This window comes from Bufo gargarizans, chromosome 2 (assembly GCF_014858855.1).
Source record: "Bufo gargarizans isolate SCDJY-AF-19 chromosome 2, ASM1485885v1, whole genome shotgun sequence".
NCBI classification, from domain to species: Eukaryota; Metazoa; Chordata; class Amphibia; order Anura; family Bufonidae; genus Bufo; species Bufo gargarizans.
The window spans coordinates 313030283-313174461 of NC_058081.1; the positions used below are offsets into that span (position 1 = coordinate 313030283).

The 144179-nt window shown below is 44.0% G+C and overlaps 1 protein-coding gene across 1 annotated transcript; it reads left to right on the plus strand.

The window, feature by feature from the left end:
* The first annotated feature begins 2952 nt into the window (after positions 1-2952).
* NTS (neurotensin) lies at positions 2953-83543 on the plus strand. Its single transcript, XM_044277223.1, has 4 exons — positions 2953-3022; positions 6029-6090; positions 31292-31516; positions 83394-83543. Exons 1-4 carry the CDS (start codon positions 2953-2955, stop codon positions 83541-83543), a joined length of 507 nt encoding a protein of 168 aa, XP_044133158.1.
* Positions 83544-144179: the final 60636 nt, after the last annotated feature.

Below are 144179 nucleotides of genomic sequence, written 5' to 3' on the forward strand. Positions count from 1 at the left end.
TGCTTTGGGACTAACACAGATGCGTCCCGAGTACACAGGTGTAGGAATGGCCGAGTGGTATAGGGTGGCCTACAATGTCCCTTTATGTAGCATGAGTGTGTCACAGTGTTCCTACCTGGATACAGCTGGATCCCAGGCGTTGGCTCCGAAGCAGACAAAGAGAGGTGAATTATTCAGGAATCAAAGACATAATTGAGTCCAGAACTTGTAATGAAGTTCAATAGCAGCTTTACTTTGATAAACTTTCATCCAAAACAATCTTCAAACTTGATTTTTGGTCCCAGCAGGCTTTAACATCAAAACTCTGGCAGACAAACTCAACTCTGCTACATCTGTTGTTCTCTGGCTCTGCTGTGCTGGCAGTTTGTCTGTATAACTCAGCTTCTTCTTTATGCTGCAATTTCTCTCTTTGTAGTCTGTCTCTTAATAAGGCCAGAGAAATCTCATCCTGGCTCCTGAGGCTTCAAACTCATGAGTGGCTGCACTCCTTTTACTACAAGAGCCTCGTTAAGGAGAAAAAGAGTGTCACAGAGGTAGAACAAGAACCTATCTGACATTTGTGGCACATACTAGAGCTATGCCATGAACTTAACATGCGACAACCCCTTAAAGATTATTAGGACATCCTGACAACTAGACTTATTAATTAAAACCAAACAGGCCAGGTGATTGACACTATCATCCATTGCTGGCCCTGTGCTTCTTCACACTCCACCATCTCATGCATATAACATTAAGGAGCCCCAATACCAGGGTGTGCCCAAGGGGAAGAAGGCTTGCGCCCCTCCATTCACTGCATGGCTCCAGGGAGTGTCGGATTTAAACAGCCATCGTGAACCACTACCAATCCTAATAGTGCCACAACTACCACTGAATGAATTATTCCCATGATTATAAATTTTCCTATCATATATATCATATTTAATCATATATTTTATTCTTTCTTTTTTTAAACTTTTCATCCCTCCTTGATTATATAGCAACAATTATTGCCATTATAGTCAGTCCCTGAAAGCCAATGGTGCTCACAATGTAATCTCTATCACTTATGAGCTAATTTCATAGGAAGCCAATTGGCCTACATATTTGGATACTCAAAGGAAACTGAAGTACCTGGAGAAAGCTTGAGCAAGAACATGGGTGACAACTATTGTATGTGGATGTGTCCCTAGTCACATTCAGGCCAAGGATAGCAGTTCTGCAAGACAAATGTAGTACTAACCAACATTCTATGGCTTTGCTTACATGCTGGTTCATTTGTGTTCAGCTTTATGTAGTGCAGTGTCAGTTATTGACCTGTGTAGTTCCATAATTAGGGTCCATTCACATGTCCGTAGTGTATTGCGGATCTGCAAAAACACCCGGCCGGCACCCCCATAGAACTTCCTATTCTTGTCCGCAATTGTGGACAATAATAGGACATGTTCTATTTTTTTCTGAAGCCGCGGACCGGAAGATCAGGGCTGTGCTCCGTAAATGCGGAGGTGGACAGCACACTGTGTGCTGTCCGCATCCATTCCTGCCCCATAGAGAATGAATAGAATTTGCGGAACGGATGCGGACCCGGTGAGAAACTTCAAATTATTTTGTTGCAGAATTTTGATGCTAAGCCACTTAGTGGACTGTAAACTGTTTATAACTACGGTAGAAAACTTTACTCTGCTTCCTAATCTTTAGTCCTACCACAGATATTAGCAACCAATATGGAGGGTCCATTGGTCCCCGATTATAAGTTGATTGCCCACTGCATACACAATAAGCCAGTTCTCATGGCCTAATCAAAACTTGTGTCCATATGATATATGTAAGAGCCATGTCCTTCAATGAATGCGGTGTTCTTTGCTGTCCTATTGGAGCTAATATAGAGACTTACCTCTACTTCTTCCATATCCCTTAATAAAGGACATAAATGAGAGTAGTTTAAAGCAAAACCTGAAAATGAAGAAACTTCCTGAACCCTGCCATGTAATGCAGTCAGTGTCTGCCACATCCAAGCAGGGGTGAATAGAGAGGTGACCATGCATGTGGACAGCTCTTTCCATTAATGTCTTTGGCAGATATGGAAACTGCCATGCAAGTGTGCTGATACCTGCACCTATCAGACATTAATGGATATAACATATCTTGTCTATGATGGGAATAAACTTTAAAGCAAAACTGTATTGGGTTACTGTAAGTGTACAGCCATATGGTCAAGTTTCTTGATGCAGATTTGAAAGCCAAAACCAGAAGTGAACTCAATTCCTGATTTTGACTTCCAAAACTGCACGCAGAAACCTGATCGTGTGGGCCATACCTTAAGAGAAGAATTGCTTATAGCATATTCAAAAGACTTGCATTTTCATTCTTTTTCATACTAACTCTCTTGTATTAAATCAGTCGGAGCTGAGAGCAGGTGTTATGTAAAGATTGTCTCTCAGCAGATTGTGAGAGGGTGCAGCCTCAATGACACCAACTTCATTTTCTTATGCGTACATCTAAACAGTCAGCATCAGAAGATAACTCTTTATATGGCACTTATGTGATGCCTTCTTGATCGCATTGATAAGGTGGTAAATGATTACTGCAAAATCAATTTGTCATAAATTGTGCCTCATAAACAAAACTTAAAAGAACACGACTTGAGCCCTCAATGAGAAATCCCAAAACGTCACTGACTTACGTTCACAACCAGAAAACTCTACTATTACCAATGTGCGTCATGTTATTCGCAATTAGAGGATGATGTATGGAGCAGCAAGAACTGAAGAGGAGGGTTGGGGATGTCTTCCACATGGTCTCCTGTAGACTTGTGACATCATCTGACTGCTTATAAAGTCAGGGAGGGTCCAGCATTCCCATTATGGTTCAGAGACACAGAGCAGTCTAGTCAGCACAGAAGAGAGAGAAGAATCAAGAGTATCACCTGCATTTCTGATATTGAATGGACTTAAGTTCCTAAACTAATCCATGATGACTGGACTGAGGATTCAGATGGTGTGTCTGATGCTCCTTGCTTTCAGCTGCTGTGGGATGTGCACAGGTAATGTACTGCTTTGCTACTCTTGCTTTTTACTGTGTTGTGCATTTACCATTCTGTTCTTATATATGTCTATAAAGATGATATTTTTTTTCTTTACATTTGTCTTATTGATTTCATGTTTTGAAACATAATTGAAAGATTATATGCAACACAAAACTGCAGGCTGATAACCGTACAGTGGAGATAAGACTTTGTCTTTCTTTGGATTCTTGAGCCTGATATTTTTTATACTTAGTCTACTATTTCTATTGCATATTCTATGTGAGTGTTAATAAACTTCTATTGTTTGTAGTGGTTTATATAGTATTTTTGATCACATATGCTTAGCACTTTTCCCAATCATTGCACCCAGGAGAGATCATTGGCAGGGATAGAAGTTAATGTTAGATATTTGCCTGCAGTCTAAAAAGGAAAATGCCGATAAGTTACAACTACTACACAACCTGAAGTGGCCATAGACAACTATTTCACTGCATTCAGAACTTCTATATTTAAATCATGGACAGCACAGCATGTGGCAATATAATTTGATAGAAAAAACTATCCTGTGTAAGCAATGTCCTCAATGGGAAATTTTCATCCGATTACTGTTTTGGTTTACAAAGTACAATTATATTGATTAGCGACTTATGAAATGTAACCTGATACATTTTCACGTACAGATGTAGAAGTTCTAAACTTGAGTGTGATATCACGTCTGTGTGCCCTCAATGGGAAATTTTCATCCGATTACTGTTTTGGTTTACAAAGTACAATTATATTGATTAGCGACTTATGAAATGTAACCTGATACATTTTCACGTACAGATGTAGAAGTTCTAAACTTGAGTGTGATATCACGTCTCACCATGATAGAATTGCAAAAAAAAAGCCATTGGAAAAACGTAAATTAAAAGTTTCTTGCCATTGTGTACTTACCACATTAAGAATCAAGACAAGGATTGCTACATCTGTATTAAGCAAGAACTGATTATTTTATCATGGGTACATACAATATCTTCTCTCAGTCTCTCAATAGTAGTCCTATCCTTCAAAAGAGTTCATGCCACCAACCTTAGAGGAAAGTGTACATCTATTACTTGACCTTAAAATGTTGTCTGATATCAAGGTCATCATGATGCTGTCTTGTGCCTGGAGATTGCAATGTTATGGGATAATGAAATACTTAAATAACATAACAACAGAGTGATAAGAGAATGCTTATTCCCATCACAGCATAGCTGTTCTGCAGTCACAGAGCTGGTGATTTCATAGTAATATTCCCTGTTGCTTGTGTGACCTTGTCCTCTAGTACAAGCCCAATTTTTTATTCCAATGCACACCATACCCAATGCCCCACTATAATGTAATACTATTAAGGGGACTGCAAATTGTAATTATCATTCTATGAATACTACTCGCATAAACAGAATAGATTCTATATTTTGCTATAAAACACCCTATGGCATGGTTAAACATCAGCATTTGTGTTTCGAATCTGCCTGCTAAATACTTAATGCAGCTTTCACATGACTGATGCCAGCAAGAATTGCTCTTGCTACTCCTCTGGCAGAAAGATGGTTAATATTGCCAGCTCAGTCTGGATCGAGTGTTTCGTGCCTATTTATGAAATCAGTCAGGCACATTGTTTGATAGATCTATATTAAGTTGGGCAATGTGAAGGTTTCTAGGAGTATTTTGTAGAAACAGAACCAATGCGTTCTGAAATGGTACTGTTAACCTTTCCTGTTGGGTGATCTTTACATATACTGCTACCGTATTGAGACTGAAATGAAGAATGACCTGGGTGAATAGAGTGTAATGATGAATAGTCTAATAATACTATAGGACTGCGCTTAATGGAGAATGTTCAAATATAGTTCCCTATGAATAATTGGAATTATTGTGGCTAAATTAAAAGACCCATGGCAGAAATAAGTGATAATGATTTATTTGAGGTGCCTGCAATATAAACCCTCCAGTACCAAACATACATTACTCACATATACACACAAATATATCTATGCACACACAGAACACACATACACCTACACGGAAACACATGCACATATGTCACATGGACGTCTGAAAAATGATTACTGATTACTTACTTACATACAGTTTACACTATAGCATTATCAATACATTTGAAAGACAGTACAAGCGCTAAACAATAAGCTGTATATAGTTAAATGAGCTTTTCCAATATATGGTTGTGGAATTCTAATATGACACATATCATATGAAGATGAATATTTTAGTTCCTTCATTCACATGAATGTTTCCCCAGAAAATTAATGTCTCATTCAGAATAGCAATTTTCACGTCTGTGTAAGGTCTGTGTGTAGAATGAACAGCACACCTACTGCTGGACACTGATACAATTCAGTGGGCGAATTTTCATATCCGATTTTTATCATGGACAAAAGGTCTGTGCAGAGAACATAACAGTAGGCACTATTGTAGTTGGATTTTAATGCTAGATTTGCCTGTTCAAGTCAGTGGCTTTTTGAGAAAAAAAAAAAACAGACAACATATGGATGCCATCCGCCTGCAGTCTGCTTTTCACTGATGGCTGCTAGGACACATTGGTTGGACATTTTTATTTTACATATGTGAAAACGGATGATATACTGATGCCATACAGACAGAAAGAATGGACAAACGGAAGGCACTCAAAACAGATGAAACTTGGCAGAACAAAGATTAAATGAGCTCTAATGGTGCTCCTGCACTAACACATCAATACATGTGACAAAATAGTCAGCAACGTATAACCCATTTTCTGTCAGTCACAGATGAATAATAGTTTATGGACATTCCCCTTCAGTGACAAGAGAAGGTTACATGTCAACTATGTTACACCTCATTTACACCTTCATGTAGAACACTCATATATGTGTAAGCATGTCATATCAAGTATTCATACTGTAGACTGACACGAGGAACCAACGTATTCATCAAGACAAAACACTTATATTATCTATCTATCTTTCAATATTAATGTATTTCTTTCTCCCAACATAGATTCTGAAGAGGAGATGAAAGTATTAGATGCAGACGTACTCAGCAATATGTACTCATCAAAGGTGTGTATTGCCTGATTTAGCAAATCTTTTTGTTTAAATAAATGACACCATGTTCTAAAATGTAGATGTATTGGTAGTAACAAGCCTCGTAGGGGCCACACACTTCTAGGAGAACAAGCCACTGATCTATAAGAAGATATAACTTGTGTTCTCTCTATTAGACATAAGAAGGAACATTCCTTTAATGTAAAAAAATGTACCTCAAGGTATGTGCTCTCTCCCATAAGCAACTACTTCACCACTATCTAGCAATCATCTCTAATATGAGACCATGGTGTGCATTAAGGATATATTGGGAGTTATATTTTTATATAGCCTATATTGAATCTATTGATACAAATGGAGCAGACCTCAACGTATTGTCACGGCTGAGGATGGGGAAAACCCTCAGCCGTGCGGTATCAGAAGACGGATGGTCAATGCCAGGCCAGGACAGGAATCAGGGAGCAGGTCACCTCCTACACATCCCTAATTCTGACCCTGTCTCCTATCCGTATGAGCCAACCCTGATGGTAGAAGGGCTCATACTCCGGAACCTGATATTCCTGTTAGCCCTCAGGGTGGCCCTGGACTAGGGGCAGGGTAAGATGAGCTGTTCCTCCTAGACATGGAGGAACAGGAGTCACACTGGCCAAGCTACATGGAAAGGGGAACATGAACAGACATATGGCAATGACAGGTAAGTGAGACTAGTACCACACTTACCTGCCACAGACACACAACCTGGAACCCATGTACAAGTGCAGCTGTCCACAACAACACAAAAGACACAGCACACACCAGACATCACACGGGAACCCAGGAAACCATATGCTGCAATAACATAGAGACCAAACAAACATCTTCTAAACACCGTACGTGAACTTATGACCACAAGGGTGGCCCCCACTGGCAGATTGAATAACACAGGAGGCTGCTCCAGCTAGCCATTGATGAAGTACCCCTCAGACTAGTGATATTCACTGAGGCTTTATAGGCCCAAGTAGCCACACCCACACAGACACACCCAGTGTTCACACACACACAGAAGGGATTTAAGCCTTCCAACACCAGGCAAGGGAAGACGGCCACATAAAGGGGAAGTACACACATAAACATACACTTCACCTGTTGCCGCGGGCAACGGCATGCGAGGCAACCATGTCCTGGGGATCAGCCAGAAGGTCGAGACACTGCCAAGACATGCATACAACACCAAATGTAGTCACGGCAACCAAGTGAAGGAAAATGTCACTATACACACCACAGGCCGTGACACGTATTTAACTAGTTGAATCACCTTTATATTGTAATAACTCTCTTGAGTAAGAATAACACAGTGGGATCACAAGGATGCTTTTGCAGTCACTTGTAAGGGGAAAGTGAGGAGGAGGCGAGTGGTAGTTATGGCACTGATAGGAGTTGTAGTGGTTCATAGTGGCTCTCCTAATTCCAACACTCCCTGGGGCTGTGCATTAAATGGAGGGTACACCCTTTCTCCCCTCAGGGAACACTCTGTTATTGGGGCTTCTGCCTGATGGTGGCAGGTGTGCCCTTGATGTCAAATGTTTATAGTCATGGGGTGGAAAACAAAAGGCCTGGGATGGGCCAGATAATGGCTGGTGGTGGTGCAAGACAATAACCAGACAGTATTTGGGGGAAACAAATACAAGGCACTTCACTGAAGTATGTAGTTTTGGCAGTTCATAAACAAAGTCACTAGTAGTAATAAGTTCAGTATTTCTCCACAGTACATACCCAATCCTTCCAAGGATGAATATGCAATAGCAGACTGTAATATAGCTAAATCGGAATCTCTCTCTATTAAATTTAGACAACTTCCCAAATGGAGCAAACGCATGCAAGGCTCTCACAAAATCATACTGCAATTCCCAGGCTGTCGGGAGAAGAAATGTAACTCTGGATAGCCTGTCTGTTATAGAAGTGTAGTGGGTGCAGGCTTTTAGCAGAGCATAGAGGACTGAGCGTAGGACATAGACTCACATACTACATCGCTCACCTGCCTGTGGCCGCTCTGCCAAAGCCCTCAAATGCTATCCATTTCACAAGCTCAAGAAAGACTTTCACTGGTACAGGAAGGATCAGTGATGCTCCAGTCTATACAGTGCTTAGTGTGGCCACATGTGAATCTGTAATCCCATACACAGTGGTATATAGTAGTACGGATTGCAAACCTGAACTCAGGTGTGCCTATCTCAGTAAAAAAAAAAAAGTTATTAACTTTTTTGCTACCAGCGCCGTAGTGTCTTTTACCTCTAAAGGACACAGGGCGTACAGGTATGCCCTGATTTCCTGGTACCTCTACGTCCTGTGTATTTCCGATCACCGCCGCGCCTGAGCAGGCACCCTGGGACAATCCGCCGGGGGGTCCTGTGACCCCCCCCCCTCGTGTTGGCGATCACAGCAAACCACAGGTCAATTCAGACCTGCGGTTTGCTGGGTTTCCGGGTTATTCGGGTCTCTGGGGACCTGATAGCCCGGAAAAGGATTGTGATCGGTGGTGTGATAATACACCACCAATCACCATCCTGCGATCCTGGATCCTGAGAGGTGATGGTGACATCACCTCTCAGGATCGTCTCTGATTGGCTGCAGCCGCAGGTGGGCGCTTCAAATTATTGCAGCGCTCCTCTCCTCCTCCTTTTGTGTCCGGGAGCCGAGGAGAGAGGAGCTCTGCACGGATCTCCCGAGCCAGCACCCCACCACCCCCATCTGTGCCCCAGAACCCCCTTCTGACCCTCCACAGTAAAAGGTATTTAGGGAAATGTTAGGGACAGGTTCGGTTAGGCAGGGATATTGAGGGATAGCTAGTGGGAAAAAAAAAAGTTTTTGATTGCATCACCCTAAATCGGGTGTCTGGGGACCCTAGACCCCCCAGGGGTGCTGCAGATTGCCCCCCCCCCACAACTTTTTTAAGGGTGCAAGCAGTTTTTTTTTGCGTACGCTGACTCTGGTCGGCACTTTTAGCGTCCGGCTACTGTTAGCGCATAGCAAACCCCACCGCTGATCAACTTCAGACGGCTGATCAGCGAGTTTGAATTTTTTCTATTTTTTTCAATTTTTTTTGTCTGTTAGGTTTAGGGTAAGTACGCGAACACCCGTGCCCCCACACACACGCACACCAAATAAAGTTTAACACGCACACACACATTCCCTTATGGCCCCCCGGATGTTCTCGGCCGAGGAGGAGTCCGAGAGCCCCAGTGAGGACGAGGATGACCCTACTTTCCTTTTGTCACCCGTGTCCTCCTCATCATCTAGCGATGATGATGAGCGCCCAACGCGGCGGAGACGCTGCCAGGTGGAGCAAGGGGTCGGCCATGCCAGGGACCCTGAGGCCCACACTAGTATGAGCTGCTCTGGGGCTTGTACTAGTTTTCCAGCCCACCAGATAAGTCCACCGGAGCCCCCCCCACTTTACAGTACGGCCATGACACGTACCCGGTTTGAGGCCATCCGGAAATGCCTGCATTATGCAGATAATGCAGCATGACCCTGCCAAGGTGATCCTGCCTATGACCGCCTGTACAAAATCAGGTTGGTTATCAATCACTTCGGGGCCAAATTTGTGCAGGCCTATGTACCTGGAAGGGTGGTCGCGGTTGATGAGTCTCTCATTGCTTTCAAGGGGAGACTCATTTTCCACCACTATGTTCCCTCTAAGCGGGCGAGGTATGGCGTAAAGTTGTACAAACTTTGTGAGAGTACCTCAGGGTACACTTACATGTTTTGTGTGTACGAGGGGCGAGATTCTCATATTGAACCCCCAGAATGTCCCCCCACTCTGGGTGTTAGCGGGAAACTTGTGTGGGAGCTTATTCACCCACTGCTAGATAAGGGTTACCACCTGTACGTGGATAACTTTTATATTAGTATCCCCTTGTTCCAGTCCCTTGCCGCCAGATCCAAGTCCGCTTGTGGGACCGTGCGGAAAAATCAACACGGCCTCCCTACCAACCCCCTCCAGTTGCATATCCCCAGGGGTGCGACCCGTGCCTTTACCAGTGGAAACCTGTCGCTGGTCAGATATAAGGACAAGAGTAACGGCATCACGAATGTCCCTGTGCGAGGTACCGCATCAACGGTCCTCAAGCCCGATTGTATCGTCAACTACAATCGGTATATGGGAGGAGTTGTTCTCGCTGATCAAGTCCTCAAGCCATATAATGCCATGCACAGAACCCGGGCATGGTACAAAAAAGTTGCGGTCTACTTGGTACAGGTTGCCTTGTACAACTCTTTTGTGCTGTCCCAGAGCGCTGGCAACACAGGGAAATTCCTTCAGTTCTATGAGGCAGTCCTCAAGGCCCTGATCTTTTCTGACCGGGAAAAAGCAATCCGAAATACCTCGGGAACTGGCAGGGGCCCGGATCGTCCCTGGCCAACACTTTCCAGGTGTGGTTCCCCCATACTGGAAAGAAGGGACGGACCCCAAAAAAGTGCAGAGTGTATCACAGGAGGGGGATACGGAAGGACACCACCACTCAGTGTGACACGTGCCCCGATCATCCGGGCCTCTGCATTGACGGTTGCATCAGGGAGTACCACACTTTCATTGAGTACTACATTTATAATCCCCTTCCCCAATTTTAGCTACTGACAATCGGAAAAAAAAACTATGGTTCTCAAACTTGAGACACTAAAACTAAAAAAGAAAATTCAAAAATATTATTTTGTAAAACTAAAATAAATAAAAAAGTAGACATATTAGGTTTCTCCACGTCTGTAAGAATCTGCTCTATGAAAATACCCCATGACTTAACCCCTCAGATGAACAGTCAAAAAAAAAAAAAAAAACGGTGCAAAAAAAGGTATTTTTTTTGTCCTTACATCACAAAAATTATAATAGCAAGCGATCAAAATGGCATATTCCCCACAAAATAGTGCCAATAAAACCGTCCTCTCATCCTGCAAAAAATGAGCCCCTACCTAAGATAATCGGCTAAATACAAAAAAAATAATGACTCTTAGGCCTCATGCACACGACAGTTTTTTTTCACGGTCCGCAAAAACGGGGTCCGTGGGTCCGTGATCCGTGACCGTTTTTTCGTCCGTGGGTCTTCCTTGATTTTTGGAGGATCTACGGACATGAAAAAAAAGTCGTTTTGGTGTCCGCCTGGCCGTGCGGAGCCAAACGGATCCGTCCTGAATTACAATGCAAGTCAATGGGGACGGATCCGTTTGATGTTGACACAATATGGTGCCATTTCAAACGGATCCGTCCCCATTGACTTTCAATGTAAAGTCTGGAGTTCTTTTATACCATCGGATTGGAGTTTTCTCCAATCCGATGGTATATTTTAACTTGAAGCGTCCCCATCACCATGGGAACGCCTCTATGTTAGAATATACTGTCGGATATGAGCTACTTCGTGAACCTCAGATCCGACAGTATATTCTAACACAGAGGCGTTCCCATGGTGATGGGGACGCTTCAGGTTAGAATACACTACAAACTTTGTACAAGACTGCCCCCTGCTGCCTGGCAGCACCCGATCTCTTACTGGGGGATATGATAGCACAATTAACCCCTTTAGGTGCGGCACCTAAAGGGGTTAATTGTACTATCATATTCCCCTGTAGGAGATCAGGGCTGCCAGGCAGCAGGGGGCAGCCCCCCCCCCTCCCCAGTTTGAATATCGTTGGTGGCACAGTGTGCCAACCACCATCGGCCCCCCCTCCCTCCCTCTATTGTATTAAATCGTTGGTGGCACAGTGTGCCAACCACCATCGGCCCCCCTCCCTCCCTCTATTGTATTAAATCGTTGGTGGCACAGTGTGCCAACCACCATCGCACCCCCCCCCCCTCCCTCTATAGCAGTAACATTGGTGGCAGTGTGCGGTCTCAACAGTAGAAGATTCATACTTACCGGCTTGCTGCTGCGATGTCTGTGTCCGGCCGGGAGCTCCTCCTACTGGTAAGTGAAAGGTCTGTGCGGCGCATTGCTAAAGAACTGTCACTTACCAGTAGGAGGAGCTCCCGGCCGTTCACAGACATCGCAGCAGCAAGCAGGTAAGTATGAATCTTCTACTGTTGAGACCGCACACTGCCACCAATGTTACTGCTATAGAGGGAGAGGGGGGTGGCGGGGGGGGGGTGCGATGGTGGTTGGCACACTGTGCCACCAACGATTTAATACAATAGAGGGAGGGAGGTGGGCCGATGGTGGTTGGCACACTGTGCCACCAACGATTTAATACAATAGAGGGAGGGAGGGGGGCCGATGGTGGTTGGCACACTGTGCCACCAACGATTTAATACAATAGAGGGAGGGAGGGGGGGGGGCGATGGTGGTTGGCACACTGTGCCACCAACGATATTCAAACTGGGGAGGGGGGGGGGGTCTGCCCCCTGCTGCCTGGCAGCCCTGATCTCTTACAGGGGAATTTGATAGTACAATTAACCCCTTTAGGTGCCACACCTGAAGGGGTTAATTGTGCTATCATATCCCCCTGTAAGAGATCGGGTGCTGCCAGGCAGCAGGGGGCAGTCTTGTACAAAGTTTGCAGTGTATTCTAACTAGAAGCGTCCCCATCACCATGGGAACGCTTCTGTGTTAGAATATACTGTCGGAAATGAGTTTTCACGAAGTGAAAACTTAGATCAGAAAAAGCTTTTATGCAGACGGATCTTCGGATCCGTCTGTATGAAAGCAACCTACGGCCCCCCCTCCCTCCCTCTATTGTATTAAATCGTTGGTGGCACAGTGTGCCAACCACCATCGGCCCCCCTCCCTCCCTCTATTGTATTAAATCGTTGGTGGCACAGTGTGCCAACCACCATCGCCCCCCCCCCCCTCCCTCTATAGCAGTAACATTGGTGGCAGTGTGCGTTCGCAACAGTAGAAGATTCATACTGACCGGCTTGATGCTGCGATGTCTGTGTCCGGCCGGGAGCTCCTCCTACTGGTAAGTGAAAGGTCTGTGCGGCGCATTGCTAAAGAACTGTCACTTACCAGTAGGAGGAGCTCCCGGCCGTTCACAGACATCGCAGCAGCAAGCAGGTAAGTATGAATCTTCTACTGTTGAGACCGCACACTGCCACCAATGTTACTGCTATAGAGGGAGAGGGGGGTGGCGGGGGGGGGGCGATGGTGGTTGGCACACTGTGCCACCAACGATTTAATACAATAGAGGGAGGGAGGGGGGCCGATGGTGGTTGGCACACTGTGCCACCAACGATTTAATACAATAGAGGGAGGGGGGGCCGATGGTGGTTGGCACACTGTGCCACCAACGATTTAATACAATAGAGGGAGGGAGGGGGGGGGGCGATGGTGGTTGGCACACTGTGCCACCAACGATATTCAAACTGGGGAGGGGGGGGGGGTCTGCCCCCTGCTGCCTGGCAGCCCTGATCTCTTACAGGGGAATATGATAGTACAATTAACCCCTTTAGGTGCCACACCTGAAGGGGTTAATTGTGCTATCATATCCCCCTGTAAGAGATCGGGTGCTGCCAGGCAGCAGGGGGCAGTCTTGTACAAAGTTTGCAGTGTATTCTAACTAGAAGCGTCCCCATCACCATGGGAACGCTTCTGTGTTAGAATATACTGTCGGAAATGAGTTTTCACGAAGTGAAAACTTAGATCAGAAAAAGCTTTTATGCAGACGGATCTTCGGATCCGTCTGTATGAAAGCATCCTACGGCCACGGATCACGGACACGGATGCCAATCTTGTGTGCATCCGTGTTCTTTCACGGACCCATTGACTTGAATGGGTCCGTGAACCGTTGTCCGTCAAAAAAATAGGACAGGTCATATTTTTTTGACGGACAGGATACACGGATCACGGCCTCGGCTGCAAAACGGTGCATTTTCCGATTTTTCCACGGACCCATTGAAAGTCAATGGGTCCGCGAAAAAAAACGGAAAACGGCACAACGGCCACGGATGCACACAACGGTCGTGTGCATGAGGCCTTAGACTATGGTGATACTAAAATGTTATTTTTTGTTTATAAAAAGATAATATAGTGTAAAACATAAATAAATTTAAAAAAGTAGACCTATTCGGTATCGCCACGTCCGTAAGAATCTGCTCTATAAAAAAAAAACATGACCTAGCCCCGCAGATGAACACGGTCAAATTTTTTAAATAAAAACTGTGCCAAAACAGCAATTTTTGGGCAAATTTTCAGTTTTAATCCGTTTTTTTCCAGTACAAAGCAAGGTTTAACAGCCAAACAAAACGTATTATTTATTACCCTGATTCTGCAATTTACAGAAACACCCCATATGTGGTTGTAAACTGCTGTATGACCAAACGGCAGGGCGCAGAAGGAAAGGAACGCCGTATGGTTTCTGGAAGGCAGATTTTGATGGCCTTTTTTTTTGCACCATGTCCCATTTGAAGCCCCCCTGATGCACCCCTAGAGTAGAAACTCCATAAAAGCGACCCCATCTAAGAAACTACACCACTCAAGGTATTCAAAACTGATTTTACAAACTTTATTAACCTTTTAGGTGTTCCTCAACAGTTTAAGGCAAATGGAGATAAAATTTCTGAATTTCTATTTTTGGTAACCTTGCCTCACAAAAATGTAATATAGATAAACCAAAAATCATATGTACCCTAAAACTAGTCCCAACAAAACTGCCACCTTATCACATAGTTTCCAAAATAGGATCACTTTTATGGAGTTTCTACTCTAGGGGGGCATCAGAGGGGATTCAAATGGGACATGGGACGACGTTTGCAAAATAAGATTTGAATACCTTGAGGTGTGTAGTTTCTAGAATGGGGTCATTTTTGGGTGGTTTCAATTATGTAAGCCTCGCAAAGTGACTTCAGACCTAACTGGTCCTTAAAAAGTGGGTTTTTGAAAATTTTGGAACAATTTCAAGATTTGCCTTGTAACATCCCCAAAAAATAAAATGTCATTCCCAAAATGATCCAAACATGAAGTAGACATATTGGTTATGTAAAGTAATAACTATTTCTGGAGGTATTACTATGTATTATAGAAATAGGCAAATTGAAACTTGGAAATGTGCATTTTTTTCAAAATGTTTGGCTAATTTTGTATTTTTTTATAAATAAAAATGATATTTTTTTTACTCTATTTTACCAGTGTCATGAAGTACAATATGTGACGAAAAAACTCTCTCAGAATGGCCTGGCTAAGTCAAAGCGTTTTAAAGTTATCACCACATAAAGTGACACTGGTCAGATTTGCAAAAATTGGCCTGGTCCTTAAGGTGAAATATGGCCGTGTTCTTGAGGGAATAAACATGTTGCCCACTCGCGTGCGCAGGGGGTGCCATAGCCGTGGGGCCATGCTGCTTCAAACGGCAGCAGTCCCAGACAAATGTCCGCAACTGCCAATCCAAATACCGAAAAACGTGTTAAGATCAGCATCCCTGTGCAGCGTACTGTGTATTTCACATTATTATGTATGGCCTGCTGCAAAAAAAGCATAATATACAGCTCATCTGTAAACCTTTTAAAAGTATTAGCAAGTTTCAAAGCTTTGGTGGACAGATATATTACAAGTCCCCTTGGAGTTTACCTGGTTAAATACTCCACTTACATTGCACATTATTGATCATCTAGGCAATTGTCGGGAAGGAAGCTTTCCTCCCCAACATCTACCTGCTTGTCAGTGGGAGAGACCATTGCTATTCCATGCTGCGACCTCCTCCTCAGTATGGGGAGGAGTGATTGCTAATGCCGTGATTACGATCTGATGTCGGCAAACAATGATTTTTAAACCTGCTGAAAGATTCCAATTTCCCAATGAACAGGTAATCAGCGGCAGTATTACACTGCCAGATCATCGCTAACGAGTGTTCATACAAACGCTTGTTAGTTATAATCTTATGGATTATCTGCCATCTAATATAATAATATAAGCTTTAGTGGCCTCTTAAAATTTATAGCAGGGGCACCTTTTCTTAAAGGGAACCTGCCACCATGAAAATGCAAATTTATGTGCAGGCAGCTTGTTATAGAGCAGGAGGAGCTGAGAAGATTGATATAAAGTTTTATGTGAAATTATTTGCCAAAACTTGTATTTTATACATTTAAATTCCTGCTGATTCTGGGCTTTGAAGTCCAGGAGGCAGTCCTATCAGTGATTGACAGCCTACCCTCTTCGGCTGTGTATACACAGATAGCTGTCAATCACTAATAGGACTGCCTCTTGGACTTCAAAGCCCAGAATGAGCTGGGATTGAAATTAATAAAACACAAGTTATAGTGAATATTTTCCCATAAAGCTATGTGTCAATCTTCTCAGCTCCTCCTGCTCGATAACATATGCCCTCAGACACCATGTTCAACGTGACAGGTTCCCTTTAAAACACATGGAACTTTGTGATAGTTTTTAATATTCAATCTGAAGAACAGATTTTAATTCAAACAACCCAACTTTTGTTCTGTACCAGAAATGGAATTGCTATGTGTTTTATGAATTTACAACACTTAACCAATAAAATACAATAGCTACAACAATGTCAATGTCTATAGCCTTAGAAAATACAGTAATAGTATTATGTACTCCGTCTGACATTCAGCCAGCTTTGAACTGATGAGTGCTGATGTGGTAATAATGTGCAGTGATCTGCTGTCTCTTCTTACTTTCTTTGGATATAATGGGCACACATGATGATACTTATGATTATAGCTTTCATTGGAAGATAATAGGTAATATACTACTGACAGATGAGATATGAACAATGGTTTTAAATACATTAATATAAAGCACAGAAGTTCTTCAAAATGCAATTTTCTGGACATTGGAAGATCATTTACCTTGATTGTGCTCAAATGAAGCTGATTGTTATACCAGTATTAAAGTGTTTTATTCCTCAGCCACAATTCATTCATTCTAGAGATGGGCTAATCAATTCTACAGATTTGAAATTTGTCAAAAATCCCCCCCCCCCAAAAAAAAAGGGGGGTCATTTACTAGTCTGAAATATGCGTAAATTAGGTGTATTTCAGGCGCAGATGGCGACTCATGCTAGGTCTAAAATTGTGGGCATCTGTTTTAAGCTGTTTTACATTTACAACTGGCGCTGAATGCGCCAAAGTTATTGAGAGGCCACCAGCTATGGGCCTTTATTAAGAACAGTGTCTAAAATGCCAGTCTTAATAAATGTGCCCCAAATTCTTTTAATATTGTTATTCATTATGGGCAAATCAGACCAACTCATGCATAATACTCCACTGGAAAAGAGACATGAAAGCCAGGGCTTCTTCCAAAAGGACAAGAGTACTGAATGTCCCTTGTATTGTTTCTCAGATTGAGATGGGTAAGCTAGTTCTCTTTCCAAAAGAAAAAGAGTACTGAATGTCTGAGATAAAACATTCATCTGGTTTTCTGAGAGGCCTTGTGAGGAGTTCTTTCTCATTAGGGACACTAGAGGATAGGTCATCAGTATTAAAGTCTTGTAAAACCCTTTTAATGCCTCATTGCCAGGAAGTACTGCTGACCTATAGCATAAGCAGTGCTCATGAGGCAAATCTCAGCAAAAGGAAATCATTTGATAGTCTAGTTATCTGGGGTGCAATGCCTAAAACAAGTTATTCTCTTTAGAGGATAGGTCATCAATAGAAACCCTGGAAAAGTCAGGATAAAACATTATATAATAAAGGCAATGTGAAAAGAGAAATATGACAGTAAAATAAAAACTTTCATAGTCGAGTCGAAGCATTAAATATACAATGTTAAGTAAAGGAGTTGAGATATGAGGAGTTAAGATATGAGGAGTATAGAAGAACTAATAGATGATGCTTGTTATGAATCTCATCACATCCTATGGTTAGAGTCACATGACAATTTCAAAGTCAGATGTATAGAAAATCAATTATTACAATTGTTTAGCATTTTCCTAAATTAATTTATGGCATTACAAATATATAGGGTTATCCAGGCTAAACCATGCCACATAAAAAGGAAAATTTCAAATTTTTCCAAAATACACATGTGTATTAGGTATGCAATATGTTCTTCTAAAAACCAGTTCTATTCCACAAAGGGAATTTTGGTTTCCTTGGTCTCCTAGTCTCCTTCTCAGCCTATAAACTAGATTATAACATCCTCTCTTGTCCCGCCTTCCATTCAGACACTGTAAGTGCCCTCTCATCGTCAAGTCTCTTCTATTTCCTAATGAGTATGGCCAAAAAAACAAAGATGTTTTTGAAACTGTAGTCCTGTATCATTGCAGAGCAAGGTCATAGCAGATATGCACCTAGATATTTACTGTAGTATTATAATGTCTTTTGAAATTTCATAGGCTAGACACAGGTTTTTTTCTACAAAAACATAGCATTTTCAGTATTAACCTGTAGACTCACCCAATGTTTTAGTCCTAAATTACTCTGACTATAATGGCTCAAGCAAAATAGTGAAGCCTTTTAACTGGGAAAGTTTTTCCTGAGTTCCCATGATTTGGCCCCAAATGTACATCTTATGCACGTTTTTAATACAACCATATGTATTAGCCATACATTCAATGTCTACCTCTGTGTGTATAGTGGATCATATTGGTAGTTCAGTACAGTGCTTAGCATATCTACTTTGCAACTTTGGGGTACTAGATTCAGATCTGGTCATGGGCTAATTTTTATCTGGGTATTCTGGCTGACTACAACACACCAAACACATACTGATAGGTTAATATGGAATTTAGAGTGTGAGCCCAAATAGGCACAGATACTGATGGGAATGATGGGCTATATACATAAATGGAATGTCAGAGGATAACCATTTACACGTCACATTTCCAGTTCATAGCAATGATTAAGATTATTTTTTTGAATCTTAACTAAGTTGCAGTAAAATGCATTTTTATACACTATGATTAAAAATGAGAAGATACAGAGAACGTCTGTTACAATTAGATGAAAGAGGATATTCAACAAAAGAGTTTCAAATCATGGCATTAGAAGGCACAAAAAACCTTTATCACCTATCTTTTTACCCATGCAGGTATGCAAATGACACTGTACAAGCAGACAAGGTACCTATCAATCTCTCAACTTCAGCGTCTTCCATTGTACACTTACTGTATCTGACATTCACAGCCCATAGAACATACTTTTGCAGCCTAGCTGTAAACTGCTCACTGTCAGTGTTTCTTTTAACAAAAGCACAATACTCCTGTACAATGGATGAATGGTATTGGGATGATAAGAGACAAATATTTAAAAACCTCTAAATTCTTTCATTGCTAAATGCAGTGTTTTACCCTTTAAAAAGGAAAAAGGTGCCTCAGAAACCCATGATGAGAACTGAATTTTTCATTACCAGAAAACAGTAGAAAATTTAATATACAGTAATTGTATGTATCTTGTCTTTAACCCCCCTGATGATGAAGACTATTTTTGTCTTAAGGACAAAGCCCCCTTTTCAAAAATTTGACGTGTCACTTTATGTGGGAATTTATTTGGAATGCTTCTACATTTTCATGTGATTCTGACAATGTTTTTCATGACATATTGCACTTAATGATAGTGGCAACTTTGGGTTGATATGTTTTGTGCTTTTTAAAAAAAAAATCTGGATTCGGTTAGTGTGGCTCCCACCCCAGTGCTTCCGCTCCCCTCTGTGCAGGCATCAATATCCGTCAATGGGAGGATATGTGACCACCACAGCCAATCACAGGCCACAGCAGTGACCTGCTCCCCTTTTGTCATGTGCTGGAGCGGGAGTCACATGGATTGAATTAAGCGGTGTGGATCAGGTGTGGGTCTGCTATGTTTGAAGGTCTTATTATCTTTTGAAGAACTCCTTTAATATTTACCATGTGTCTACGTTATGCTTACATCATTTTTGAAAAATACTTTTATTTTTTGTGGGAACGTTAGAGGACTTATAAGTTTACTGGCAAATATACAAATTTTAAAGAAAATTTCCAAACACTATATTTTTAACTAAATACTGGACTCAAAATTGAAAGAGCACTTTGTGGATTTAATTTTTTAGGATGTTTTAAGTAACCATTTCCGTTTTGCAGAGGTCTTGAGGTGCTAAAACATAAGAAACAACTCAAAAGGCCCTATTTTGGAAACTATACCTCTCACTGAAGTAATATGGTGGTGCAGTAAGCATTTTGACCCCACAGGTGTTACATAAAATTTGAAAATATAAAATTGCCTGTTAACTGTAATATGCAATCAAAGCCTACTTTCACACCAGCGTTTGTTGCGGATTTGTCATGGATCTGCAAAAACACTTCCGTTACAATAATACAACCGCATGCATCTGTCATGAACGGTTGTAATATGTCTTATTTAGCCAAGAAGGACCCGTCATGAACTCCATTGAAAGTCAAAGTAGGACGGATCAGTTTTCTATTGTGTCAGAGAAAACGGATCTGTCCCCATTGACTTACATTGTGTGTCAGGACGGATCTGTCTCGCTCCACATCCCAGGACGGACAAAAAAAAAAGCTGCAGGCAGCGTTTTGGTGTCCTCCTCCAGAGCGGAATGGTGACTGAATTAGAGGCAAACTGATGCATTCTGAGAAGATACTTTTCCATTCAGAATGCATTAAGGCAAAACTGATCCGTTTTGGACTGCTTGTGAGAGCCCATGATGGATCTCAGAAACGGAAAGCCAAAACGCTGCACGGGCAACAGCTCTGGTAGACATTCCTGCAGTCAGCATGCCAATTGCACGATCCCTCAAACGTTGCTACATCTGTGGCATTGTGCTGTGTGATCAAACTGCACATTTCAGAGTGGCATTTTATTGTGGGCAGTCTAAGGCACACCTGTCCAATATTCATGCTGTCTGATCAGCACCTTGATATGCCACACCTGTGAGGTGGGATGGATTATCTCGGCATAGGAGAAGTGCTTACTAACCCAGATTTAGACAGATTTGTGAACAATATTTGAGTAATGGGTCTTTTGTGTATGTAGAAAATGTTTTAGATCTTTGAGTTCAGCTCATGCAAAGTAGGAGCAAAACCGAGTATTGCATTTAATTTTTTGGTTAATTATTATTTTATTTTTCTTTCACTGCATGGGATAAATAACAGTATCCCTTTTAAAGATCATGTTGTTATGGAGATACCAATTACAGTATGTGTAGTTTATTTTACTTTTACATTTTTTAACCAATTAACCAATTGGATATGGGGAAAAGGGCAATTTTTTACTTGATTTTTTGCAATTATTTTTTTCCCCTTTAAAAAATAAATAAATTATGTCTCACTTAGAGGCTTAAACATACAATTTAATCTCTGCTACAATACATTACAATAGCGACCTATTGCTGTGTATTATACTGGCAGGATGGTAAGTTTCCATACGTGGCAGGCTCAATGCCTCTGTAAGGCCTCCGACTGCCATAACAATAATTTGGACCCTGAGATTGCATTGCAGGGCTAGATGGAGGAGAGCTCACTACCTTTGCAAACTCCTTAGATGCTGCAGTCCCTAGTTAAATTGCCAACACTGATCTTGGCCATTACAGAATTTTGTCAGTTCTATGTTACATGTTACACACCATAAATATACGGCATGGTGCATTAACGTTCAGCTTCCTATGCTGTATATTTACAACACGGTGCAAGGAAGGTCTTAAATGTCTGGTGCAAAGTTATTAGCCCTGATTCATCAAGACCAGCACCTGCTGCACCATTCTTGATGGGGCCTGCACTGCTGGATTGCCATATAATCCATGATAAGGTAAAGACCTCATCCTAAATTATGTGCCTCATCTGGTATGCCTCTTCAGAGCTGCTGTAGATTTCAGTCATTATTTATATCAGTTATATGCTTCCTTTTTGTAAAATGGGCATCAAATGTTAATAAAGTCACAAAGTCACAAAGTCATTAAAAAGTTGCAAATCCCAAGGATTTACAACTTTTTAAAACAAAAAAAAAAACGTGAACTTATGAATTTCTCCCATTATTTTTAGATTTTAAAAGGGAACCAGTCACATTATACAGACGTGGACAAAATTGTTGGTACCCTTTGGTCAATGAAAGAAAAAGTCACAATGGTCACAGAAATAACTTTAATCTGACAAAAGTAATAATAAATTAAAATTCTATAAATGTTAACCAATGAAAGTCAGACATTGTTTTTCAACCATGCTTCAACAGAATTATGTAAAAAAATAAACTCATGAAACAGGCATGGACAAAAATGATGGTACCCCTAGAAAACACAGAACATAATGTGACCAAAGGGACATGTTAATTCAAGGTGTGTCCACTAATTAGCATCACAGGTGTCTACAACCTTGTAATCAGCCATTGGGCCTATATATATGGCTCCAGGTAATCACTGTGTTGTTTGGTGATATGGTGTGTACCACACTCGACATGGACCAGAGGAAGCAAAGGAAAGAGCTGTCTCAAGAGATCAGAAAGAAAATTATAGACAAGCATGTTAAAGGTAAAGGCTATAAGACCATCTCCAAGCAACTAGATGTTCCTGTGAGTACAGTTGCACATATTATTCATAAGTTTAAGATCCATGGGACTGTAGCCAACCTCCCTGGACGTGGCCGCAGGAGGAAAATTGATGACAAATCTAAGAGACGGATAATCCGAATGGTAACAAAAGAGCCTAGAAAGACTTCTAAAGAGATTCAAGGTGAACTTCATGCTCAAGGAACATCAGTGTCAGATCGCACCATCCGTCGTTGTTTGAGCCAAAGTGGACTACATGGGAGACGACCAAGGAGGACACCATTGTTGAAAACGAATCATAAAAAAGCAAGACTGGAATATGCCAAACTACATGTTGACAAGCCACAAAGCTTCTGGGAGAATGTCCTGTGGACAGATGAGACAAAAATCGAAGTTTTTGCCAAGGCACATCAGCTGTATGTTCACAGACGAAAAAATGAAGCATATCAAGAAAAGAACACTGTCCCTACTGTGAAACATGGAGGAGGCTCTGTTATGTTCTGGGGCTGCTTTGCTGCGTCTGGCACAGGGTGTCTTGAATCTGTGCAGGGTACAATGAAATCTCAAGACTATCAAGGAATTCTAGAGAGAAATGTACTAGCCAGTGTCAGAAAGCTTGGTCTCAGTCGCAGGTCATGGGTCTTGCAACAGGACAATGACCCAAAACACACCGCTAAAAACACCCAAGAATGGCTAAGAGGAAAAAATTGGACTATTCTAAAGTGGCCTTCTATGAGCCCTGACCTCAATCCTATTGAGCATCTTTGGAAGGAGCTGAAACATGCAGTCTGGAAAAGGCACCCTTCAAACCGGACACAACTGGAGCAGTTTGCTCATGAGGAGTGGGCCAAAATACCTGCTGAGAGGTGCAGATGTCTCATTGACAGTTACAGGAAGCGTTTGATTGCAGTGATTGCCTCAAAAGGTTGCGCAACAAAATATTAAGTTAGGGGTACCATCATTTTTGTCCATGCCTGTTTCATGAGTTTATTTTTTTACATAATTCTGTTGAAGCATGGTTGAAAAACAATGTCTGACTTTCATTGGTTAACATTTATAGAATTTTAATTTATTATTACTTTTGTCAGATTAAAGTTATTTCTGTGACCATTGTGACTTTTTCTTTCATTGACCAAAGGGTACCAACAATTTTGTCCACGTCTGTACATGCAGACCTTTTGTGGACCAAAAAATTTGTAAGCTGCTCACCCTTCCTTGTACACTCAGGATCTGTGCTGCATAGACTCCACTTGTAAACCTGAAAATATAAAGTAGAAAATAGTCCAGTGTGTTAGAATCCAAAAATCCAGGATTTATACAAGAAAATCCATACATGGCAAACGGTTGCAAAAAGATTCAAACAACAAGTACACCTTTCAGAAAGCTTTTATATCCTTAATCAAAGCTTTCTGTGTAATAAATATATACCATTAACATAAAATAATACTGCTATAATTTTTTGTCAATACCTTAATGAAATATCCTGTAAGTAATTCCCTGTTGTTGAAATTGACCCTTGAAAACAAATATTCAGTGCCAAAATGGGCATCGTTCACTTGAAATACGGAAGATGATGTTGTCAACCATAAGCTATCACTAGAGATCTGAGTCAATTCTTTGAAATACAAATTCTATAGAAACAGAACTTCATGTGATTTGACTTAGGATAATTCTTCAAGAGAGAGAGAGAGAGAGCAATAGAGACTAAGACAGTGTAAGAGAGAGGCCGCAAACGGTGGGTCGTCAATCCACGGCCACCACCCGTGTGCACCATGCATCACGGATGCGAACCCATTGACTTGAATGGGTACGCAATTACGGAGTAGCGGAATAAAGTCACGGAATGGAACACCAGAAGCACTACGGAGTGCTTCCATGGTGTTTCTTTCCGTTGTTCCGCACTGCAAATAAATATGTCATGTCATATATTTTTGTGGTGCGGACAGACCAGAGACCTCAAGTAGAATGGCCGGATCCGGCCCGCTGCACGGATGTTGCCCATGCTTTGGGGACCGCAACGGCCATGTGCATGAGGCCAAAGAGACAGACCAGGATGTCATGCACAGGTTTTTAAGGAGATTGAAGCACTTTAAATTCAAGTACAATTTCAGCTCCAAATGGAATCGGACCTAAATTGTATTTGCAGAAATATGTCAGTCTGCACAAATATCAGTAATAATTAACAATTGTTTCTTAGATATACTAAAAACTGAACTAGTGGAAAAACATTGTTTGAATACAGTTATCACATACCACCAAATGTGTAAACATTTTAATGGTTTAAAGAAGCAGACTTTTTAGATTTTTTTTTTCTCATTTCTATAGGGCTGAGAAAAGCAGCCGAACTATGAACTTGGCTGTTTTTGATTAGTCCCATAGACCCTGAAAGATGCAAGGAAAAGATATGACCTTCACTCAATTCAAACTCCTCCTTATTGAAGTTGTGCAGTGGATCCCCAGTCTAATAATTAGTCCACTTGTATTAAACTTCTAGGCCCCAAGCGATCATTCATTTACTATCTATCCTGTTTGATAAATACAATTCCATCCACGGACAACATCTGAATTAAGTTTGTATGTTCTCACCATGTTTGTGTTGGTTTTCTCCCAAAAACATAAAGACAGAATTTACATTGTGAGCTCCACTAGGGACACAAGTGATGCTAATGTCTGTAAAAGTGAAAAAGTACTTTGGAATCTGTTGGTATTGTATAAGCAATTAAAATAAATGTGCTTGTGATGTGCAGGACATGTTACTGTTAAAGGCCCTGCGTCGATCACATGACAATCCACAAACTGCAAAAGTGAGTCTGTATTTAGTGGCCTGGTCTTGGGTCTAAATTAATTTAGGAGCCTATATTAGGATAACTGGTATAGGGTGTTATGGTAGTAGGTGTTAACCAAAAGATTTGGCTTAGGTCATTATCCTGGCATTCCCTGGTATTCACCCTTATACAGGAACCTGGGCTTTGCTGCAGGGGAGTCACCAGGCTCCTACCTCATGGAGTAACTCTGTGTGGTGAACAGCTGATTCACAGGGATCAGAGACACAGGTGTAGGACACAAAGGGGTCAGGCAAAATTGAAGTCAGGGACAGGCCGTTCATGGCTCATGAAGTACGTATGTGTAATATGGGAAGGAGTCCAAGGTCAGGGCAGGCAGCATAGAGACTGGTAATAAGCACATATCAGGTCAGGTAGCAGAGGGTCAGAATATAATAAAAAGACAGAGGTCAATACATGGGCAGACGATAGAATGAAATACCCTTGCAGGAACTTAGAATACTAAGTACCCTGAAAGGTGCTTGAAAGACCCCAGGGCTGCCAGCCATTAGCTGGTGAAAAATTGAGTGAACTCAGGCTGGCTATTTAAGAGCTAGAGGGAATGAGAACATGCATCCTTCAAGTAGAGGTGATGAGGCTTTGTCGGTAAGCAGGCCTCACTTTTCTTGAAGAATCAGAGTGGATCTGGCAGCCAGGCCTAACTTGAGGGGGGTGGCAGGAGGTGGGTCTAATGTGCTAGGCAGGGTGAGTAAAGCAACGCAGCTCGCAGCTGCTGCTGTAATGTAGAGTATTTATTTATTTAGGAGTTCTGGTTAGGGTGTATTCTAGGGTCTACATTTGTTTAGGGGATCTGTTTGGGGGTCTGTTCTAGGGTCTGCATCTGTTTACAGGGGTCTGGTTGGGGATATGCATTTGTTTATTGGTCTAGGGTTGGTATTTTGTTTAGGGAGTTTGGTTGTGGGTCTGTCTTTATTTTGGGCTCTGAACAGGGCTCTTTATTAAAGGTTCCCATTTGTGGTCTGAATATATTCAGGTGTCTGGTCCAAGGTCAGAATTTATTTGTTTCTATAGTGATTTGGGATGGCTGCAAACGTAATAAGCCAAAGATTGCTTGGCAGTAAACTCTGCACAATTTATCATGGTGGTAGTATCTGTTATAGCAAATTCTTGTTTCCACAAAAGTCTTTACACCATCCTGGGCTATTTGACGACTAGAAATGCCATGCCCTTTCTCAATAGTATTAGTCTCTACATATTCTGATACTGTCTTTGATGTTTGGGCACTTTCAGTGTGTAAGAACACAGTCCTTTGGAAAACAATGATGGTAAACATGCTGTTAAAAGATTACTTAATTTAAAGGACATTCATATACAGTCATGTGAAAAAATTAGGACACCCTTTGAAAGCATGTGGTTTTTTGTAACATTTTTAATAAAAGGTTATTTCATCTCCGTTTCAACAATACAGAGAGATTAAAGTAATCTAACTAAACAAAGAAAACTGAAGAAAAGTCTTTTCAAGATCTTCTGTAAATGTCATTCTACAAAAATGCCTATTCTAACTGAGGAAAAAGATAGGACACCCTTGCCCCTAATAGCGAGTGTTACCTCCTTTGGCTGAAATAACTGCAGTGAGACGGTTCTTGTAGCCATCTACCAGTCTTCGACATCGGTCTGAGGAAATTTTACCCCACTCCTCAATGCAGAACTTTTTCAGCTGTGAGATGTTTGAGGGGTTTCTTGCACGTACAGCCCTTTTCAAGTCACCCCACAGCATCTCAATGGGATTCAAATCTGGACTTTGACTTGGCCATTCCAGGACTCTCCATTTCTTCTTTTTCAGCCAATCTTTGGTTGATTTACTAGTATGTTTTGGGTCATTGTCATGTTGCATGGTCCAGTTCCGCTTCAGCTTTAATTTTCTAACTGATGGTCTCACATGTTCTTCAAGCACCTTCTGATACACAGTAGAATTCATCGTGGATTCTATGATGGTGAGCTGACCAGGTCCTGCTGCAGCAAAGCAGCCCCAAACCATGACACTTCCACCTCCATGCTTCACAGTTGGTATGAGGTTCTTTTCTTGGAATGCTGTGTTTGGTTTACGCCAAACATGTCCTCTGCTGTTGTGTCCAAATAATTCAATTTTGGACTCATCTGTCCAAAGAACATTATTCCAGAAGTCCTGGTCTTTGTCAACTTTATCTCTGGCAAATGTCAGTCTGGCCTCGATGTTTCTCTTGGAAAGCAAAGGTTTCCTCCTTGCACACCTCCCATGCAAGTTAAACTTGTACAGTCTCTTTCTGATTGTAGAGGCATGTACTTCTACATCAACAGTAGCCAGAGCCTGCTGTAGTTCTCGAGATGACACTTTAGGGTTTTTGGAGACCTCTTTTAGCATCTTGCGGTCTGCTCTTGGGGTGAACTTGCTGGGGCGACCAGTCCTGGGCATGTTGGCAGTTGTTTTGAAAGCCCTCCACTTGTAGACTATCTTCCGGACAGTGGAATGGCTGATTTCAAAATCTTTTGAGATATTTTTAAATCCCTTCCCAGACTCATAGGCTGCTACAATCTTTTTTCTGAAGTCCTCTGACAGCTCTTTTGCTCTCACCATGGTGCTCACTCTCACTTCAACAGTCAGGAGCACACCAAGCTAAATGTCTGAGGTTTAAATAGGGCAAGCCTCATTCAACATGCAGAGTAACGATCTACTAATTATGTGCACCTGGTGTGATATACCTGTGTGAGATCTGAGCCAATTTAAGAGGGAATACATGTGAGGGTGTCCTATCTTTTTCCTCAGTTAGAATAGGCATTTTTGTAGAATGACATTTACAGAAGATCTTGAAAAGACTTTTCTTCAGTTTTCTTTGTTTAGTTGGATTACTTTAATCTCTCTGTATTGTTGAAACGGAGATGAAATAACCTTTTATTAAAAATGTTACAAAAAACCACATGCTTTCAAAGGGTGTCCTAATTTTTTCACATGACTGTAAGGATGAGTGAACTGGTTCAGGATTCGGTAGGAACTTCTCAAAAAAGTTCTGAAAAATAGAGAGTTAAGGCAGTGCTAGAAAATAATGGTGGCCACACAAAATATTGATACATTGGGCACAATTTGGCTTTTTTCACTTAGTGGTGTAATCACTTTTGTTGCCAGTGGATTAGCCATTACTTGTGGTGTGTTGAGACATTTTGAGCACACACCAAATTTACACGGTTATACAAGCTGTACACTGACTACATTAATTTGTATCAAAGTGTCGTATCTTCAGTGTCGTCCCATGAAAAGATAAAATAAAATATTTATAAAAATGTGAGGGGTGTACTCACTTTTGCGAGATACTGTATATGCGTTGTTTAAGTGGTACTCTTTCTCATTATGTAGCAACATGAGCGCTGCATTATTTTTACACAGCAAAATGGCAGAGATGCCTTCCTGCTTTTTAAACATGTTTATGTAGCAAAGCAAGAAAAATAGCTAAGTTAGCCTCACATAAAGCAAAAAGCAGATAAGAAGAACATTTCTAGCTGCAAGACCTTAGAGGGAACCTCTGGGTGGGTCCTATTTCTATTATGGAGACCATTTAATACTATGACAACTTTTGTAGGCTAAAAACGCTCCTCTTGATTTCTGGGTTAAATATATGCAAATTATCATAGTAACATAGTACATAAGGCCGAAAAAAGACATTTGTCCATCCACTTCGGCTTGTCATCCTGCAAGTTGATCCAGAGGAAGGGAAAAAAAAAAACTGTGAGGTAGAAGCCAATTTTACCCACTTTAGGGGAATAAAAAATTCCTTCCCGATTCCAATCAGGCAATCAGAATAACTCCCTGGATCAACGACCCCTCTCTAGTAGATATATCCTGTAATATTATTACACTCCAGAAATACATACAGGCCCCTCTTGAACTATTTTATTGTACTTACCATCACCACCTCCTCAGGCAGAGAGTTCCATAGTCTCACTGCTCTTACCGTAAAGAATCCTCTTCTATGTTTGTGTACAAAACTTCTTTCCTCCAGACGCAGAGGATGTCCTCTCGTCACAGTCATAGTCCTGGGGATAAATAGATGATGGGATAGATCTCTGTACTGACCCCTGATATATTTATACATAGTAATTAGATCTCCCCTCAGTCGTCTTTTTTCTAAAGTGAATAACCCTAATTTTAATAATCATGTCTAGCATCTTCCTGCATCAGTTGTGTTGCTTTAGGAAAGCTTATTTGAATATCTTTCCCAACAACCTAGAGGGACCTGCAATACTATACACACATACTCTGTGTACCAGGTACATCACCTGTACTACAATACTGCTCACATGTACTTGGCTAATTGGCATAGTAGGGGCATCACCTGGTCTACAATACAGTACACTCTCTCTCACCCATTTTTTTTTAAAAATGGGCAAACTTTAAATGAAAAAAATCTTGTGTCTTTCCTGTAGCTGTCTGACTTCCACAGCAACTTGAATTAGCTATGTGCTGCCTTTTGGTCTGACTAACATGCCATCAGATGTATTGGAAAGGACCTGCTAATTATATCACCTGTGGATTGCATCAGCCCCCCTGCTGTGTATTAGAAGCTGTTCAACCTGTCTAGCTGAAGTTAAAAAGCTGTATCATCAAAATGGTATTATGCAGGTGGATTATTATGACAACTAATGATGGAACAGCCACAATTATCTTCCACCAATCCTATGGGGGCCAATGAACTGGCGGCTGAGGGAAATAAAAGGGTGGCTGTCCCTGTTATCAGCAGCTATGCTACAGGTCGCCAGCCTAGGGATTATGGTTCCAGCTGGTAGACTTCAGAACCACTCTTCTGCACAACCTCAAGCCTACGGGTTTGGTTAGAGATTCCAGGTTTGGACAATTGGGTCACCTGACCACATGCCTTGCTGTGCACGGCCTGGAACCTAAGCTGCTACCTCCCCTCTGTGGGTGCCCGCCCAAAGCGGGGTGCTACTGTGCCCTTGCTGGGACTGTATTATGTGCTGCTGACAGTTGGTTATCCAAAAAAGTCTTCCCAAGGCATTGTAGCTTCACCCTCTGTTGTCTGAGTAGTGTTCCCCCCAAGGGAAAGGAGCACCAGTGTTTCGTTGTATGAGCCCTTACCCTGCGCAGTCTTAATAATAATAGCCAGGCCGGCGAATGAGAGCACCCACTGACCCTCGTGTCTCCACAGTTTGCTCATCTCTATATCCAAATATGGTGTGACATGCTTTGCTTTAGTCTGTGCAAAACTTCTTAACCATAAAATTTTGCATTGGCTATAAACATCCCTTTCAAATAGGGATTTGAGACACCTACAGCAGAAATAAGAAAAATGTTCATATTTGTTATTCTGGTAATTCCTCAAAACTAAAGACAGCACTACTGTTCATTTCATTAAAATGCTATATAACCACTTAATGACCAGACCTGAAAAAAAAAACTTGAATTCATTTTTCCCAAGATTTTTATATTGATGGCATATCCTTAGGATTGGAGTGGAGAGGGTATGACTCCCAGGACCCTCATTGATATTCTGTATTAGCTTCAGTGCTGGAAATAGGCACTGGAACTAAACAGCTCTGTCAACCTTGGACAGAGCTGGTCATTGTTACACTGCTCCTATTGAATTGAATATCTTTTCATTTGTAAAGCACATGTTTACATGCTCCATCACTGCAGCTAGGTGTGTATGGAAACCAAGTAGAAAGCATACTATTTGTGGATATTTCATATGAATCAAATGTGCTAAATCAGCTAATATATTTCTTACATTTAAAAATAAAAAAATTAAATTTATGACTGAATTTAATGGCTGAAATGCACTGAGAATATTCATATATTAATTTGTGTTACTGAAAATCTAAGTAATATACTGAAAGCAGTACAAATTCACTAAAATCTATTATTGCTTGTTTTATGACAGTAAAAATCTGAATGATTTAGAAATGTGTTTGAGTCACATGCTATGTGTAAGAAGAGTATACAAATATATTTGTTTGTTTGTGCTCATAATAATTTCCAAATATTTCACTTTAGGTGAATAAGGCAAGGCTTCCATACTGGAAAATGACTCTTCTCAATGTATGCAAACTTGTAAACAATTTTAACACCCAGACAGAGGAAGTAGGGGAGACTGGAGAAGAAGATCCCATGGTCAGAAAACAATACCCAACATCATTGGATGCCTTCAACTTGGAAGCAATGATGACAGCAATTCAGCTTCAGAAAATTTGCCAAAGCATGACTTTTCAACATTCAGAGGTATGATGTAATAAGTAAATTCAGCATATGCATATCAGGTCATTGGCATATGGAAATTTACACTAAATAGTGTTTATGCTACGGAAACTCTAGCACTGGCGTTTTTGTTGCTAATATTCTTCTTAAATGAAAAGTTAAACTATTTTCTAATAATCTTTATTAATAGTTAATTATTATGTTGCCACCATAGAGATTGTAGAACTCCTTCACATATCTAGCTATCCTATCTTACATATTTTAATAGCACGCTTCTTCTGGCTCTGTTGACCCTCTTCTCTACCCCTTTCTTCTCTCAAGTTAGATATAGAAGCAGGGAGCCGAATGAGGTTGTACATGGCAGATAATAAAATGGAGATAGGGGAAGCAGCCAGGTTTCAGGGAAGATAAAACACACAGGCTTTGGATAGAAATGACAGCACAGGGGGAGGAAAGATAAATCACATAGATTGTGTATCTGTGTATGAATTGAGGGAGAATTCACTGTACACTGTAGGAGGAGAAGACTCCCATTTCACAGCATCAGTGTCTGTCCACACAATGGACAGGAGATCCATCATGACCTGTTGTAGGGGAAATCAGAACAGAAATGAAGTTGTGCTGCTACATTAGAGCAAGTAAAAATTGGATCATCCTTGACACAAAGACCTATGTTTTTTTTTTTTTTTTTTTTGTGTGGGGTGGGGGCACATCCGCACAATATAACTTGGAAACTAGGAGCAGGTTGCCAACTAAATATCAGAGACATGTAAAGTGAGGATACCGGCTCACTATTTCTGCGGTGAAGATGTATCCGCGTGCTCGGTGCCTTGGTTTTTTCAACCTCCTTATTCAAGTATAGCGACAAAATTGGAAATTTCAGGCTCCAGCACTCACTTTTTGAAGTGTCAATTTCTCCATCTTTATTGAGCAATAGTGCATAGACAATACAGGACTCACATTCTCTCTGGTGTAGGCTGTTGACGTGTTTCGAAAGGTTCTTATTCGTTACGAATAAGAAAACTTTCGAAACGCGTCAACAGCCTACACCAGAGAGAATGTGAGTCCTGTATTGTCTATGCACTATTGCTCAATAAAGATGGAGAAATTGACACTTCAAAAAGTGAGTGCTGGAGCCTGAAATTTCCAATTTTGTTGCTAAATATCAGAGAGTCTGGAAAGGAATGAAGCCTGAAATATAGTACAACTCTTTTTTTAACCAAAAATAAACCATAACTTTATAAAAACATATGCTTCATCATGTTTAAGATGCCCATAGCCTTTAAGGGCCCATTCACACGTCCGCAATTTTTTCCGGATCCGTATCAGATTTTGCGGACCCATTCACTTTCAATGGGGCCGGAATGGATGCTATGTGCTGTCCGCATAGCAAATTTTCCGGATCCGCAGTTCCATTCCCGAAAAAAATAGAACATGTCTTATTCTTGTCCACAATTGCGGACAAGAAAAGGCATTTTCCAATAAAGTGCCGGCGATGTGCGGTCCGCTGTCAGGAACGCAAAATACCTACGGATGTGTGAATGGACCCTAATGAAAAGGTTAAAATGAGTGAATTAATTCACAAAACACTGCAACACTGGGGTTTGTGTGCTCTGATTTCTCCATAGGTCATCCTTGTCTTTAGGTGAAAAGCAGGAACACCTTGATTATGCAATGCTTGTGAGTTGTGTGACATGACCTGCAGCTACTAAGTTTGTCAGATTTCAAGCAAACATCCTATTTTTGAAGAAATTAGCATTCAAATGTTAGAAGGGATAACGATATGTAGTGTGATCATTCTTATGGTCAAATAGAAAACAGCCTACTTTGTATCCATGTCATACCGCTTGGTATTTGCTTTCTATTTAGAAATATTGAATTTTTGTTCCTTTTGGTAAATATGCTTCTTGAGCATTATGAGAGTGGATGGCACTCTGTTTAAAATGACAGAAATTGAGTACAGTGGTTTAAGAAATAGAATATATGAAAGATGGTGAAGGAGGATTCTTGAAGAAGGGTAAAAGCATGGTAAGTGGCTTTGTTTGAAGACAAAAGAAATTACAGACCACTATGTAGGAGTGCTATAGCAAATGCTATATATGGAAGAGATATTGCACCAACTCCTATCGTATTTTATATTTTATTACAGATAGTTCTTTATTTCCAGAAGCATATGCACATGCGCATGGCAGTGTTGGGGTGGGACAGCCGTTAAAAATGAACACACTGTCAGTTTTTCATTTCCATTTTTCAATCATTTGTTCATCCATTTTCTGTCTGTCTGTGTTTAATGGCCGTTTTGCATTCGTTTTTAATGACTGTTGAAGATGGCCATTAAAAACCGATGAATTTCATAGGCCTTCATATACTGTGTATATATACACACAGTAGCATTCAAAAGTGCAAACGTTTGAGCACCCCATGTAAAAATTAATGTTACTATAAACGATCTACAAAAGGCATAAAGTGAAAGTTGATACCTTCCCTTTGTATTAAGCAAAAATATTTGTATTTTCATCTTTTATATTTTTAAAATAACAAGGAAAGAAAAGGGCCTGATACAAAACTGTGGGCACTCTGCATGGTTAGTGCCTAGTAGCACTCTTTTTGACAAATATCACAGCTTATTAATGCTTTTTGTAGCCAGCCAAAAGTCATTCAGTACTTGTTTAAGGGATTTTCATCCATTCTTCTTTGCATGCACTGCTCTTTTGAGGTCTATCCACAGATTTTCGATGATGCTCAGATCAGGGGACTGTGAGGGCCATGGTAAAACCTTCCGCTTGCATCTTTGGAGGTAGCCTATTGTGGATTTTGAGGTGTGTTTAGGACCATTATCCATTTGTAGTAGCCATCCTCAAATTCTATTTTACAGTTGGTGTTATGTTTTATTCCAGAATTTGCTGGAATTTCATTGAATTCATTCTTCCTTCTACCCATGAAATGTATCCTCTTCCATTGGCTGAACCTGGACATACCAACATTTTTAACCCAGACATTTCATGCTCAGATACTCTCCTTTGCCCTGCGCTGAATCTCCAGAGACTTCCGCCCAGAAGGGAGCCTGATTTTGTCACTGGCACTAATGGGCTGTCTTTAGCGCTGCCATAGCCTGTAAAGCGGCTAGTAGAGATAAGCGGATTTCTAAAAAATTTGATTCGGCCGGTTCGCTGAATTTTCCGAAAAGATTCAATTCGATCCAAATTTATTTGCGGTGAATCCCGTTAAAAACTGCTATTTTATTAGCAGCGACTGCATGAGTATATAGGCGATAAGAAATTTAGCCAACAGTAATAACAAGTTAGAAACAACAGTGGCAATAAATAGCAGACGGTCAACAGCTGTGACAAAAATAATGGTGGCAATAAAATAGCAGTAGGTTACTATAGGTGATGAATGTGAATAATTTGACAGAGCAGCCCGCACCACTGATAGTTTTAAATTGTCAAAGTAGTGTCTATGTATGTATAGATAGTGAAATAATCTATTTAAAAAAATAACTAATAAAAGTAAAGTTTTAGCTAATAAAAACAGTACATGATCCAAAGACGTATTTAGTCCAGATGGACCATCAATTAGCTTGCTAAAATAGTAAACGTTGACATGTACTGTGAGGTCATTTGATATTTAGCCCACAGTAATAGTGCTCCCAAAAGTCCCACCAATAGGAATAATTCTCTGCTACAGCACACATGGTAGTAATAGTGCTCCTACAGTGCACCCAATATGTCCCCACTGTGCTCCAGAAGTAATGATGCCCCCATAGTGCCCATACTAGTAATCATGTTCCCCATAGACCCCCAGTAGTAATAAAGCCCATCATAATGCCCCCAGTAGTAATAATTATCCTCATAAAGTGCCAGTGCAAAAAATACCCCCTTTTAATGCCCCCAGTTGAGCTAATTTCCCCATAGTGCCCCTATAATGTGCCAGTATAAAATACCCCTATGTAGTGCCCCCAGTAAATGCCCCATAGTGCTACTCTACCCCCTTCTTCCTAGTGTCCCCATTATGTACCAGTATAAAATGCATCAGATATAGTTCCCCAGTAGATGCCCTCAGTGTCCCCCATAATTTGCAAGTATAAAATACCCCTTCTTAGTGCCCCCCATAGATGAGCCCATAGTACTTCTCTCTCCCCTTCCCCATATAAAATACCCCTTCTTTATGGCCAGTAAGGAGTTCCCCCATAGATGCCACCACAGTGCCTCTATAGATGCCCCACAATAATGTGCCAGTAAGAATTATATTCTATAGATGCCCCCACAGTGCCCCCAATAATGTGCCAGTAAAAAGTGGAACCAATAATGTGCCAGTAAGAAGTGCCCCCATAGATGCCCCCACAGTGCACCGAATAATGTGCCAGTAAGAGGTGCCTCTATAGATGCCCCCCAATAATGTGCCAGTAACAAGTGACCCTATAGATGCACCCAAATATTGTGCCAGTAACAAGTGCCCACATAGATGACCCCAATCATGTGCCAGTAACAGGTGAGCCCATAGATGCCCCACAATCATGTGCCAGTAACAGGTGCCCCAAGAGATTCCCCCCAATCATGTGCTAGTAGTAGTACCATATAAAAAAAGGACGCCTCTCCCTCCACTGCCCTGCTGCAGCACTTCCATGTGTATCGCTGTCCTGAGGACGGAGATACAGAAGACAAGGGAGATGAGCGCTTCCAAAATGGAAGCGCTTATATCCCTGTGCCCTGCTGCCACCCCCCCCCCCCCCACGTCACCAGTGGCCAACGGGGCTCAAAGGCAGCTTTTGCCCCACGTTAAAGATGGCCCTGGATGACCCATCTGATGCATCAGGCATTGGTGGGTGGAAATCCTGGCTGATCCATGCCTGATTCATCTTCACAAATGTCAGTCTCTCCACATTTTGGACAGGCGAGTTCTCCTTGGGGTAACTATGGCCCCCGCCACACTAAACAATGGCTCTAATGCCACACTACTGGCCGGGCAAGACAGATTTTCCAGTGCAAACCCGGCAAGTTGCGGCTACATATCCAGTTTGGCTGCCCAGTAGTCCGGCGGATCTTCAATCTGGGGTGGCAGAGTGCTGTCCAAGTATGCCACCACCTGCTGGTTCAGGTTCTGCTCCATATCTAGGTACTATTGCTGGTGAGTAGTTTCTTTACTAGGCGGGTGAAGAAAGATGCTAGTTAGCGACTCTAGACTTAAGTTGCTGGTCATGGAGCTGGTACTGCTCCTACCCTCCCACCCCTCCACAGCAGCCATGTCAGTGGAACATGGAAATTGCAGAGAGCCCCCTGGTCAGACCTGTGAGAGGACTGACAATGGCACAGATAGGCAGTGGCCAACTTACTACATAGGATGTCTCGATAGTAATTCAGTTTGTCCTCCCTCTCAGTGGGTGTAAAAAAATGGCCCCCATTTTGGACCGGTAGAGAGGGTCTAACAAGGTGGTCAGTAGTCATCCCTCTGCCGAATGGTGGCAATTCGGCTGTCACTACGCAAGCAACTAAGCCTGCATTGGGCCATTTGCGCAAGTGACTTGGAGGGACACCCTGCCTCCATCTCTACTGCATACTGCCACGGTGTGCCTGGGTCAACTGCCTCGTCTTCCTCATCTCCCTCTTGCTCCTCTGGCTGCTCCTGCTCCTCCTCTCCTGTCACCTATGTAGAAAAACCACCCATTTTGCTATACATTGCGTGCGCTTTAAATGTCCTCCTCCTCCAGTTAAGCCCCCACAGGGCTCATGTGGCCGGGAGATGTAGGCGCCACATCTTCAGTCCCCTGACCAGCCAGATTTACAAGCACCTTTTCCAGGACATGAATCATTGGAATGTCGTTGTTCATCCCGTAGTCCAAATAAAGTGACCTTCTAAAAGGGTACTGAGCTGCCACTGGCTATCATCAAAGTTACACCGGGGAGTACCTCTGTCCACCTGTACCATCAATAAATCATTTATGCCTTTCTCTGTTCGTACAGTCAGTCCAACATATAGAGGGTGGAATTTCAACGGGTGGAAACGTTACATATCAGCCTAAGTTAGGGATGCCATTCTGCCACTGCAGCTCAAGGAGGGTGAGCTTGGCGGTGTATGAGTTAAAGGGCTTCTGTCACTCCACTAAACTCATTTTATTTTTTTGGGTCTCCCTACAATCCTTATGCTGCGATTTCTCAATATATATGGCTATTACACTGTTTGGTTCAGTAGTTCTATAAAAAAACGGACTTTTATATTATGCAAATTACCTCTCTAGCAGCAGGTAGGGCGGCTACCTGCTGCTAGCAGCCGCATCCTCCATTCATAATGACGCCCCCTCCTCATGTTGATTGACAGGGCCAGCGGACGCGCTCGTCCTCTGACTGGCCCTGTCTGCGTTTTAAATCATGCGCCGGTCTTCAGTTGGCGCAGGCGCACTCAGAGGAGGACGCTCGCTCGGCCGCTCCATCCTCAGTGCGCCTGCGCCGGGTGTACATGTGACGTCATCGGCGCAGGCGCACTGAGGATGGAGCGACCGAGCGAGCGTCCTCCTCTGAGTGCGCCTGCACCAACTGAAGACCGGCACGAGATTTAAAACGCAGACAGGGCCAGTCAGAGGACGAGCGCGTCCGCTGGCCCTGTCAATCAACATGAGGAGGGGGCGTCATTATGAATGGAGGATGCGGCTGCTAGCAGCAGGTAGCCGCCCTACCTGCTGCTAGAGAGGTAATTTGCATAATATAAAAGTCAGTTTTTTTATAGAACTACTGAACCAAACAGTGTAATAGCCATATATATTGAGAAATCGCAGCATAAGGATTGTAGGGGGACCAAAAAAAAAAAGAGTTTAGTGGAGTGACAGAAGCCTTTTAACTGCATTCAAGGTTTCCTGGCCATTCTTAGGATGTCTTGCAGATGGATAGAAGACTTTAGGAAACACTTGACAACCAGATTGAACACGCTCGCTATGCACAGCGCATAGCTCATCCCTCCCTGAAGCAGCGCTGACACCATGTTCTTTCCGTTGTCGGTCACCGTGGATCCGATTTTGATTTATAGCAGATAAAGCCAGGATTCAATTTTTTTTATGAACGACGCGGAGCAGTTCCTCCCCTGTGTGACTCAGTTCGCCCAGGTAAGCTAGGTGCAGAACAGCGTGACACCATCGTTCTCTGCACATGTGGTGTGCTGGTGGGGCCCTGTCAATTGTCCCTACAGTATAGGCTGAGGACACGGTAGAGGATGAGGAGGCAGAGGCAGACATTGTTGCAGGACCAACAATGTCAGAACGTGGAGGAAGCGGCATCACCTGGCCAAGTTGCTGGTTTGGCTGGGCAGGAACCACATTTACCCAGTGGGCCGTAAAGGACATATATTGTCCTTGACTGTAGTTACAGCTCCACACTTTGACAGGCTCAAGAACTGTTTCACCTTCTGTTCTACATATTTTTGCAGGGCTGGTACTGCTTTTTTGGCAAAGAAATGATGGCTTGGGACTCTCCACCTCGGCTCGGCACAAGCCATCAGTCCTCTAAAGGGTGAAGAGTCCACCACTTGGAAAGGGAGGAACTGTAGCACCAGCAACTTTGCCAGGAGCAGGTTTAGCTTCTGCGCCATTGGATGAATGCACTCATACTGTTGTCTCTTGGCAATTGCTTCTGTGAATGATTGCTGATTGAATGACTGATGAGTAGTAGGAGGGTGAAGAGCAGGAGCATCAGGACCGGTAGATGATGGGAAGGACAGACAGCTTCCTTCGGCTGAGGTGGTGGAGCCTTGACTGCCTTAAATCGGGTGCGTGCCACTGGGTGATGCAGCGGCTGCTGCAGCAGTTGCTGCGGCAGGCTGGACCACCACATTGGAGCCATGGTTCTCTCAGGCCAATTAATGGTGATGCTGCATATGTTGACGCAGGTCTGTGTGCCACGCTTCACCTTCTTCCCACAGATTCGGCAAATGGCCATGTTTACCTCCTCCGGCAGCTTAACATAAAACTTCACACCGCGAGTAGGTGATTTTACCCCCAATACTCCGCACTGACTGACTGCTACCGCTGCTGCATGTTTAGCTCCTGACCTCCCACTGCTGCCCCCATGCTGACTCCCGGCCACGCTAGTGACTTGCTGGCTCTGCCGCTGCCTCACGGGCAAGTTGCTACCCTCTTCTCCCGATGATGATGAAGCCCTTAATTCACCCAGCTCCCAAGTGCGATTAGCTGCATCATCATCGAGTACTGTCTGCATGTCACTGATGTCCTCCTCAACAGTCTCTGGGTCAGGAGCCTGACCTCTTGCATCACCCGCTCCCACTCCACGCTCCTCATCACTACTTGCCCGCCTACCAGAGAAAGCAGCGGATGTCTCCCCTACATGTTGGCTGGCCAGTAGCTGCTGACTGTCCTCTAGTATCTCGTCCTCGCTGTATAGTGGAGCTGAGGCCACAGCATATAATACTTCTCTGGCTGAGGGAACAGAAAATAACAGAGGAAGGTTGGGGACACGTAAGGGCACAGGGCCTTCTCCCGGGCCATGCTAACTAAGAGTTGTGTCTGACGAACCCACAGACTCTTGGCTGGGGGTGTCTGATATCACTTGGGACGAAGTGGATGACCGAGTTAACCATTTAAGAACCGCTGGGTCAAGACACAACCTCTTGCTGACACCGGAAGCTCAGGCCTCTCACTGCGACTCCTGCTGCCTAGCCCCCTTACTCTGCTGCCACCTGTGCCTGGAACATTTAAGCCTCTGCCACTCCCCTGTGCAGGGCCTGACACTTCTTTGTCTGACATACTGTTAGATCAACTAAATAAATAAAAAGGAAATTAATATACCCCAAAAAAGGCTGGAATTTTCTCACTTCACCACACAACAATAAGCTTCTTTTATTTCCACTAACACACCCCTAAAAAGGCTTTTAAAACATTTGCTCCCCTGCACCCAGGGCCATCTTTACTATTAATTCGACCCTGGGCAAGAATTTACTTGGGCCCTCTGGATCCTGCCTTCCCACACCCAAGCATGCAATCGCGCCCCCTACAACACAACACACACAAAAAAATCCACACACCTCGTAGAATACAGTGAATTACTGCAAATTCTTACAGTTCTGAAGACTCCAGCAGGCTCAGGATCAGTGCTCTGGGCAGCTGGGCTCAGGGCTGGTAGTGGGCACCGCTCTGCGGTTCAGGAATGATCCCGGGGCTCGGCTCACCCTAGCATTGCAGTGCACCCCAGCACCCCACAGTATGCAGTATAGCACCCTATTAACTATAGCACCCAACAGTATACAGTATAGCACCCTATAGTATACAGCACCCCAGAGTATTCAGTATAGCACCCTATAGTATACAGCACCCCACAGTATGCAGTATAGCACCCTATAGTATACAGCACCCCACAGTATGCAGTATAGCACCCTATAGTATACAGCACCCCACAGTATTCAGTAAAGCACCCTATTGTATACAGTGCCCCACATTATACAATATATAGTATAACACCCTGCAGTATAACATCCTATAGCATACAGTACAGCACCTCACAGTATACAGTAGAGCAGTATATCACCTAACAGTACACAGTATACAGCACCCCACACTATACAGCACCCCTCACTATACAGCACCCCACAGTATACAGTAGAGCAGTATAGCACTCCACAATATACAGCACCCCACAGTATACAGTAGAGCAGTATTGCACCCCACACTATACAGCACCCCACTATACAGTAGCTTACAGTATAGTAGCATACAACCCCTGTCACCTTTTCCTAATGTAATCTTCACACAAATAAAAGCTCCATAATTATGGAAACCATCTCCTGCAGGCTGCAGCAAAACTCTTGGTAGAAAGAAAGGACCTTTGATTACGTCATAGCCATATGACCAGTAATATTGCTATGTTACTGGTCACATGGTGATGATTGCATCTAAGATCCTTTCTCCTAAGAGAATCACAGATCTCACTCTCTCATAGTTCACTGCCTGGAGTGCCCACACGCATGTATGCATTGCAGCATCCCCCTGTGCAGCTGACAGCCTAACACCCGGAGTGGACCAGCCCCCCTAGGCACTCCACTTGATGTCATTGAATTTGATGCCTTGGTCCCCCCAGGAGCAACTGGGCCCGGGGAAGCAGCCCCTTTTGCCCAGCGTTAAAGACGGCCTTAACTACACTGCTGAACGGCAAATAAGCCCTTATTTTTTTTCTACTTATACACGCCAAAAGAGGCTTTAGTTATAACTGCACCGCTGAACGGCAATTAATACTTTTTGTTTTCTACTAATACATGTCAAAAAAGGCTTTCTTTTTCTCACTTCACCACACAATGGCTAATAAGCCTTTTTTTTTTTTTTGCTCGAATACAGCCCTTTATTTTTTTCCACTTATACACCCCAAAAAATGCTTTGGAACATATACCGTACGTAACTACACCGCTGAATGGCAAATAGAGGCTTATTTTTTTCCACTTATGCACCCCAAAAAAGGCTTTAGAATATATAACTGCACCACTGAATGGCAAATAAGCCCTTATTTTTTCCACTTATACACTCCAAACAAAGCTTTAGAATATATAACTGCACCGCTGAACAGCAAATAAGCCCTTATTTTTTCCACTTATAAACTCCAAAAAAGGCTTTAGAACATATAACTGCACCACTGAACGGCAAATAATACTTTTTGTTTTCCACTAATACACGCCAAAAAAAGCCAAAATTTTCTAATTTCACCACACAACTGCTAATAGGTCCCCTTTTTTTTTTTGCACTAATAAACCCTCAAAAAGGCTTTAGAACATTTAAATTAACAGCTGAACAGCTAATGAAACCTTATTTTTTTCCACTTATACACGCCAAAAAATGCTTTAGAATGTATAACTGCACCGCTGATCGGCAAATAATACTTTTTGTTTTCCACTAATTCATGCCAAAAATTGTTGTAATTTTCTCAGTTAACCACACAACTGCTAATATGCCCTCTTTTTCCAACTAATATACGCCAAAAAAGACTTTAGAACATATATCTGCACTGCTGAACGGCAAATAATTATCCATTTTTTCCACTAATACACCCCAAAAAAGGCTTTAGAACATATAACTGCACCGCTGAAAGGTAGATAATATTTATAAAATATATATTTTTTTCCCACTAATTCACCTAAAAAAAGGCTGGAATTTTCTCACATAAGGGCTAATAAGTAGTGCTGGGTGAGCATGCTCGGCTGAGCACAATGCTCGAGTCTGCTGCCTGCACGTTTGTTGGCTGGTATGCAGCCAATAAACGTGCAGGTAAGTACTGCCATTCACTGTAATGTCGTAGCCATGTTAGCTACTGGCATTACAGTGATTGGCTGGACGGAACGCATCATTGGGTGCTATATAGTACATGATGACACGTGTTCGGCTCAGTTTTAGGCTACATGCACACGACCATTGTGTGTTTTGCCGTCCGCAAATCGCAGATCCGCAAAACACGGATGGCGTCCGTGTGCGTTCCGCAATTTGTGAAATGGCACAAACAGCCTTTAACCTCCTCCCGTCCGCCCATAGGATATAAACGTCCTATGGGTGGATCTCTATTTCTGAACGGACGTTTCTGAACGTCCGTTCAGAAACTGCAGCTGCACGCTAATCGTGCAGCTGCTGATCGGGTTGCCCGCTGTCAGTGACAGCAGGGCAACCCAGAGAGAAGGCAGGGACAGTGCCCAGGTGTCCCTGCCTTCTGGATCGCTGTATACACAGCGCTCACCGAGCGCTGTGTATGCAGAGCAGGAAGCGCTATGCGCTTCCTGTTCCGGCCCGGCGGTCATGTGACCGCCGGGACCGGAGCGTGCAGGAGCTGTGTGAGGTCTCTCACAGACCTCGATCAGCCCTGCACTGAGGCTGTACAGCACTGTATTGCGCTGTACAGCCTCTATGGGGAGAGTATTTCTGCTGTAACTGGGGCTACTATGTCAGCACCTGTTAGAGGAGAAATCAACAGTGAAAAAAAATAGAAAAAGTGAAGTAAATGTCCCCCAGAGGTCTTGTATGACCTTATGGGGGACAAAAAGTGTAAAATAAAAAAATAAAGTGTTGAAAAAAATAAAATAAAAAAAAGGGTTCACATGTAAAAAAAACATTCACCAAGTCAGGAAAGAAAAAAATGTTAAAAATAGAAAAAATAAAATAAAATAGACATATTTGGTATTGCCGCGTCCGTAAAAACCAGCTCTATAAAAATATCACATGACCTAAACCCTCGGGTGAACACCGTAAAAAATAAATAAAAAAAACTGTGACAAAACAAGCAATTTTTGTCACCTTACATCACAAAAAGTGCAACACCAAGTGATCAAAAATGCGTATGTCCCACTAAATGGTACCAATAAAACCGTCACCTCATCCCGCAAAAAATGAGCCCCTACATAAGAAAATCTCTCAAAAAATAAAAAAACTATAGCTCTTAGAACATGGAGACACTAAAATATCATTTTTATGGTTTTAAAAATGCTATTATTGTGTTAAAGTGAAACAAATAAAATAAAATAGACATATTTGGTATTGCCGCGTCCGTAAAAAACAGCTCTATAAAAATATCACATGACCTAACCCCTCGGGTGAACACCGTAAAAAAAAAACTGTGTCAAAACAAGCAATTTTTGTCACTTTACATCACAAAAAGTGCAACACCAAGTGATCAAAAAAGCGTATGTCCCACTAAATGGTACCAATAAAACCGTCACCTCATCCCGCAAAAATGAGCCTCTACATAAGAAAATCTCAAAAAATAAAAAAAATAGCTCTCGGAACATGGACAGATTAAAACATAATTTTTTTGTTTCAAAAATGCTATTATTGTGTATTGTGTATCGCCACGTCCGTAACAATCTGCTCTATAAAAATGTCACTTGACTGAACCCCTCAGGTGAATGCTGTAAAAATAAATAAATAGAAACTGTGCTAAAACAACCTATTTTTTGGTCACCTTGCCCCATAAAGTGTTATAATGAATGATCAAAAAATCATATGTACCCAAAAATAGTAGCAATTAAACTGGCACCTTATCCCCTAGTTTCCAAAATGGGATCACTTCTTGGGAGTTTCTACTGTAAGGGTGCATCAGGGGGCTTCAAATGGGACATGGCATCTAAAAACCATGTGGAGTTCCTTTTCTTCTGCGCCCTGCCGTGTGCCCATACAGCAGTTTATGACCACATGTGGGGTGTTTCTGTAAACCGCAGAATCTGGGTAATAAATATTGAGTTTTGTTTGGCTGTTAACCATCGATGTGTTAAAGAAAAAATTGGATTAAAATGGAAAATCTGCCAAAAAAGTGAAATTAAAAAATTTGATCTCCATTTTCCTTTAATTCTTATGGAACGCCTAAAGGGTTAACAAAGTTTGTAAAATCGGTTTTAAGTAACATGAGGGATGCAGTTTCTACAATGGGGTCATTTATGGGAGTAAATACTATGTAAGCCCCACAAAGTGACTTCAGACCTTAAAAAGTGGGTTTTGGCAATTTTCTTAAAAATTTGAAGAATTGCTTCTAAACTTCTAAGCCTTCTAACGTCCTAAAAAAATAAAATGACATTTCCAAAATGATGCCAACATAAAGTAGACATATGGGGTAAGGTAAGTAATAAATATTTTATGAGGTATCACTTTCTGTTTTAAAAGCAGAGAAATTGAAATTTAGAAAATTGCGAATTTTTCAAAATTTTGGGTAAATTTGGGATTTTTTCATAAATAAAGGTGAAATATATTGACTCAAATTTATGACTATCATGAAGTACAATGTGTCACGAGAAAACAATCTCTGAATGACTTGGATAAGTAAAGGCGTTCCAAAGTTATTACCACATAAAGTGAGATATGTCAGTTTTGCTAAATTAGGCCTGGTCAGGAAGGGGGCAAATGGCCCAGATGGCAAGTGGTTAATATAACTACCTATTCTTGTCCGCAAAGCTTGAGTGCTGTCCGCATCTTTTGTGGCCCCATTGAAGTGAATGGATCCGCATCCGAGCCGCCAAAACTGCGGCTCGGATGGGGTCCAAAACAATGGCCGTGTGCATGAGGCCTTAGTCAGGGAGAGATGGAGAGCAGAAGGGAGAGATAGTGCAGGGAGTGAAATACAGTAGGAATATTTTAGCTTTTATACTTGTTATAGACCCAAAAGTCCTTTTAGGGACTATAGTTGTACCTGGCAGCAATATATATTTTTAGCGCAAATTGCGCTAAAAAACTTGCAATTGTTTGGCCCCTGCAGACAGCGACATTATCTGCGCTACATCTCCTGTGTAATGTGTGCACAGCCTAAAAATATCTGTGACACCCAGTTAACTTTTTCTGTAGACGGTGTCCGCTGCGGACAGTTACATTACCTGTGCTATATCTCCTGTATAACGTTTGTGTATCTGAAATATCAGTGACATTCAGTCTAATTTTTTTGCTGCTGGTGGCAGTGACATTACCTGTGCTACACCTCCTGTATAACGTTAGCACATCCGAAATATCAGTGACATTCAGTGTAATTTTTTATTAGCCCCGCTGGTGGCAGCGACATTACCTGGGCTCCATCTCCTGCATAATGTTTGCCCATCCTAAATATCAGTGACATTAATTCTGTGTAATTTTTTATTAGCCTCTGGTGACAGCGACATTACTTGCGCTATACCTCCTGTATAATGTTTGTGCATCCTAAATATCAGTGACATTCATTCAGTGTATTAGGCGGTGTTGACAGAAACATTACTTGAGCTATACCTCCTGTTTAACGTGTGCACATCCTAAATATCAGTGACATTCATTCAGTGTAATTTTTTATTAGGCGGTGGTGACAGCGACATTACTTGCGCTATACTTCCTGTATAACGTGTGCGTATCCTAAATATCAGTAACACTCATTCAGTGAAGAGGGTCAAACAGACATTTACAACACTGCTGAGGAAGCCATGTTGTCATTGTACATCTCTAGCCAGATGGACCTCTCTTCACGTGGTTTCCCATCACCAGCCAGACGACATCAACAAGGAAACAGTCCAGGCTCATCCAAGCCATCCAGATCGCCCAGAGGATGACGTGGAGAAGAACAGGAGACCACTAGAGATGGCCTGCAGTTTGCAAGGTGGTCAACTCGCGCAAACTTTGCTCGTTTGCTGTACCCCGAACATGCAAACATATGGCGATGTCCACCTGTACCTTATTATTTGCATTGTGCAGAACTTTGACCCATGACACATCCATCATGTGGGACAGGACAGCCAATTGAGATGTTTCAGCACATGGATACACCCCTACCCTATAACTAAACACGTTTTGGCTGCCATTTTACATTCTGTTTTTTGCCAGTGTAGGGAGAGGTTGCTGTGTGGAGAAGGGACAGACTGTTAGGGACACCAAACGCTAGCTAATAGGGCCATACTGAGGGGTTTGATATACTTATAATATACTTTCTAACATAGAAAGTATTTTATAGTGCATTTGTATTCTGCAGCAGTTGTGTTCGGTTCTGCTGCAATACTGCAGCTAGATAGAGGGACAAACACTATTGGAATAACTAATTGCAACTGGTGTGATATTCCTGTTGCCCCCCAAAACAAAACTGATTGAGGGGTGTGATATACCTATGATATATCCTCTAACATAGAAAGTATATAATAGTGCATTTGTATTGTGCAGCCGCTGTGTGCGGTTCTGCTGAGATACTGCAGCTAGATAGAGGGACAAACACTATTGGATTAACTAATTGCAACTGGTGTGATATACCTGTTGCCCCCCAAAACAAAACTGATTGAGGGGTGTGATATACCTATGATATATCCTCTAACATAGAAAGTATATAATAGTGCATTTGTATTGTGCAGCAGTCGTGTACGGTTCTGCTGAGATACTGCAGCTAGATAGAGGGACAAACACTATTGGAATAACTAATTGCAACTGGTGTGATATACCTGTTGCCCCCCAAAACAAAACTGATTGAGGGGTGTGATATACCTATGATATATCCTCTAACATAGAAAGTATATAATAGTGCATTTGTATTGTGCAGCAGTCGTGTACGGTTCTGCTGAGATACTGCAGCTAGATAGAGGGACAAACACTATTGGAATAACTAATTGCAACTGGTGTGATATACCTGTTGCCCCCCCAATTTTTTTTTATTGAGGGGTGTGATATACCTATAAAATACCTTCTAACATAGAAAGTATATTATAGTGCATTTGTATTGTGCAGCAGTTGTGTGCGGTTCTGCTGAGACACCGCGGCTAGATAGAGGAACAAACGCTATTGGAATAAGTAATTGCAACTGGTGTGATATACCTGCTGCCCCCCCCCCCCTCAAAAAAAAATATCTGATTGAGGGATGTGATATACCTGCTTCCACAAAATACTGATTGAGGGGTGTGATACACCGGTTTCCACCTGCTTCCACCAAATATAAATTGAGGCCTGCGATACACCAGCTTCCACCAAATAATTATTAAGGGGCTTGATTTAGCGGCTTCAAGCAAATACTCATTATTGGGTTAATGCATTCAGTGTAATTTTTTATTAGGCGGTGGTGACAGCGACATTACTTGCGCTATACCTCCCGTTTAACGTGTGCGCATTCTAAAAATATCTGCAACATTCGGTGTACTTTATTTGCGCATACACTTACAAAACCTGCGCTACAGTATGTGTGACATACTTGCAAGCATATATACAATTTAATATGCGCAAGGCGAGCAGTAAAGGATGGTAAAGTGGCCGTGCTGCACGCAGAGGCCGTGGCCCTGAGCGTTATGAAACTGTGCCTGCTGCCAGAGCACAAGAAACACACTCATCTATGATGCCTAGCTTCATGTTCCAGTTTGCAGGATGGCGCAGGACACCACTCTCAAATAGAGATGGTCTTGCGGTTTACCCAGTGGTCATTTTGCGGCAAACTTTTCTTGTTTGCGATTCGCCGAACATGCGAACATATGGCGATGCCATATTTTTTTGCATAGCGCTGAACTTTGACCCACTACACATTGATAAGGTGGGACAGGACAGCCAATTGAGACATTTAAGCACATGACACACCCCCTACCCTATAAATAAACCCGATCTGGCCGCCATTTTACATTCTGTTTTTTGCCAGTGTAGGGAGACGTTGCTGTGTGGAGCAGGGACAGACTGTTAGGGACACCAAACACTAGCTAATAGGGCCACAAAGTCCTTTCAAGGACTGGTATAGGTGTGCTATCGATAGGTGTGACATACTGAGGGGTGTGATATACTTATAAAATACTTTCTAACATAGAAATTATATTATAGTGCATTTGTATTGTGCAGCAGTTATGTGCGGTTCTGCTGCGATTCTGCAGCTAGATAGAGGGACAAACGCTATTGGATTAACTAATTGCAACTGGTCTGATATACAGTACCTGTTGCCCCAGAAAAATTAAAAATAAATGATTGAGGGGTTTGATATACCTATAATATACCTTCTAACATAGAAAGTATATTATAGTACATTTGTATTGTGCAGCAGTTATGTGCAGTTCTGCTGCAATTCTGAAGCTAGAGGGACAAACGCTATTTGAAGTAACTTCTTGCAACTGGTGTGATATACCTGTTGCCCCCCCCCAAAAAAAAAAAACTGATAGAGGGGAGTGATATACCTATAATATACTTTCTAATATAGAAAGTATATTATAGTGCATTTGTTTTGTTCAGCAGTTGTGCGCGATTCTGCTAAGATACCGCAGCTATATAGAGGGACAAACGCTATTCGAATAATAAATTGCAAGTGGCATGATATACCTGTTGTCACCCCAAAAAAATGATTAAGGGGTGCGATATACCTGCTTCCACAAAATACTGATTGAGGGGTGTGATATACCAGTTTCCATAAAATACTGATTGAGGAGTATGATACTCCGGCTTCCACCAAATATAGATTGAGGCCTGCGATACACCAGCTATCCAGTTATCCAATCACCGTCTAATATACCTCCAGCCAAATAATCACTTGATGTTTTCTGTCCGGTGAATGTCTAATATTTGGGGCCTGTACTACATTGGTCTAAAATAAAAAATGTCTAGGCTCTAGCTTGACACATTTCTGATAGTTTCCCTTTAAGACGCATAAAAATGGCCCCTGATTAAAATACATATTTTTTGTGGGAATTTTTGCCATTAATCCTCCTCTGGTATGTCACTGTCCATGTTGTGGGATGATTTGTGCACTTCTGGTAAGTATTTGGTGGCTGCAGATATGACCTGAAGGATTTTCAGGTTAACCTGCAATTAAAGTTCGGTTCACGAACATTTGGTCGTGTTTGCGCGATCGCGTTCCCGAATCGTCCCAGACGATGTTCGTCCATCACTACTCTCGAAGTCAGACCAGTGCGACCAGTTGGTCGGTTGGATTGCAGCAGATGATGCTTCCAGTCGGTTAAGCACCACCCTGTCTTCCATAAAGTCCAGTCTCAGTAGCCAAGAGTCTGGTCAACAGAATCCTCACGCTGATACTCCTTCCACCCACCATGGAGAGTCTTGGCAAACAAGTGATCCCACACTTGGATATTCATCGTCATTCCTTAATTTGGGCCTCTCGCCAAACCCACTTGAAAAGGGACATGAGATTTTGTGCCCTGATTCCCAAACTTTGAAGCATCCATAGTCAAAAGAAGATGACGGTGGGGAACGGCAATTAGTGTTTCACGAGGTGGATGATGATGATGAGACACAGTTGCCAATAAGTCAACCGCAATTAGTGTCTCGAGGTTCATGATGAGGATGAGACACAGTTGTCAATAACTGAGGTTGTTGTTAGGTCAACAAGTCAGAAGGACGACCAGAGTGAGGAAGTGGAAGAGGAGGTGCTGGACGATGAAGTCACTGACCCAACCTGGGAAAGTGGCAACCCAAACGAGGACAGCAGTACAGAGGGGGAGGGATCCGCAGCACTGCAACAGGCTGGAAGATGCAATGGGGTGGCAAAAGGGAGAAGGCGGGCTGCACCAAACAGGCCCAGAACTGTTCTCCGGAGCACCCCCTTGCGGAAATCTCCCTTGCCATGGGGTAGGTGTTCCACAGTCTGGCACTTTTTTTAGGAAAGTGTGGAAGATAAAAGAATCGTTATTTGCAACTTGTGCAGTATTAAAATGAGCAAGGGCATGAACACTAGCAACCTCACCACCTTCAGCATGATCCACCACATGGCATCAAAGCACCCTAATAGGTGGGCCAAACGCCTGGGTTCACAACCAGTGTCTGTGGGTCACACCACTGCCTCCTCTTCCCCTGTGTTATGTGCTGGCCAATCCCCTGTCCAAGACGCAGGCCCGGATGCCTCGCACCATGCACCTGGACCTTCGCAAGCACCATTAGCTAGCACATCCACTTCTGTGTCCCAGCGCAGCATACAGATGTCTATATCCTAGGCCATTAAATGAAATCGCAAATACCCAGCCACCCACCCGCAGTATTGCACTAAATGAAAACCTTTCCTAATTGCTGGCCCTGGAAATGTTGCCATTTAAGCTTGTGGTCACTGAGGCTGTCCCACGGTACTCTGTCCCCAGCTGCCAATATTTTTTACGGTGTGCAGTTCCAGCCTTATACCAGCATGTGCCCCGTTACATCACCCGTGCCCTGACCAATGCAGTTATTGGGAAGGTCCACTTAACGACTGACACATGGGCAAGTGCTTTTTCCGTCTTATATTAGAGATACGAAGGATGCAGTCACCAGATTACAGGAGATTTAGGTCATTGATCACACTTATCTTGCCAGTTTGGACATTGAGGCACTGTATACCAATATTAGGCATGATTTGGGAATAAAGGAAGTAGGTTCTTTCCTATCCACAAAGGGCACTCAATTCCACGCTCATAATGAGTTTATACTTGCACTTTTACGTTTTCTTCTCACACATAACTATTTTTTATTCAATGGCAATTTTTATTTACAGCAAATCGGTACAGCAATGGGAAGTAAGTATGCACCTAATTATGCAAATTTGTTTTTAGGGTGGTGGGAGAACACTATTGTTTTCATAGAATACTTTCAACAGTTCACTGAGCATATTTTGTTTTGGGCTCGGTTTATAGACAATGCAGAATTTATCAAATCCTGCAGAAGCATTGGCAAATCCTACAAACTGATAATGACCTTAGGTAGGTGCTGTTGACCAAACCTAGCATCACATATTGGAGGGAAAAAAACCTCATCGAAAGATAGATCATCTAGTGCAGAGCCTTTATAGCAAAGATCCCCCTAAAACTATGTGGCTGAGATCTAACGTAGTGGGCAGTTACCCGTGTGGGAGGTGCAGTTTCTGTCCGTACATCCCAAAAATCTAAGATTTTCTCAATCTTTTTTTTGTTAAAAATCTTTTATTTTTAAAAAAGAGAAAACAGTATACGGTACATATTAGATATACAAAGCGTCTGACATAACGCATCAGTAAGTACAGAGATCATACAATTTGAGAGAGTAGAGGTAGGAAAATGAGGATCCATTACGCCTCCTAAGATCAGTAAACTATGTAGACAGGTACATTCTTACAACCCAAGAATGAAAAACAACATAGGAAAAATCACTATGTAATCAGAAGATCTATCACAAGATACAAGGAGGTACGGAAAGGTACAGTTAATAGTTGACACATCCCTTTCTTAAATCAAGATAATGTAAGAGTGCTGGTCAGTGAGAAAACCTGAATTCCTGTCAGAGTTTCCATTGTTTTACAAATTTTTGATAGTTCCTAGCCTCCCAAGCAGAAAGTTCCTCAAAACATTATTATTGATCAACTTTCTGCCTCCATTGTTCCATTGAAGGAAAGGTAGTAGAAAGCCAGTATTTTGGAACCAACAAACATGCTGCAATAATCAATTGTCTAAACAGAAAGGGGGGGGGGGGGTGAGTATCAGTGGACTCATTTGTATCATATATGTTAAGTAAAGCTTTGAGAGGAGAGATTGTCACTGAGGTTTGGCATATCTGATTGCTGAGGCGAAAGATTTCCTTCCACAAGTTTTTTAAAATGGGACAGTCCCACCAAATATGAATCTATTATCTAAGCACCTCTAACATCTATCCGACTGCTGACTCAGAAAAAAGACATATCACGTCTGGCGTTTTATACCATCTGGTTAATAGTTTGTATCTGTTTTCTTGTATACGGACACATCGAGACATGATATGCGGAGTTAGAAGTATGTCTGGTAGTTTGGAAATAGGAAAATCTTGACCCAAATCTCGCTCCCAATGCTTTATGAAGGCAGGTTTAGTGATAAGTGGGGGAGAGTTCAGCCTATGAAATAGTTGGGAAATAAATTTTTTGGGTGGGATGGGATTGTTAATAAGGGCCTCAGTCCAAACAAGTGGTCGGAAAAAATCACTTCTAGAGATGTGTTGTGAGAGATAGGAATGTAGATAAGATAATGGGGAAATACAATGTTGGTATGGGGTGAACTTTTTTCGGAGCTTTGATAAGGATAACACTTTGCCATCTAAATCAAAGAGAGAAGAAATAGAAATAGCTGATTCTTGCAGGGTTCGAGGGGTACATTCAGTCACCAGGGTGAGAGCCGTTCCCAATATGTCTTTCAGCGAAAGGAGGGGAGATGGAAAGGGTATTGAGCAATGTGTGGTTTGAAACCATTTCCATGCCTTCAATGTGGCTTGGATGATGGGGTATGGTGAAGAAGGGATATTAATGACAGTGGAATTACCTAACAATAAGGAGCAAAATGGTTTCCCTAGGAGCTCTTGCTCCATCATCACCCATGGTTTGGGATTGGAGTTCCTAAGCCATTCTACTACCCTGGATACAAGAACCGCTTTCCTGTATAACTCAGGGTCCGGACAAGAACCACTTTCCCGTATAACTCAGGGTCCGAAGATTTTCTCAATCTTGTGGTTGCTAGAAAATGTGAGATCAGGCAATTCATAAACTGCCAAACAATGGGTATAATATATGTGGCTCAGTGCCCTTGTTTAAAGCTGTATGTTGGTAAGACATCACAAGAATTTCGACTACGGATCTGCCAACACATTAGTAGTATTAATACTAAGTCTGATACTACGATAGCCAGGGATGTTAGAGCCTTTCATGGGGGAGATCCGAGTTGTTTGAAATTCTGGGGCCTATGTAAAAAGACATTAGGTGCACGCAGGGGAGATCTGGATAGAGTCCTTCTCCAAGAGGAGACTAGGTGGATCTATCACCTTGATAGTCTCAGCCCAAAAGGCCTTAATGAAGGCTTTATGTTTTCTTCTATTCTAAAATAATTATCTGCACATAAAAGTTATTGTTTTGAAGTATTCTTTGCCAAATTGTGAGCAGTATAAGACGATGGTGTAATCTACCCATTTTGTTCGCCTAAAGCATATTAGTTACAGTAAGTATGCTTTGTAATGAGTATATTTGGTGGTAGATACCACTTTTGGCGGTAGATATTAAAAACCGTATGATCATGAACCTCATTTAACATAGCTGTATAGGGGATCGGATACACTCCCACAGTGATGGATACTTCCCCTTGAGCTAAGGACACTATAGTGAATAGATCCTCTATACTATAAATATCAAGCTCTGATACACTAAGCATGATCTGTTAATTAAGTACACAGTGTTGATGTGTAATTGCAGTAATAACATAAGCTCAATTGCAGATGCAATAACTTAATATAACTACAATAGACAAGAAGAACCTGGCAGAGATCCTTAGATGAAGTGATAGGGGAGATGCTTCATATAGCTAAGTGCTTGTCCTGACGCAGTCCTTAGGGACGGTGGGGCTGCACCCAATATTTACTGTGCCATGAGACTAAGTCTGTGTGCACCCGCATTAGATGGAGCGGTGCGCTTCCAGACTAAGTGTTAACACAGGCCCACTGAGAACAGAGGTTCGGGTGGCATCATAAAGTTTCTGCGCAGTCGCAGTTCAACAACGGGCGTCTGGAGAAGGTAAGTCCAGGCACAGGTATCAGGAGCGCCGCTTTATTCTATGGAATACACCCACCCGGATGACGGCACCATGTGTCATTAGGACGGCTAACCCCTCTATTGGCAGCATGGTAGATAAGATATCCATTCTTTGCACCCATTGATTTTCAGCCTGCTGGAGATGTGGAGTTAGTCTTTCTAAGGTTCATGAGCAGCGTCAAAACTCAATTCTATCAGTTACCCCTAATGAAGCCACATTCAACCATCTGTAGGATTTTTAAATATGGTTAGTAAAAGTTACGTTTTATTATCTGGGACAAGTGTGGTTATTAGCCTAGTTTGGCTTTAGTCTGGTGTTCGGCCAGGGACGCTACATTTCCCTGACAGCACACTGGGTGAACGTTGCGGAGCCTGGGAGCGAGTCGTACCCTGGGATGGCACAGGTGCTATTGACGCCAAGGATTGCGGGCCGCAATTCCATCAGGATTTCCACCACCACCTACGATAGTGGCTGCAACCCCACCTTCTCCTCCTCCTCTTCCCTCACTTCCACCTCAGAATAATCCACATGCAGCACCAGTCAGCCATCAGCCGGTGGCTGGAAGAAGTGTAGCACTGCAGTTGGGAAGCATCAACAGGCCGTGCTGAAGCTGATATGCTAAGGGAACAAACAGCACACTGCCGCAGAGGTGTTGCAGGGGATAAGAGACCAGACTGAGCTGTGGCTCTCGCCAATAAACCTACAACCAGGCATGGTTGGGTGTTTTAATGGCCGTAAATTGGTGGCGGCTTTGGAGCTCGGCAAGCTCACACACATAACATAGCCCACGTGTTCAACCGAGTGGTTCAGCAGTTTCTAACCTACCCCAATTTGCCTGAGCTACTGGTGAAGGTACGCCACATGTGTACCCATTTCTTCAAGTCATCGACAGCTTTCACTGGTCTGACAATGCTGCAGCACCGCTTGCAATTGCTAGCTCACTGACTGTTGTGCGACGTGAGGACACGCTGGAACTCCACGTTCCACATGTTGGCCTGGCTTTGTGAGCAGCAGAGGACAGTAGTGGAATACCAGCTGCAACATGGTCATCGCCTTTCCAGTCAACTTCTGCTCTTCACAAGCGACTAGTGGGCATTGATGTCTGAACTCTGTGAAGTTTTATGCAACTTTGAGGAATCAACACAGATGGTGAGCGGCGATGCCTCTATTATCAGTGTAACCATCCCACTTCTGTGTCTACTCAAACGCTTGCTGCTCACAATTAAGGCAGACCCTTTGCATGTACAAGAGGTGGAAATGAGGGAAGAATGTACACAGGGTGATAGCCAGAGCACCCTTAGTTCATCTTCTCAGCATAAATTGGATGATGAGGAGCAGGATGAGAATGAGCAGGAGACGGTTGCCTCTGCTACAAAGGGTGGCACCAATGAAAGTTTTATTCCATCTGTTTAGTGTGGATGGGTAGAAGTAGAGGAAGAGGATGAGGAGATTAAGAGTCATCCTCCTGATAAGGACAGCAAAGTATTGTCTGTTGGGACTCTGGCACACATGGCTTATTTTATGTTAGGCTACTTTTTCCGTGACCCTCGCGTTGTACGCATTTTGGCCGACACCAATTACTGGTTGTTCACCCTTCCCGACCCCACTTCAAAGAGAATTTCTCATCTGTCATTTCTGTGGTGGAGAGGACGAGCAAAATGGGTGCAATACCAGAAGGTCCTTGTGGTAAAATTGCTCCAAAAATTTCCAGCTGACAACACTGGCTGCAGAGTACGTAGTTCCTTGGCCAGCTGAGGAAAGGAGACGAGGAGAACACACAGCAGTTCCAACAGAGGCAGGGCAACACTCTCCAAGGCCTGGGACAGTTTCATAACACCCCGCCAGCCCCCTCAACCTGATGCGCGGCCTACTGTCACAAGGAGGGAAACATTTTGGAAGATGGTGAGGGAGTAAGTAGAAGACCATGTCAGCGTACTCAATGATCCCTGTGTTCATTACAACTATTGGGTATCCAAGCTGGACACGTGGCAGGAACTGTTGCTCTACGCCTTAGAGGTGTTGGCCTGCCCCGCCGCCAGCCTTTTTTCTGAGCGTTTATTTAGTGCTGCTGGGGGCACAATAACTGATAAGCGCATCAGCCTGTGAACTGAAAATGCTGACCGGTTGACTCTTATAAAAATGAACAAGGCCTGGATTGCCCCTGACTTCTCAACTTCACCAGAGGAAAGTAGCTGAACATAAAGGCACTGTAAATGTGGCTTTTATGGTGTATTAAATACACTGTATTCCCATGCACCCCATCCAGTGCTAAAAAAGGGTAAATGATTCAATCTCCCTTTTCTCGTCCTCCTCCTCCATCATATCAACATGTTGATTAGGCTGCCCTTGCTCCTAATGTTTTAGATGCTCACTAGCAGACCCTCACCTACAATGTTTTTGAGGGTCACCAGCAGGCCCTAAACCATAATGTTTTAGATGGCCAGCTTCAGCAGCAGACCCTCACCCATAAATTTTTAGATGGTCAGCTTGGCAGCAGGCCCTGGCCCACAAAATCTTTTAGATGGTCAGCTCGGCAGCAGGCCCTCGCCCAATTTTTTTTTTACATGGTCAGCTCGAAAGCAGGCCCTTGCCCACCAATTTTTTTAGATGGTCAGGTCGGCAGCAGGCACTCGCCCACCAAACTTTTTAGATGGTCAGATCGGTAGCAGGCCATCGCTCCTAATGTTTTAGATGGTCAGCTCAGCAGAAGACCCTACCCCCTAATGTTTTAGAGGGTCACCAGCAGGCCCTTGCTCCTAATGTTTTTGAGGGACACCAGCAGGCAATCAATCATAATATTTCAAGGGTGTGTATGATGCCCTCCTTTATGTGTAATACAGGGTTAATTGGAGTGCCAGTTCCTTGTAATTTTTGGCAGCCCTTTCCCTTAGTGCATAGGCTTTATGAGTGTAGGAGTCCCACTACCTGAACAATTGTAGCACAATGTGAATGAGGCCCTCCTTTATGTGATATACAGGTTGTATCGGAGTGCTTCTTCCTTGTAATTTTTGGTAGCACTTGCACTTTATATACAAGTAAATATACAGGAAAGAATGTTTCCTAACAATGTTTCCTCTAAAATCGATTTTATCTTCGGTTTTGTGCGTATTATTGACCGTCTGTAAAAGTCGCATACTACTCATACAACATCGTTCCCAGCAGCGACCTGGGAGTCCAAGATGCATCCAGACATCCTCCCCATGCTGTTCCCGGACCATTTTGGTGGTGTTTCCATCAATTTCTGACCTTTTCCTATGAACCAGACACCCTCCCCTCTTCAGAGCAGGGGGTGCATGGTTTAATGCTCGGGTTCTTTCATTGACTTCCATTGTGCTCGGGTGTTCTGTAGAGGTGGTACTCGAGTGCCCAAACACCCAAGCACTTTGGTGCTTGAGCAACACTGCTAATAAGCCAGGTTTTTTTACTGATACACTCCCTGATACAGCTTTAGAACATATACCCATTTTTTGCCCTTTTTTCCACCCAAAAGTGGGCGGAGCAGGCACGTGACCTCATTGAGTTACGGCCGCCCGGCCTGCCTGCTAGTGCTTCCTACAGGAGTGTGACATGTACCGGTAAGCACATGGGGAGCAGGGGGAGCGCATCATTATTATTTAGGAATCTGTTAATGGGATAATGATGGGGAGGTCTGTGGATGGCATTATGGTGGGGGGGATCTGTGGATGGGACTGTTATGGGGGGATCTGTGGATGACACATATAGCAGTGTCATCCACAGATCCCGCCATCATAATGCCATCCACAGATCCCCCCCACCATCATAATGCCATCCACAGACCCCCCCATCATAATGCCATCCACAGTTCCCCCATAACAGTGCCATCCCCAGATCCCCCACATAACAGTGCCATCCACAAATCCCCCACCCCATAACAGTGCATCATCCACAGATCCCCCATAATAGTGTAATTCACAGACCGCCATTAGTTGAAACCCACCATAAGCACACCTTTTGGTAAAAAAACATTTTTTTTTCTTATTTTCCTCCTCAAAAACCTAGGTGCTTCTTATGAGCGAAAAATACGGTTATTGCACCGCTGGACGGCAAATAATACATATTTTTTCCATTAATACACCCCAAAAGAGACTGTAATTTACTTACTTAACCACACAACGGCTAATAAGCCCTTTTTTTCACTAATACACCCCAAAAAGGCATTAGAACATATAACTGCACTACTGAACGGCAAATAAACCCTAATTTTTTCCACTTATACACCCCCAAAAAGGCTTTAGAACATATAACTGCACAGCTGAACAGATAATAAACCCTTATTTTTCCACTAATACATCCCCAAAAAGGCTTTAGAACATATAAATGCACAGCTTAACGGCAAATAATACTTTTTGTTTTCCACTAATACACGCAAAAAAAGGCTAATAAGACCTTTGTTTTTGCACTATTACACCCCAAAAAAGGCTTTAGAACATATAACAGCACCGCTGAATGGCTAATGAGACCTTTTTATCTACTAAGACACCTCAAAAAAGGCTTTAGAACATATAAACGGACCGCTTAACGGCAAATAATACTTTTTGTTTTCCACTAATACACTCCAAAAAAGGCTGATAAGACCTTTGTTTGTGCGCTATTGCACCCCAAAAGTAGAACATGTAAGTGCACCGCTGAATGGCAAATAATAGTTTTGCCCACTACTCAGGGTATTGTAAGACACATATATATGCTGGTTTTAATTAATTCAACAAAACATAAACTGTGTGGAGATAAAAAAACATAAATTTAAGCCAAATTTGTCATTTTATCACTCACAGATAATTTTGTCTGCCACCATGCATATTGTAAGACACGTATTTGCTGTGAATAATACATTTAACCCAAAATAAAGTAAAAGTGGAGATTCCCTGACACAGAATTTAGACTACCTGAGATTTCACTTAGATTTAAAATGCTACATCTATCTTCTGGATGGTGAAACATGTACAGTTTTTATTCCACCCCTAAAAATATAGTATTTCTGCTAAAATGGGGGGGGGGGATGAAAGAAATGTCCTTGCAGGTATCTGCTTTTGAGGTTTGCAGCAGCTGCAGCTTTCCCTGCCTGTCCCTATTCTACTCACAAAATTCTTCTGTAATTCTAGCCCTTCTCTTCAATGTAGAATAGAAGCTTGATTGTGAATTTTGACTGTCCCTAGGATTGTTTTTTCTAGCACAAACTGCTATACCATCCACCCTCCTTTACACCCCAATACAGAATGATGTTATGCTCATTCTGCAAGGGCCTGCTGCCTGCTGCAGTACTGATTAGCTCATCCAGGCTGTCTATCAGCTTGGGGGCCAATCAAGGCAAGCGCTCCCATCCCAGTTCCTCACAGGGTCATGTGAGCACCCTTCTTCTTAATCCCTAGTAGTGTTTCCCTCTGACATGTGCAGTAAAATGCGCTGTTTTACTGGATTCATCCGAAACAAAGCTGAAAAAGGTTCAGGTTCATCTGCTGGTTGAAATTCAGCAAAGTTCTTAATGAACCCGTGTCATGTCTACAATATATAAAGTTGCAAGAAAAAGTATGTGAACCCTTTCGAATTATATGGATTTCTGCACAAATTGGTCATAAAATGTGATCTGATCTTCATCTAAGTCACAACAATAGACAATCAGTCCGCTTAAACTAATAAAACACAAAGAATTAAATGTTACCATGTTTTTATTGAACACACCATGTAAACATTCACAGTGTAGGTGGAAAAAGTATGTGAACCCTTGGATTTAAAAACTGGTTGAACCTCCTTTGGCAGCAATAACTTCAACCAAACATTTCCTGTAGTTGCAGATCAGACGTGCACAAAGGTCAGGAGTAATTTTTGACCATTCCTCTTTACAGAACTGTTTCAGTTCAGCAATATTCTTGGGATGTCTGGTGTGAATCGCTTTCTTGAGGTCATGCCACAGCATCTCAATCGGGTTAAGGTCAGGACTCTGACTGGGCCACTCCAGAAGGCGTATTTTCTTCTGTTTAAGCCATTCTGTTGTTGATTTACGTCTATGCTTTGGGTCGTTGTCCTGTTGCAACATCCATCTTCTGTTGAGCTTCAGCTGGTGGACAGGTGGCCTTAAGTTCTCCTGCAAAATGTCTTGATAAACTTGGGAATTCATTTTCCCTTCGATGATAGCAATCTCTCCAGGCCCTGACTCAGCAAAGCAGCCCCAAACCATGATGCCCCCACCACCATACTTCACAGTTGGGAGGAGGTTTTGATATCGGTGTGCTGTGCCTCTTTTTCTCCACACATAGTGTTGTGTGTTTCTTCCAAACAACTAAACTTTGGTTTCATCTGTCCACAGAATATTTTGCCAGTACTGCTGTGAAACATCCAGGTGCTCTTGTGCAAACTGTAAATGTGCAGCAATGGTTTTTTTTGGACAGCAGTGGCTTCCTCTGTGGTATCCTCCCATTAAATCCATTCTTGTTTAGTTTTTCACGTATCACGTATCGTAGATTCGCTAACAGGGATGTTAGCATATGCTAGAGACTTTTGTAAGTCTTTAGCTGACACTCTAGCATTCTTATTCACCTCATTGAGCAGTCTGCACTGTGCTCTTGCAGTCATCTTTACAGGACGGCCACTCCTAGGGAGAGTAGCAGCAGTGCTGAACTTTCTCCATTTATAGACAATTTGTCTTACCGTGGACTGATGAACAGCAAGGCTTTTGGAGATACTTTTTTAACCCTTTCCAGCTTTATGCAAGTCAACAATTCTTAATTGTAGGTCTTCTGAGATCTCTTTTGTGCGAGGCAAGATTCACATCAGGCAATGCTTCTTGTGAAAAGCAAACCCAGAACTTGTGTGTGTTTTTTATAGGGCAGGGCAGCTGTAACCAACACCTCCAATCTTATCTCATTGATTGGACTCCAGTTGGCTGACACCTCACTCCAATTAGCTCTTGGAGATGTCATTAGTCTAGGGGTTCACATACTTTTTCCTCCTGCACTGTGAATGTTTACATGGTGTGTTCAATAAAAACATGGTAACATTTAATTCTTTGTGTGTTATTAGTTTAAGCAGACTGTGATTGTCTATTGTTGTGACATTTTATGACCATTTTGTGCAGAAATACATATCATTCCAAAGGGTTCACATACTTTTTCTTGCAACTATATATATATATATATATATATATATATATATATATATTGATCAAAAATATAAACGCAACACTTTCGGTTTTGCTCCCATTTTGCATGAGCTGAACTCAAAGATCTGAAACATTTTCTACATACACAAAAGACCCATCACTCTCAAATACTGTTCACAAATCTGTCTAATTCCGTGTTAGTGACCACTTCTCCTTTGCCGTGATAATCCATCCCACCTCACAGGTGTGGCATATCAAGGTGCTGATTTGACAGCATTAATATTGCACAGGTGTGCCTTAGACTGCCCACAATTAAAGACCACTCTAAAATGTGCAGTTTGATAACACAGCACAATGCCACAGATGTTGCAACGTTTGAGGGAGCGTGCAATTGGCATCCTGATTGCAGGAATGTCTACCAGAGCTGTTGCCTGTGCAATGAGTGTTCATTTCTCTACATAAGCCGTCTCCAAAGGTGTTTCAGAGAATTTGGCAGTACATCCAACCAGCCTCACAATGCAGACCACGTGTAACTACATCAGCCCAGGACCTCCACATCCAGCATGTTCACCTCCATGAACGTCTGAGACCAGCCACCCGGACAGCTGCAGCAACAATCGGTTTGAATAACCAAACAATTTCTGCACAAACTATTAGAAACCGTCTCAGGGGAGCTCATCTGCTCGTAGTCCTCACTGGGGTCTGGACCTGACTGCAGTTCGTCGTCGTAACCGACTTGAGTGGGCAAATGCTCACATTCGATGGCGTCTGGCACGTTGGAGAGGCTTTCTGGTGGCCACACCAGATATTGACTGGTTTTCTGCCCCCCCCCCCACACACACACAGTAATGCACATTTCAGAGTGTCCTTTTATTGTGGGCAGTCTAAGACACACCTGTGCCATATTCATGCTGTCTAATCAGCACCTTGATATGCCACACCTGTGAGGTGGGATGGATTATCTTGGCAAAGGATGAGTGCTCACTAACACAGATTTAGACAGATTTGTGAACAATATTTGAGAGTAATGGGTCTTTTGAGTATGTAGAAAATGTTTCAGATCTTTAAGTTAAGCTCATGCCAAATGGGAGCAAAACTGAAAGTGTTAATAGTGACACAGTGAGAGGTTTTGTCTGGGAAAACAGGTATTTTCCTCCCAGCATGTGCTGCTGGGCTGATTTACAGCAAGGTAAGGTCAAATACCGGACCAGATTTTAAGTGCTGGTCCGGGTTTTGGCAGCATCTGGTTGTCCTTAAATAGACAGCTAGGCTCATAAGCCGTGTCTCTGTGTTGGGATATGGGAGCCTTGTGTCTGGATGAAGGCTTGCTACCTGTTTGTCCTGAAAACAGGTTAGTGCTGCTATGCTTAAGAACTCTTTGAGGCAGTATTGGTGCATGGTCTGAATTACCACCTACACCGCAAGGTGAATTTTTGCTTGTTTATGACTGCTTGTTATGTCACTTGCCTAAAGTGTGAATAAAAAACTGAACTCTTTGATCCAAAGAACTTGTTGTTGCCTCTATACTGCGTCCGCTAATCCGGTCTACCAGAGCGAAACCCCACAGTATATACAGGACAGACCAAAGGTTTGGACACACCTTCTCATTCAAAGAGTTTTCTTTATTTTCATGACTATGAAAATTGTAGATTCACACTGAAGGCATCAAAGCTATGAATTAACACATTTGGAATGATATACATAACAAAAAAGTGTGAAACAACTGAAAATATGTCATATTCTAGGTTCTTCAAAGTAGCCACCTTTTGCTTTGATTACTGCTTTGCACACTCTTGGCATTCTCTTGATGAGCTTCAAGAGGTAGTCACCTGAAATGGTTTTCACTTCACAGGTGTGCCCTGTCAGGTGGGATTTCTTGCGTTATAAATGGGGTTGGGACCATCAGTTGCTATGTGGAGAGGTCAGGTGGATACACAGCTGATAGTCCTACTGAATAGACTGTTAGAATTTGTATTATGGCAAGAAAAAAGCAGCTAAGTAAATAAAAACGAGTGGCCATCATTACTTTAAGAAATGAAGGTCAGTCTGTCTGAAAAATTGGGAAATTTGAAAGTGTCCCTAAGTGCAGTCACAAAAACCATCAAGCGCTAGAAAGAAACTGGCTCACATGCAGACCGCCCCAGGAAATGAAGACCAAGAGTCACCTCTGCTGCGGAGGATAAGTTCATCCAAGTCACCAGCCTCAGAAATCGCAGGTTAACAGCAGCTCAGATTAGAGACCAGGTCAATGCCACGCAGAGTTCTAGCAGCAGACACATCTCTAGAACAACTCTTAAGAGGAGACTGTGTGAATCAGGCCTTCATGGTAGAATATCTGCTAGGAAACCACTGCTAAGGACAGGCAACAAGCAGAAGAGACTTGTTTGGGCTAAAGAACACAAGGAATGGACATTAGACCAGTGGAAATCTGTGCTTTGGTCTGATAAGTCCAAATTTGAGATCTTTGGTTCCAACCACCGTGTCTTTGTGCGAAGCAGAAAAGGTCAACGGATGGACTCTACATGCCTGGTTTCCACCGTAAAGCATGGAGGAGGAGGTGTGAAGGTGTGGGGGTGCTTTGCTGGTGACACTGTTGGGGATTTATTCAAAATTGAAGGCATACTGAACCAGCATGGCTACCACAGCATCTTGCAGCGGCATGCTATTCCATCCGGTTTGTGTTTAGTTGGACCATCATTTATTTTTCAATAGGACAATGACCCCAAACACACCTCCAGGCTGTGTAAGGGCTATTTGACCATGAAGGAGAGTGATAGGGTGCTGCGCCAGATGACCTGGTCTCCACAGTCACCGGACCTGAACCCAATCGAGATGGTTTGGGGTGAGCTGGACGCAGAGTGAAGGCAAAAGAGCCAACAAGTGCTAAGCATCTCTGGGAACTCCTTCAAGACTGTTGGAAGACCATTTCAGGTGACTACCTCTTGAAGCTCATGAAGAGAATGCCAAGAGCGTGCAAAGCAGTAATCAAAGCAAAAGGTGGCTACTTTGAAGAACCTAGAATATGACATATTTTCAGTTGTTTCACACTTTTATGTTATGTATATAATTCACATGTGTTAATTCATAGTTTTGATGCCTTCAGTGTGAATCTACAATTTTCATAGTCATGAAAATAAAGAAAACTCTTTGAATGATAAGGTGTGTCCAAACTTTTAGTCTGTACTGTATATATATATATATATATATATATATATATACACACACAAACATACAGTGCCTTGAACTTTTTCAAATTTTTTCATATAACACCCACAAACTTAACTGTATTTTACAAAAAAGGGAAATATGTTGCATGTGCTACCTTACTTTTTTGTAATCTTGCATATCACAAAACTGCAGACTTTCATTTCATTTTCTTTTTCTTTCTTGCCTTTCATGTTCCCTAATTCCCCACTAGGTTACATTGAGCCTGTTGATGTTTAAAAATGTTATTCATCAGTAAATCCTGTACTTGGCTAGATTACTGCACGGAGACATATTAATAAAATGGTTCAAATAGTGATGCCAAAATGAAAAAAATTCAAAATATTATTATACAGCAGCAGAGGGTAATACATCTTAATAAATAGCCAGATTTATGAAATACTGTCAAAGGTTAAGTGCAAACTTAGACTAGACAGTTTTTCTCTGTGATAATCTTTAGGCTGTCTAGTCTTAGTTTATACCACCTATTAGTTTTATTATTTTATATTAGGGACATCCTACTCAATTCTCAAATAGCACTATAAAGTCAGGCCACATAAATAAAAATTATAAATAAGGCTCCCACCAACAGGACCCACCTGTAGACATGATCGAGTGAAAAGAACCCAGAAATAGTCTGAAAATACCTCAACACGCGTTTTATTACTCAGCTCCGTCAGGGGGTCAGAGGTTATCCAGAGATCGCGTAATTTTATGCAGAAAATTGGCAGAGGAGAAGAAACATACGTTGAGGTGTTTTCTGACTATTTCTGGGTTCTTTTCCCTCGATCATGTTTACAGGTCAGTCCTGTTGGTGGAAGCCTTATTTAAAATTTATATTTATGTGGCCTGACTTTATAGTGCTACTTGAGAATTAAGCAGGACGCCCCCTCTCATATAAATATATATATTAGTGTACAGTAATTTTTGGGGTTACGTATACAAGCTATTATTGTTACTTTATCCCACCACGTCCCCCCCTGGTATTTAAAAAAAAAGTTATACATCAAGTGGCCAGTGACTTGGTATATCAGTTGTGGTCATTGTTACCCATTTCTGATGTTGTCTACCCTATTTATGCTTTTAATCATGGGTTTTTTATTTAATGAACTGAATATTTTTGTGATATTATATGGTGTATTTGTGTTCCTTTTTGGAATATACTTGTAGGCTATAGTATATATGAATATGCCCTTGTTAATTGAATGAGGCCATGTGTTGTTTTTATAACAATGATTGTGTTAGAGATGATCTAACCAGTCGAAGTTTGGTTCAGGTTCACAAATTTTGGAAAAATTTTCAGTTCAGACCCAAATTGATTAAGGACGAACCTAAATTGCTCCAATTGCCCTGATTATTGGTATATATCTGCCTCTGGAAAAAAAAAAAACATATGCCTTCCCCTTTCCTAAGCTCTCAAATGCAATGCCAGCAATAGTAAATTATGTCTGAGTGACACTGACATACATAGCTATGGGTAAATGCATATTTGACGGCACATGTGTTATACTTTTTTATATTCCAAAGCTTCCAAAAATGTTCCCTTTTTGGGAGCAGATGATGTTTAAACATACACAGTGCAGAGTGGTTGGGAAAAGGGTACAGTACGGATATATTAGCATACGGTTGCAATAGTAGTGGCAGCAGAAGGAGCATAGCATGGAACATACAGTAACAGGCAGTAAAACAGCTCAGCTGTATATAGGTAGTAGTAGTAATAGTAGTAGTGGTAGTAGGGGTACATGCTTTACAGCAGCTAGCAAAAGTATTCACCCCTTGACTTTTTCGTATTTTGTTACATTACAGCCTTAAGTTCAATGTTTTGTTAATCTGAATTTTATGTAATGGATCAGAACACAATAGTCTAAGTTGGTGAAGTGAAATGAGAAAAATATATAAATGAAGCTATTGTTTAGAAATAGAAAACAGAAAATTGGCATATGCATATGTTAGGAAGCCCATAAAAAGCTCTGGTGCAACCAAGTCACATAATTAGTGAAATAATGTCCACCTGTGTGCAATCTAAGTATCACATGATCTGCATTACATATACACACCTTTTTTGAAAGGCCCCAGAGGCTGCAACAACTAAGCAAGAGGCATCACTAACCAAACACTGCCATGCAGACCAAGGAACTCTCCAAACAAGTAATGGACAATGTTGTTGAGAAGTAGAAGTCAGGGTCAGGTTATAAAAAAATATCCAAATCTTTGATGATCCCCAGGAGCACCATCAAATTTTTCATAACCAAATGGAAAGAACATGGCACAACAGAAAACCTGCCAAGAGATTGCCGCCCAACAAAAGTCATGGACCGGGAAAAGAGGACATTAATCAGAGAGGCAGCACAGAGACCTAAGGAAACCCTGGGGGAGCTGAAGAGTTCCACAGCAGAGACTGAAGTATCTATACATAGGACGACAATAAACCGTACGCTCCATAGAGTTGGGCTTTATGGCAGAGTGGCCAGAAGAAAGCCATTACTTTCAGTAAAAAACTAAAAGGCACATTATGAGTTTGTGAAAAGGCATGTGGGAGACTCCCCAAATATATGGAGGAAGGTGCTCTGGTCTGATGAGACTAAAATTAAACTTTTCGGCAATCAAAGAAAACGCTAGGTCTGGCGGAAACCCAACACATCACATCACCCAAAGAACACCACAGTGAAACATGGTGGTGGCAGCATCATGCTGTGGGGATGTTTTTCAGCAGCCAGACTGATGGATGGTGCTAAATACAGGGATATTCTTGCGCAAAACCTGAATCACTTATGATTTGAGGCTAGGATGGAGGTTCACCTTCCAGCAGGACAATGACCCTGCAGCAGTACTTGAGTGGTTTAAGGGAAAACATGTAAATGTTTTGGAATGGCCTAGTCAAAGCCCAGATCTTAATCCAATAGAAAATCTGTGCTCAGACTTAAAGATTGCTGTTCACAAGCACAAACCATCCAACTTGAAGGAGCTGGAGCAGTTTTGCAAGTAGGAATGGGCAAAAAAAACTGTGGTAAGATGTGGAAGGCTCATACAGACATATCCAAAGCGACTTGGAGCTGTGATTGCCACAAAAGGTGGCTATACAAAGTATTGACTTTAGGGGGGTGAATAGTTATGCACATTGACTTTTTCTGTTATTGTGTCCTATTTGTTGTTTGCTTCACAATGAAAAAAAAAAAAAAACATCTTCAAAGTTGTGGGCATGTTCTGTAAATTAAATGATGGAAATCCTCAAACAATCCATGTTAATTTCAGGTTGTGAGACACCAAAACACAAAAAAAGTCAAAGGGGGTGAATACTTTTGCAAGGCACTCTATGTTAATGGTGGTGGCAGTAGGGGATTAGCAGTGTGGAGCAACAGCAGCTGTGACAGCAACAGCCATATGGTGCATGTTGGCAGGCAGCAGCATGATTTAGGCAGCAGCACCATTATGGAAGATAATGGTCGGCAGGTCGCAGCAGTGGCATGATGGTGGCAGTGGCATGATGGAGGCAGGCTAGCAGCAACAGTGGCAACATGGGGTGCCGTCAGCAAGGTCACATCTACTGAATGACATCAGCCAGAGGAGTGTGAAAATCCTCCTGAATCCAGGCTTGGCCTATTTTGACAAAATACATGTTTTGTATACTAGCGCAAACCATCCAACTTGAAGGTCAGTTTTTTATCACCACTTGCCAGCAACGATACACCTGTCACTGTGTATGCAAGCGAACAAACAGGTGGCTGTTCACAGTGTGCCTAAGCAGTCAGTTATTTTCGGCTCCGTCCTCCACTTAGATGAATGGGTGTCGTGGCCGGTGCCATTCTCATCACTATCCACTTGCTCCTCCTCCTCCTGCAGTGGAAGCTCCTCATCCTCCTTCTCCATGGCAGATTCCCTTTGTGTGTCCCCAACAGCCATATGTGGGATTGCAAGATTAATTAGCTGTTTTTCTTCCACTGTGGTCCCCTGCTGCGGTTTAAGTGGTGAAGCGGCAGGCTGTTCTGTCGCTGCAGGTCCAAATGAACGTTACCTAAGAGTATATCTGTAAAGAATAAATCAAGGTAACTGGACGTACTGTAGATTTCTTGAAAACTTTTCACTCGTTCTTCCAACAAGCTTTCTCAATTCTGAGTGACTGTACAAGAATTCTCTGGGAATAAATATGTAAACTAAATCAACATCTGGTAATTAAACCCAGCATGGGGTCAGAGGTCATTATACCCAGCATAGGGTCAAAGGTGTTGACCCCATGCTGGGTATAATGACCTCTGACCCCATTCTGGGTATAATTACCAGATGTTGATTTAGTTTACATATTTATTCCCAGAGAATTCTTGTACAGTCACTCAGAATTGAGAAAGCTCGTTGGAAGAACGAGTGAAACATTTATTCTTTACAGATATACCATGACCTGGATAAATTAGAACCTTCACAGACATGTTACTTAAGAGTGACTGAAGTGCTTGGACTGTCTCCTGGACTTTGCCAGCACTTTGCACAAACCAGTGTACTTATTTAGAAAGCGTTGCACCACTTATTTCCCCCAGGTTCAGGGCGGCCATGTTGCACCCATTGCCACTGACCACTTTGCCCAATTGGATTCAGCAGGGTGACAGCCAGCGGGATGTTTGCTACTTGATGTACTTTAGCAACTGCTTGCCGCTGTGGCTAATCTCACTGAGATCGATCAGTTCCATCACAGAGTGGCAACACTTGACTTGACACATATGATATGATGGAGGGGTAGTGTGAGCAACCCTGTGCTCTGCTGGACAGCCTGCATGGAGGGTTGAAGGAGACGGATAAGCGCCTGGTGTGGGAGCCATGCCAATACAATTGTGGAGGAGTCAAAAGGACCTAGCCCTTTTGCCGGAGTGCTGCCTCACCACTGCCGGAAAAAAAGAATGAGTCAGTGTGCCATGAACATGTACTGTCCCTGCCCGTAAGAGCTGCTCCTGGTGTCCACCTTGGCATGAACCTTGCCGCCCGGTGAGAATCGCAGGGAGTGGCCACTGCTGTCCGCCACATGAGGGTATAAGGCAGGGATGGCTTTTTGGAGAAAAAATGCCTTCTAGGAGTCTTCCAGCGAGGCTAAGCACAAGCCAATAGCTGCCTAATGGCAGTAGACTCAAAATGGTATAGCAGCAACTGCACCACCAGCAGCTTGGCCAGGTGGAAACTAATTCGGATTGCTAGGCGTAGAGGTTTTTTCCTGACCACACATTCCATTATCAATGACTGGTTATGGAGCGGAGGAGAAGCCTTGGCAGGAGAAGTGGAAAGGGATGATGACAATGTGCAAGACACCATACTGCTGTCACGGAAGGTGTACAGGAAACAAGACAATGCAAAATGAATATATGACTCACTGCATCCAAAACTAAGGGAAGACCCCTGCATCAGACCTGGCTCTCTCCCTTACTGCTCAGCCTATGCGATAATCCCAATGGTGAATGATCGCATATCCACGTACCTCTACTATATAACACCTGAACACCCTTCAATAGTGAAGGGACACGACCACCGGCTCCCTACACTAGACACAGAGGGAGTCAGGGTCACCTGGGATCCAGCAAACAGAAAATCACAAATTAATGTACAACACTTAACTTGTAGAAGACTGGGAAATAGGATCAGCATGCACACACACTCCAGGAAGTTGTATAAACCGCACACTAATGCATTATGGGGAGGAATTTAAAGAGATGCAATCAGTCCAACTACATGACAGCTGAGAGAGGCTAACGAGATGAGGAACTGAAAACCAAAAACAAAGAAAACTCAAGGGGGAGGTTCTGAAAGGCTTCTGTCAGAGCTTCTCAGCTGTCTGGTTGTGACAGTACCCCTCCCTCTACGAGTGGACTCCGGACACTCAGAGCCCACCTTCTCAGGATGGGACCTATGGAAATCCCTGATGAGACGAGTGGCCTTAATGTCCGTCACTGGGACCCACATCCTCTCCTCAGGACCATAACTCTCCCAATTAACGAGGTACTGGAGAGAACCGCGGACAAGACGAGAATCCACAATCCTAGAGACCTGAAATTCAAGATTCCCATCAACCATAATCGGAGGAGGAGGCAAAGGCGAGGGTACAATGGGTTGAACATAAGGTTTCAATAAGGACTTATGAAAAACATTATGGATCTTCCAAGTCTGAGGAAGATCAAGACGGTAGGCAACAGGATTGATGACAGACAGGATTTTGTAAGGCCCAATAAACCTAGGACCCAACTTCCAGGAGGGAACCTTCAATTTGATATTCTTGGTAGACAACCGCACCAGATCACCAACATTCAGGTCTGGACCAGGCACACGTCTCTTATCTGCCACACGCTTATATCTCTCACTCATGCTCTTAAGATTATCCTGAATTTTTTGCCAAATAGATGACAAAGACGAGGAGAATCTGTCCTCATCAGGTAAACCAGAAGACCCCTCTCCCGAGAAAGTCCCAAACTGCGGATGAAACCCATATGCACCAAAAAATGGTGACTTATCAGAGGACTCCTGACGACGGTTATTTAAAGCAAACTCAGCAAGGGACAAAAAAGAACACCAATCCTCCTGATTCTCCGCCACAAAACAGCGCAGATATGTCTCCAGATTCTGATTGACGCGCTCTGTCTGGCCATTCTGCGGGTGGAAAGCAGAAGAGAATGACAACCAAACCCCCAAGCGAGAACAGAAAGCCTTCCAGAATCTGGAAACAAACTGCGTGCCCCTATCAGAGACTATGTCTGAAGGAATACCATGCAATTTGACAATGTGATCAATAAATGCCTGCATCAGTGTCTTAGCATTGGGCAAACCAGGAAAAGGGATGAAATGCACCATTTTGCTAAAACGGTCCACCACCACCAGAATCACAGTCTTCCCCGAGGAACGAGGCAGGTCCGTTATGAAGTCCATGGACAGATGTGTCCAAGGACGGGAAGGAATGGGTAAGGGAAGGAGAGGATCTGATGGCCGTGAATGAGGGACTTTGGCACGAGCGCAAGTCTCGCAGGCTGCCACAAAACCCTTAACCGACTTACGAAGCGCAGGCCACCAGAATCTCCGAGCGATGAGATCCACTGTGGCCCTTGCCCCCGGGTGCCCAGCAAGGACAGTATCGTGGTGTTCCTTAAAAATCTTGTGTCTTAAAGCGAGAGGCACAAACAACCTCCCAGGAGGACAAAGATCAGGAGCCTCTGACTGGGCTACCTGCACCTCTGCCTCCAATTCAGGAAAAAGAGCAGAGACCACCACACCTTCAGCCAAAATGGGACCCGGGTCTTCAAAATTCCCACCTCCCGGAAAACAACGTGACAGGGCATCTGCCTTCACATTCTTAACCCCAGGGCAGAACGTGACAACAAAATTAAACCTTGAAAAGAACAAAGACCATCTGGCCTGTCTCGAGTTCAGACGCTTGGCTGACTCCAAGTAGGCCAGATTTTTATGGTCAGTAAACACGGTAATAGGGTGTCTGGCTCCCTCTAGCCAATGGCGCCATTCCTCAAAAGCCAACTTGATGGCCAACAATTCCCTATCTCCCACATCGTAATTTCTCTCTGCGGAGGAGAGTTTCTTCGAGAAAAAGGCACGTGGTCGCCATTTGGCAGGAGAGGAACCCTGAGACAAGACCGCACCCACACCCACCTCAGAAGCATCAACCTCAACTATGAAGGGTAGAGAAATATCAGGTTGTACCAAGATGGGAGCGGAAGCAAAACTCTCCTTGATATTAGAAAAGGCCTTACGCGCCTCTACCGACCAGGAAGAAAAATCTACCCCCTTTCTGGTCATATCAGTGAGTGGTTTAACAATAGAGGAATAATTCAAAATAAACTTCCTGTAATAATTGGCAAAGCCTAAAAAACGCATCAGCGCCTTCTGATTCTCAGGAAGCTCCCACTCAAGCACAGCACGGATCTTCTCGGGGTCCATGCGAAAACCAGAAGCGGAGAGAAGAAACCCCAGAAATTGAATTTCTGGAACCGCAAACACACATTTTTCCAGTTTCGCGTATAATTTATTCTCCCGCAGGATGAGCAAGACCTGACGTAAGTGTTCCTTATGAGTTTTGAAATAAGGAGAAAAAATCAAAATGTCATCCAAATACACTAATACAAATTTTCCCATTAAATGATAAAAAATGCTGTTCACAAAATGCTGAAAAACGGCTGGGGCATTCATCAAACCAAAAGGCATAACCAAATTCTCAAAATGGCCCTCAGGGGTATTGAAGGCCGTCTTCCATTTGTCTCCTTCTCTGACCCTGACCAGGTTGTATGCCCCTCTTAGATCTAACTTGGAAAAGACTTTAGCCCCAACAATTTGGTTAAACAGGTCCGGGATCAGAGGAAGCGGATAAGGGTCACAAATAGTGATACTGTTCAGCTCCCTGAAATCCAGACAAGGTCTTAAAGAACCATCTTTTTTCTTAACAAAGAAAAAACCAGCGGCAACAGGTGACTTCGAGGGTCGTATGTGTCCTTTTCTCAGACTCTCAGAGATATAAGCACGCATAGTGACCCTTTCAGGTTGGGAGAGGTTGTATAAACGAGATTTAGGCAGCTTGGTGCCTGGGATGAGATTAATAGGGCAATCGTACTCCCTGTGCGGGGGCAAATCCTTAACTCCACTCTCAGAGAAGACATCCGAAAATTCTGAGAGAAAAGGTGGTACAGTCTTAGTAGAAACCTCAGAAACAGATTCTCTCTGCAAAAGTCACTCCAACCATTTATATGCCTCGCTTGCCAATCAATGGTGGGGTTATGTTTAGTGAGCCAGGGTAGCCCCAACACAAGAGGAGTAGGTAATCCGCTAAGGACGAAACATGACACATCCTCAACATGAGCATCACTCACAATTAAACGAATATTGTGAACTATGCCCTTTAATGATTTTTGAGAAAGTGGAGCAGAATCAATAGCAAAAACAGGAATATCCTTTCCCAAAGTGCATACCTGGAAACCATGAGTTATCGCAAATTGATTATCAATGAGATTGACAGCTGCTCCACTATCTACAAAAATCTCACAAAAAATGTTCTTGCTCTCTAGCGCCACCCTGGCAGGCAGGACAAAACGGGAACTACAAGCAAACGGAAAACCTTCAATTTCCGCCTCAACCCTGCCAATAGTAACAGATGGAACATTTTTAAAAGATTTTTTCCTTTTTGTTTCTTTATTACTCCCAGAAAACTGCCTGAATCTCCTAGAGGGACAAACATTTGCCAAATGATTTATACCTCCACAACAAAAACAAACCTTCCCATGAGGGCTGAATCTTCTATTGTCAGAGGCAATCAACCCCAGCTGCATGGGCTCCAGCTCAGAAGGGGTTGACAGCGACTGAGACCCCTGCGCACAGAATGAGACCGCTGCACTGTCCTGGGACTGAGTATGACAGGAAGGAGAGATCTCTCCTCTCTCTCTAAGATGCATGTCAATACGAACGGCCTGAGACATAGCAGAGTCCAAGGAGATAGGCCTCTCATGAAAGGCTCTGAAAGACCATGGCAAAATTGACTTCGGAGTGCAGCATCATTCCAACCAGTATCAGCTGCCCATCTCCGAAATTCTGAGCAGTATATCTCTGCGGATTGATTACCCTGGCATAATAGACGTAGTTTAGACTCAGCCAAAGCAACACGATCCGGATCATCATATATCTGACCCAGGGCTAAAAAGAATTCATCCACTGAACGGAGGGGCCGTGCCCCCACTGGCAGCGAAAAAGCCCACGACTGAGCGTTACCCCTGAGCAGCGATATAATGATCCCCACCCTCCGTTCCTCATCACCAGAGGAATGGGGAAGAAGGCGAAAATGGAGTTTGCAAGCCTCTCTGAAATGCACAAAATTCGCACTACCCCCAGAGAACGTATCCGGGAGCAAGATCTTAGGCTCAGAACAAAGTCCATGAACGCAAGCTGAACCGGTCACTAGAAACTGAGAAAGAGTCTTACGGAGATCAGCTACCTCCAATGAAAGACCCTGGAAGCGTTCAGTCAAAAGTGAAACCGGATCCATGCTTGAGACGGTTTTGGCGGTTTATAATGTCACGGAAGGTGTACAGGAAACAAGACAATGCAAAATGAATATATGACTCACTGGATCCAAAACTAAGGAACAAAAAGGGAGACCCCTGCATCAGACCTGGCTCTCTCCCTTACTGCTCAGCCTATGCGATAATCCCAATGGTGGATGATCGCATATCCTCGTACCTCGACTATATAACACCTGAACACCCTACAATAGTGAAGGGACACGACCACCGGCTCCCTACACTAGACACGGAGGGAGTCAGGGTCACCTGGGATCCAGCAAACAGAAAATCACAAATTAATGTACAACACTTAACTTGTAGAAGACTGGGAAATAGGATCAGCATGCACACACACTCCAGGAAGTTGTATAAGCCGCACACTAATGCATTATGGGGAGGAATTTAAAGGGATGCAATCAGTCCAACTACATGACAGCTGAGAGAGGCTATCGAGATGAACTGAAAACCAAAAACAAAGAAAACTCAATTAGGACGTTCTGAAAGGCTTCTGTCAGAGCTTCTCAGCTGTCTGGTTGTGACAACTGCCCATGGATGCCACCTGGCTGCTGCATGGGGACTCAGGAGAAAGAGAGAACTCCTGTTGTGGTAGCTGGCTGCCACCTCTATTTGTCCACGGGATGGGGGGATGCAGCTTCATGTTGTTCAGTGCAGCTGTGGTGTCTACAGATCTATTACAGCTTAAATTTACTCTGATAACTCTGATAACATGTTATAGTGCCATCTTGTGCCAAAAGCCATTGAAATATATTGAAAGAGTTATTAACTTTTTTGTTCCATTTTTTACTTAACACGTTAACCATCAAGTTTAGCTTGGCTGCATCTGTATGTTTGTGTTTGCCTGCCTGCATTTTATTTTGCTCTTGCACAGCTTGCACAATGAATGCCTTTGTCTTCTAGCAGGATGGAGAAAAAATGCCAGACAAATATACTCGTTCAACAGGTAGAGGAAGGCTCAGCTTTGCTCTAGCTCATTGTGGACCTAACCCACCCACAGCATCAGCAGCCTCACTAGATGCAGGAGCAGACATGGCCCTGGCTGTTTTTTGGAAGGTGTGTGGCCTCTGCTCTTTATTGCTGTCGTCATCACCATCCACCTTTGATGTTGCCTCCTCTCCAGCACCTTGATCCAGTTCCTAGGTCCTGCCAGCACAGAATCATTGGAGTCCTCACCCTTCCTGCCGCTTCTATTAAACTGTGGGATATCATTGTGGGTTATTTTTCCCCCTCCCCTGCTTTGCCCCAACTACCACTGTCACTGTCCAAATACCGCGGTTATGGGTGCCACTACCACCACCAACACCTCTATGCCTGGGGTCTGAAGCCTCCGCCACCTCCTTCACATGGCAGTACAAATGTTGCTCTCATGCAATTCATCAACAGGGAGACTCTCTTGACTATCTGCTGTAGAGTGTGGTGGGGTTTTCTTGCCACTTCTTATGAAAAAAGAAGGCACCCCACTAGGAAAGGTCAGTAAAGAGAGAGGACTCCATTGAATGGCTTCTCTAGGGCTGAAAGGAGGAGGATCAGGAGGAACACTGTTACTAGTGTTGATCAAGTACCAAAATGCTCGTGTGCTCGTTCCGAACACACAGGTATGCTCGAGTGCTCTACCAAGCCCCCGAGCATAATGGAAGTCAATGGGAGAACCCCAGGCACCCCCTGCTCGGAAGAGAAGAGGGTGTCTGGTTCACAAAAAAAGTTAGAAATTGATGGAAACCCCATCAAAATGGTTTTGAAACAGCATTAAGAGGATGGCTGGATGCATCTTGGACTCCAATTATCTATAACATACAATAGACAAACACACAAAGACTATATGCCAAAAGTCAGATATGTGGAAGCCAACAATCTATCCATGAGACAGATAACAGTCAGCATACCTTACAATGGCAGCCTTGTGCACTATGAGACATTCCAAACCAGCTCTCATCTGACTGAGAGGCAGTAAGTCTCAAAATTGCTTCACATCTGTTGGATGACTTGGGTGGACCTGTGCACCTAGATCAATATCATTAGGGTGACAAAAAGTTTTCTGATTGTCCTAACATAATATTCAATAACTTTTCTGTACAGTTTTGTCATGTAAAAATGAATTTGCATAAACATGGTTATATGGGAAAGAAATGCAAATGAGCAGAATCTGCCTTGTTTTTCAGCTGAATAACCATTTGCATGGAAAATTTGCGATCTACACTACTCATGAACAGTGCCATCCATTGGATTCATAGCCTGTATATTGGTGTACTATATGGTGTACTATATTGATCACCTATATGCTGGATTAATTACATTGACTAACTCCCCCCCTCCCCCCCCCCAAGCCGATTTGGTCCAAACTGGTTTGCTCATCCTTGTGTGTTGGACAGAACTTGGGAGCTAAGAAGAAAATTACATTAGAGGAGGAGGGTTGTGGTCGGGGCATCAAAAAATACTAGAAACAATGTACTGCCAAAAATACTGGCAGGGACAAATCTGCTTCCATTGTGGTCAGCTAGAGAACTGATGATACAGCTGATACAGCTGATACAGACTCAAAATGTGTTAGTTCTAGGCTAAACTCGACTGCCTCTAGATTTGTATGAGCAACTCCCATATGGTGGTTTTTCTCTCCCATATAGTGTTTCCTCTACAAGTCCAGCAGACAAAACCACAGCTGTTTGCAAGATCTGCAAAACTAGATTAAACCCTGGGTATTCAAACACAAACATAGGTACCAGGGCTCTAATGCAGCACATAAGTTGGCATCACCAGATCCTGTGGGAAAATAGAACTGTCCAGCATTCTGAATCAAAACTAGTCTGTCCTCCTTCCCCTGATATTCTTTGTGGCAGTCAGCCTGCATCTCCAAGTAGTACAGTGACCTTATCATCAGCTGCTTTTTCTCCTGCTAAAGTATGTATAATACTGGCCGATAGTCCGGCAGTTAATCGCTAAGAAGTGTTAGTAGGAACTCTTGTTAGCAATGATCTGGCAGTGTAATACTGCCACCAATTACTCAATGAACAAGCAAATGCTAGTTCATTGAGCAATCAGGATTTTTAACCATGCTTAAAAATCATTGTTTGCCAGCAAACAACAATTCAGTGTGGGGATGAGTGATGCCATTAGGAATCATTCCTCCCCATACTGTGGAGGAGATCTATGTAGGTAATAGCAGTGCTCTCCTCCACTAGTGATCAGGTGATTTCTAGGAAGGAACGATTCCCTCCTGACAGTCATCTGCCTGATCTTTTAATCTAATAAGCCACTTAGGCCCCTTTCACATGGGCGAGATTTCCGCGCGGGTGCAATGCGTGAGGTGAACGCATTGCACCCGCACTGAATCCGGACCCATTCATTTCTATGGGGCTGTGCACATGAGCGGTGATTTTCACGCATCACTTGTGCGTTGCGTGAAAATCGCAGCATGCTCATCTTTGTGCGTGGCCCCATAGGAATGAATGGAGTTGCGTGAAAATCGCAAGTATCCGCAAGCAAGTGCGCATGCAGTGCGATTTTCACGCACGGTTGCTAGGTGACGATTGGGATGGGGACCCGATCATTATTATTTTCCCTTATAACATGGTTATAAGGGAAAATAATAGCATTCTGAATACAGATGCATAGTGCAATAGGGCTGGAGGGGTTAAAAAAAAAAGAAAAATAATTTATCTCACCTTAATCCACTTGTTCGCGCAGCCGGCATCTCTTCTGTCTTGCTCTGTGAGGAATAGGACCTTTAATGACGTCACTACATTCATCACATGGTCCGTCACATTATCCATCACCATAGTGTGACGGACCATGTGATGAGCGTAGTGACGTCATTAAAGGTCCTATTCCTCACAGAGCAAGACAGAAGAGATGCCGGCTGCGCGAACAAGTGGATTAAGGTGAGATAAATTATTTTTCTTTTTTTTTTAACCCCTCCAGCCCTATTGTACTATGTATTCAGAATGCTATTGTTTTCCCTTATAACCATGTTATAAGGGGAAATAATACAATCTACACTACAACTAACCCAAACCTGAACTTCTGTGAAGAAGTTCGGGTCTGGGTACCACAGTCAGTTTTTTATCACGCGTGTGCAAAACACATTGCACCCGCGCGATAAAAACTGAACATCGGAACGCAATCGCAGTCATAACTGATTGCAATTGCGTTCCTACTTGTGCGGGTTTGCCGCAATGCACAGGGATGCATCCGGACCTAATCCGGACAAGCTCGTCTGCAAGGGACCTTAGACTCCTACTCTTCATTGTCCTCTGCTCCATCATGATACATCCATAACAGAATGTGTGCCCATGAGAAACCTATTCTCAACCACCAATTAGCTTATTTGCAAGCTGAACCCTCACCTGGCTAAGATGCTGGCAGTTTAGTTGCTGCCTTGCCTCTTAGTTGAAGTAATGGTGGCGCAGATCTGCACCTTCTCCAAAATTAAATTTTGCTGGATGATATTCATACTTTTGCCCAGCTGTCCATTTTATTTTATTTTTTTCAAGGGAACTATATCAAATTGGCAAGCCAGTATGGACCCTGGGAGCTTCTGCTATGGTCAGGGACAGTACCTGTTTTTCATGGTCCACTGGCTCAATGTTTTTCTTGGCAAGGCTGCACAGCAACAGCTAGGCCAAATCCTATCAGCACCTCCATGTTTATCTTATACTCACCTTCTCCTTTAAGGACATCCTTCTGTCCCCAAAAGCAACAACAATCTTACTGTCTCCCCACCAAATCCAACAATGCAAGGTGGTTAATAACTATGGCTGAACCACTGTGGCTGTGCTGCATTTTGGGGAAATAACAAATGCTCCCTGCCTGATGGATGTAATAATACTAGTCATGTAATGCTTTTTTTAAAAGTACACTAGCTAACAGAATGTACTGATGATGTCCAAGAGCTTGTCATCGCATTGCAGCCATTCTTATGTGGCTCCTGGACTTGCTGCATAAACTATGTCATCTCCCTAATATTATCTTAGAACAGATGCTCACGATAATGCAACAATGGATGACGACAGAAGAAGAACAGCTTATGCATCTTGCTGTCTACTCTGTAGCTTTCGGGGACCTACAATGAGTAAGTCCCGTGGAGGAGAAGAAGGAGGTTAAAGAGCTGCCACTGTTGGAGGAGAGGTGGTGGTAGAGGAGGAGGATAATGATGACGACAATGACACCGGATACAACACCCGATCTTCTCAGTGGAGGGCGGAGCCAGAAATAACTAGGTCCTCTGGCATGCTGGCTAAAATGGCAAGCTGTATGCTTGCTTTCTTGTGTGCAGACAGACGTATCATTCACATGAAGCAATCTGATCATTACTGGATAGCCATGTTTTCAGATCCTTACTATTAAAGCTAAATGGGGTAATGTGGGAGGGCAAATTACTTGATTACCAGTGAACACTGTGTATGAAGCTTGCCAGTTCAGTACCATTAACATGATGGAGAAATGTTTCAATGTGCTATGTCAGCCGGAGGCAAATCAGCAAATGGAGTCCTACAGCAGCAACATGGACTCTGTCCTTTCAAAGGCACTTACTGTGTTCCACAATCCCATGGGCTTTTGGGCAGACAGACTGGAACCGTTTTCTGAACTGGCCCAAGTTTAATCTCAGAGAGGCCTTTCAGAGCGGCTGGGGGCATTTTGGCATCCAAACAGATGAAATTGCCCTCCACCAGTGTACAAAAACATCACTTTTGTCAAAATGAATGAAGCATGGATCTGATTCATACTCCTTCATCTTAGGCCGATCAATAGATCTGCTCTTGCTGACAATGCCCTAAAATGCCACTACCAAAATTGGCCAACACAGCTGCTATACTATGCTGCTAATCCGCTACTGCCAATTCTATTACGACTACTGCCATTGCTATTACTGCTACATAGAGACTACTACTACAATCCCTAAACAGCTGCACACACATCTACTGCCATGTTCCATGCTGTGCTGTTACTGATGCCATTTTTATTGTGGCCACATGCCACTATTACCCTACTCTCTCCACGTCCACACTATAATGCTGCTGTGCCGAATTAAGAGGGAGAATGATTCCAGACTCATTAAAGTATAACTAAACCTTTATAATAAATTTTTATATAATGTCCCTAATGCCCCAATAAAACTTTTTCTAATATTCATTATTTATTAATTTTGTACTTTTATTACACTTTTACTTCCCTAAAGCGCACCATTCACTGTGCGCTTAAAAATCAGTTCTCTGTACACTCCTGACTGCTCCGCGGTGTATGGAGTACGGACTGTGAAATTTATGAATAAGACCGCAGCAGCGCTGTGAGTATGGGCAGGAGCGCACATTGCTGCTCCTGCCTGTGCTTCCCGGAGGATTACTAGCTCCTGGCATAGTACATAGGTACAGATTTAGCGGAGAGGACTCCTGTTTCTGCTTGATCCGCTAAGCTAAGAGAACTGCATGTCAGCTCTTAACTTAGCAGAGCAGGAAGAAACAGGAGCCCGCTCCACTCAGCTAATCCTGGCATAGTACATGGGTACAGGGTACCCATGTGCTATGCTAGGAGTTAGTAATCCTAACTCCTGCCCGTACTCACAGCGCTGCTGTGGCCCCATTCATAAATTACACACTTCGCACTTAGCAGTCAGCTGTGTACAGAGAACTAAGCTTAAGCGCACAGTGAACAGTGTGCTTTAGGTAGGGAAAAGACTGAGAAAAATACTAAATTAATTAATAAAGTATATTGGAAAAAGTTTTATTAGAGCATTAGGGACATCATATAAAAATTTGTTATAAAAGTTTTGTTTTTCTTTAAGAACAATCCATTGTTTCTTTTGACAATTAACACTTGTGCATATATAAATACGGCAGGCATTCTGCCACTGTTAACGCATCATTTTTGGACACTTGTGCAGATTGAGCCACTTCTGACATTTACATGTGTGTTTATGAACAGGAGCAAGGATGCTTGGCACTAACAAGCCACACTCTTTTTCCCATAACACTCTGTGTTTATATGCCATCTGCTCTGAATAATACGAAAAAGCATAAACACATGCAATGGCGCTGTGTTTTTTAAACACACTGTTTGCGAGCACTGTCAAACATGCTTTTACCCAGAGAGATATATATATATGTCAGTGTCACTCTGACATTATTTGCTACTGCTGTCATTGCATTCAAGAGCTTAAAAGGAAGGTAGGAGGAGAAAGCAAAAAATTGTAAAAACAATTTAACAAAAAATCTGAGCCCTAGGAGCCTAGAAGTGTTTTTTTAGAAGGTGTTTTTTTATGTACCGAATCAGATAGAAAAAAGGGATCACAACAAGTAAATGCAACAAGTAATCCCTCTATCACATATAGCATGTGATAGAGGGATTACTTGTTACATTTACTTGCTGTGATCCCTTTTTTATAGAGTTTGTGTTTACTAACAGTGGACACAGCCATTCAAGTGACTAATTTATATGTATGTATACATCTCTGCTTACGGCCCAATTCTAGGGTATTGATGGTTATTTCCTTCATGTTTACAGAGATATGCACTTGCACTTTGATACGATTTGGATATTTGTGTGATTTTTGTATACATCAGTGTAGCTAGTGTGTATTTCAGCCAATAGTGGTTGTTTTTTATTGTCCTCCACCTACTGGTCTATTGTGTTATGTCCCCTCAGGTGTAGTCCACTTTGTCATCCGATGTATCACATCTAATATTTTATAACAATCATTCAAAAAACCCATTTAGTCTCAGTTTATCTTTGGTTCGTTTATGTTGATGTACACTGAGTGGGTACGTTATTTTAGGGTACTCTTTTCACATAGGATCACTATATGTGAATGTAAATCTATGTGTATTTTGCGACCGATATTGATTAACCTCTTTAAATGTAGAATATCACATTTTGGGCCCTGAATATAACTTCCTGGGCCCAAGACCTGAATGTTTTAGCTTATTAATCCCCCAGCTTTGCGCCAGAATTTCAAGACAATATTCAGATGCAATTTGGCACATATTGTTGCTGTTAAAAGCCATGATCCTTTCCAGTCAAGCCATACCCATTTTCCAAGTCATTCATCCCTGTCCAAAAGGCACAAAAAGTGTTTAAAACCCTTAATTAATTTGGTATAAGGCAAATCATGTTTCAATCTGAGCAAGAATTCTGGTGTATTTGAAATAGGAAGTCTTTACCATTGTTTTAAATATTCGCTCATTAGGATCACCTTACCTATTGCATCCACATAAGGGGGAGTTTATAATCAAACATTATACACAATTAATCTATTTGTGGATAGATATGTTTTAGTTTTTGGATCTCATCAGCAGAATGCATGCCATAGCTATATGATTTGACATAGGCATCACCTGATTGGAATGGAAGCAGGATCAACTAAGATCTGTTGAGACTTCAGACAATGCTCCCATGAAAATATACAACTAACTATCCTTAAAAGGGAAGAAACTGTTAATAAATTGTCTTTTTCCATTTTACGGTCTACAATTTCTACTGTCAATATAGCCATTGTCTTCTCAATTACAAATAACAATGAGCTCAATTACAAATAACAATATTATACTTACTGACATCCCCATTTTGGCAGTATAAGGTATCAGGCAAACTATATTTTTGAATTGTCAGTTTAATGAAATCTCTGCAACTTTTTGTTTTCTTTCAGATGCTTCAACGGGATTACCTTGAACCCAGCAGTTCAAACAGTGAAAATGAAGATATTGTAAAGAGGAAAACCCCTTATATTTTCAAAAGACAGTCCATTGTAAGCAAAGCCAGGAGACCCTACATACTGAAAAGAGGTTCTTATTACTGACAAATTCAATATGACTCGCTAAGATGTGCTTATGTGATTTATGGTTATTTTACTTAAAATTAAAGTTATATTTGTGCCATAAATAAATTGAAATATAATTGTCATTAATATAAAGTAAATGTATATTATTCATGTTGTTTGTTAAATGTGATTTTTATATACATAACATCATTTGAACTTTTAAATTTTGAAAAATAAATACCCTTTATCTGCATTATGTTCATTCAAAAACTGAATCTGAAGCAATATTGGTTCTTGATGGTCACAGTATTGGACTGTTTCTGAGCATTCTAAGGAAAATGCATACTAAAAGTGATATAAAAAATCATATTACTACTTTAAAACATATTTCCCATAAGCATATGAATAACAAAAATAAAAAAAGCATACAAGGTTCTTTGCTGTACATTTACCCCTTCCATACACAGCCAGTTTCCACCTTTGTGCCACAGTCTAATTTTGCAAGTCTGACAAGTGTCATTTTATTTGGTAATAACATTAGAATGCTTTTACTTATCCAAATGATTCCGAGACAGTTTTTGGGATATATTTTACTTCATGATAGTGGTAAATTTGGGTTAATATTTTAGCCTTCTTTATAAAAAGAAATTGCAAAATGTACTGAAATTTTGGAAAAATGGGCAATTTTTAAATTAACACTAACCATATTCCCCAATTTATGTTGGCATCATGTAACGGACGGTGGCTGTGGACCCACTGTGCCAACTAACAAGTTTGACTTTGGGCTGAACCTAAGGGTATAATCCCAGTTCCCTGGGTCCACAACAGCTACAGGGCAGACAGCAAGATGCATTAGCTGTTCTTTCACTGTCCTTCCCTGCTGCATGAGCATCAGTGTTTGTTCTAAGATAAATCTAAGGGGGAAGACATAATTCATGCTGGAGTTGTACCTGGTGACAAACTTTGTGGCCTCTTTGAAGGGCTTCAGCACCCAACAGGCATTTTGGATGAGCTGCCACTCCCTGACCTACTCCCTGTCACTGAGGTGATCAGGTGCATGACAAAATCGCTCACAGCTTCTCCCTGCTCATACAGATGCAATGTTGAATTCCAACGAGCTGGCTTGTCACAGATTAAGAGGTTTAGAGGCATGTTGTTCTGTCACTGCAAGTCCAAGAGTGTTCCTCACCATGTAAGAATGGCTGAAATGCTTGCACAGTCTTCTGGACTTTGCGAGCACCTTGAGAAAGCCAGTTTACTTATTTAGAAAGTGTTGCATGACTAGGTTGATGATGTGTGCCATGCAGGGAGCATGTGTTATTTTGCCTGATTTCAGGAATGTTGTGCCCATTATTGTTGACCACCTTGCCAAGTTGGATTTGGTAGGGTAACACCTGCTTACCTCTTTGCTGCTTAATGTACTTTAGCAACTGATCACCGGTGTGGCTACTGTCACCCAGGACAATGGGCTCCAACATGGTGTGGAACAGTTTGACTTGCCACATGTGATAGGAAGGATAGTTAGTGCAAACAACACTGTGCCCTGCTGCTGTTGTGGACAGGGAGCATCCATGGTGGAGTAGACAAAGGAGGTGGATAAGTTATTGGTGTGGGAGCCAGGATGACATAAGCGAGGGGGAAGGGGGTCAAAAACACCTGGTCTGATTGCCGGGGTGCTGCCTTGCCACTGCCGCAAACAACATTGATCTAGGGGGCCGTGAGATATATATACTGTCCCTGCCCATAAAAGCGGCTTATGTCAATCATGGCATGAATTAGAGGGAATCACATGAAGGGGCCCATGTTTTCTACCATGTGAGCATACCAGGCAGTGATGGCTTTTTGGGAGAAACAATGCTGGCTAGGTACTGTATCTTTTAGCGAGGCTGCCTGTGAATGCAGCCTTGCTGCTGCAAGGCGGACTTGGAGAAGGAAGTTCTCCCTGTTGTAGTAGCTGGCCCCCTCTTTCGCTTGCCCATGGGATGGGGTCATGCTGCTTCAAGTGGTTCAATAGAGCTGTGGTGCCTATGTTTGTGTTTGTTTGCCCACATCTTATTTAGCTTTTGCACGGCTTGCACAGGGCAATTCTGTCTTCTGGCTGCATAGAGAAAATCTACCAGATAGGAGATATATGCACAGAGCTTGAGGCGGCTGAGCTTGGCTTAGCTGTGACAAAATTTAGGCCTAACCCACAGTGTCAGTGACATCATCAGATCTTGAAGCAGATGTGGCCCTGGCTGCTCTTTATTGCTGCGGCTGCTACACCATCCTCCTCTGATGTAACCTGCTCCTCAGCACCCTGATCTGGCTCCCCGGTCCTGTCTAGCAAACAATTGACATTGGAGATCACTCTTCCTGCTGCTTTTATCAGACATGTGAGATATCATGGTGGGTTTTTTGGACCCCCTCTCTTGCTCTGCATTTAGCCTGACTGCCCCTTTTGCTGCTCCCAACACTAATACTGTGGCCAAAGATTCCTCTACTACCATCATCAACACAGCTATGCATGGGGTCTGTAGTCTCCTCTTCAACCTCATCCTCAGGGCATTGCAAATGTTGAGTGCTCTCACACAAACCATCAACAGAGAGGCTCTCTTGACTATCTGCGATAGGGCATGGTTGGCTTTTCTTACCACTTAATATAGGAAACAGGAAGGCACCCACTAGGAAGGGGCATTGAAGACTCAGAGGACTCCACTAAAAGCCTTCCCTGGGGCTCCAAGCAGGAGGTGCAGCAGGAATGCTTTGAACCCTGGCTCCAAGGTATGGTGTCAGAATCAAAAGTCACTTCCATGCCATTTTGGTATGACTGATAGGAGAAGTGAGCCATCCAATCCACAATCTCATCCTCTTTCTCCTCAACAATAATGTTGCACCTTTCCGAAGGCAGGGATAACTTTGGCCTTCTTGTTTTCTAAACAATTCCTCAACAGTGTGGCATATATTTGTGTATTAACCCTGTGAATGCTAAAGAACTTATTGAGTTTGAGTGGGTAATGGTGATTTCCCATGTTTAAGGCCTCTTTTTCCTAATATGACTAGTGGTGGCAGGCTGGCTGCTATCATCACTTAGATGTGCAGATAGCTAAAGGGGAAAGATTAAGAGTAACTCTGTGGCTCAAAGTTTCAGAGTGGTAGGCGACGTTAAAATCTGGGCGACCCTTTAATCGTGATCCTGAATCGTGATCCTGAAAATCATTGTTGAAAATCTGTGGATAGACCTAAAAAAAAATTGTGCATGCAAGACGTCCAAGAAATCTCACAGAACAAAAAGACTTTTGCAAGTAAAAAACAAAAATCTTGGATGTGTTTACAAGCTGAGATACTTGCCAAATAGAGTGCTACTAGGTACTAACCATAAAGAGAAGAAAGTGACCCCAGAAGTCCCCTAGCATATAAAGCAAGGGCAATGCCCGTATAATGAACAAATATAGGGGGACACCCGAAAGTAAATAACTCGGTACAAGCTCCGAGCATGACGGCAGAAAACAGAAGAAAAGAGCTTAGAGTACCATTAATTAGAAAAATATATACGTTTTTATTAAATACATGATAAAAAACACACATATGGTGAATGCCAAGGACAGGGTAAGGGAGCAGAGGAAAAGAAAACGATCGCCATCCTGGATGGACACACTGGTCACAAAGTATAATGGTCTATCAGTAAGGTTACTGTAAATATGGGAAAAAGACAACTAATAGTGTATGGTACAATGACCAACCCATAGATGCAGACCTGATGGATAATAAATTGTGAACGGTGAGTGGAGATCAAAAAATGGTCAAACGGCCATGGCTATAGTGCATAATATATGGTACAAAAAGCATAGATCATGCAGAGTGTAGACAGTGTACCAATGGATCAACAATGATGGACCAGGCGAAATAGCTCAGCGTTGGCAGCACATAGCCATGGCTGGGAACCTGTGATCAAACACTCACCGATATGGGACCAGATGTGAACAGAAAACCAGGATGGCGCTACCCCAACGCGCGTTTCGGCGTGCCTTCGTCAGGGGGTGGTACTAACCATGCAGGGTGTCCAAAGTTTTGCTTCTCCCCCTTTAGTTTTAAAATGAATATAATGAAAATAAAGAGATAGCTTTTGCTTAAAATGCAAAGAGAATGTGTAATCTTTAACTTGACTTTTGCCAATCCTTTCATCTTCAACTTGCTTAACTGTTCACAGTAACAGTAATTTTTTCACGGGAAATGACATAGGTGTCTCCCAAAAGATAATAAGACGATGTACAAGAGGCATTATTGTGGAAAACAAACATTTCTCAGTTTTTATTTACATTTGAGCAAACTTGCTGGTTGAATAAAAGTAACTTTAAGTCAAAATTTGCCAGGGGTATGAATAATTATGGGCAGCACTGTATATATACTGTGTGTGTATGTATATATATATATATATATATATATATAGACTGGCAGAAGAAGCCCAGGCCTTTACCTGCCACTGTGGGCCCCATAGCAGCTGCTGCAATAGTAGTTCCACCGTGTCCCTGTCTATTGCTAATCTGTAAGTAAACGTCTTGAATGCTAGGTTCCCAATATACATATTTATACAGTTTCCATTGATCTCAAAAGCAGCAATATAAATACGTATTTAGTAGCTCCCCGTAGTGGTGGCTATTAGTGTTGGGTGAGCATGCTCGGCAGAATACTGTGCTCGAGCGCAATGCTCGAGTCTCCTCCCTGCACGTTTGTTGGCTGTGTAGCAGGCAATAAACATGCAGGTAAGTACTGCCATTCACTATCATGCCGTAGCCATATTGGCTGCTGGCATTGCGGTGATTGGCTTACCGGAACGAGTCATCGGGTGCTATGTAGCACCCAATGACACGTGTTCAGCTCAGCATTAGTCAGGGAGAGCTGTAGAGCAGAAGGGTGAGATAGTGTAGGGATTGAAATAGCAATATTTTAGTTTTTATACTTGTTATAGACCCAAAAGTCCTTTTAAGGACTATTGTGTGTGGCAGCAATATATATTTTTTGTGCAACCTGCACTAAATTGCTAAAACTTTTTAGAGACCCAAAAGTCCTTTTTAGTTGTATCTGGCTGCAATATATATTTTTAGCGCAACCTGTGCTAAATAGCTTGCAATTGTTTAGTCGCTGCAGACAGCAAAATTATCTGCGCTACATCTCATGTCTAACGTGTGTGCAGCCCAAAAATATCTGTGACATCCAGTGTACTTTTTCCGTAGATGGTGTCCGCTGTGGACAGTTACATTACCTGCGCTACATTTCCTGTATAATGTTTGCATATCTGAAATATCAGTGACATTCAGTCAAATCTTTTTGCTGCTGGTGACAGCGACATTACATGCGCTACATCTCCAGTATAAAGTTAGCGCATCTGAATTATCAGTGATATTCAGTGTAATTTTTTTGCAGCTGCTCACAGCGACATTATCTGCGCTACATCTCCTGTGTAATGTTTGCCCATCCTAAATATCAGTGACATTACAGGTAATTCAGTGTAATTTTTTTATTAGCCGGTGGTTACAGCGACATTACTTGCGCTATACCTCCTGTATACGTTTATGGATTTTAAATATCAGTGACATTCATTCAGTGTAATTTTTTTTTTAGGCGGTGGTGACAGCGTCATTACTTGCACTATAACTCCTGTATAACATTTAAATATCACTGACATTAATTCAGTGTATTTTTTTTGTCAGTCCGTGGTGACAGCGACATTACTTGCGCTATACCTCCTGTTTAACGTGTGCGCATCCTAAATATCAGTGACATTCATTCAGTGTAATTTTTTATTAGGCGGTGGTGACAGCGACATTACTTGCGCTATACCTCCTGTTTAACGTGTGCTCATCCTAAATATCAGTGACATTCATTCAGTGTAATTTTTTATTAGGCGGTGGTGACAGCGACATTACTTGCGCTATACCTCCTGTTTAACGTGTGCTCATCCTAAATATCAGTGACATTCATTCAGTGAAATTTTTTATTAGGCGGTAGTGACAGCGACATTACTTGCGCTATACCTCCTGTTTAACGTGCGCCCATCCTAAAAATATCTGTGACATTCTGTGTACACTTACAAAACCTCCGCTACTGTACGTGTGACATACTTGCAAGCATATATACCATTTAATATGCGCAAGGCAAGCAGTAAGGGACGGGGAAGTGGCCGTGCTGCTGATGGTGCACAAAGAGGCCATTGCCCTGGGCGCAGTGAAACTGTGCCTGCTTCCAGAGCTCAAGAAACACACTCATCCACGATACCTAGCTTCATGTCCCAGTTTGCAGGGCGGCACAGGACACCACTCTTGTTTCACCGCTAGTTCTGGGAGAAGGTCTGGCAGATGTTCTTCTCTACCTCTTGATTTCAACATTTTTATTGAAGTTTTCTTTTCCAACAAAAGTATCAGCATATCAAGGCTGTATATAGACATGTCAAGGTGGATGCAACCACCAACGAGGTTAAGTCAGTCACACTTTTCCATTATTATGGACAACATGGCATAACACTGATATACAGAACCACAATCAAAAATAAGTAAAACAAAATTATAATGTAATATATCATCAAACGGACAAAGGCACGTCAAGTAAGTGCTTTTAAGTAGACACCAAGGCGCCATAACTAATACATATAGTAACGTGTCTGTCATATCCGTAGGCTAAACTACAGGAGGGACCCAAATAGAAAAATACCCGAGAATGGCTCCAAGCATCCCCCTTTATAGGAACACTACTTGTAAGAGTCACTCAGTGGGAGAATTTTGAGTGTGCAATCCAAGGACCCCAGATATACCTATGTTTAGCAGGAGGGAGTATTGTAGAAGGAACCATTTTTTCAAACCGACAGTTGTTATTCAATTCCGCTACCACCTCTGAAATATCCGGGGAGACCACTTTTTTCCAATGGCGGGTTATGACTAATTTAGCCCCGAGTAAGACCCGCCCTGTGATGGGTCTATAGGGTGGATGAACATGTTGAATACCCAAAAATAGAAGAGCGAGCTCTGGGGAAGGGGGAATGTCATGGTCAGATAATTCCCTCAGTAGCTCGAACACCCGTTTCCAGAACCCTGTAATAACTGGGCATGCCCACAAAACATGGAGCAATGAGCCCACAGCTCCACATCCCCTCCAACACAGAGGGGAAGAAGCAGGGTAAATGACATGTAGCCTCTTGGGCGTAAAATACCAACTTAGAAGTGTCTTGACCCCAGCTTCATAATGTGTAACACACTTAAAGTTAGAGGTCAAGAAACCTATTGCATAGGTCCAATCCACTCCGGAGAACGTACACCCTAAGTCACGCTCCCAGTTCAGAAACGACTTGGATTTGACAAACTTAGATTTATCTCCCATACATTCATATATCCTTCCAGTTGCCCCTTTCTTTAATAAGTTACGGGATTGATAAAGCTGAACAATCCCCATGTGTACAGAGGGAGGCTTAGATGCGACAGACTCCAGTAAGTGCTTCACCCTAAGGTAGTTAAACACCTCTCCAGCTGAAAGCTGGAACAACTGTTGAGCATTGTTAAACGAGAGGACACCCTCAGGCCCAATAAGCTGAGAGACTCTCTCGAACCCCCGATCCCGCCATCTGCTAAGATTGATATTTTTCAAAATCCACTCAAGTGAACGGGTATCTAAATGCGAGAACAAGGTATCAGTTGAGTCTGAACACATACTATGAAATTGCAGCCAAAGCATCCCCACATGTTTCACTGTCCGGAGGGAAAGGTCAGGCACTTTTCCCTCCCACAGTATGTTAATAAGCAGATCTCTCAACGAACCCCCCTTAATTGAATGGGACTCAATTTGATGCCACGCTTTGTCGCAGTCTCTATCCCACCATTCCCTTGCCAGAGATAAACCAATAGCCTTGTGATAATCCCTTATGCAGGGCAATCCTAAACCACCAGCTTTCTTCCTTAGGAAAAGCTGCTTTTGGGCAATTCTGGGTTTAGATGATTTCCAAATATATTTGGATAATATTGCTTGCGCCTTCCAAAAAAATTGGTCAGGAGTCGAGATAGGGAGAGCTCTAAATATGTAAATCAGTTTAGGGAGCGTCATCATCTGAAACGCTGCTACTCTCCCAACCCATGATATATCCTTCATGGAGTAAAGGGAAAAATCAGATGTCAGAGTGTCGAGGAGAGGCTCGTAGTTTTGCTTGTATAAAAGAGAGCAGGGATATGTCAGCTTAATCCCCAAATACGGGAGCTCCGTATCCTGCCAATCTAGGGAAAAACTGGATTTTAACTCTCTGGCATCCGTCTGAGAGATATTAATTAGAAGGGCTTGTGACTTGGAGTTATTGATCTTGTAATATGAAAGTGCGCTAAAATGCGCTATTATGTCAAACGCAGATCTCAATGACTGGAGAGGGCTCGACAATGTGAGGATGATATCGTCTGCATATAACGAGATTCTATGGTCTCTCCCCCCAATATTTATTCCTTGAACCAGGGGAGCTTTCCTAATGTGTTGTGCTAATGGCTCTAGAGCCAAAATGAACAATAAGGGTGACAGGGGACACCCTTGACGGGACCCATTGGTGATTTGGAAGGGGGCCGACAACACCCCGTTAACCCATACCTTGGCCATGGGGGAGGCATATAAGCTAGAGAATGCGTTCAAAATGTTGCCCTGAAAACCCATCTTACGGAGGACTGAGAACGTGAATGACCAATGCAGATGGTCGAACGCTTTCTCAGCATCTAGCGTCACCGCCAACATTTGGAGATTATTGCACTCCGCGTGGTCAAACAGATTAATCAATCTCCTGGTATTATCTGATGAAATACGACCCTTAACAAATCCTGTCTGGTCATCTTTAATCAGGGAAGGAAGAATAGCTGACAATCTACTGGCAATCAACTTGGCGAAAAGTTTGATATCTGAATTCAACAGTGAGATCGGTCTGAAATTTTGGGGAGTGTCAGGGGACTTACCAGGCTTCGGTAAGGTAACAATAAGGGCTGTGAGCATCTCAGGTGGGAATGGGGTTCCCTCAAGAGCGCTATTGAAAATGTCTAGTACATAAGGGGATAGTACAGGAAGAAAGTGTCTATAGTATTCATTAGACAACCCGTCTGGCCTGGGGACTTACCAGATGGTAAAGTGGTCACTAGTTTTTGGAGTTCAAGGGACGTGAGAGGGGCATTTAACGAAAGGAGCTGGCCCGGAGAGAGAGTAGGTAAATCTGAGTGATTCAGAAAGTTCTCCACTAGTTCAGAGTAATTGTCAGGCAAGGTAACTGTTTCTTTAAGGTTATAAAGGCTATGATAATAGCTACGGAATTGTTCAGCAATGTCTCTAGGATCTAGAAGTTTCGCTTTAGAGGTCGGGTGTATAAGAAATGGGATTTTTGATTTAGTTTGCTGGGCCTTGAGTTGATTAGCCAGTAGCTTGCCAGCCCTATTCCCCTGAGCATAATATCTCGACTTCATCCTGAGCAGGGATCTGGAATAGTCACGTGCCAACAAACTGCCTAACTTCTCTCTCTCTGCCTTCAGCAAGGAAGACACTTGAGGTGTAGGTAATAATTTATTACGATTCTCAAGCTCCGCAATAGATTTAAGCAATTGAGATATCTCCCTTTCTCTAATTTTCCGCAGTTTGCATTTTAATCTAATCAGGGAACCTCTAATAAAAGCTTTATGGGACTGCCACAAAACATATTTATCTGTAACTGAGCCCACATTGAAACTGAAGAATTCCTGCAACTCAGCAGACAGCTCTTTAATGGTATCAGGGTTGGAGAATAAATACGTGTCATTACGCCATATGGGAGCGCGGGGGAACTGATACATATCCTCTACGGTCAATAGTATGGGGGCATGATCAGACCACTGAATGAGCCCAATATCGGATGAAATCGTGTGTAATAAGGTGGCCTGATCTACGAGAAACATGTCAATGCGCGAGTATGAGAGATGAGGAGCAGAGAAAAACGTATAATCCCTTTCCATACTATGTTGAGCCCTCCACACATCAATGAGTCCTTCTGCATGAAAGAGAGATGCTAAGTCCCCTCCAGAGCGCCGGGTTAAATTAGAAGTGTCCAACGACCGATCCATCACCAGGTTAAAATCCCCACATATAATCACCTTCCCCTGTTTCAAGGAATTAAGCTGTTTCAGTAATTTCCTCAGAAAAGTAATTTGGCGATTATTAGGCGCATAGACATTAACTATCGTGTATGTGATGTTATTGATGTAACATACCAGGATGATGTATCGGCCGTTGGAGTCCACTTTGGAGGAAATGATAGTAAAGGCCACTGAGTTCTTGACAGCTATAAATACCCCTCTAGACTTCTTGCTAAAATGAGAATGCAAAATATGAGGGAAAGATCGATTATGCACACGTTTAGCATCCTCCTGTAATAAATGGGTTTCCTGGATACAAATGAGGTCCGCTCCAGCTTTGGCTGCCTCCTTCCAGACATATGACCTTTTCTGTGGACAATTAAGTCCTTTAGCGTTCAGCGACAGTAATTTAAGACCCATATGAGTGGAAGGAGGGACCAAGTTTAGAACGGCTTGACAGACAATAACAGATTATTAAGACAAATCCAGTAACAGTAGGCAACTGCCTAACAATGAGCAAAAAGAACAAGTAGCCACAGAGGTTAAAGTGGCAAGTGGTGAAGATAAGTACTCAGGTTAGGAATCACAGAAGAAGGAATTAAACATCAGACGATATGATCAGTCTGTGCGACAAAGGTGGCGTAAGTCCACAAGTGAGGCTGAGAGGAATCTCAATTACACGGAGTCTTGCAGCATAGAGACCGCACCTAAAAATAAAAGGTTAGACAACAGACCCTTTCTGAATAACGCAGACTGGTCTCCATGCTAATAACCTCCGTCGACTATGACGCCATATTGGTAATAGTCCCATGATGTTGTATCAGAGAACTTGCAGGTTCAGCGTAGAAAAATCAGACCTCCCCAGTACCAGATGCGGATGTTCTATCATTCCGGAATCGATTCTCTCTTCTTTCCATCTGGGGAGAAATGTCCCATGACAACAGTAGATCTCGTCCATCAGAGACAGTTTTCACTACATGAGTTTTTCCATCTTTACGGATCAGCAATTTCTGCGGATATCCCCACTTATACGGAATGTCATTATCCCTAAGCGCCAGGGTGATCGGTTGTAGTTCTCTCCTTTGTCTCAGTGTCGCCATGGAGAGATCTGCGAACAGTCTGACTGTTTGGAAAGGAGCAGGCAGTTTATTGCAGTTCCTGGCTGCTATCATTAAGGCTTCCTTAGTATGGAAGAAATGGATCCGAGCAATCGCATCCCTGGGTACATCGGCACTAAGATGTGGTGGTTTCGGAAGTCTGTGCGCTCTATCTATAATCATGTCAGGGACTGGTATTGTGGGCAGCAGCGCTTTTATGAGGCTTTTGAGATACGCCTGTAAATCTCGGGGCGCTATATCTTCCGGAATACCCCGGAATTTCACATTGTTCCTTCTGGAACGATCCTCCATATCAGCCAGTTTGCTCTTAACACTTTCTAGCTCATCCGCCAAATCATTGTGAGCATCAATAATGTTGTTTTGTGAAGTGGCAAAGTCCGCCATTTTATTCTCCACATGCAGTAGCTTATCAGAAGTCTCTTTGACTTTGGACGCCAAGGGGTTAATCAACCCTGCCATGTCTGCACGCAAGGACTGGTGTAAGGCCATCAGCATATTTTTCATGGATTCTTCACAAAATGGCTTATCTGAGGCCTGATACGCAGTAAAGGGAACTACTGCAGGGGACATTACTGCTTGTGCCCATGTTCCCGTACTGACCTCCTGAGAGCATGATGGATCCAATCGTGGCTTTTGCTTCTGGGGGCTGCAGGATGGAGAGAGCCCTGCCAGGCCAGAAATGGCGCCATGCTGCACAGCCGCACCTCCCGGAGTTCCCAGGTCACTAGGAGTTGGTGGAAGCGAGGGAAACTCTGTTTCCGTTAAGGAGAGGGTATCGGGCTCCAGCGGAGGCGAGAGGGAACCTGAAGGGCTTCTCGGCGATGCGCTGCCATGAGGAGACGAGGTGCGTATCTCGGTGCGGGAGCCTGCGCCATCTTTAACTGGGCCCCGTTCAAAGAAGCCATCGAGGTTTCCGCTTTGCAGCCTAGGAAGCTGCCTCTTTGACTTGCCCATGTCGGTCAGGAGAGTGTCCAGCATGTATCGCCGCTGTAAGTATAGTGGAGGCAGCGTCCGTCGCCCTGGGAAGCTGATCTGATAACGCTGAGGTGCAGGAGCTGAAGGATCAAGCGGCCATTCCTCTCAGCGGCCAAGCCACGCCCCCTTCTCTACCTCTTGTATGGCGTTCTTTTTTTTTTGTTACTTTGTCATCTTCTTTCCTTCTTCCAGGTGTCACTTATTTAGACTAATCGTCTTCCTTTATATTCCCTCCCATACTGCCTCACTTTGCAGTTTATACTACTTCCTGGATGAAATGTTCACTGCTGGAGGCTGCTGCTGCTGTTTGCTCAGATAAGTATTTTTCTTTAATGTGTTTCCTTGCTGGCTTGATTCTAGGTGACCCTAACTCCATCCGTATTAAGTGCAGGTGGTCGTGTCCCCTCACTATTATAGGGTTTTCAGTCAGGTGTCACACGGTCTTAGGTACGTGGGCATGCAATTGTCTACCACATTGAGACCCTTGCATGGGCATAGCAGTCAGGGAGAGCTCTTAGGTTTTTATAGGGCTCGCTAAATGCTCCTTAGTTTGGGATCAAGCCAGTCGGTCATTTATTTATACGTTCCCGCTATCTGCAACTTCATCCGTGGCATCTCTAAGTCAGACCAGTGCGACCAAGTGGTCGGTTGGAATGCAGAAGATAATACTTCCAGTCAGTTAAGCACCACCCAGTCTTCCACAAAGTTCAGTTTCAGTAGCCAAGATTATGGTCAACAGAATCCTCACCCTGATACTCCTTCCACCCACCATGGAGAGTCTTTGAAAACAAGTGATCCCACACTCGGATATTCAGAGGAGCTCATTTCATCACCATTCCTTAATTTGGGCCTCTCACCAAGCCCGCTTGAAGAGGGACATGAGGAGATCTAGTGCCCTGGTTCCCAAACTCTGAAGCATCCACAGTCAGAAGAAGATGACGGTGGGGAACGGCAATTAGTGTTCCACGAGGTAGATGATGATGATGAGACACAGTTGCCAATAAGTGAACCGCAATTAGTGTCTCTACTCAAAAGGTTCATGATGAGGATGAGACACAGTGGTCAATAACTGAGGTTGTTGTTTGTTCAACAAGTTAGGAGGATGACCAGAGTGAGAAAGTAGAAGAGGAGGTGCTGGACAATGAAGTTGCACCGCAACAGGCTGGAAGAGGCAGTTGGGTGGCAAAAGGGAGAAGGTGGGCCACACCAAACAGGCCAGCAACTGTTACCCGGAGCACCCCCTTCCAGCAGTTTCCTTTGACAAGGGATAGGTATTCTGCAGTCTAGAGCTTTTTTGAGAAAAGTGCGGACTATAAAAGAATTGTCATTTGCAACCTGTGCCGTACCAAAATGAGGAGGGGCGTGAACACTAGCAACGTCACCACCACCAGCATGATCCGCCACTTGGCATCAAAGCACCCTAATAGGTGGGCCAAATGCCTGGGTCCACAACCAGTGTCTGCAAGTCACACCACTGTATCCTTTTCCCCTGTGTTACGTGCTGGCCAATCCCTTGTCCAAAACGCAGGCCCGGATGCCTCCTGCTATGCACCTGGACCTTCACAAGCACCATCAGCTAGCACATCCACTTCTGTGTCCCAACGCAGCATACAGATGTCTATACCACAGGCCTTTGAATGAAAGCGCAAATACCCAGCCACCCACACACAGAACATAGCACTAAATGCGCACCTTTCCAAATTGCTGAACCTGGAAATGATGCCATTTAGGCTTGTGGACACTGAGGCTTTCCGCAACCTGATGGAGGCAGCTGTCCCGTGGTACTCTGTCCCCAGCCGCCAATATTTTTCACCGTGTGCAGTGCCGGTCTTACACCAGCATGTGTCCCATAACATCACCTGTGCTCTGACCATGGCAGTTATTGGGAAGGTCCACTTAACGACTTACACATGGACAAGTGCTTTTGGCCAGGGATGCTACATTTTCCTGACGGCACACTGGGTGAACGTTGTAGAGGCCGGGACCGAGTCGTACCCTGGGATGGCACATGTGCTACCGACGCCAAGGATTGCGGGCCCTACTTCCTCCAGGGTTACTACCACCACCTACGTTAGTGGCTGCAACCTCCCCTTCTCCTCCTCCGCCTCCACGCCTCCACTTCCATCTCTGAATTATCATCTTGCAGCACCAGTCAGCCATCAGTCAGTAGCTGGAATCAGTGTAGCACTACAGTGGGGAAGCCGCAACAGGCTGTGCTTAAACTGATCTGCTTAAGGGACAAACAGCACACCTCCGTAGAGCTGTGGCAGGGGATAAGGTACCAGACAGAGCTGTGGCTCTCTCCACTCAACCTACAACTGGGCATGGTTGTGTCTGATAATGGCCGTACCTTGGTGGCGGTTTTAGAGCTAGGCAAGCTCACAAGCATACCATGCCTAGCCCACATGTTCAACCTAGTGGTTCAGTGGTTTCTCAAAACCTACCCCAATTTGCCTGAGCTACTGGTGAAGGTGCGCCGCGTGTATGCCCATTTCCACAAGTCATCAGCAGCTTACTCCGGTCTGGCAATGCTGCAGCACCGCTTGCAATTGCCAGCTCACCGACTGTGTGACATGAGCACGCGCCAGGCTTTGTGAGCAGCAGAGGGCAGTAGTGGAATACCAGCTGCAACATAGTCATCGCCTTTTCAGTCAGCTTCCGCTCTTCACAAGCGATGAGTGGGCATTGATGTCTGACCTCTGTGAGGTTTTACGCAACTTTGAGGAATCAACACAGATGGTGAGCGGCGATGACGCTATTATCAGCATAACCATCCCACTTCTGTGTCTACTCAAACACTCGCTGCTCACAATTAAGGACGACGCTTTGCATGTGGAAGAAGTTGAAATGGGAGAAGAAAGTAAACAGGGTGATAGCCAGACCACCCTCAGTTCGTCTTCTCAGCGCGAATTGGATGCTGATGAGGAGGCGCAGGAGACGGTTGCCTCCGCTAAACAGGGTAGTACCCATGGAAGTTTTATTTCATCTGTTCAGCGTAGATGGGTAGAAGAGGAGGAAGAGGATGAGGAGATTGAGAGTTATCCTTTTGCTGGGACTCTGGCACACGTGGTTGACTTTATGTTAGGCTGCCTTTCCTGTAACCTTTGCATTGTACTTATTTTGTCCAACACCGATTAATGGTTGTTTACCCTTCTCGACCCCTACTACAAAGAGAACTTCTCATCTCTCATTCCTGTGGTGGAGAGGATGAGCAAAATGGTGCAATACCAGAAGGTCCTTGTGGAAAAATTGCTCCAAAAATTTACAGCTGACAACACTGGCTGCAGATTACATAGTTCCTTGGCCAACCTAGGAGGTGAGACGAGGCGAACACAGCAGTTCCATCAGAGGCAGGGCAACACTCTCCAAGGCCTGGGATAGTTTTATGACCCTGCGCCAGCACCCTGAACCTGATGCGCAACCTAGTGTCACAAGGAGGGACAATTTTGGAAGATGGTGAAGGAGTACGTAGCAGACCATGTCAGCGTCCTAAGTGATCCCTGTGTGCCTTACAACTATTGGGTGTCCAAGCTTGACTCCTGGCACAAACTGGTCACGTGTCCAGTCTTGAAGGTGCTGGCCTGCCCCACGTGTTCAGCCTTGGAGGTGCTTGCCTGCCTTGCTGCCAGCGTTTTGTCAGAGCAGGAATTTAGTGCTGCTGATGGCATAATAACTGATAAGCACATCCTCCTGTCAACTGAAAATGCTGACAGGTTGACGCTTATAAAAATGAACAAGACCTGGATTGCCCCTGACTTCTCTACTCCACCAGACGAAAGTGGCTGAACATAAAGGCACTCTAAATGTGGCTTTTATGCTGTATTGAATACATTGTATTCCCATGCACCCCTTCCACCACTAAAAAGGGTATATGGTTCAATCTCCCCTTTTCTCATCCTCCTCCTCCATCATATAAACTTTCTTATTAGGCTGCCCTCGCTCCTAATGTTTTAGAGGGTCAGCTTAGCAGCAGGCCCTCACCCATAATGTTTTTGAGGGTCACCAGCAGGCCCTCAACCATAATGTTTTAGAGCGTCAGCTCAGCAGTAGGCCCTAACCCCAAAATTTTTAGATGGTCAGCTCTGCAGCAGGCCCTCGCCCACAAATTCTTTTAGATGGTCAGCTCGGCAGCAGTCCCTCTTGCCCACAACATTTTTTAGATGCTCAGCTCAGGAGCAGCAGCCCCTCGCCCACAAAATTTTTTAGTTGGTCAGCTCGTCAGCAGGCCCTCACCCATAATGTTTTATATGGTCAGGTCGGCAGCAGGCCCTCACCCACAATTTTTTTTAGATGGTCAGCTCGGCAGCAGGCCCTCAACTCTAATGTTTTAGATGGTCAGCTCAGCAGCAGACGATCGCCACTAATGTTTTAGATGGTCAGATCAGCAGGACGCCCTCTCCCCTAATGTTTTTGAGGGTCACCAGCAGGCCATCAATTATAATTTTTCAACGATGTTTATGATGCCCTCCTTTATGTGTAATAAAGGGTGTATTTGAGTGCCGTTTCCTTGAAATTTTTGGCAGCCCTTTCACTTAGTGCACAGGCTTTATTAATGTAGGAGTCCCTCTACCTGAACAATTGTACCACAATGTGAATGAGGCCCTCCTTCATGTGATATACAGGTTGTATCGGAGTGCCTCTTCCTTGTAATTTTTGGCAGCACTTGCACTTTATATAGAAGTAAATATACAGGAAAGAATGTTTACTGACAATTTGTCCTCTAAAATCAATATTTTCTTTGGTTTGGTGCGTATTATTGTCAGTCTGTAAAAGTGGCGTACTACTCGGTCAATATCGTTCCCAGCAGCAACCTGGGAGTCCAAGATGCATCCAGACATCCTCCCCATGCTGTTCCTGAACCATTTCAATGGTGTTTCCATCAATTTCTGTCCTTTCCCTATAAACCAGACACCCTCCCCTCTTCAGAGCATGGGTTGCCTGGTTTAATGCTCGGGTTCTCCCATTGGCTTCTATTGTGCTTGAGGTGTTCTACTCTAGCACCCGAGCACTTTAGTGCTTGACCAACACTAGTGGCTATCAGTGGCCTTTTAGGAAGGCTTATCTGCACGTTTCTATCTTAAACTGTCAGGGCATATAGGCGACTATGACATGACCGCACATTGCTGACCTGTTGACATAGTCTTTGAGTTCTTAGAAAGAACTATATTAGTGTGTTAGTCTCTGTGCTTGGTGAATTCTGTAAGGTACATAGTTACCCGCCTGATTTGGGACATTTAAGCTCTGTCAACAAAATACTTAGGAAACTCCTACAAACCGCTGCAGAGAGCCTTTATAGTGGTGTAGAACACTGTGCCTTGCAGTAACACGCATAGGGAGTCTTCCTTGGGACTCTAAGTCAGTTTGACATGTGGATGACAGGCGTTGCTCTTAGAATCACTGCACACTTCACTTATTTGGGCAGTTTCGGGAGCCAAAACTGACCAAATAACTCAAGTGTGAACTCAGCCTTACAGGTCAAGTGCAGAGGCCCAAATTCCTACTATAGCGTGAAAGAGCGCACTCCTTTTACACCAATTCACTGATTCCACATAGAATTTTACAGAACCTGTTCTATTAAACGCTTATACAAGTAGAGCCCTCCCCCCTACCCGACAGAGTGGAGTGGGTGTCAGCAGTAGGTTTGTGTTGACGTCATGTAACAGTCACGTACACACACACACAGGGGGGAGGATAGTGATTACTGCACTCCACCCTCACCCCTGGCCCTTCCTACTTGCCTCGCAAGTCCTGATGACAGAGGTCAACTGGACGGCAGTCCCTAGCTTAGAATACGTGCTAGGAGGACAGACAAGACAAACAACGGATAGTGAACAAACCGAGTTAATACCAAGACAGCAACAAAGTCCAAATGGAGTAAGCAGAGAATAGTCAGGAGAAGCCGGGGTCAAATACCAGGAGAGTTATAAAGTACCACAGGAGTCCGCAGAGAATAATCAGTTGGAAGCCAGGGTCGGAATACCAGGAGAGCAGCGCAGTATACGAGGAGCAGGCAGAGGATCGTCGGGGAACACAGGAACAGGTAAGTATGCCAGGTAACAGAATTGCAAATGAACCTAATTAACAGGCAACCTGTGGCCAGCAGGCTGCCTGTTAAATACTGACTAGCTGGGGTCATGTGACGTGGCCAGTGTCAAATGACCCACACTGCTGAATACAGCTGAGCACCGAGTGCCCAGCTTGGTGCTCAGACCTCCCCTGGTTGCAGGAGAAACTGAGGACGCCGGTCGCGCTGAGGAGACGTGCTCGGCCGGTCTGTCCCGTCCCCTATCACCTAGGAGACAAGGACGCTGCACGTGTCCTCGCTTCTGCACAGAGGTGGGACGCCGACGGTGCTGAGGAGAGTGAGCGCCTCGGTTGTGTCACGTGACAGTACCCCTCCTTTTATGCGGGGCCACCAGACCCAAGACTTCAGGCGACGGCTTCTCGGGTCGTTCTAAATTAAATTTTCTAACCAGTCTAGGAGCATGAACCTCCCTAGCAGGTACCCAAGATCTCTCCTCGGGTCCATACCCCTTCCAGTGGATCAGGTACTGTAAGGAATTACGCACTGTCCTAACATCTACTACCTTAGACACCACATACTCTACAGCATCATTAACAAGAACCGACGGAGGCGCAGCTTTCGATGGTACAACAGGTTCAAAATATTTTTTACGTAGAGATTTATGAAACATCGGGAATGTTGAACGACTCGGGCAGCTCAAACCTAAAAGATATCGGATTAATCACTTCCGGTCCAATAAAAGGAGGAGAAAATTTTCTAGAAGCTACCTTGAGCGAGAGATTCTTGGAGGACAACCACACCTTATCCCCAACCTGAAAGTTTGCCCCCTTAGAACATCTCCTATTGACCTTGACTTTCTGAGTACTTTAAGCCTTTTCTAGGTTCGATTTAACCCGAGTCCAAACTGTGCACAGTTGAGAGGAGACCTTAACCGCCCCAGGGTTATAGGAGGAGATGGATTACCCAGAATGAAAACTGGGATGGAAACCATGGTTACAAAAGGAAGGGGAGACACCAGCAGAAGAATTAACACGGTTATTGAGAGCAAATTTGGCCAACGGAGGAAATTGAACCAATAATTGCTGGTCATCAGCAATAAATGAACTAAGGAATTGTTCCACAGACTGATTGAGGCGTTCAGTCTGCCCATTACTCTCAGGGTGGTGGGCGTACGAAAAAGACAACAAAATCTGGCATTTCAGAAAGCCCTCCAAAACTTGGACACAAACTGCACACCCCTGTCAAATACAATATTCTCCAGAATACCATGTAACCGTACAATCTCTTTCACAAAAATAGACACCAAGGTTTTGGCATTCGGGAGTTCAGACAGGGGAATAAAATGAACCATGTAGCTAAACCTATCGACCACTACTCAAACCACATTCTTACCCTCCGCAAGCGGCAGGTCAGTAATGAAATCCATCGAGATATGGGACTAGGGTCTACTGGGAATGGGTAGGTCACCAGCAGGGCGAGTCCTAGGTGTCTTAGACCTAGCACAAACCTTGCAGGCCGACACATAGGACTTGACATCCCTAGTTAGAGTGGGACACCAATAGGATTTAGAAACCAGCTCCTTAGTGCCCTCAATACCAGGATGTCCACAAAAAGCAGAATCAAGACACTCACCCAACAGCTGTAGATGAAACTGTATGGGAACAAACAACTTATCTGTTGGGGTGGATGCTGGTGCCAGATGTTGTTCAGCCTTAATGAGAGCTGAGATATCCTGGGTTAAGGCTGCCATGAAGATATTTGCTTGTAGAATGGATTCAGGTGGTGCCTCTGTAGGCTGAAACGCATGGAAGCTCCGACACAATGCGTCAGCCTTCACATTTTTACTTCCAGGCCTGAAAGTAATAGAGAAATCAAAACGAGTAAAAAATAGTGCCCATCTGGCACATCTGGAGAAACATTAGGTTTTTATGGTCAGTGACAACAGTAACACAATGTCTTGCCCCTTCCAGAAAATGCCTCCAATCTTTAAACGCCTATTTAATGGCCAGCAACTCCCGATTCCCTATGTCGTAGTTTCTCTCGGTGGGGGGAAATGTTCTGGAAAAGAAGTCACAAGGTCTCAGGTTAGTAAGACTAGCAGGACCTTTTGAAAAGACCGCTCCTGCCCCGTCCTCGGACGCATCCACCTCCACAAAAACAAATTCTCTCCTGATCTGGCTGGATCAGAATGGGAGTGCTACTGAATGCCTTCTTTAGGGTTTCAAATGAAGTAATGGCCTCAGTAGACCAATCCTCCATATTTGCCCCTTTCTTAGTGAGGTCGGTCAACGGTTTAGAAATTACTGAAAAATTCTTAATGAATTTAGGTTAGTAATTGGCAAATCCTAAGAAACGTTGTAAGGCCTTTAAGGATGAAGGTCTTACCCATTCCTTAATTGCTAGTACCTTACTAGGATCCATTTTGAAGGCGTGAGGAGGCAGGACATGACCTAGAAATAGTATCTCCTCTACACCAAAGACACATTTCTCTTGTTTGACCGGATAACTGATTCTCCCTCAACACCTCCATTACTTGTCTAACATGAAAATATCAAAATGTTGTCAAGATAGACAATGATAAATTTACCCAAGAACTCCCTGAGAATATCATTCATGAAGTTTTGGAACACAGCTGGGGCATTGCTGAGTCCAAAAGGCATAAACTGATATTTAAAGTGTCCAGCTGGAGTATTGAATGCCGTCTTCCATTCGTTTCCCTCCTTGATTCGAATTAGGTTATATGCCCCTTTCAGGTCAATTTTAGAAAACCAGGTCGCCCCCAGTACCTGGTTAAATAAATCCGGAATCAATGGGAGGGAGTATCTATTCTGGATAGTGATCTTATTTAATTTCTGGTAATCGATACAAGGTCTAAGACCACCATCCTTCTTCTTAACAAAGAAAAACCCCGTCCCCATTGGAGAGACAGAGGGTCTAATGTGCCCCTTACTGAGGCTTTTCTTAATATAATCCTCCATGGCCTAGCATTTCGGCTTAGAAAGACTATAAATGCGCCCCTTAGGAAACCTGGCACCTTCTACTAATTCTATGGCGCAATCATAAGGTCTATGGGGTGGTAGAGCCTCCGGGGTCGATGATGAGAACACATCTGAATATTCCTTAATGACTGCGGGTAATGTATCAAATTCTACTGAGACCCCAGCCTGTACCACAGACAAGCACGAGTCACACTTAGGTCCCCATTTCACCAACTCCCCCCTGGACCAATCTATAGTGTGGTTGTGTAATTGGAGCCAAGGCAAACCCAGTACCACCTCGACCAGTAAGTTCTCCAGGACGTCAGGGTGTACCTGGTCTTTAGGTTGCCTTGCCTTGGGAGATTTGACGGAGAGGACCTTCTTAGGACACTGGTTGATCCAATGGTCAGGATCTCCGCAGTAAAAACACACTCCAAGTGTACGGCATAGATTCCCTCGGGTCATGCCGACCTGCATGGGATCTTCGGAAGAGACCTCAGCTTTGTTCCTGGGACAGACCTCAGGCTTGACCACCATCTGAGAAGAGAACTGTCGTTCATGTTGTCTCTCTCTAACCCGTCGGTCGAGTAGAACAACTAGGGTCATTATCTCCTCTAGAGTCTCAGCAAGCTGATAACTCGCTAGAAGATCCTTTAGGTTATCAGACAGACGTGACCTGAACTGACTCTTAAGGGCTGGTTCATTCCACCCTGAGGAAACACACCACCTTCTAAATTGGGTCCAATACTCCTCCGCAGGTTGATCACCTTGAACCAGCGCCTTTATAGCAGTCTCGGCTACCAGTGCCCTGTCTGGTTCATCATACAGGGTACCCAGGGCCTGAAAAAAAACCTCTACTGATGTTAAACAACTGGTGTCAGCTGGTAAAGAGAATGCCCACTCCTGGGAATTACCCTGTAATCAGGAAATGACAATGCCCACGCGTTGACTCTAAGGGCCGGAGGACAAGGGGCGCAAACAGAAATAAAGTTTACAATTTTCCTTAAAGGAAAGAAACTTCCTCCGGTCTCCAGTAAAGGGTTCAGGAAGCTTAAAGGGCTTTTGTCACCCCACTAAAGTCATTTTTTTTTTGGGCTAGTTAAATTCCTTATACTGCGATATATGAATATATAATGCTCTTACTTACTTTCCTTCAGCAGTTTCTTCAAAAAACAAACTTTTATAATATGTAACTGAGCTCTCTACCAGCAAGTAGGGCATCTACTTGCTGGTAGCCGCCGCAAAAAACCGCCCCCTCTTCTTGTTGATTGACAGGGCCAGCAGCGATCTCCTCCTCCTACGTCACCGAAAGAGAAGACGTCAACGGCACAGGCGCACTGAGGGAGTGCTGAGGAGGCGAGCCTCCTTATCTCAGAGCGCCTGCGCCGAATCAAGACAGGCGCGCAATTTTTGAAATGCAGACAGGGCCAGCCGGAGGAGGAGATCGCTGCTGGCCCTGTCAATCAACAAGAAGAGGGTGCGGTTTTTTGCGGCGGCTACCAGCAAGTAGACACCCTACTTGCTGGTAGAGAGCTCATTTACATACTATAAAAGTTTGTTTTTTGAAGAAACTGCTGAAGGAAAGTAAGTAAGAGCATTATATATTCATATATCGCAGTATAAGGAATTCAACTAGCCCAAAAATAAAAAAATAAAGACTTTAGTGGGGTGACAGAAATTTTTTCATTTTTGGGCATAATAAAATATTAAAATCCTTATTGGACGACTATTGCCTATATAGGGCTCTCACCTTGTTCTGTGGCTTGGTTTCACTAAAAATCGATCTTTTAAAATAAAAGAGCATTTAGAGCCCCAGATTAAAGGGCTTTTGTCAACCCCCAAAACTCATTTTTAATTTTTGGGCATATTAACCACCTCCCGACCGCTGTACGCACGGATGCGTCCGGGAGGTGGTTGATTTATTCCTCCTGGACGCATCCGTGCGTCATCTCGCGAGACGCGAGATTTCGGTCACAGCCGGCCCGCGCATGCGCATCGCGGGCCGGCATTTCGTTAAGGAGCATTTTGTCAGCAACCTGCCAGCCAATGATCGCGGCTGGCAGGTTGCTGATTTAAAAAAAAAACAATGACAAGCCAGATAGCAGATCATATTTGTAAATATGATCTGTTATATGGCTGGCCTGCACCTCTGCTGGTCCTTTTCGTCGGTTGGATCCAGCAGAGGAGCAGGCTACACAGTGAGTACACCAACACTACATACTAGCCCCAGATCACCCCCCTGAACCCCAATTAACCCTTTGATCACCCCTTTGATCGCCCCTGTCAATCACTAGTGAAAGGAAAAAAGTGATCAGTGCAAACTGTCACTTTTTTTTTCACTGGTATTGACCGTTAGGTTTTAGGTATAGTTTAGGCCCCTTGGTTAGGTAGTTTAGGGATCAGTTAGCGCCAAGCCCACCGCACTGCAGTCCATTATTCGCTGATTAGCGTATTGCTAATCAGCATTTGTACTTTTATAGTATCTGGAAGTGATCAAAACTGATCACGGTCAGATCTATAATTGTATTAGTGTCACTTTAGTTCGCCCCCCACCCAAAACGCAGTGTTTGCCCGATCAGGCCTGATCGGTCGCCCACACGTGCGTTCACGCACGCCTGCCCCACCACAGTGACAAAAAATATTTTTTTTTGATCACTGCACATTCGCTTTACACGCGCTGCGGCGATAAAAAAATCTGTTTTGATATTTTTTATCAACCGCAGCGGCCTCCGGTACTTCGCTAGCCTCCCATTTGCAAGACAGGCTTGCTTTTTTTCCTTGTGTAGTCTCAGGGAATACCCCTAAATTTAGTTGCCCAAATGTCAAACAGGGGGTATTCTTCTGAAGAGGCCTACAGGCTTCTGACCCAGTCGGATGAGGAATGGGAACCCTCATCTGATGAATCTAGCGGGTCAGAATACGAACCTGTAGAAAGCAGTGGCTCTCTAACCCAAAGTTCGGACGAGGAGGCTGAGGTCCCTGATAGCACCAGGCGTACCCGGCCCCGTGTCGCTAGACCGCAGGTTGTGCAGGATCCGCTTCAAGAGCAGCAGAGTGGGGCTGGTGCTGTCGGATTACGTGGTGAGGCATACACCAGCAGCGCAGCCCTTCCTGGACCTAGTACCAGCACTGCCGTAGAACATGGTGAAGTAGCGAGCACCAGAAGGGCAGTTGAAGCTGGTACGGTGGCACGTGCAGTAGTGACCCCGTCGCAGCCATCGCAAAGACGTGCCCATAGAGCCCCTAGAATCCCTGAGGTGCTGGCAAACCCTGATTGGCAGTCCCCAACTTCAGCCGCACCTGTAGTTCCCCCTTTCACCGCCCAGTCTGGAGTTCGGGTTGAGACAGCTCAGATCGGTTCGGCCCTGGGATTTTTTGAGCTGTTCTTGACTGCGGAGCTCTTAGACTTAGTTGTGGCAGAAACAAATCGGTATGCCACACAATTTATAACCGCTTACCCGGGAAGCTTTTATGCCCAGCCTTTCCGGTGGAAACCAGTCCAAGTTTCCGAAATATTTTTTTTTTTGGGCCTTCTCCTCAACATGGGTCTAACTAAAAAGCATGAATTGCGGTCATATTGGTCCACAAACCCAATTCATCACATGCCCATGTTCTCTGCTGCTATGTCCAGGACACGATTTGAGACCATCCTGCGTTTCCTGCACTTTAGTGATAACAGCACCTCCCGTCCCAGAGGCCACCCTGCTTTTGACCGGCTCCACAAAATTCGGCCCCTCATAGACCATTTCAACCTGAATTTTGCAGATTTGTATACCCCTGAGCAAAACATGTGCGTAGACGAGTCCCTGATACATTTTACCGGGCGCCTTGGCTTCAAACAATACATCCCAAGCAAGCGCGCCCGGTATGGGGTCAAATTGTATAAGCTCTGTGAAAGGGCCACAGGCTATACCCACAAATTTTGTGTCTATGAGGGAAAAGATCAGACCCTGGAGCCGGTCGGTTGCCCTGACTACCTGGGGAGCAGTGGGAAGATAGTCTGGGACTTGGTGTCACCCTTATTTGGCAAGGGGTACCATCTTTATGTGGACAATTTCTACACAATTGTGGCGCTCTTTAGGCATTTGTTTCTAGAACGGATTGGCGCCTGTGGTACCGCGCGAACTAGTCGCGCGGGCTTCCCCCAACGGCTCGTTAGCACCCGTCTTGCAGGGGGGCAGAGGGCCGCACTGTGTAACGAAGAACTGCTCGCGGTGAAATGGAGAGACAAGCGTGACGTTTACATGCTCTCCTCCATTCACGCAGACACGACAATCCAAATTGAGCGAGCAACCCGTGTCATTGAAAAGCCCCTCTCAGTCCACGACTATAACCTTCGCATGGGAGGGGTGGACTTCAATGACCAGATGTTGTCTCCGTATTTAGTTTCCCGCAGAACCAGACGCTGGTATAAGAAGGTGTCTGTATATTTAATTCAATTGGCTCTGTATAATAGTTTTGTTCTCTACAGTAAGGCTGGGAGAACACGATCCTACCTCAAATTTCAGGAAGAGATCTTCGAGAACCTCCTGTACCCAGGAGGTTCCGTGGCCCCATCCACCAGTGTAGTTAGCCGTCTACACGAGCGACATTTCCCCAATGTCGTTGCTGGTACCTCAACCCAACCGTCACCCCGAAAAAGATGTCGTGTCTGTAGCAGGAGTGGAATAAGGCATGACACCCGCTATTTCTGTCCTGACTGTCCTGACCACCCTGCCCTATGCTTAGGGGAGTGTTTCCAGAAGTACCACACACAGGTACACCTAGCATAGGGATCATCTCACCAGGACAGGCACACAGGGCTATTAGGGCCCATTCACTCACACAGCTGCTGCAAACGTCTCCTTTCACCTGGGACAAAGTGCATAACGCACTTCGCCATATCTTTGGGCGATTTGCGCTTTGCACACTGACCCATGGGGAAGTAGAGGTTTGTTCTATAAAGGTAAAAAAAAAAAACACCAGTAAGCAAAAAGGTTAATGTTTAGTTCAAAAAGTTAAAGTTTATATGTTCCGTTCCAAAGTTAATAAAATTATTGCGTTGCGGCCTGGTTTTTTCTTTTTTTTTTTTTTACCTTCCAGGTGGACCAACCGATCGACTAGCTGCAGCACTGATGTGCATTCTGACAGAAGCATTGCGCTGCTGTCAGATTACACGCAAGTCGGTGTATGCGGCGCTGCAAGACGAGATTTTCTCCTCTGCAGTAACAGATACGTTTGCGGAGACATACGAGCTGAGGAGGAGGCGGTGTTCCTATGCTTTGGCAAACACTTTGTATGTAAAAAAAAATCAAAAAAAAAATCCCGGCAATGATTTATTCATCCACATCGATTGATGTGAATGGAGAAATCTGGTTTGCCAGGGCATACGAGCTAAGTGGGTATGGATGTTGGGCGGAGCTCCTATGTCCTGGCAGACGCCTTTCCCCTCCTTTTTTTTTTTTTGGCAGAGATTTTTTCATCCACATTGATCGATGCGAATGAAGAAATCTGTGCCGTTCATTTTTTTCTTTCAGCCCAGAGGCTGAACGGAAAAAAGAAATCTCATTACCTGTATGCTCAATATAAGGAGAATAGCAGAAACTCCTAATGCTACATACATGTAATGATTGCGGAGACCCTCAAATGCCAGGGCAGTACAAACACCACACAACTGACCCCATTTTGGAAAGAAGACACCCCAAGGTATTTGCTGAGGGGCATATTGAGTCCATGAAAGATTTAAATTTTTGTCCCAAGTTAGCGGAAAGTGAGACTTTGTGAGAAAAAAAAAAAAAAAATCAATTTCCGCTAACTTATGCCCAAAAAAATAAATTCTATGCACTCGCCAGGCCCCTCATTGAATACCTTGGGGTGTCTTCTTTCCAAAGTGGGGTCACATGTGGGGTACTGCCCTGGCTTTTTAGGGGCCCTAAAGCGTGAGAAGAAGTCTGGGATCCAAATGTCTAAAAATGCCCTCCTAAAAGGAATTTGGGCACCTTTGCGCATCTAGGCTGCAAAAAAGTGTCACACATGTGGTATCGCCGTACTCAGGAGAAGCTGGGGAATGTGTTTTGGGGTGTCATTTTACATATACCCATGCTGGGTGAGATAAATATCTTGGTCAAATGCCAACTTTGTATAAAAAAAATGGGAAAAGTTGTCTTTTGCCAAGATATTTCTCTCACCCAGCATGGTTATATGTAAAATGACACCTCAAAACACATTCCCCAACTTCTCCTGAGTACGGCGATACCAGATGTGTGACACTTTTTTGCAGCCTAGGTGGGCAAAGGGACCCACATTCCAAAGTGCACCTTTCTGATTTCACCGGTCATTTTTTACAGATTTTGATTGCAAAGTACTTCTCACACATTTGGGCCCCTAAATTGCCAGGGCAGTATAACTACGCCACAAGTGACCCCATTTTGGAAAGAAGACACCCCAAGGTATTCCCTGAGGGGCAAGGCGAGTTCCTAGAATTTTTTATTTTTGTCGCAAGTTAGTGGAATATGAGACTTTGTAAGGAAAAAAGAAAAAAAAAATCATAATTTTCCGCTAACTTGTGACAAAAAATAAAAAATTCTAGGTACTCGCCGTGCCCCTCACGGAATACCTTGGGGTGTCTTCTTTCCAAAATGGGGTCACTTGTGGCGTAGTTATACTGCCCTGGCAATGTAGGGGCCCAAATGTGTGAGAAGTACTTTGCAATCAAAATGTGTAAAAAATGGCCTGCAAAATCCGAAAGGTGCACTTTGGAATATGTGCCCCTTTGCCCACCTTGGCTGCAAAATAGTGTCAAACATCTGGTATCGCCGTACTCAGGAGAAGTTGGGGAATGTGTTTTGGGGTGTCATTTTACATATACCCATGCTGGGTGAGATAAATATCTTGGTCAAATGCCAACTTTGTATTAAAAAATTGGAAAAGTTGTCTTTTGCCAAGATATTTCTCTCACCCAGCATGGTTAAATGTAAAAAGACACCCCAAAACACATTCCCCAACTTCTCCTGAGTACGGCGATACCAGATGTGTGACACTTTTTTGCAGCCTAGGTGGGCAAAGGGACCCACATTCCAAAGTGCACCTTTCAGATTTCACCGGTCATTTTTTACAGATTTTGATTGCAAACTACTTCTCACAGATTTGGGCCACTAGAATGCCAGGGCAGTATAACTACGCCACAAGTGACCCCATTTTGGAAAGAAGACACCTCAAGGTATTCCGTGAGGGGCATGGCGAGTTCCTAGAATTTTTTATTTTTTGTCACAAGTTAGCGGAATATGAGACTTTATAAGGAAAAAAGAAAAAAAAATCATCATTTTCCGCTAACTTGTGACAAAAAATAAAAAATTCTAGGAACTCGCCGTGCCCCTCACGGAATACCTTGGGGTGTCTTCTTTCCAAAATGGGGTCACTTGTGGCGTAGTTATACTGCCCTGGCAATTTAGGGGCCCAAATGTGTGAGAAGTACTTTGCAATCAAAATCTGTAAAAAATGACCGGTGAAATCCGAAAGGTGCACTTTGAAATATGTGCCCCTTTGCCCACCTAGGCTGCAAAAAAGTGTCACACATCTGGTATTGCCGTACTCAGGAGAAGTTGGGGAATGTGTTTTGAGGTGTCATTTTACATATAACCATGCTGGGTGAGAGAAATATCTTGGCAAAAGACAACTTTTCCAATTTTTTTATACAAAGTTGGCATTTGACCAAGATATTTATCTCACCCAGCATGGGTATATGTAAAATGACACCCCAAAACACATTCCCCAACTTCTCCTGAGTACGGCGATACCAGATGTGTGACACTTTTTTGCAGCCAAGGTGGGCAAAGGGGCACATATTCCAAAGTGCACCTTTCGGATTTTGCAGGCCATTTTTTACACATTTTGATTGCAAAGTACTTCTCACACATTTGGGCCCCTAAATTGCCAGGGCAGTATAACTACGCCACAAGTGACCCCATTTTGGAAAGAAGACACCCCAAGGTATTCCGTGAGAGGCATGGCGAGTTCCTAGAATATTTTATTTTTTGTCGCAAGTTAGTGGAATATGAGACTTTGTAAGAAAAAAAAATATAAATCATCATTTTCCGCTAACTTGTGACAAAAAATAAAAAGTTCTATGAACTCACTATGCCCATCAGCGAATACCTTAGGGTGTCTACTTTCCGAAATGGGGTCATTTGTGGGGTTTTTATACTGTTTGGGCATTGTAGAACCTCAGGAAACATGACAGGTGCTCACAAAGTCAGAGCTGCTTCAAAAAGCGGAAATTCACATTTTTGTACCATAGTGTGTAAAAGCTATAACTTTTACCCAAACCATATTTTTTTTTTTGCCCAAACATTTTTTTTTTTGTCAAAGACATGTAGAACAATAAATTTAGCGAAAAATTTATATATGGATGTCGTTTTCTTTGCAAAATTTTACAGCTGAAAGTGAAAAATTTCATTTTTTTGCCAAAAAATCGTTACATTTTGATTAATAACAAAAAAAGTTAAAATGTCAGCAGCAATGAAATACCACCAAATGAAAGCTCTATTAGTGAGAAGAAAAGGAGGTAAAATTCATTTGGGTGGTAAGTAGTGTAGTGCAGAAGTGTAAAAAGTGGGGGGCGGAGCTTGCGCCGGATGAAGATGGCCGCATAGCTCCGTGCTCTGTGAAGAGACTCGTCCCTGACGCCAGCAAACATTAGCCTATAGAGACGGAGATGGTCAAGATCGGGAACAACAAGCATGTGGACACCCCTGCTCCCTCCAAAACTCAGATTGCAGGAGGTGAGATGGAGAAATTCCTAAAGAAAGCTGCCGCTACCGTGGCCGCCAGGGAATCAAAGATGGCGCCGACGCCGCAGGCCAAAGCTCCGAAGCGTGCCCCTGCTCCATCGGAGGGTGAGAGCGATTCGGATGAAGCGCAAGCCAGCTCCGATCTCCCGGTCACAAGGAAATATCTAGATCGCGCTCTGAGTAGAATGATGGAGCCAATACTAGCAGAACTATCTGCCTGCAGGAGCGAGGTGAGACAGATAGGGGATCGCGTGGAGAGTCTGGAGAACCATCAGGCAGAAATGCTGAACCATCAGTCTGCTGTAACAGACTCCTTTCGTCGCTGCGCCCTTTATTTAAATGATCTTCACTGTTCCCTAGAGGATCAAGAAAACAGGGGGCGCTGGAACAACCTCAGGTTCAGGGGTGTGCCAGAGTCGGTTACCTCAGGAGAGGTCTCGGCGTCCATTACTGAAATCAGCGGATCGCTGCTGGGGCCTGACTTTCCCCAAGAGATAATCATAGAACGGGCACACAGGGCCCTTAGACCCAAGCCCAAGCCGGATGAGCCGCCCAGAGACATTATTTGCAAGTATCTGAACTTTCAAGTTAAATCAGCCGTCCTGGAAGCCGCACGTGCCCACCCAGATCTGGCATTTGAAGGATCCAAGACAGAAGTTTTTCAGGACTTAGCTCCGTCAACATTAAAGAAGCGTAGAGCCCTTAAACCCTTGACGGATTGGTTACGCTCCAAAAAGGTGCTTTATCGCTGGTCTTTCCCTTTTGGTATATCCTTCTCATACGCAGGAAAGAGAGTGAACATTTAATCATTTACAGACCTCACATCTGCCTTTGAACTCCTGAATGTGCCACCTATGCGGATTGAGAATTGGGAAGAGGGGCCACCACCTCACCCCGAGAAGTCTCTCACAAGACCACTAGAGGGACCTGTTTGTGCACAGCAATAGCTGCCATAAGTATTCTTGTCTCTTTAACTTGCATACATCATTGCTAAGTTTTCATGCTCTTATTGCTAGCGTGATTTCTTTTAGCCTAAACCTTGGCACTCAATGTTCCTTTTAGTTCTATATTGCATTATGGCCTGATCCCGTCCTATCACCGCCTATCCTAGGGCGTTAAACGATCTCTTAAACGGTCTACAGACCAAGTAACCCCCACTAGATCTAGACATCAAGTATTATGTCTATGTTTGTATCCTATGTTTGTTTAATATGTTATGTTTTACTCCCTTTTTTTCCCCCAACTCAAGGTACTCGACTAGCATATCAAACAGGATCGCCTCTACTATACGTGCGACACCAGTGGTGCAAGAGACAATGGTCCACATTAGTCCCAATGCGTCTCCTGGGGGGAGGCCACAACGGCTCCAAGGTAAATTCGCACACACAGTAAATCATGGCTGACATCTCAGTGGCCTCTTATAATGTCAAGGGCTTTCACTCCCCATCTAAACGGAGCCAAGTCTTTGCCATTTTGAGAAAAGCCGGAGCGGGGGTGGTGTTTCTCCAGGAGACGCATCTCCGTTTTAATCACTACCCAGACATGAGGTTCTCGCACTACTCCAACTGGTATCACTGTGGGAGTAACTCCTCAGCTTCCTGCGGAGTTAGTATAGGGTTCCAGAGGAGAATCCCCTTTAAATTTGCCAGCCAGAGTTTGGATCCAGAGGGCAGATATATCCTTCTTAAGGGTTCTATAGGGCAACAAATATATACCTTTGTCAATTTGTACGCCCCCAACACCAGCCAATCCCGATGGTTTTCTGACATCTTTCCCATCATAGAGGCTTTTAAGGAGGGTATAGTAATTGTTGGAGGTGACCTAAATGTCACTCTCTGTCCTCAACTAGATATCTCCACCCATAAATCGTTTCACTCTAAAAGTTTTCTAAAAAGTGTCAGGAATACCCTCTGGGATCTGCACCTGGTTGATGCCTGGCGGTCCCTCAACCCGAGCTCTTTAGATTTCACATTTTTCTCCCCAACACACAAAACTTACCACAGACTAGACTACCTGTTCATTTCTAAAGAACACTTACATCTGTGTAGGGAAGCATCCATCGGTGCCATCCACATCTCAGACCACTCCCCAATCTATCTCTCAGTTAAGGCCCCCAGAGTGATACCCTCGTGCTTCAACTGGCGTTCAAATCAAACACTACTAGGGTTTCAAGATTCGGTCGACCAGATTTCCAAGCAAATTGCCAAATATTTCTCTCTCAACAAAAGTCCCGATATATCGGCCAACACACTCTGAGATGCACATAAACCCGTAGCCAGAGGGCATTTTATTAGCACGGGCACGCACCTCAAGAGAGTGAGGGAAAGAGAAATAGATGACACCCTAAAAAATATTCAGATACTTGAGTCATGTCATAAAGCTCAATCCTCTGATGCTCATTACCAAAAACTATCAGAATATAGGGCAAAACTTAGATCCCTGTTAGCCATCAGAGCCGCTAAATTTCACCTGAGCTCGCAGCACAAATTCTTCGCCCATGGAGATAAGGCCACCAAATTTGTAATGAGCAGAATTAAAGGGAGGAGATCTACAAACTTCGTCCACCAACTTTCATCACAGGAAGGGATCCCTATCTTCTCAGTCGAACAGATTGCCGCCCAATTTTGCTCTTTCTATAATGACTTATATAACCTACCCCCATCAACAGCCCCTGAAACACGCGCCTCTGTGATAGCTTCCTTTTTGGAAACAGCTAAACTCCCTAGAATTGACCCAGACCAGGAATTACGCCTTATAGCCCCCTTCTCCCTAATTGAGTTAAAGGAAGCAATGAACCAAATGCCAACAGGGAAAAGTCCAGGCCCGGATGGCCTACCGTTGGCCTATTATAAAACGTTTCAGGCAATACTCCTCCCTCACCTTTTGGATGTGTGCAATCAGACTCTTAAGGGGATCCCACTATCGAGAGACATGACAGCGGCACACATTACTCTCATTCCCAAAGAAGGGAAAGACACTAGATTGTGTTCTAATTACAGACCCATCTCCCTCCTAAACATAGACCTCAAGCTCCTGGCCAAGATGGTAGCCAACAGACTTGCTATCGTTCTTATCACCTTGTACATGGAGATCAGGTAGGTTTCGTCCGTAACAGGGAAGGGAAAGATAACACCACAAGGGTTATTAATACCCTCTGTCATGCTAAACGTCTTTCCTCCCCTTTGCTTTTACTCAGCACAGATGCTGAAAAAGCATTCGATAGAGTCAACTGGTTATACCTAAAACAAGCATTAGCGGGATTTGGCCTACCTGACCCCTACATCAAGGCAGTCTTCTCGATGTACGAAAAAGCCACAGCCTCAGTCTTAGTTAATGGCACTACATCACCTTCTTTTGCCATTAGAAATGGGACTCGCCAGGGCTGTCTTAGCAAACATAAGATTGGACCAGGAGATAGGGGGTCTATGTTTGGGAGGCAGTGAACAGAAAATCGCCGCCTTTGCGGATGATGTTCTTGTAATGATAACTAACCCAAAAACATCCCTTCCTAGACTCCAGTCCTACTTTAATGCATATAGTATAATATCTGACTTTAAAATCAACGCTAATAAATCCTTAGTCCTTTGCATAGGTATTCCCCAATCAACCCGACGTCTTCTAATGAAGGATTCTCCATTTAACTGGTCATCTCCTAATATCACGTATCTAGGGATCAAAATTCGCCCAGACATAACGGAGCTTTTCTCCCTTAACTATATTCCCTTGAAGAAGTCTATCATCGATTCTATTGACAACCTGGCTCGAGCTAATCCAACTCTCTCTTGGTTCGGTCGAAAGAACCTTCTTTCCTCCTTGATACTTCCCAGACTCACATACTTGCAACAAGCTCTCCCCATCTCTATCCCCAAACATTACTATGTCTCGATTATGAAAAAATTTAGTTCCTTCATTTGGAATGGGAGGAAGGCGAGACTCTCCTCCTCCCTTCTTATTAAGCCCAGACATGCTGGAGGGATAGGCTTACCAAGCCCCGAATTGTATGGGAAGGCTATTCTTCTCTCCCGCGCACTAGCTTGGCTGAGCTCTCCCCCATCCTCTGCAGTGGCCCAGATAGAAATAGATATATTGAACAAACCAGCTAGGGCGCTTCTCCTGGGTCAGGAGACCGTTCTCTCTGGCCATATGTCCGCATACCCAATTATCGGGGCCACACTGGAAGCGTGGAAATGGCTATCACATACACACTGCTCCATCCCCTTCCCTTCACCCACCTTGACAGTAGCAGACGCACTGAACACGGCCCCTCCCACACTGAGGAAAGCTACCTCACCAGGATTGTTGTCCTCTTTGATACCACTAATCTCCCTAGCCCTCCCGACTGGAGAGTGGATGGACTCTAGGGACACGAACGCTCTACTTAATCCTCACCCACAAGATTTCATCTCAGTTGCTTACCTTAGGGCTTACCTAAAGCAGCACATCAAAGTAGGGGATCTTCTTCGTCCCTTAGTCTGGATTGAAGCCTTGTCTGCTTCACAAACATTGCCCAGAAAACTTACCTCACGGTTGTATAGCAAACTTCGCTTACCTCCTATGCTAGCTAAGCCCTCCTTTGTCAGGCAATGGGAACTAGATCTAGGTATCACAATCCCTTTTGAGTTTCTACCTAGATTCCTTGACTCCCCCCATGGTGTCTCCCGCTGTGTCAGGATCCGGGAAAACAGCTATAAAATCCTCACGAGGTGGTACAACACGCCGGATAAGACATCGAGATATGCTGGGTCGGCTTCTGGCACGTGCTGGAGATGCCTTGGGGAGAGAGGAACCTTCCTCCATGTTTGGTGGACCTGTCCTCCCATACAGAAATGGTGGAGCGACATCTTCACTACCGCAAATAAAATTTGTGGAACAAAGTTCCAGCCCTCCCCGCAAATTGCCCTCTTCTCATTCTCCCAAGATAAAGGGAAGGCCAAGCCACCATTTGTGTTTACACAGATGATCCTAGCGGCCCGCCTTCAACTACCAAAACTCTGGCTTCAGACTACAGTCCCAACTTTAGATCAGTGGTTGCAAAAAATCGATCAGATTTATAGATTTGAGGAACTTTCGTCATGGGAATCCCGTACACATTTGGCCTTCCTCAAAAAATGGTCATTGTGGGCAAATTTCAGATCCCCCAAACCTTAGATTTCTCACTGGAATCTATGTTGGTGGTTCTAACCCTATAACTACTGAACATAGATATGCAAAATGCTCTAAATGTCACCTCATCTACATGCACCCCTTACAAGGGATTAAACTATCTTATCTTCAGGGCCTTATCGTCTCTCTTGGTATTAATTCATTGGCTTTTTAGATGCCTCACTCATTGGGAATGCCTTTTCTTGTTGATAGCGGTTGACGGATTTGTCTATTTGTCTACTATGCTTAAAGCTGATCCTTTCCTGTATTTGACTTGTACTTACTCTTGCAAAGAAGTGTAAAAAGTGGCCTGGTCATTAAGGGGGTTTTAGCTAGCGGGGTTGAAGTGGTTAAAATCCTTATTGGACGACTATTCCCTATATAGGGCTCTTACCTTGTTCTGTGGCTTGGTTTCACAAAAAATCGTGCTTTTAAAATATGCAAATGACTTCACTACCAGCAAGTAGGGCGTCTACTTGCTGGTAGCCGCCGCAACCTCCTGCTGATTTACAGGGCCAGGGAGCGCTGGGGTCATGTGACATGGCCAGTGTCACTTGACTCCCGCTGCTGAATACAGCTGAGCACAAGTGCCCAGCTCGATGCTCAGACCTCCCCTGGTTGCCGGGGAAACTGAGGACGCCGGCCGCGCTGAGGAGACGTGCACGGCCCAATCACGCGTCCTTGCTCCTGCACAGAGGCGGGACGCCAACGGTGTTGAGGAGAGCGAGTGCCTCGTTGGCTTCCCGTGACACGTCACTAATTATTTTGCCCTTTCTCTGATCCATCAGAACAATAACCGCAAACAAACGGTCCTGTCTGTGGAGCATCCGCCTTCACTTGGTCAGCATTTGGTCAGTAATCCATCACTATTGCTAAAGCCCCCAAAAAAACAGGAGTGGATCCAAAACAGAGATGACATCTGAACTCAATATTTGCATGTCTTCTTTGTTTTAAACCCACTCCTGATTTTGGCTAGCAAATCATAAGCAAATTCCCATTGGACCATAAAAGCCTTACAGCTGGTACACAGACAGGATCCGTTGTGTGTCTAATTTTTCCTTCCTTCTGACAGATCAGAAGAAATGGTAAAATAAATGATGATGTCAGCCAGGCCGAAAGGCAAAATAGTGGCCCAGTCATGAAGTGGGGAGGGTGGGAACAGCATGAGAAGTCCACAGAGTCGCCCTATGACATAGTGGTGAGGTGAAAGCAGCATAGGGAGACCACAAAGTGGCCCAATGATAGAGTCTCGAGGTGGCAGCAGCATCAGAAGGAGGTCACAGATTGGCACAATGTTAGTGGAGTTAGGGGCAGCAGCAGCATAAGGAGGCCACAGAGTGGCACAATGACAAAGTGTGGAGGTGGAAGTAGCATCATCAGGAGACCACAGAGTGGCACAATGACACAGCGTGAAAGTGGCGGCAGCAGCATCAGGAGGAGGCCACAGGGTGGCACAAAGACAGTGTGGAGGTGGCAGCAACAGGATAAGGAGACCTAAGTGGTGAGGTGGCAGCAGCATCAGGAGACCACAGAGTAACCCATTGAGAGAGTGGGGAGGTGGATGGCAATACCAGTACCAGCTGAAGATGTTGGGTGAAAGAAGGAGCACTTGGCTGAGGCAGGTAGCCAAAAGAAACCGTTCTCTTTTGTCAAAGCGTTGGTGTGGCACCATGGATGATCTAGTCTGATCCATCAGGCATTGGTGGGTAGAAATCCTGCCTGATCCACACTTGATTCATATTGACAAAGGTCAGTCTCTCCACATTTTGGACAGGCGAGTTCTTCTTGAGGTAACAATGGCCCCCGCTGCACTAAACGCCTGCTGTGATGCCACACTACTGGTCGGGCAACTTCAAACTCGGCAAGTTGTGTCTACAAATGCAGTTTAGCTGCCCAGTACAACAGCGGATATTCAATGTGGGGTGGCAGGGTGCTGTCCAAGTATGCCACCACCTGCTGGTTTAGGTTCTGCTCTATATCTAGCTGCTGCTGGTGGTGAGTAGTTTCTTTACTAGGTGGGTGAAGAAAGCTGCTCGTCAGCGACTCTAGACGTAAGTTGCTGCTGATGGAGCTGGTTCTGCTTCTACCCACTGCCACAACAGCCATGCCAGTGGAACAAGAGTGCAGAGAGCCCCTCCGGTCTTACCTGCGAGAGGACTGACAATGGCGCAGATAGGCAGCAGCCAACTGACTACATAGGATGTCTTGATAGTAGTTCTTTGTCGTCACTCTCAGCGGGTGTAAAAAAGGCCCCCATTTTGGACCGGTAGCGAGGGTCCAACAAGGTGGAGAGCCAGAAGTAATTTCTTCTGCTGAATGGTGACAATTCGGCTGTCATTACCGAAAGCAAGTGAGCATGCAGCGGGCCATTTGCGCAAGTGACTTGGAGAGACTCCCTGCTTCCATCTCCACTAAATACTGCCACAGTGAGTCTGGGTCCTCTGCCTCATCTTCCTTATCGCCCTGTAGCTCGTCTGGCTGCTCCTGCTCCTCCTCTCCTGTCACCTGTGTAGGAAAACCACCCATTTTGCTACACATTGCTTGTGCTCCAATGTCGTCGTCCTCCTCCTCTAGTTCAGCCCCCACAGGGCTCATGTGGCCATGAGTGCTTTGCAGTGTATGAGTGGCTAAAGTGCATGCAAAGTTTCCGAGCCATGTTTAGGATGTGTTTCAGATGGGTGGAAGATTTCAGGAACCGCTTGACAACCAGATTGAACACTTTGCCATGCAGGGCGCATGAATCAGCCCTCCTTGACACAGCGCTGACGCCATATTCTTTCCGTCGTCGGTCACCATGGTTCCGATTCTGAGTTGTCGCAGAGAAAGCCAGGATTCGATTTCTTGATGAAAGACACGGAGCAGTTCCTCCCTTGTGCATGCAAACGAGTTGCAGAACAATGTGACACTGCCATGCCCTGCACATGTGGTATGCTGGAAGGGCACTGTGAATTGTCCCTGTAGAGGAGGCTGAGGACACGGTGGAGGATGAGGAGGCAGAGGCGGACATTGTCGCAGAACCAACGGCGTGAGAACGTGGGGGTAGAACTGGTGTCACCTGGCCAAGTTGCTGATGTAACTGTGCAGGAACCACATTTACCCAGTGGGCTGTAAAGGACCTGTATGTCTCTGACCATAGTTACAGCCCCACACCTGGGCACTGTCATGTACTTTGGCAGACACCGACAGGCTCAAGGATTGGCCCACCTTCTGTTCTACATACGTGTGCAGGGCTGGTACTGCCTTTTTGGCAAATATATTTCCACCACTTGGAAAGGGAGGGACTGCAGCACCAGCAACTCGGCAAGGAGCACATTCAGATTCTGCACGGTTGGGTGAGTGCATGCACACTGTTGTCTCTTGGCAATCGCTTCTGAGATTGATTGCTGACGGAATGACTTACGAGGGGTAAGAGGAGTAGCAGGAGCATCTGGACCAGCAGATGATGGGAAGGACAGAGAGCTCCCTTCGGCTGAGGTGGTGGAGCCTTGACTGCCTGAAAGCGGGTGCTTGCCATTGGGTGATGCAGCGGTTGCTGTGGCAGGCTGGACCACCACTTAGGAGCTTTGGTTCTCCCAGGCAACTTTATGGTGATGCTGCATATGTTGATGCAGGGCAGTGGTGCCAACATTGGCACATTGGCCACGCTTCACCTTCTGCCCACAGATTCTACAAATGGCCATGTTCACCTCCTCCGGCAGCTTTAAAAAAATGCCACACCGCTGAGTAGGTGATTTTACCACCAACACTCCGCACTGACTGACTGCTACCGCCACTGCTTCGGTGAACCCCTGCACCACTACTTTCTGGGCAAGTAGGCTCCTGCGAAGAGGGTAGTCTACTCTGAGCATGTTTGGCTCCCGACCTCCCACTGCTGCCACCCTGCTGACTCCCGGCCACGCTAGCGACTTGCTGGCTCTGCCACTGCCTCACGGGCAAGCTGCCACCCTCTTCTCCCAATGATGATGAAACCCCTAATTCACCCACCTCCCAAGTGTGATCAACTACATCATCATCGAGTACTGTCTGCATGTCACTGATTTCCTCCTCAACCGTCTCTGGGTCAGGAGCCTGACCGCTCGCAACACCAGCTCCCATGACACTCTCCTCATCACTACTAGCCTGCCTACCAGAGGAAGTGGCAGATGTCTCCCCCACATGTTGGCTGGCCAGTAGCTGCTGATTGTCCTCTAGTAGCTCGTCCTTGCTGTATAGTGGAGCTAAGCTCACAGCATATAATACTTCTCTGGCTGAGAGAACAGAAAAGGACAGAGGCAGGTTGAGGACAGGTGAGGGCACAAGGCCTGCTCCCGGGCCATGCCAACTAAGGGTTGTGTCTGATGAACCAACCAACTCTTGGGGTGTCTGATGTCACTTGGCATTAGGTGGATGACCGAGTCAACCATTTAAGAACCACTGGATTGCTGGTCAAGACACGACCGCTAGAAAGATGACACCATGAGCTCAGGCCTCTCGCTGCGTCTTCTGCTGTCATGCCCCCTTATTCTGCTGCAACCTGTGCCCGCCCCAGAAACATTTAGGCCTCTGCCACTCCCCTATGCACAGCCTGGCACTTCTCTGTCTAACATACTGTTAGATCAAATAAATAAATAAAAAGGAAATTAAAACACTCCCAAAAAGTCTGGTATTTTCTCTCTTCATCACACAACAGCTAATGCACGCCAAAGAAGGCTTTAGAACATATAACTGCACCGCTGAACGGCAAATAATATATAAATACAGAATTATGTTGCACTCGGGTGATGGGGAACCGCTTGGAGGTGTCCCACTGGCAGACAACACCCAGTCTGACAAAAAATAAGTAATAAATAGATGGTAGTAGGGCACTCTCTATAGTATTGGGATTTTTATTAAATGTAGGATAAAATCAGATACTAATTGGTACAATTCTATAGATAAATCAAATATTTTCTATTGAATAGCAGCAAGGGTAGAGAGTGTATATATATATATATATATATATATATTTATAATTTAAAACCACAGCTGTGTATATTCACAATAAAATATGGATCACAATTATCAATATTAATCTCTAAAACCAACAATCTGCCAGACCTCTGATGATTTAAAAATATTTGCGATAGAACAATCGATCAGAAAAATGTTCGATGATGCACAATATTCGATGGTATAAATATCAGATAATAAAGTTCGATGATAAACGTTTGCAATAAGATAAGGACACCAAGTTCTTCCCAGTGTTAAAACAATATACCAGATACTTATCGATTTCAAGCACAGGTGGAAGGGAATAGCATATAGAGCGGCGTCCCACTCATTTGATGCAAACAGCGGCGTCCCGCTGTATATTCACCAGAATGCGATCGCTTTTTTTTAAAAGGGACTAGCACAGTCTTACCGGGAGGTCTTAAATGGACTTTGTTGCCCTCGACGCGGTATACTTTCTATAGAGATCAGGGTTCCGGTCTCAAGGGCTGTTGTTTTGTTTGAATTCTGCGCCAAAACTTCGAACACACGTGGTCTTGCGATGAGACAGGGTATCGTCCGTGCAACGGAAGTTACCTTGAGCGGTTCGATATTTCAAATAATAGCGTCCATGCCTCCTCAATCGGTTGATGTGCTTTTTCTAAAGATGGGGATAATACCAAACGTGTTTCAGGGTTTTAGGAAGGGGTCACATTTTTCTGATCAATTGTTCTATCGTGAATATTTTTAAATCATCAGAGGTCTCGCAAATATTATGTTTTTTTTTGCCACCAATACCTGCCAAAAAGGGATTTAGAACATATAACTGCACAGCTGAAAAGCAAATATAAGTATATTTTTTGCCTCTAATAAATGCCAAAAAGGGTTGTAATTTTCTTACTTCACCACACAACGACAAATACTTTATTTTGTGCCACTGATACATGCAAAAAAAGTGCTTTAGAAGATATAACTGCACCGCTAAACGGCAAATAATACTTTTTTTTGCCACTAATACACGCCAAAAAGGGCTTTAGAACATATAACTGCACCGCTAAATAGCAAGTAATATAAATAATAGTAATAATAAAATGTATTTATATAGCGCCAGCATATTCCGCATCGCTTTCAAATTCATAGGGTTCATTTACAAAACTAAAGTAATTGGCTAATATGCAAGTGAATCACTAGGAGCTCTGCTCGTAAGAGCTTACAATCTATTAGGAATTGGGGGTGACCCATAAGGTAGTTGATTGTGATAAGTAGGATTTGAGCCATTATTGAACTGACAGGAGTGGTGCCGGCCGATCTGCTTCGGATTTGGGACTTCTAGAGGATCTAATTTAGGCCAGAGGAGTTGGTGGGGGAAAGGTTTAGTCTGGGAAAAGACATTTTAGGTAGCTTGATAAGCCTGCCTGAAAATATGTGTTTTTAAGACACGTTTGAAGGTGGAGAAGTTGTGAATTGAGTTAGTATTCTGGGGCAGAGTATTCCAGAGAGTAGGTGCAGCTTGAGAAAAGTCTTAAAGATGGGAGTGAGAGGTACGAATTATGGAGGTTGTTAATAGGTGCAACTCGAGAAAAGTCTTAAAGATGTGAGTGAGAGGTACGAATTATGGAGGTTATTTATATTAGGTCGCTAACAGAACAGAGAGCACGAGTAGGATGGTAGATGGAGATGAGGGAGGAGATATATGGAGGTGCAGCACTGTGGAGAGCTTTGTGGGTGAGGGTGAGAAGTTTGAACTGTATTCTGGGGTGTATGGGCAACCAGTGAAGTGACTGGCAAAGACTAGTAGCATCAGTGTAGCGGTTGGATGGATAGATGAGCCTGGCTGCAGCATTTAGAACAGACTGAAGGGGGAAAGATTAGTGAGAGGGAGACCGATTAGTAATGCGTTGCAGTAGTCAAGATGAAAATGAATCAAAGTAACAACAAGAGTTTTTGCCATTTCCAACATAAGAAAGGGGTGGATTCTGGCGATATTCATGAGGTGCAGATGACAAGAGCGTGTAAGTGATTGTATATGGGGAACAAAGGACAGATAAGAGTCAAATGTGGCCCCAAGACAGCGGGCATGTTGCACAGGAGTTATGATAATGCTGCAGACCAAAATTGAACTAAGTTTAGGTGAGTTAGTAGATGGGGAAAAGACAATAAGTTCCGTTTTTGAGAGGTTCAGTTTTAGATACAGAGAGGACATGATGTTAGAGACAGCTGCCAAACAATTACTGGTATTTTGGAGTAAAGACGGGGTGATGTCAGGGGATGAAGTGTATAGTTGGGTGTCGTCAGCATAGAGATGGTATCGAAAGCCAAATCTACTGATAGTCTGTTCGATGGGGGCTGTATAGAGGGAGAAGAGTAGAGGACCTAGTACTAAGCCCTGAGGAACGCCGACATCAAGAGGAAGAGGAGAAGAAGAAGAGCCAGTGAATGATACACTAAAGGAGCGGCCAGAGAGATAAGAAGACAACCAAGAGAGCAGTGTCCTTAAGGCCAATTGAGTGGAGCATGGTGAGGAGGAGTTTATGGTCTACGGTATCAAACGCTGCAGAGAGATCCAGCAGAATCAGTATAGAATAGCCACCATCTGTAGAGTGAAGAGGGCAAAAGGCAGATTGTAAGGGGTCAAGAAGAGAGTTTGCATAGAGATAGCTTATTAAGCGAGAGTAGACAAGACGTTCAAGGAGTTTAGTATTGAAGGGAAGTTTAGAAACAGGTGGGAGTTAGCAGCACAGGTTGGGTCAAGAGATTGTTTCTTTAGTAGTGGGGTTATAATAGAGTGTTTGAAAGAGGAGGGAAAGATACCAGAAAAGAGAGAGAGAGGTTAAAAATTGCCGTTTAGGTGAGTGATGACAGCCGGGGAGAGGGACTGGATGAGGTGTGATGGAATAGGATCACTGCTACAGGTTGTGGGTCGACAAGAAGAGAGAAGTCTGGGGATGAGGAGAGAGAGCATGTGGAGGAATTGGAGGGAGGAGGATTGAAGTTATTTGGAGACTGGGAGATTATTTCCTCCCGGATACTGCCAATCTTGTCTCTGAAGTGAGTGGCTATGACAGCAGCGCAGAGGTCAGTGACAGGTTCTGGAACTTTAGGGCTTAGAAGGGAATGAAAAGTGTCAGAGTCATTTGGGGTTATTTGAGAGTGAGGCGATGAGAGAGGTGAAGTACTTTTGTTTGGCAATATTGAGAGCCAAATTGTATGTTTTGAGCATAAATATATAATGGAGGAAGTCTGCTGATATTCGCAATTTTTTTCCATAAGCGTTCTGCACATCTGTGAGAGGTCTTTATGGTAAATGAAAGAAGATTGTGGTCACAAAGTGGGAAGGATAAGTTACTAAAGTTTGAGACTGAGCAATGACAGAAGAAGACTAGATCAAGTATATTGCCCTGTTCATGTGTGGCAGAGGAAGTAAGTTGTGATAGGCCAAGAGAGGAGGTTAAAATAAGAAAGTGAGCGGCTGATGGGGAGGTAGGATCATCAATGGGGATATTAAAATCACCCATAATAAGAGTTGGTGATTGAGAAGATAGGAAGTGAGGAGGCCAAGCTGCAAAGTGATCCAGAAATTGGTGGGGGGAGCCTGGGGAACGATAGACAACTGTAACTCTCAGGAGAAATGGATGGAAGAGTCTAATGGTGTGAACCTCAAAAGAGGGGAATGTGAGAGAGGTTACAGGGGGAATGACCTGCAATGTGCACTGTGAAGAAAGTAGTATGCCTACTCCTCCACCGTGCCTATCATCAGGTCTGGGGGTATGGGAGAAGTGAAGTCCACCATAGGATAGGGCAGCAGGGGAAGCAGTGTCAGAGGGTTGAAGCCAGGTTTCTGTAAGGGCTAGCAAGTTCAGAGAGTGTGAGAGGAAGAAATTGTGGATAGCTTGTTTCGAACCGACCGTGCGTTCCAGAGTGCGCAGTTAAAAGAGACCAGAGAGAATGTGCAGTGAACATTAATACGATTTTTGGAGTTTCTGTGTGTGGCAGAGGAGAAGTTAGCAACAGGGGGAGGGCGAGGGTTTGGTGAAATATCCCCTGCAGCTAGTAGTAGGAGAACAGAAAGAGACAGCAAGTGGTTGAAAGATTTATATTGGTGTTTTTTATGATGCACCGTGGAGGAAGATGGGTCAGTGTAATGTATGAGGGTATAAAGTGTATAGTAACTGAAAGAGGGTGAGGGAAGGAGAGAGGGACTGATGTAGAAAGAAGAGACAAAGGGTGGACAGTGTGATTGAATTTGAAAGTAGACAGCCACAGTGATGAGAAGAGCAGCCAGAGTCTGAGTGAAACAATATTGTAGCATACATGCGCTGTGTGTAACTTTGTTTGAGTAGTACACACAGCATCTCCATCTCCTGCCCTGTCTAACTGCCATGATTAACTGCCAAGCCCTTAGGCAAGATGGCGCCTAGGCATAGATGGTGCTTTTGGCTCATGCTGACCCCTGATGATTTTTTGCCACTAATACATGCCAAAAAGGGCTGTAATTTTCTCACTTCTCCACACAACACCTATTAAGCCCTTTTTCTTCCCACTAATACAAGCCCAAAAATTATTTAGAACATATAACTGCACCGCACTAGGGCAAATAAAACGTATACATATTTCCTTGCAATAACCCCTGTTAATGCCTGTATAAAACAACACCTAATAAGAACTGTTTAATGGAATTACAGAGCTGTATAATGGCAATTTGGATCCCTAGTCAGTGCAGCAAGTTGTAATAGGATTTTTCCGCTCATCTCTAGCCACAACATTTACCCAGTAGGCAGTTAGGGAGATACAACGTTCCTTCACGTGCTTATTGTTCTACGTACGTATCTGTGGATCTTGACATTAATGGTGTTGCACAGCTCACACCTCATTTTGTCCGCAGCTTTTTTGTGCAGGGAAGGGTTGGCCCATCTGGAAAAGTAGTGTTGGGTGGGAACCATGTACTGGGAGACTGCCACTGCCATGAGTTTTTTAAAAGTTTCCATCTCCAAATACAAGGGCAGCATTTCAAAGGCGAGGAATTTGGAAATGTTGACATTCAGGACTAGGGCTCGCGGGGAGGTAGGGGGGTACTTACTCTTTCTCTCCAGTGTTTGGGGGATGGATACCTGAACACTTCCATGTGATGGTGCGTAGATGATCGGTGACACTGCTGGTGATGTTGCTGCCACATTCACTCTTTGTGGGGAGCCAGGTGGGCCTGTTGCTCAAAAGGGGGAGGAAGAGGCCAAAACCACAGCAGAAGAGGGGATCAGGAGGAGCCTCAGATCTTTTGTGGTTTTTCAGGTGTCTACTCCACTGCAGCTCAGGCTTTGCATTTAGATGTTTGGTAATGCAGTTGTTGCCCAAGTTTTGACATTTTTTTCCTCGCTTCAGGCTCTGACTGCATAGTGTGCAAACCACCCGTAAACCACCCGTATCTTGTTTTCAACACATTGCCTGAAGAACTGAAATGCCAGGGAACTCTATTGAGATGACTTGGTGTTCTCAGTCCCCTGGCTCAGTAGCAGTCGTAATGGCTAGGGGCCAACCACTGTGATTTGGCAACCTACTACCTCTTTTGCTGTGTGGCTGGCGCTGTGTGACCACCACCTCTTCCTCCAAACTCACATGACATGTGGGGACCTCATTATCCTCCACTTAATCCTACACCCACTTCTCAAACCTACCCTCCTTTCCGGTGAGTACACTGGAGAAAACCAAAGCAGCTGACATGTGTTTTTCGTCATCATCATCAGAGACGCGCTGCAGTGGTCCTCCCACATCCTTATTCTAAAACATAAGTGGTTGGGCATAAGTGCACTCAATCTCCTCCACTTCTGTAGCAGGGCTGGGAGGCTAGCCAATGGAACCTCCGCCAGCAGAGTCATTAAAAAGTGACTGTTGCATGACTTGGTGCTCCGACTGCTTCGCTGATTTTCAAGTGGGTGAGGTGGAAGACAGATGCCCATGCGCTGCAGGTGCCAACTCTGCACCTTCAGCAGGGAACCGGGTGGAAGACAATGTGAAGGAACTGAAGGCACTCTCAGCCATCCAATCTAATACCGTCTTTACTTGTCCTGGCCTCACCATTCGTAGCATTGTATTCTGTCCTGCAAAATGACACAGAACGTCACCTCTGTGCACTAGAGGAAGGTGTTTCATTTGGGCGCACAGCTGGCACAAATCGACCACGTCCTCTGCCTGCAGCAGGAGCTCCACCAACAACAGCAGCATCATAACCTCGGATATAGTTGATGCTCTACTCAATCTTTGAGGTCATCCATAAAATTGACAGACAGATGAGCAATTGTATTTCTTTGTCACGGTGTATCTCACCCCAAAAAATGGGTTTATGTCACCCACAGAATTAACAGAAAGAGTAACTATTGTATTTCCATATCACGGATGCAAAGGAGGTGTATCTGACCCCAAAAAATGGGTTTATGTCACCCACAGAATTAACAAAGTAATTATTGTATTTCCATGTCACGGATGCAATGGAGTTGTATGTCACCCAAAAAATGGGTTTATGTCACCCAAAGAATAAAAAAATAGATTAACTATTGTACTTCTGTGTCATGATTGCAAAGGAGGTGTATCTAACCCCCCCAAAAAAATTTTTGTCGCCCACAGATAGTGATGGACGAAAAGCGCCTGGGACGATTCTCGAACGCGTGCTCATGATCAAATGTTCACGAACCGCGGGTTTGCGGCAGGACCCATTCATTTTAATGGCAGGCGAACCTGAAAAACCTTCAAGTCATATTTGCATCCAGCAAACACTTACTAGAAGTACACATATAGTCCCACAACATGGACAGTGATATACCAGTGATTCTTTTTAATCAGGGGCCATTTTTATGCATCTTAAAAGAAAACTCTCAAAAATGTGCCCTGCTGGAGCCTCGAAGAATTTTATTTTAGGCCATGGAAGTACAGGCCCCCAAAATTTGGAATTCACCAGACAGAAAATAACTTTGGCTGATGTGGCTGGAGATACATTAGGCATTCAGTGGTTTAAAATGTTACTGTAGGCCACTGAAGTACTGGCCCCAAAAATTTTGCCTTTACCAGACAGAAAAGAACTTTGGCTGATGTGGCTGGAGGTATATTAGGCGATCACTGGATAACATTTTTACTGTAGGCCACTGGAGTACTGGCCCCAAAAATTTGGCATTCACCGAACAGAAAAAAACTTTGGCTGATGTGGCTGGAGGTACATTAGGCGTTCAGTGGATACAAATTTTACTGTAGGCCACTGGAGTACAGGCCCCAAAAATTTGGAATTCACCTGACACAAAAGAACTTGTGATTCCGTGGCTGGAGGTATATTAGGCGGTCACTGGATAAAAATTTTACTGTACGCCACTGGAGTAGAGGCCCCAAAAATTAGGCATTCACCTGACTCAAAAGAACTTGTGATCCTGTGGCTTGAGGTACATTAGGTGGTCACTGGATAAAAATAGAACTGTAGGCCACTGGAGTAGAGGCCCCAAAAATTAGGCATTCATCTGACAGAAAAGGCCTTTTATGCCGCTGTATATACATAAAACAAGGACCATTCTTTGTTCTGGATGATGCAGATATGTGTGGGCTGGCATGAGGAAATTCAATTACACTTGGTTGTAACAGGTGTTGAATTCCTCCGAGATCCATGCCTCATTCATTTTTAGAAATCTGAGCTAGTCCACTATGTCGTCAGCTAGGCGAATGTGCTTATCGGTCACGATCCCCCCTGCTGCGCTGAATGTCCTTTCGGACAGGACACTCGAAGATGGGCAAGCCAAGAGTTCCATGACAAATTGTGCCAGGTCTGGCCATAGTTCTAGCCTGCACACCAAGTAGTCCAGGGGTTCCTTGCTTCTCAGAGCGTCCACATCGGCCGTTAACCCGATGTAGTCGTACACCTGTTGGTCTAGGCATTCCCTGAGGCTGAAATAGGAGTGCGGCTGTTGATGGGTTGGGTGCAAGAATGATCTCATATCTGTAGTGACCAACACATCTTCAAACCGACCTCTTCTTGCAGGCGTTTCGCTGTGGGTGGAAATTCAGCATGCAGCATCTCTCACAGCAAGGCCTGGGAATGCTGCATTCTTACAGCCCTCTGGGATGCTGGTAACATGTCCGCCATTTTGTGTTTGTACCGGGGTCTAAGTACGTTTACACCCAGTACAGGTCCTTGCCCTTTATGCTTTTTATACGGGGGTCCCTCTACAGATACTGAAGCATGAAAGGCCCCATTAGCTCTAAATTGGAAGTGGTGGAGCGCCCTGGCTCTTGCTCATCACCCAGGAGAAAGTCGTCCTGCTCTTCCTCATCTTCCTGTTCCTGCTCCTCGATGGCTTGAGCAATGACACAATGCAATGCATGCTCCAGGCATAAGGTGCTATGTCACTGATGGCACCCTGGCTGCAACTCACCAGTTTGGTTATCTCATCAAACGGCTGCAGAAGTCTGGCGCGGTGAAAAAAACAAACCAAGCTTCCTAGAACCTGTCCTGCTGCAGAGTTCGTACAAGTAGTCGTTAACGGCACGTTCCTGTTGGAGCAGCCTATCAAGCATATACAAGGTGGAGTTCCAGCGCTTCGGGCTGTCACAAACCAGACATCTGACGGGCAAGTGGTGTCGCTGCTGAACATCAGCAAGGCAATCCATGGCCGTGTAAGTTCTTCCTGGCTTGCCACAAGACGTCCTGGACCCCAGGGTATTTGGCAATAAATAGCTGCACAACTAAGTTCAGGACGTGTGCCATGCATGGCACGTGTGTAATTTTGCCCTGTTTCAGCGCGCTTAGCTGATTGGCACCGTTCGCACACCACTTTACCAACTGTCAAATTGAGTGGGGTTAGCCACTGATTGGTCTGTGACCGCAGAGCTGAAAGCAGTGCAGGACCGGTGTGGCTCTTGGATTCCAAGCACAACATCGACAGCACGGCATGGCAACGTCTCACCTGGGACATCGAATAAGTTCTGTTTTTGCTACACCACGTGTCTGTCGTCAGATGTATGTTGGCACAAACACTGTGCTCCAGACATATATACACTTACTGCTGAACGTGGCCATATAGCTCTGGGATGGCATTCTGGGGGAAATATTTCCTTCCGCGACCTTCCATTGCGGTGTGCCAATGGCCAGAAATTTTTTAAAGGCCTCAGAGTCCACCAGTTTATATGGCAGTAGTTGGCAGGCTAGTAGTTCCGACAAGCCAGGGGTCAGCCAATGGTCAAGAGGGTTATCCGGCGTCATCATCTTTTTATGCTCGAACATCTGGGCCACGGAAGCCTGCGTGGAGTGAAGGACAAATGGCAGGAGAGAGGAGAAGGAGCAGGATGTGGAGCACCAGGCGTGTGGCTTTGTGGGTTCTGACAGCAGTGCTCCTACTGGGATCGGTGATGGGAAGCCAGGTGCCTTCTTAAGGTGGTAATCCCTAGGTGAGTGTTGGGCTTACTGTGACTTATGTGTTGACAGCACAAGCTGCAGATGGCAACATTATTGTCAGCAGCTGACACTTTAAAAAAAAGCCCTCACTGTGGAGTCATGTACCAGCGTCCTGGAAGCGGCAGAAGTGTCCATTTATGGAGGGTGGCTTGCTCCAGATACATTTGCAGTCAGATTTTTGCCTCCCTTGCCCTGCAAGCTGTGCCTGCTTCTCCTCCTCCTCCCTCTCTGCTGCCCTGTCTCTCCCTCTGAAGTCCCCTCCTCTTCCTAGACATATTAATAATTGTATTTCCGTGTCACGGATGCAAAGGAGGTGTATCTCACCACAAAAATGGGTTTATGTCACCCACACAATTAAGAGATAGATTAATTATTGTATTTCTGTTTTACAGATACAATGGAATTGTATCTCACTCCAAAAAATGGGTTTATATTACCTACAGAATTAAGAGACAAATTACCTATTGTATTTCCGTGTCAAGGTTGCAAGGAGGTGTATCTCACCCCAAAAATGCTTTATGTTACCCACAGAATTAATAGACAAACTATTATATTTCTGTCAGTAGTTTAAAGAGATGCATTTTACCCCAAAAATGGGTTTATGTTACTCACAGAATTGACAGATATATTAACAATTGTATTTCCATGTCAGGGATGCAAGGATGTATCGCACCCCAAAAAAATTATATATTTTTTTGTCATCCACAGAATTAACAGACAGATTAACTATAGTACTTTCGCGTCACGGATGCAAAGGAGGTGTATCTCACCAGATAATTAAGTTTATGTCACCAACAAAATTAACAGACAAACTATTGTATTTCCGTGTCACGAGTACAAAGAGGTGCATCTCACCCCTAAAAATCGGTTTATGTTACTCACAGAATTAACATACAAATTAACTATTGTATTTCCGTGTTACAGCTGCAAAGGAGGTGTATCTGATTCCCCAAAAAATATTTGTCACACACAGAATTAACAGACAGATAAACTTTTGTATTTCTGTGTCACAGGTGCAGAAGGGGCATATTGCACCCGAAAACTGGGTTTATGTCAACCACAGAATTAAGAGACATATTAACTATTGCATATCCGCCTCATAGCAATGCAGGTGTATTGCACCCCAAAAATGGCTGTAGGTCACACACAGTAATAGCAGACAGATAAACTATTGTATTTCCGTGTCACAGATGCAAAAGAAGTGTATTTCACCCCAAAAAATGGCTGCAGGTCACACACAAAATTAACAGTCAGAATAACAATAGAATTTCTGTTTTACGGGGGCAGAGCCTAATTTTAGACTGCACCAAGAGCCTTATTGCAGACTGCACACACAGCATGTTTACAGCTTGTACCCAGATCCTTATTGCCCACTGCCCCTACAAAGCGTTTTTGTAGACTGTACCCAGAGCCATATTGCAGACTACAACCAGATCCATATTGCTGACTGCACAAGAACCTTATTGCCTAACACTGTCCCTCACTCGAGCTGTGTCCTGTCCCTACACTAGTTATAGCAGAATGGCGGCGCCACACAGGATCCGGAATTTATACAAGCCGGGTCCGGTGGCACGCCAGCCAATCACAGCCATGCCAATACTAGGCATGACTGTGATTGCTCCAAAGTGCCCACAGCTAAAAAGCTTGTTGATTGGCTGCACTGCAGCCTTTGAACAAACTTTATTTAGCATCTGAACACTGAACATGGACTTCCATGACAAGGGCCATGTTCGGGTTTGGGTGTTCAAACTCTCGATATTCCGTACGAACCCCAACTTTTCAATGCATTTTGTGACACAGTGAGAAGTTTTGTCTGGGAAAACAGGTATTTTCCTCCCAGCATGTGCTGCTGGGCTGACTTACAGCCAGGTGAGGTCTGTCTGGGTTTTGGCAGCAACTGGCTGTCCTTAAATAGGCAGCTGGGCTCAGAAGCCGTGTCTCTGTATTGGGATCCGGGAGCCTTGTGTCTGGATGAAGGCTTGCTACCTGTTTGGTGTGAAAACAGGTTGGTGCTGTTATGGTCAAGGACTCTTTGAGGCAGAATTGCCACATGGTGTGAATTACCACCAACACCGCAAGGTGACTTTTTTCCTTCAATATGACTGCTTGTTTTGTCACTTGCCTAAAGTGTGAATAAAACACTGAACTGTTTGATCCAAAGAACTTGTTGTTGCCTCTATACTGCGTCCGCTAATCCTGTCTAACAGAGTGAAACCCCACAATTGGTGGAGAATGCAGGCATGAGCAGTGTATGTCGTACATTAAACCAGCTGTATTACAACCAGTGCCCCACGACAAAATGGAGGCTGTTGTGAAGCTCCTCATGGAGGCTAATCTGCAGCAGCTAGAGACAAACCTGCAGCAACAATAGGCTAATAAGCAGCAGCAGTTGCTGCTACAACATGTGATGGCTTTGACGACAGCAGGAGCAACCCTGAGCGTCCACGATGCCCGGAAAGCAGTCCGTGATGCGATTTCTAAGATGACCCCCACAGACTACATCAAAACCTACCTGCCGATGTACAAGTAAGTGGCCATCAGGCAAAAACTACCCCGTGACCAGTGGGCTGAGGTTGGCGCTCCGTTCCTGGCATCTGATTCACATTGGGTGTATTTCAACTTCGAACGAGCTGCCGACTACCAGAAAGTCAAGGGTGAGATTCTGGCAAGACTGGGGTTGAATGTCTTGGTCCTGGCCCAGCGGGTACATCAGTGGGGGTTCAACCCAGCTGAGCCTGCAAGATCCCAGTATTATAACTTACTTCACCTCTTGCAAAAATGGCTACAGCCTGACGTGCTGAGTCCCACTGCTATGCTGCATCATCTGTTGGTCAATTTGTTCTGGAGGGATTTACCATACCCTCTCCAGCACTGGATCGGTCAGGTGTCTCCTGGCAATGATCTTGGTATGGTGGACCTGGTGGAACGCTATGAAGCTACCAGGAATCTAAAGTAGGGTTCTGTCAGGAGGGGGGTCGGCAAACCCCAGAAATCTCTACCCCAGGCCTGGAGATTTGAGCCGATAAAACCCACCCGGGATGTACCCATGGCAGACCTGGCTCCGATAGTCTGCTAGCGGTGTCAGGAGCCTGGCCATGTAAGGGCTGACTGTCCCCATGGGGTGGAGCCCATGGACACTTACTATGGCTACCGTCAGTCGCTATATGCCTGGAGGCTGTGTGCAACAGGTACTCCAGAGTCTCTAGATCACTTGTGCCAGGTGGAAATGTGAGACACTCTGACGGAGGCTCTGCTGGATTAAGGGAGTCTGGTGACCCTAGTAAGGGCTACCCTGGTGCTGTCCCCTGAGTATACTGGCCAGAAATTCAGGGTGATGTGCATCCACAGAGACTTAAAATACTACCCCACCGCGCTGGTGTCTCTAACTATGCTGGCCGGAGATGGACACATGAGGTGGCTGCCGCCACAAATCTACATTATAAACTCATAATAGGGAGAGACTTCCCGGCACTGTGGCCTGCTATGAGAGTGACTGATGCCAATTAAACAGGGGTAACCCTAGCAGAGTGACCCTGTTCAGGAGGGAGCCCAAAACCCTGGGAACTTGAGACCGAAGGGTCAACAGTAGGGGTGACCACCACATCGTGGTAGAGGGAGAGACAACCCCGCTAGGTGTGATGGTGGGAGATGTGGAGGACTTGCCGCTGGGTCCTGAATTGGCAGACCTCAATGTCTCCGGGAATAATTTTGGTACCGCCCAATGTCGGGACCCAACCCTATCCCGTGCCTGAGAAAATGTGTTAATAGTAGATGGTGAACCACAACAACCTGGGGCAGAGTCAGTTTTTCCCTGTTTTGTGGTACATCAGGATATGTTGTATTGTGTAAACAAACTACCGAGTGAACCTATCGAACAATTGGTGGTCCACAAGGCTTATCGCAAGCTTGTGTTAGATCTAGCCCACCAACACGTTCTTGGGGGTCACCTGGGGCTGCAGAAAATGTAGGATCATATTCTACATCAGTTTTACTGGCCCAGCATATTCAAAGAAGTGGAAGAGTTTTTAAAGTCTTGCCCGACCTGCCAGATAACTATCCCGCAGCCACATTTCCGTAGTTCCCTAGTACTTCTCCCGATTATTGAAGTACTGTTTGACAAAATAGCTATAGATCTCATAGACCCAGTACTAAAGTCCGCCAGAGGGCATCAACACATTTTAGTCATTTTAGACTACGCCACTGGGTACCTTCAGGCGATGCCACTGCAACATACCTTGGCCAAACTCATAGCTAAGGAATTAATGGAGATGTTTTCCTAAGTAGGACTACCTAAAGAGGTTCTAACCTACCAAGGGACCCCTTTTATGTCAAAGGTGATGAGGGAACTCTGTAAGTTGTTGCACATAAAACAGGTACGGACATCCGTTTACCATCCGCAAACAGACGGTCTGGTAGAAAAGTTTAACCAAACATTAAAAAATATGTTGAAAAATTGTGGTGGCTAAAGATGGGAAGGACTGGGAACTCCTTCTGCCCTATCTCTTGCTCGCAGTGCGAGGCGTACCCCAGGCCTCTACTGGGTTCTCGTCCTTCAAACTGCTATATGGCAGATACCCTTGCGATCTCTTGGACGTGGCCAACGAGGAGTGGGAACAACAACCCACTCCACATAAAAGTGTCATTGAGTAGGTTACCCAGATGCAAGATCGGATAGAGACAGTGTTAGGGAGCATATGGAGGCAGCTCAACCAGCCCATAGTAGGGGGATATAGTCTGCAGGCTTGAGTCCGGATCTTTAACCCGGGTGATCGGCTTTTGGTTCTGGTGCCCACCGTGGACAGTAAGTTCCTGGCTAGGTGGCAGGGGCCCTACAAGGTACTCTAGAAAATTGGAGATGTAAACTGCAAGGTACACCAGCCAGGGCGGTGAAAGCCGGAGCAGGTTTGCCATGTGAATTTACTCAAACCGTGGAAAGATAGGGAAACCTGTATAGAAGACAGCCCGCGGCCCGGTTTTCTAGGAGAAGAGGCACCGGCCATTCTGTCTGATGCAAGAGAGGCGCAGCCACAGTAAAAATTGCTGACAGTCTCTCCTATAAACAGACTCAGGAGGCCAGGGAGTTTGTTAGTCGGAACTTGGATGTGTTCTCGGGCCTCCCTAGATGCACTTCCATAATCCAGCATGACATTGTCACTGAGCCTTAGGCAAATATCTGACTAAAGCCATTTTGGGCACATGAGGCTCGGCGACAAGCCATATCAGAGTAGGTGCAGCTAATGTTGCAGCTAGACGTCATTGATAAGTTAAAAAGTGAGTGGGCCAGTACTATAGTATTGATACCCAAGCTGGACGGGACGTTGCAGTTTTGTAAAGACTTTCAAAAACTTAACGAGGTTTCCAAATTCGATGAGTATCCCATGCCCCGGGTGGATGAGCTCATTGAAAAATTAGGACAAGCCCGGTATTTTTCTGTTTTTTGACATCACAAAAGGGCACTGGCAGGTGCCCTTAATAGAGGCTGCCAAAGAGAAAACTGCCTTAATCATGCCTTAGGGATTGTATCAATATAAGGTCTTACTCTTTGGTCTGCATGGCGCCCCCAACACTTTTCAGAGACTAATGGGCATTGTGCTTCATCCACATCGTCGGTATGCTTCGGCTTACCTGGACGATATTGCCATTCACAGTACCAACTGGGAAAGTCACCTACTCAAAGTGCAGGCTGCAGTGGACTCCCTTCGGAAAGCTGGCCTAACCACTAACCCCAAAAAATGTGTGGTAGGGTTAGAAGAGACTAAGTATCTGAGGCATGACATTGGGCACGGAGTCATGAAACCCCAAGTGAACAAAATAGAGGCAATACAGATTTGGCCCCGACCTGTCACCACTAGGCAAATAAAGTCATTCCTGGGAATGGTGTCTATTACATGAGGTTTATTCCCCACTTTGCTACTCTAGCTGCGCCCTTGACAGGGGTCTTGAAGAGACAAAATTAGTGATGGTTAACTGGGATGATCGGGTGGAAGAGGCTTTTGCAGCTTTGAAGTCGGCCTTGTGTGGGTTAACGGTTTTGGTGACGCTCGACTTCAAAGGGGAGTTTATAGTACAGACCTATGCCTTTGAAGAAGGCCTCGGTGCTGTACTGTCTCAGGAAGTCAACGGAGAGGAGCATCCCATTGTCTTCCTCAGCAGTAAGCTCACCCCAGCCGAGACCAGGTATAGTGGAGAGAGAGTGCCTGGCTATCAAGTGGGCACTCGAGTCTCTCTGCTATTATTTATTAGGGAGAAATTTCCACCTAGTGACTGACCACTCCCCTCTCAAGTGGATGAGCCAGGCCAAGGACAGAAATCCCTGGTCACCCAATGGTTTCTCTCTCAACAAAACTTTAAGTTTTCTGTAGAACACAGGGCAGTCCGGTTACAGGAAAACACGGATGCACTGTCCCGGGTTCACTGTCTGGCGTGTGTTCACCCCCTCAGTGTATGTGACACAGTGAGAGGTTTTGTCTAGGAAAACAGGTATTTTCCTCCTAGCATGTTCTACTGGGCTGATTTACAGCAAGGTGAGGTCAAATACCGGATCGGATTTGAAGTGCCGGTCCAGGTTTTGGAAGCACCTGGCTGTCCTTAAATAGGCAGCTGGGCTCAAAAGCCATGTTTTTGTGTTGGGATCCGGGAGCCTTGTGTCTGTATGAAGGCTTGCTACCTGTTTGGCATGAAAACAGGTTGGTGCTGCTATGGTCAAGGACTCTATGAGGCAGAATTGCCGCATGGTGTGAATTACCACCAACACCGCAAGGTGACTTTTTTGCTTCAATATGACTGCTTGTTTTGTCACTTGCCGAAAGTGTGAATAAAACACTGAATTGTTTGATCCAAAGAACTTGTTGTTGCCTCTATACTGCGTCCGCTAATCCTGTCTACCAGAGCAAAACCCCAGTGTCTATAGCTTAATACTGTATGCTGAGTGAGAACTCCTCATTACCAGCATATTCTGTGAACTGTAAAATGCTAATTACCATCAAAATAATCTAGTCAAGTACCCCCAAGCTAAAAAAAAAAAAATAGCTTAAGAATGGTGGCAGAAGCACATGGCCAGAAGCAACGGTCCATTTTGCATAATATTCTGGTGTGACAGCGCACTACAGTATGATCATTAGTGGCAGAATGATCTATTTGTTTGCATCAGGCAGCGGTGTTTGGAAATCCTGGTTGATTCACACTTGATTCATCTTTAGATTAGTCTCTCAACATTTTAGGAGGAAAGTGGAGTTCTCTTAGGGGTAACTATGCCTCAGTGGCTGCCCCACGCCACACTGAACACCCGCTCTTATGCCACACTACTGGCCAAGCAGAAAAGCATACCAATGAGAGTCTACCCGGTCAGTCATGAATACAGGTGATTATGGTCGTAGTTTGCTGCCAACCGACTACACAGCATGTCTCTATAGTAGTCCATTTTTGCATCTCTCTCAGAAGGTCTAAAAAATGCACCCATTTTTGACCGGTAGCGAAGGTGTAAGAATGTTTATATCTAGTAGTCATCTCTCTGCATCTGTCCATTTGCACATGGGAATTGGAGGGCCTCCATGCCTCCATCTCCAATGCATATTGCCACGATCTGTCGGGGTCATCTGCGTCATCTTTATTGTCACCCTCCAAGTCCTCATGTTCTTCCTGCTCCTCTGCTGTCGCTTTGGTAGATACATTGCCTAGTTATGTATAGAATTCCTGGGCATTTATGTCCTCCTCCTCCTCTGCCAGTTTATCCTCCTCAGGGCTCAGATGGAGATGTTGGCACCATGTCTTCTGTCCCTGGCCAATCAGATTTCTCAGCATCACCTCCAGGATATGAAGGAGTGGAATTACATCATTCATTGCATTTGACAAATAAAGTGGCCTCCTCAAAGGGCCTGAGCAAATGGCATGTGTCACGCATGAGCTGCCACTAGCTAACGTGGAAGGTACACCACTGAGTAAACCTGTCCGTCTGCAGTAACCGAAGCATTTCAGAACCTCCTCCTTGAGTTTTCTATGTTTTGAATTTCAGTTCCTCATCTCGTTAGCCTCTCTCAGCTGTCATGTAGTTGGACTGATTGCATCCCTTTAAATTCCTCCCCATAATGCATTAGTGTGCGGCTTATACAACTTCCTGGAGTGTGTGTGCATGCTGATCCTATTTTCCAGTCTTCTACAATATAAGTGCTGTACATTTATTTGTGATTTTCTGTTTGCTTGATCCCAGGTGACCCTGACTCCCTCCATGTCTAGTGTAGGGAGCCGGTGGTCGTGTCCCCTCACTATTGTAGGGTGTTCAGGTGGTATATAGTCGAGGTACGAGGATATGCAACCATCCATCATTGGGATTTTCGCATAGGCTGAGCAGTCAGGGAGAGTGCCAGATCTTATGCAGGGGTCTCCCTTTTGTTCCTTAGTTTTGGATCCAGTGAGTCATATATTCATTTTGCATTGTCTTGTTTCCTGTACACCTTCCGTGACATTATAAGCCGCCAAAACCGTCTCAAGCATGGATCCGGTTTCACTTTTGACTGAACGCTTCCAGGGTCTTTCATTGGAGGTAGCTGATCTCCGTAAGACTCTTTCTCAGTTTCTAGTGACCGGTTCAGCTTGCGTTCATGGAGTTTGTTCTGAGCCTAAGATCTCGCTCCCGGATACGTTCTCCGGGGGTAGTCAGAATTTTGTGGGTTTCAGAGAGGCTTGCAAACTCCATTTTCGCCTTCTTCCCCATTCCTCTGGTGATGAGGAACGGAGGGTGGGGATCATTATATCGCTGCTCAGGGGTAACGCTCAGTCGTGGGCCTATTCGCTGCCGGTGGGGGCACGGCCCCTCCGTTCAGTGGATGAATTCTTTTTAGCCCTGGGTCAGATATATGATGATCCGGATCGTGTTGCTTTGGCTGAGTCTAGACTAAGTCTGTTATGCCAGGGTAAACAATCCGCAGAGATATACTGCTCAGAATTTCGGAAATGGGCAGCTGATACTGGTTGGAATGATGCTGCACTCCGAAGTCAATTTTGCCATGGTCTTTCAGAGGGATTGAAAGATGCATTTGCCTTTCATGAGAGGCCTATCTCCTTGGACTGTGCTATGTCTCCGGCCGTTCGTATTGACAGGCGTCTTAGAGAGAGAGGAGAGATCTCTCCTTCCTGTCATACTCAGTCCCAGGACAGTGCAGCGGTTTCATTCTATGCGCAGGGGTCTCAGTCGCTGTCAGCCCCTTCTGAGCAGGAGCCCATGCAGCTGGGGTTGATTGCCTCTGACAATAGAAGATTCAGCCCGCATGGGAAGGTTTGTTTTTGTTGTGGACGTATAAATCATTTGGCAAATGTTTGTCCCTCTAGGAGATTCAGGCAGTTTTCTGGGAGTAATAAAGAAACAAAAAGGAAAAAATCTTTTAAAAATGTTCCATCTGTTACTATTGGCAGGGTTGATGCGGAAATTGAAGGTTTTCCGTTTGCAGTGTCCGGAGTCCACTCGTAGAGGGAGGGGTACTGTCACAACCAGACAGCTGAGAAGCTCTGACAGAAGCCTTTCAGAACCTCCTCCGTGAGTTTTCTTTGTTTTGAATTTCAGTTCCTCATCTCGTTAGCCTCTCTCAGCTGTCATGTAGTTGGACTGATTGCATCCCTTTAAATTCCTCCCCATAATGCATTAGTGTGCGGCTTATACAACTTCCTGGAGTGTGTGTGCATGCTGATCCTATTTTCCAGTCTTCTACAAGATAAGTGCTGTACATTTATTTGTGATTTTCTGTTTACTGGATCCCAGGTGACCCTGACTCCCTCCGTGTCTAGTGTAGGGAGCCGGTGGTCGTATCCACTCACTATTGTAGGGTGTTCAGGTGGTATATAGTCGAGGTACGAGGATATGCGATCATCCACCATTGGGATTTTCGCAAAGGCTGAGCAGTCAGGGAGAGTGCCAGGTCTTATGCAGGGGTCTCCCTTTTGTTCCTTAGTTTTGGATCCAGTGAGTCATATATTCATTTTGCATTGTCTTGTTTCCTGTACACCTTCCGTGACACTACCATGAAGAACTAGGGAATTCAACTTTGCGTCAAATCAAATCTATCCTTTGTGGACTTCGATTGGCTCAAGAGTCAAGACTGCAGCATTAAGAAATCATTGACACACCTTCCTCTGGTAGTACAGGTGGTCTAACACATGGAGCTTTGAGTTCCAATGGTTGGAAACGTTGCATATCAGGCAATCATTTTTCCTTTGCAACTCAAAGATAGTGTGTTTTGTATGGTAATGGTGGCTGAAGTTCATTTACAGTTTCCTAGACATTTTTAACAGCTCTTGCAGTTCAGTGGAAGACTTGAGGAAGCGTTGAAGACTGAAGATGTGTGTCATTCAGGGTACATGTGTCAGCCCTTCTTGATGCAGCACAGACAAAATATTCTTCCCGTTATCAATAACCATGGTTCCTACCTTCATTTTGTCGAGGAGACAGCCAGTGTTTGATTTCTTTATTGATGACAAGAAGCAGTTCCTCCCCAGTGTGGCTCAGTTTGCCAAGGCTGACCAGGTTCATACCATGTGACAACATCTAGCTTTGCATAGGTGGCATAATGCAGGACCACTGTGAACTGTACTTAGAAGAGATGGTGAGGAAAAGGTGGTGGAGGAAGAGGACATTGGCACAGAAATCCCAGCATTACAACACGGAGGTGGCATTGCTATCACTTGGCCAAGTTGCTACAATATTGTATGTGGCCGGAACCACATTTACTCAGTAGGCTGTGAATGACATATATTTTGCTTGACCATAGTTTGAACTCCATATATCAACGTTCACATGAACTCTACAAGACACTGAGAAGCCCAAGGACTGGACCACCTTCTGCTGAATGCACATGTGCAGGGCTGGTAAAGTTTTTTATTTTATTTATTAATGTTGGATTGAGACTCTCCACCGTGGGTGTTCACAAGCTGTCAGTTCTCTGAAAAGTGCAGAGTCAACTATAAAATGTGTGTCTTAATAAATGACCAGCTGGGTCTACACAGATAGGTGTGGATCTCACTATTGGGTGCTGACCTGATCTCAGAATTTCTATATTTTGGCAAATTTTCAATTTTAATCAATTTTTTCCAGTAACAAAGCAATGGTTAACAGCCAAACAAAACTCAATATTTATTGCCCCGATTCTGTAGTTTACAGAAACACCCCTTATGTGGTTGTAAACTGCTGTATGGCCACACAGCAGGCCGCAGAAGGAAAGGAACGC

Bases quoted from the DNA above. Each gene is read 5' to 3' on its own strand.
- NTS (XM_044277223.1), top strand. From the start codon at position 2,953: ATGACTGGACTGAGGATTCAGATGGTGTGTCTGATGCTCCTTGCTTTC. The intron at 3,023-6,028 runs GTAATGTACTGC...CTCCCAACATAG, and splicing joins CTGCTGTGGGATGTGCACAG to ATTCTGAAGAGGAGATGAAA. The intron at 31,517-83,393 runs GTATGATGTAAT...GTTTTCTTTCAG, and splicing joins TGACTTTTCAACATTCAGAG to ATGCTTCAACGGGATTACCT.